Source organism: Podarcis cretensis (genome assembly GCF_951804945.1).
Source record: "Podarcis cretensis genome assembly, chromosome: 13".
Lineage (NCBI taxonomy): Eukaryota > Metazoa > Chordata > Lepidosauria > Squamata > Lacertidae > Podarcis > Podarcis cretensis.
Window position 1 is genome coordinate 34,765,846 of NC_137182.1, and position 135,771 is coordinate 34,901,616.

General features: G+C 43.1%; 8 protein-coding genes across 12 annotated transcripts; 1 reads left to right on the plus strand and 7 right to left on the minus strand.

The window, feature by feature from the left end:
- Window positions 1-9,748: 9,748 nt before the first annotated feature.
- LOC307201837 (vomeronasal type-2 receptor 26-like) lies at window positions 9,749-40,154 on the minus strand. Its single transcript, XM_079951311.1, has 6 exons — window positions 39,723-40,154; window positions 38,718-39,004; window positions 38,028-38,232; window positions 21,607-22,056; window positions 16,554-16,743; window positions 9,749-9,813 (listed from the first exon to the last, which is right to left on the minus strand). Coding segments are annotated over exons 1-4 (609 nt in total). The 5' UTR covers window positions 39,724-40,154; the 3' UTR covers window positions 9,749-9,813; window positions 16,554-16,743; window positions 21,607-21,940.
- On the minus strand, window positions 29,129-37,782 carry LOC307200447 (vomeronasal type-2 receptor 26-like; the record flags this gene model as incomplete). Its single annotated transcript, XM_079948992.1, has 4 exons — window positions 29,129-30,030; window positions 31,722-31,848; window positions 36,133-36,360; window positions 37,378-37,782. 4 exons carry the CDS (start codon window positions 37,780-37,782, stop codon window positions 29,129-29,131), a joined length of 1,662 nt encoding a protein of 553 aa, XP_079805118.1.
- Window positions 40,155-44,138: 3,984 nt separating the features above from the next.
- On the minus strand, window positions 44,139-52,440 carry LOC307201819 (vomeronasal type-2 receptor 26-like). Of its 2 annotated transcripts, XM_079951273.1 has the most exons (5): window positions 50,560-52,440; window positions 49,177-50,025; window positions 47,496-47,723; window positions 46,100-46,226; window positions 44,139-45,077 (listed from the first exon to the last, which is right to left on the minus strand). In XM_079951273.1, the coding sequence occupies exons 1-5, from the start codon at window positions 50,701-50,703 to the stop codon at window positions 44,176-44,178; spliced, it is 2,250 nt and encodes a 749-aa protein (XP_079807399.1). In that variant the 5' UTR covers window positions 50,704-52,440; the 3' UTR covers window positions 44,139-44,175. The 2 variants fall into 2 exon arrangements, with proteins under 2 accessions (XP_079807399.1, XP_079807400.1); XM_079951274.1 differs by lacking the exon at window positions 47,496-47,723.
- Window positions 52,441-55,353: 2,913 nt separating this feature from the next.
- On the minus strand, window positions 55,354-63,427 carry LOC307201827 (vomeronasal type-2 receptor 116-like). 2 transcript variants are annotated; one of them, XR_013832765.1, is made up of 3 exons: window positions 61,995-63,427; window positions 60,730-60,957; window positions 55,354-55,551 (listed from the first exon to the last, which is right to left on the minus strand). XR_013832765.1 is itself a non-coding variant. In XM_079951294.1 (3 exons), the coding sequence occupies exons 1-3, from the start codon at window positions 61,866-61,868 to the stop codon at window positions 55,378-55,380; spliced, it is 1,020 nt and encodes a 339-aa protein (XP_079807420.1). In that variant the 5' UTR covers window positions 61,869-63,427; the 3' UTR covers window positions 55,354-55,377. The 2 variants fall into 2 exon arrangements, 1 of the variants encoding a protein (XP_079807420.1); XM_079951294.1 differs by having other exon boundaries at window positions 61,251-63,427.
- Window positions 63,428-64,360: 933 nt separating this feature from the next.
- Window positions 64,361-72,945, minus strand: LOC307201609 (serine protease 27-like; the record flags this gene model as incomplete). Its single annotated transcript, XM_079950888.1, has 6 exons — window positions 64,361-65,699; window positions 66,642-66,814; window positions 67,505-67,776; window positions 68,313-68,475; window positions 68,571-68,597; window positions 72,897-72,945. The coding sequence occupies 6 exons, from the start codon at window positions 72,943-72,945 to the stop codon at window positions 65,460-65,462; spliced, it is 924 nt and encodes a 307-aa protein (XP_079807014.1). The 3' UTR covers window positions 64,361-65,459.
- Window positions 72,946-78,518: 5,573 nt separating this feature from the next.
- On the plus strand, window positions 78,519-102,197 carry RNF112 (ring finger protein 112). 3 transcript variants are annotated; one of them, XM_079951277.1, is made up of 15 exons: window positions 78,586-78,787; window positions 84,593-84,680; window positions 85,490-85,564; window positions 87,734-88,037; window positions 88,526-88,729; window positions 89,499-89,636; window positions 90,468-90,572; window positions 90,680-90,730; window positions 91,524-91,580; window positions 94,308-94,394; window positions 95,525-95,645; window positions 96,758-96,888; window positions 99,090-99,143; window positions 99,857-99,931; window positions 100,603-102,197. In XM_079951277.1, exons 3-15 carry the CDS (start codon window positions 85,542-85,544, stop codon window positions 101,143-101,145), a joined length of 1,893 nt encoding a protein of 630 aa, XP_079807403.1. In that variant the 5' UTR covers window positions 78,586-78,787; window positions 84,593-84,680; window positions 85,490-85,541; the 3' UTR covers window positions 101,146-102,197. The 3 variants fall into 3 exon arrangements, with proteins under 3 accessions (XP_079807404.1, XP_079807403.1, XP_079807402.1); XM_079951276.1 differs by lacking the exon at window positions 84,593-84,680; XM_079951278.1 differs by lacking the exons at window positions 84,593-84,680; window positions 85,490-85,564 and having other exon boundaries at window positions 78,519-78,787.
- Window positions 102,198-102,828: 631 nt separating this feature from the next.
- On the minus strand, window positions 102,829-111,477 carry MFAP4 (microfibril associated protein 4). Its single transcript, XM_079951310.1, has 6 exons — window positions 111,189-111,477; window positions 109,041-109,125; window positions 107,228-107,388; window positions 106,460-106,556; window positions 105,157-105,339; window positions 102,829-104,334 (listed from the first exon to the last, which is right to left on the minus strand). The coding sequence occupies exons 1-6, from the start codon at window positions 111,192-111,194 to the stop codon at window positions 104,087-104,089; spliced, it is 780 nt and encodes a 259-aa protein (XP_079807436.1). The 5' UTR covers window positions 111,195-111,477; the 3' UTR covers window positions 102,829-104,086.
- A 5,493-nt stretch (window positions 111,478-116,970) lies between these two features.
- Window positions 116,971-131,434, minus strand: LOC307200112 (serine protease 27-like). The gene is made up of 6 exons (XM_079948489.1): window positions 131,272-131,434; window positions 123,104-123,130; window positions 122,140-122,305; window positions 121,316-121,587; window positions 120,204-120,373; window positions 116,971-118,678 (listed from the first exon to the last, which is right to left on the minus strand). The coding sequence occupies exons 1-6, from the start codon at window positions 131,354-131,356 to the stop codon at window positions 118,349-118,351; spliced, it is 1,050 nt and encodes a 349-aa protein (XP_079804615.1). The 5' UTR covers window positions 131,357-131,434; the 3' UTR covers window positions 116,971-118,348.
- Between the last annotated feature and the right edge of the window lie 4,337 nt (window positions 131,435-135,771).

Here is a 135,771-nt window from a genome sequence, read left to right on the forward strand (position 1 = left end):
TGTAAGTAAGAACAAAGGCAGATGATTGAAGGCAAACTGATGTTGGTGAGGAAGAGTCTCATTCACAGTTATGAACCAGGCTCTACTGCTTTGACTATTACACAATACCAGCTAATGAAGGGGAAATATCCCCTTCATTTATATTTGTATGCTCAAGCACAAGCAAATAAAAACATAAGGACATAAGAACCCTACTGGATCAGGTCAAAGTCTAACATCCTGTTTTCACTAACCAAATGCTTATGGAAAATCTGCAAGTGGGATTTGAAGGAAACAGCACTCTCTACCCTTATAATTTCTAGCAACAGATATTCAGAGGCATACTGTTTCCAACAGTGGTTTACATGTGAAATTAAATAATTCTTCATCAAGATCAATTGAGGCTGAATCCTGAATTCCATTCTAGGTGTTCTGCTATTTAGTGATGTGGCTCTAATCATTTAGAAGAACTTCCTCATTATAACACTGGATGCCCTTCATCAAACACCAGACTTGTAATATTTTCTTTACATGGAATTTGAATTTCTATGAAGGTTCCACTATGTTTTCAAGATCATCATCCATAAACATGTTTCTTAGCTTACACTTGTCTTTTACCACAAATACACACATTTCTGCCTCCAAACCATACAATTTTATCTGTATTGACAAAGGAAGTAATAAGTGTAAAAAACCCCACATCCCACTTATACAGAGACATCTACACAGAATGTAACTTAACTGGGGAATCTTGTAGGGATCCAATACAGTTGCCACATGAAGAGAAGTTAAAGGGTCTAATCCTCCGACAACTGCCATTAGTTTATTCTGGATGTTGCATATGTAATTGGGGGCAAATTTTTTCACTGTGGACATTAGCTGTATTGTGGCATGAAAGGTCCTCTTTGCATTGAAATAGCTGTCATAGATGTGGAAACCCAAGGTGTGATTGGGTAAAATCTGAGGGTCTTCATTGATCTCCTTGACTGCAAATGACAACGCCAAGATGTGCTGGTAATTCTTAGGCACTACTCTAAATGGAATATTTAAGTGAATGTAAGAAAATATTTTAAATAGATTGTTAGAGTTACAATTTGAACCCCATGTTGCCCTCTTCCCCCCCCCCTTAATATCCTTTGTTATTATTGCACTACTACTGTACACATTTCTTCTTAGCCTTAGGTGGTCTTAGCAAAAATGAAACAATTGAAGAATATCAGCTATTCTTCAGAATGCAACACTTTAAATACTAACATGTACTAAAATGAACTATGTGATTCAAAAACTTCAGAAGCTGGTATACCCTCATTCTAATATAGATAAATAGATGAAGACCACTATTGCTGTAGCCCCCCCGCAACCCAACTCAATTAATCTATTTTTTTACTTTTATAAAATTGTTCCCGCTGGTTTAGATACCTAATTGAAACCAAAAACTTTTTCAAAAGTTACTTACGCAAGCTCTTCAAACAATACTGGGGGAGGTTCTTGAACAAAGGTTATTGAGCTGGAGATGATGAAGGTCTTTTTTTTTTTTTTTAATAATTTTTATTGCATTTTTCACAAAAAAGAACAAAAAAGCAAATTTTCACAAACATTACAAAAAGAAAAATTTTCACAAACATTACAAAAGAAAAAAAACATAGACAAAAAAAAGAAGAGAAAAAAGGAGATTTTAACATAAAAAAACAAAAAAAAACCCCTCACTTTCCAATTATAACCTTCAGAACCTTATTTTCCTTACTTCCACCCGCCTCCCGATCTTGTATTCTATGTAATAATTAGTTCAGCAAGCTCAATCTTTGTTCATTTTGATTCTTGATCCCTCCCTTTGTGCTCTTATTTAACTCAGTCACTAGAACCCCTTCTTTCCTTTTCAATGTCCTCAACATTCAAAGATTTTACAGTGTTTTTGTAGATAAACTTTAAACTTCTTCCAGTCCTCTTCCACCTGCTCTTCTCCTTGATCTCGAATTCTGCCGGTCATTTCAGCCAGTTCCATATAGTCTATTACTTGCATCTGCCATTCTTCCAGAATGGGTAGATCTTGTGTCTTCCAATACTTTGCGATGAGTATTCTTGCTGCTGCTGTAGCGTACATAAAGAAAGTTCTATCCTTCTTTGGCACCAATTGGCCGACCATGCCCAGAAGAAAGGCCTCTGGTTTCTTCAAGAAGGTATACTTAAATACCTTTTTCAGTTCATTATATATCATCTCCCAGAAAGCCTTGATCCTTGGGCACGTCCACCAAAGGTGAAAGAATGTCCCTTCAGTTTCTTTGCATTTCCAACATTTATTATCGGGCAAATGGTAGATTTTTGCAAGTTTGACTGGGGTCATGTACCACCTATATATCATTTTCATAATATTCTCTCTTAAGGCATTACATGCCGTGAATTTCATACCGGTGGTCCACAACTGTTCCCAGTCAACAAACATAATGTTATGACCAACGTCTTGTGCCCATTTTATCATAGCAGATTTTACCGTTTCATCCTCAGTATTCCACTTCAACAGCAAGTTATACATTCTCGACAATATCTTAGCATTGGGTTCTAACAATTCTGTTTCCAACTTTGATTTTTCCACCTGGAAACCAATTTTCCTGTCCAAATGATAGGCCTCTCTTATTTGAAAATAATGTAACCAATCTCGCACCTTATCCTTAAGTTTCTCATAGCTTTGCAATTTCATTTTATCTCCCTCCTGCTCCAGAATTTCCCGATATTTTGGCCAGTTAGATTCCATATTAAGCTTTTTTAAGGCCTTTGCTTCCATAGGTGAGAGCCACCTAGGGGTTTTATTTTCCAATAAATCTTTGTATTTCATCCAGACATTGAACAATGCTTTCCTGACAATATGGTTTTTAAATGTCTTGTACACTTTAGCCTTACCGTACCACAAGTATGCATGCCACCCAAAAACGTTATCATATCCTTCCAAATCCAAAATATCCGTGTTTTCAAGAAGTAGCCAATCCTTCAGCCAGCAAAAAGCTGCTGCTTCATAATATAACTTGAAGTCCGGCAGGGCAAACCCCCCTCTTTCCTTTGCGTCAGTAAGAATTTTGTATTTTATTCTGGGCTTTTTGCCCTGCCAGACAAATCTAGAAATTTCTTTTTGCCACTTCTCAAAACAGTCCATTTTGTCAATGATTTGTAGCGTCTGAAACAAAAACAACATTCTTGGCAATACATTCATTTTGATAACAGCAATTCTACCCAGTAAGGAAAGTTTCAAGTTTGTCCAAATTTCAAGATCTTTTTTCACTTCTGACCAACACTTCTCATAATTATCTTTAAATAAATTTACATTCTTCGAAGTCAAGTTCACCCCTAGATATTTCACTTTTTTCACCAATATTAAACCTGTTTCTTCCTGAAACCTTTCCTTCTCTACTGCTGTCAAATTTTTCTCTAAAACCATAGTTTTTGATTTATTCAATTTAAAACCTGCCACCCGACCAAATTCTTGTATTATTTCCAGTGCTCTTTTAGAACTAGGGATTGGCTCCTGTAGCGTCAGTACTAGGTCATCTGCATAGGCTTTAAGTTTATAGTGTTTAACTCCGACCTGTATACCCTGAATCTGTTGGTCCCTTCTAATCATATTCAGCAAGACCTCCAGGACTGAAATAAAAAGCAAAGGGGAAATTGGGCAGCCTTGTCGTGTCCCTTTCTCTATCTTAACTTCTTCCGTTACTGCATTATTCACTATTAATTTCGCCTTCTGTTCTGAGTAAATCGCGCCTATACCGTTTCCAAACCTTTCTCCAACCCCCATCCCTTGCAAATTTTTCCTCATAAAGCTCCACGAAATATTGTCAAAGGCTTTCTCCGCATCAATAAATATTAAAACAGCTTTTGTATTTATATTAACTTGTAGCTTTTCTAAAATGTCAATTAAGTTTCTCGTGTTATTTGACAATTGTCTGCCTGGGAGAAAGCCAGCTTGGTCTTTATGAATCATTGTTGCTAAAACTTTTTTCAATCTTCTAGCTAAAATATCAGCAAAAATTTTATAATCCACATTAAGTAGGGATATGGGGCGGTAGTTCTTTAGTTGTGTCTTTTCTATCTCATTTTTCGGTATAAGCGTGATGTAAGCTTCTTTCCACGACTCCGGCGCTCTTTTCCCCTCCATAATTTCATTGCCAACCTCCATTAAAGGTTGAATTAAGTAATCTTTCATGTCTTTGTAGTATTTGGAGGTTAGCCCATCCGGGCCTGGAGACTTGCCTAGTTGCAGGTTCTTAATGGCACCTTCAACCTCCTGTTCAGAAATTTTGTCGTTCAATATTAATTTATTCTCTTGAGAAATTTTTTGTAATCCATTTGTTTCCAAAAATTTCTCGATTTTGATCTCATTCTGTGGCCCTTGTGAATACAGTTGTTTAAAGTATCTCTGGAAGCAGTCTTGAATCTCCCGTGGGTTTTGTATATTTCGTCCATTTACTTCAAGATTGGTAACAGTATTTAATTTCTGTCTTTTCTTCAGCTGCCAAGCTAGCAGCTTTCCACACTTATTGGCCGATTCGAAGGTTTTTTGTCTCATTTGTTTAATTTTCCATTCTATATCCTGGTTAACCATTTTCAAATATTGTGCCTGATGTAATTTAATTTCTCGTAGAATGTCCTGTGACTTAGGTTTAGTCCTTAATCTCTTCTCGCCTTCTCTAATTTTCTCTAAAATCTTTTCTTTCTTCTCCTCTTGAAGTTTCCTCTTTATAGCATTTTGCTGGATCAAAAACCCCCTCATTACGGCTTTACTTGCGTCCCAGATTACTCTTTTCTCCACGGTAGTCTTCAAATTTATCTCAAAGTAGTCTTTTAGTGTTTTTTGGGTGGAGATGATGAAGGTCTGAGAAGCCATGCCATCAATGATGAAGTCTCCCAGCTGGTGATACTTGTGAAGTGGTGGGTGTGGGTCTCTTAACATGCATTTAATGTTTTGGCACTTACATGCCATGTGAGGAAGTAGTACAATAATCAAGACTGTTAATGCCACCATTCTGAACACTAATCTTCTCTCTAAACAGTCTCCTATTCCATTTCAGGAGACTCAGGTGAATCCCTGTCTTTTCATAGTCTCTGGTAGCATACCTAAATGTTCTTGTGATTATTTACATCAATCTTTCTAGACTGTGGGAATTGTTTTGATTCTGACTATAGCAAATTCTCAGGGAGCAAGGAATTAATTACAGTCCTTTTCATAATTATCAGAGAAGATGATCAATAATTTAAAGTTGGTGCTCCCAATGGGAATTGCTGAAGAAACAATGTCTGTCATATCTAGGGAAAAAGTTTTCTCTTCCACATAGTTGGATAGGAAGGGATCCTGCTTGAGTTTGGAACTCAAACACATGGGTTGGGAATGAAACAGTGCATGAAGAGAAAACTGTTCCCTGTGGGGAACATGCAGATGAAGCAGACCCCTGCAGCCTGGAGGATTTAATTCTCCACTCACCAGCTGATGAGCAGAGGGTTAAATCCTGCTCAGTTTGACTCTGTGCATGTGTTCCCTTACTGGAAAGCAGGTGCATGCAGCTAAAGCTCCTTCTTCCCACCTGACACTCCACCCCCAGACAGGCCTGGCTCATGCTGGGATGCCTGACCTGGGGTGATCACAGACTGCCTCCACTGGACTAAGTTGAAGCTCCTTCAAACTGTATAGATTTAGTTTGGGTTTTGACTGAGCCTGATGCAAATCCCTATTTGTTATGATGCATGCAACTGTACGATGAATTTGAAACTTCTGAGAGAAGCTGATCACATGATGTTCTTTGTCCTGGCTCCCAACTTTAAAAAAGCAGCAAGAGACTCTTACTTGTAAATGAGAAATAGATTTTTATTCATGCAGATAATGATATAGAATGGATCAGCAGCAGACAGAGCACTCAGGAGTCATGCTGAGACAAAGGTTGGTCTGCCTCAGGGTTTCCCAAACTTGGATCTCCAACTGTTTTTGGATTACGACTCCCATAATTCCTAGCTAGCAGGAGCAGTGGTCAGGAATGATGGGAATTGTAGTCCAAAAAGAGTTGGAAGGTTGGAAAACCCATGTCTAGCTTTATATTCTATGCAAAAACCTGGGAGTACATTTAAGAGCTGAAGAAGCAATGTCCAATATATGCACCGAAAGATAGATGATTAAGCAATGCATTCCTCCTGAACATCAATATGACCCTCACTGCCAAAATGTGCTTTTGCTTAAATCTATGAAGAGGATACAGGGGTTTTTTTGGGGGGGAGGGGTTGTGTTTTAAATCCCATTATTGAACCCATCCTGCACATCAGGGATGTATGAAACATAAAGGTATATGTTAACTCAGATGAGGCTTTCTTTACCAATACAGTAAAGATCTGAAAGATAATTCATAGACAAAATTTCCTGAGTGGCACAAAATAGCAAAACACAAAGACATTGAGATTATTCAGACCTTCCTTCTTATTAGTTGTTCCCTCTATAAGAATAACTTCAGTTACTGTTCAATGTTTCCAGAAAAAACTCTCCTAAATGAGTTGTAAGTCTTTACAGAGCTACCTTCACACAAGTATCCAAGTGCAGAGAAAGTGTAATGGACAGTGACATTTAAAAGAAGTTTTCTCTAGCAATACAGTAAAGGTCTGAATGATAATTCATACACAAAATTTCCTGAGTGGCAGATAATAGCAAATCACAAAGACACTGAGATTATTCAGACCTTCCTTCTTATTAGTTGTTCTCTGTTGTTCAGCTCAGGCCACAGCACAATGATATAACATTTGGGGAGAAAGATGCAACCTAGGAGCCCAGCACTGGAGGCTAAGATAGAAAAGATTTCCACAGCTACCATATATTTCCCCTTTGAACTCAGGTAGGATGGAATAAAGGAGAGCCAAACACTGCAAAATACCAACATGCTGAAAGTAATGAATTTGGCTTCATTGAAACTATTGGGCAATTTCCTGGCAAAGAACGCCACAACAAAGCTGATTATGGCCAGGAAACTGATATAACCCAAAACACAGTAAAACATAGTCATGGACCCCTCATTGCATTCTAATATAATTTCTTCAGCAACTGAGTGCATGTCGACATCTGGGAATGGGGGAGAGGTGACCAACCATACGGTACAAATGCCTGCTTGAATAAGGGAGCAGGAAAGAACAATGGCACTGGCAAGTCTTCTCCCCACCCACTTCCTCATCCTGGAACCTGGTTTGGTGGCCATAAAAGCAAGAACCACAGTAGTGGTTTTTGCCAATACACAAGAAACAGCCACAGAGAAGATCATGCCAAAAGTGGTTTGTCGGAGGAGACACAACACCTGCTTAGGATGTCCAATGAATAGCAATGCAGAAAGGAAGCAGAGCAGGATTGAGATAAGGAGAGTGTAGGCAAGGTTCCGGTTGTTGGCCTTGACAATGGGAGTGTTGTGGTGCTTCAGAAATATTCTTAGCACCAAGACTGTCATCAGACAAAAGAAAAGAGCAAAAAAGGCTAAACTGATGCCCAGTGGTTCTTTATATGATAAAAAGGAAATTAATTTGGGAATACAGAAATCCCTGGTTTTGCTTGGATAGGTTTTTGCAGTGCATGTAGAACAGGCATTCATGTCTGAAAAAGAAAAGGCATGGGCCTCATTTCAAATTGATTCCAGACATTTCACAAGCATACTGCAGTGTTTTCTTTTTTACATCTAAAACAATCCATTCATACTAGGATATTCCTTTGGTTTCAGTCTTCTCAAACTATGGAAGATGAGGAGATGGTTATGTGAATTCCCATTCACCTTCCTGGGAATGTCATTATCTCATGTATTTTAGAGCTCTGTGAATCTGCAAAGTAGTGAGCTAAGATTACAGCCAATTCATATTTATAAGCCCCGTTCCGTGCCCAATAAGCATGGGACACCTTTGTCTGACTGGGCTGTGGCCCATAGATTGCAGCAAAATACTGGACAAGGTTTTACCCAGTACCTCCCTTTGTGGTGGGCTCATGGGAAAAAGCTGTCCCATTGGCACCTGGTTGGGATTTTTTATTCACCTTTCCCTCAGTGAAATCATGGTTTTCTTTGTTAGGCAGAAGAAAGCCTCTTCTCCTTCCAGAGGGAAGGAGTTGTGAGCAGGAGCCGTTTCCTGTGTTTTGCGCGTACTGGTCCCTGCTTGGCTGTCCCTGCTGCCACGCCGTGTCCCCAGGCAGCCAACCAATCAAGGGGAGGCTTGGGGGTGGGGTTTAGCTGCTAAAATGCAGCCACGGCAGCACTTTCCCCTCATTTTGCTGCCGGGTGTCAACGGATCACCCACCCAACCTTCCCTTTAGTTCTTTGCTTCGTGCTTGACCTTGCTATGGGTCTGTAGTTGGTTACCTTGGTTGTTCAAGGGGCATGGTAGGAATTTTTATTCAACTGCCAAATTGGCACCAGCCACTTGGTTTTTCGCCTACCTCGTAGCAAATCATCACAACCTTTACTTATTGGCGGTTAGGCATTGGAATATGTTGTTGGTGTGTTGGAGGGCAGGGTGTGGCCATCGCCTACCCCTCCACTTTATGGGTATTCTGTTAAAGGAATCTGGTGGTTATGGATCCTGTCTGATTCCCTTGCTGGTGACTAGGGCCATGGCATGACCCCCAGTGACATCAGAGGGACCTTACAGTTGTATTTGCATCAACAGTCTCCTGCTACTGGTGGCTAACCCTTGTTAGACTCATCCCTTCCTGAGGGGATGGAGTCAAGCTCTGCTGTTTTATCCAATGCCTAAGCCAATACCTCTCACATGCTGTAATCAATAAAGTTGTGGCCTTTTTTAGCCCATTAACCTAATATACTGCGTCCATGTGTCTTTCTTATCCTCAGGAGGGTGGGGGGTCCTCGAATCACAATATTGTTTTTATGAGGGTGGAAATGGCATTGGGTAGGATCAGCATAGTATGGGGGGGCATAAGGGGCCTGAGGAGAGGATTGACCATGGCAAACCCAAGCATGGTTTCAGTATCTGCCTGGTTGGAATCTGCACCCTGGTCCCCTAGTGAGACCCCTGCTTGCTTGCCTTGCAACATACCATTGTTCAACATTAACTGACTCCCGTCATACAGATTTGGAGTGATCCAAACCCAGCAGATCCATTTCATCAACATGGGGCTTGTGAAATGATGAACTGATCCTGGGACCCAATGTCATGCCTACCCTTGCCCCATCTGCAGCTGTCAATAAAGATTTGGCCTGATTTTATCCCATCACCATTGTTCAGTCTGGTTATTTTGCTGCTCTCAAGAGTCACATAAAGTGCCTGCCTGGACAATTTCTTTGCTCATTTGTGAAGTTTAGATACAGTTTTCCCACTTTCAATTCCAAAGTGCTATACAAAAGAAAGAAAGAAACCATTTTATCAAATAACAGAGCAGTGTACAAGGAAAGGACTTGTATACCATCTCATAACGTAACATCATCCTTACTTGTTTTTCGACACCACAAGAATTGAATGTTTGTGTGCAGATGAACACCAACTGGATACAACACATATGAATTTCTACACCTTTTAATATAATCCCCTGATGAACAACCTGTGTTTGAAACACATTGAGGTTGGCATTTCTACCATTTGGTCCAAGTCTTCTGCATCTAACACATTCACTTTTGCTTCTGCTTTGTTGTGCTGTAATTTTGTTGTGTTTCCTTGATCGTGAACAAACTTTTCCCAGCTTTCTGTACTCTATTTCTTACCCTTCTGGTCTGAAAACTTTCCTTCTGGACATGGAATGCAATCATAGCAACAAAATGGTTTTCCCTCCTTCACTTTCTTGCTGGAACCGGGATAGCAACTCTCAGAACACACAGAAAGAGGCTGGGCCTTATTCGAAAGTGAAAGAGTAGAATGATTATCTTGAGAAGGAGTCTCATGTTTTTAAGATGATCTTCATGTATAACTGAAACCAAATTGGAACCACTCTTCCGTAACTTCATCTGACATCCTTCTGAGATGTGAAATATCCAGGGTTGTGCAAGGTATTCCAAGTGTGGTTACAACCATTAAAATAAAATATTAAAAACATTTTAAAAACAAATTGAAATGAAAGGAAGCCTATGGGGAAATATTACAAAATTTGGGCATTTTTATTTTAGAAAAAATAAATAAGAATACATAAAACCATTGTCAGGGAACTGCCATCGGAGAGTCAGGTGGTGGAAGGGCTCAAGGAGGCTAGGAGACCCTCAGATGCTGAGGAAGGAACCAGCAGGGGGAGAGAGAGAGTTCCCGCAGAAACTCAGTCGGAGGGATGGCTCCAAGATACTTCCAGTGAGAACAGCGGAGAGGTTTCAGGATCTCCGCTGGGGACGCCTACTCCGCGCAGGAAACTGTCATGCAGAGAATCCAGAAGGAGAGTTTCCGTTAAGGAACTCTTACGTTGGTGTAAATTCCAGAAGCGCCCACTGACGGATTCTGCCAGCGATTGAGGTAGCCATGCGTCCATGGCTCCGCAGACTGGGAGAGTTTAGAAACTGATTGCATGAGTTGAGAACTCAACCATTTACGCACAAGCAGCCCCTTAACCCATTACAGCAATCCGTCAGTCTTCGACGCTGCGTGTGCGAAAGAGAGGCATCATGAGCAACCCAACTGGAGATGGAGCAGCAGGAGGAGCTGGAGCGGGACCAACTCTGGAGGAGAGAAACAGAGCGTTGGAACACCAGCTGGCACTGCTAACGGCGCGTCTCGAGGAGAGGAGAGCTCAGGATGCACAGGGGAAGCCCACCCCCATCGCAAGGAAGGTACCGGGGTTGGTACAGAAATTCGGGGGTGACCCAAGAAGCTACCAAGCCTTTAAGACAGAAATGCAGTATGCACTGAATCTGCAGTTTGATGACTTTGCCGATGAGGAATCGAGAGTGGCTTTTGTGATTGGGCACCTCGAGGGGGGAGCTAGAGAATGGGTGAGGCCCCTGATGGCATCGAATAATGATGCCCTAAAAGACTTGAGGAAATTCTTTATCGCGATGGACTTGATGTTTTCCAGCCAGATTGAACAGGGCGTGGTACGCAGACAGTTAATGGCATGCAAACAGGGGAATCAGTCCGTCCGAGAGTATTGGACACAGTTTACCATGCTCATACATAAATTGGGGTGGGACCTGTCTTCGGACCTGATTCAAATGCTGTTTGAAGAAGGGCTAGCCCCGGCGGTGAAAGATGAACTTTCCCGCGCGCCCCGTCCGGCTCTTGCGATTGGAGCACGCCAAGAGGCAAGGGCGCTGGAGAAGCGGGAAGGGAGAGGAGAGCGTTGGAGTGATTTCCACATTCCTGAGATGCCGGAGCAACCTTCCCCGCCAGTGGAACCAATGGAGATTGGGACTGCGCGCGCGGGCGGAATTTCAAACGTCAATGAAGGGCGGAAGAAGGAGGGGAAGAGCGCCAAAAAATGCTTCCTCTGTCAACAGCCAGGACATTTTGCCAGAGTGTGCCCACAAAGGAAGGGATGGCAAGGAATGGTGGGAGCTGTTGGGAGTGAGGAGGAGGGGGTTAAGGAGCAGGTAAAAGCCAACGCCTGGCTGCCAGCGACACGGCACAGCAGCCAGGCCAAGGATCAGTGAAAGTGCCCAAGCCTGAACCCCCAAGAGCGGCTCTAGTCGTAGAGGTGCTGCTAGAGCTACCCAATGGACATCCACTCACGATAAAAGCCCTGTTAGACTCAGGCAGCTCCTGCAATTTCATGAGTAAGGAGTTTGCATCAGAGCACCAGATACAGACGCTGCCCTTAAGGAATTCCTTGCAGGTGACCACGATTGATGGGAGGGAACTTCTGGGAGGAGAAGTGAGCCAACAAACAGTCCCCATGACAATGAGGGTGGCAAGGCACACGGAAGTCATTGCATTTCACGTAGCCACCCTGGCGGGGCCGCCCATCATATTAGGAATGAGCTGGCTGGCGTTACATGACCCGCTAGTGGGATGGCACCAGCGGACAGTCTCTTTTGGGTCAGCTCATTGCCTAGAACACTGCAAGGGAAGAGAAACTCAGGGGTTGGCTAGGGCAAGTCTGGCAGGGATGGTGGTGGGAGAAAAGGGAGAAATACCACCACAATACGCAGACCTGAGTGATGTTTTCAGCGAGAAGGAAGCAGATAGACTGCCCCCGCATAGACCCTTTGACTGTCAAATTAACCTGCTCCCGGGAGCCCAGCTACCAGTGGGCAAACTGTACGCTATGTCGGACAGGGAGATGCAGGAGTTAAGGGAGTTCATAGACAAGAACCTGAAACGAGGGTTCATCAGGGAGTCAAGAGCGGTGGGGGGCAGCCCAGTGTTTTTTGTGGACAAAAAGGACTAGAAAAAACCCAGACTGGTCGTGGACTTCCGGGCCGTCAATTCGGTGTCAGAACCAGTGGCCTTTCCCATGCCCAGGATTGATGACATTCTGACCAGGGTGAGGAAGGGAAAGATTTTTACCAAGCTGGACCTGAGGGGGGCGTATAACCTGATACGGATGAGGAAGGGGGATGAATGGAAGACCACCATGTTCACCCCCTTGGGGGCCTTTGAGTATCTCGTTATGCCCTTCGGATTACAGGCGGGCTCAGCCTGCTTCCAATCCTTCATGCATTACGTCCTGGGACCTCTGCTCTATAAGAACTGTGTGGCCTTCTTAGACGATGTGTTAGTCTACTCAGAGGACGAGGAGCAGCATGTCCGAGATGTCCGGGAGGTCCTAAGCAGGCTGCAAGCAAACCAGCTGTGGATAAAACTGGAGAAGTGCCAGTTCCATACCAGAGAGGTGGAGTTCCTGGGGTACCGTTTGTCAGACAAGGGATTGGCCATGGATCCCAGTAAAGTCCAAGCGGTACTGGAATGGAAGACACCCAGAACCAGGAAGGACGTGCAGAGATTCCTGGGGTTTGGAAACTTCTATCGGAAGTTCATCAAAAACTTTGCCCACTTAACGGCGCCCATCACCGATTGTCTCAGTAGTAAGAAGAAATTCGCCTGGAAGGAAGAGGCACAGCGAGCGTTTGAACAGCTAAAGAAAGTGTTTGCGTCGGAGGAACAGCTCTTGCACGTAGATCTACAGAAGCCGATGAGGGTAGAGACGGATGCATCTGATCGAGCGGTAGGGGCGGTGCTTCTCCAGTCGGGAAAAGATGCGTCAGACTGGAGACCGTGTGCCTTCTTCTCGCGGAAGTTGAATAAATCCGAAAAGAACTACACAGTGTACGACCGGGAACTGCTTGCCATTCATGAAGCGTTTCGGCGGTGGCGACACCTGCTGATTGGAGCGCAGCACAAGGTCCAGGTGTGCACGGACCACAAAAATCTGGAATATTGGAGAACGGCCCGAGTACTGAACCAGAGACAAGTGAGATGGGCACAGGAGTTCTCCAAATTCCATTTTGAGATTCGCTACGTACCGGGACCAGAGAACGTCAGGGCGGACGCTCTCTCTCGAAAGCCAGAGTATATGGAGGGGGAGGGAGCGCCCGAGGAAAGGCATATTATCCCAGAGGACCACTGGGTTTGTGGAGCAGCATTGGTGGGGCAAAGGGAACTGGTAGAAGGGACAGAGAACGATGAATACACCCAAGATAAGCTCAGAGGGCTCAGGAGAGCCGGGGAGAACACAGGGGGGTTTGAAGAAAGGAACGGGGCGTTGTATTACAAAGGGGCATTGTACATACCGGAAGGGGAATTGAGGGGTAGAGTACTCAAACAACTACACGACAGCCCCACCGCAGGGCACTTTGGGCAACACAAAACCATGTGGTTAGTTACCAGGCAGTTCTGGTGGCCCAAGGTGAGGGAAGATGTACGAGAGTATGTAAGGGGGTGCGACCGCTGCCAGCGAGCAAAGGGGGAGAGGGCGGCACCGGCGGGGTTGCTGGAACCATTACCCACACCCGAACGGCCATGGGAGGCAGTTTCCATAGATTTTATGACGGATTTAACAAAATCCAAGGGGAAGACTGCGGTAATGGTAGTGGGAGACCTGTTAACCAAGATGTGTCACTTTATAGCTTGCTCACATGCGGTGACAGCGGAAGAAACTGCCAGGTTGTTTATAGAACACGTTTTTAGGTTGCATGGCGCCCCCTTGAGGGTGGTCTCAGACAGAGGGAAACAATTTACGTCCAGGTTCTGGAGGAAGCTCATGAGCTTACTGCACGTAGAGGTCAATTTCTCGACCGCCAGACACCCAGAAACAAATGGGCAGGCGGAAAGGGCAAACAGTATTCTGCAACAATATCTGAGGTGTTATGTAAATGACAGAGAGAATGATTGGGTAGAGAAATTGGCCCTGGCCGAATTCGCCTACAATAACGCGGAAAATGTGTCCACGGGCATGAGTCCATTTATGGCCAATTACGGGTGTCACCCTAGGGCCTTTCCAGGGGAAGGAGGGGAAAGATGGAGCGTACCGGCAGCGGAACATTTTGTGGAAGAAATGGAAGCCATACATCAACAGCTCAAGATGAATTTGGATAGGGCCAAGGAAGAATACAAGAAGCAGGCAGATAGGAGCAGAAGGGAAGGAGAGACCATAAGGGTGGGGGACCGGGTGTGGTTGTCAACACAAGGGTTGCCGTTCAAGGGCGGGTGCAAGAAATTGAGGCCGAAACGACTGGGACCCTTCGAAGTTATACAACAGGTCAATCCGGTGGCCTTCAGACTCAGGTTGCCAGACAACATGAAACTGCATCCAGTATTCCATAGGTCATTACTGTCACCATACCGGGAGGGGCGGGAATTTTTGGGACGTGAAGGGGAGGTTCCCACGGCACCGGAAGTAGAAGAGAGGGAAAGCAGCAGTCATGTAGCAGAAATACTCGACTCTCGGTGGAAGGGTAAACAGGTGGAGTACTTAGTGGCATGGGAAGGGGAACCGGAGTCCGAAAATACCTGGGTACTGGCCGAAACGATTGATGATGAGGTTTTAGTAGGAACGTTTCATCTCCGGCACCCAAGGAAGCCTCAGCCCTTGGCTAGGTTCTGGGAGGAACACTTCGGCACCACTGACGAAGAAGGGGAGTTCGAGGGGTTCCCAGTATCAGGACAAGAAGAGGAAGAAGAATCAGATGGGGAAGAGTATTCGGGAAGAAGGGACAGTAGTAGGTGGAGGGCGGTTTTCGAGTCATCCGAAGATGAGGAGGATTCTTTCAGGGGGTTCCCAGCCTCACCACCCAGAGAAGAGAGGGAAACGGGGGGTGAGGGGGGTCCTGGAGGGGAGGTGGATGTCAGGGAACTGCCATCGGAGAGTCAGGTGGTGGAAGGGCTCAAGGAGGCTAGGAGACCCTCGGATGCTGAGGAAGGAACCAGCAGGGGGAGAGAGAGAGTTCCCGCAGAAACTCAGTTGGAGGGATGGCTCCAAGATACTTCCAGTGAGAACAGCGGAGAGGTTTCAGGATCTCCGCTGGGGACGCCTACTCCGCGCAGGAAACTGTCACGCAGAGAATCCAGAAGGAGAGTTTCCGTTAAGGAACTCTTATGTTGGCGTAAATTCCGGAAGCGCCCACTGACGGATTCTGCCAGCGATTGAGGTAGCCATGCATCCATGGCTCCGCAGACTGGGAGAGTTTAGAAACTGATTGCATGAGTTGAGAACTCAACCATTTACGCACAAGCAGCCCCTTAACCCATTACAACCATATATTTATAAAGTCAAAATATCATACACTGAAGCTGAATGTTAGAATATTCATAACAAAACGATGTATTTCTTCATACAACACATCGTTAAACTCTAAAATTCACCAAAGTTAGCACTGGCTACAAACCTGGATGCCTTTAAAAAAGGATTAGACAAATTCATAGAGGATAAGGCAATCAAGGGCTACTAGCTAATTTCTACCTCAACCATTGGAAGCAACAAGCCTCTGAATACCAATCTCTAGAAATTGCAAATGGGAAGAACTCTGCTGCACTCAGGTCCTGCTTTCAATCTCTTAATAGACATCTAGTTGCCTGTTGTGGCATTGAGTATGTAATCAAACTAGCACAAACATATGTTTATTCTTTTCAACACATTTACCGGTGATATATTCAACAGCAAAAGAAACAGTGCAGAAGTTTTTTGAGTCTTACTTTCTACATAACTTGTATCATTTCTAATCAAAACTCAGTATTTGTCATGGGCTGAACATTGTCCATTCAATAATAATAATAATAATAATAATTTATTATTTGTACCCCGCCCATCTGGCTGGGTTTCCCCAGCCACTCTGGGCGGCTTCCATAAAAACCAAAAATACACTAAAATATCACAGATTAAAAACTTCCCTGAACAGGGCTGCCTTAAGATGTCTTCTGAATGTCAGGTAGTTATTTATCGCTTTGACATCTGATGGGAGGGCATTCCACAGGGCAGGTGCCACTACCGAGAAGGCCCTCTGCCTGGTTCCCTGTAGCTTTGCTTCTCGCAATGAGGGAACCGCCAGAAGGCCCTCGGCGCTGGACCTCAGCGTCCGGGCAGAACGATGGGGGTGGAGACGCTCCTTCAGGTATACTGGGCCGAGGCCATTTAGGGCTTTAAAGGTCAACACCAGCACTTTGAATTGTGCTCGGAAACTGAATGGTTTCCCAAGCACTTCACAGTTGAATCCTACCTGGTTAAACCAATTGTGCCATGTGATGGCATCCTTGTTGATGGTGAACACTTGGTCCGGAGAACCCTGGGGATCCATTCTCCCAATTTTCACTCTATGAAAGGATTGGTTTGAGGAAATAATCCAGTTAATAATATCAAATCCAGTCACTAACTCCCCATTCTGGTCAAAGGAGATCTTGTCTCCAGCACTGTTGTTAAAGGAGACGATTTTCAGAAAGTGATGGAGCTGAGTTGAAAAGGAAAAGAAGCTTAGGAGAGGCTGCATTTCTGTGGAATCTTTCACAGTAAGTCATACTGGAAGCAACACAGTTCTTTGTTTTCATGCTCAGACTTGTGAAAGATGATGTGACATTTTTCAAATAACTGTTCATTGCAGTATTCTTGTTTTTAAGAAGTATCTCATGTGGGGTGAGTCTTGACCTGCCAGTCTGAATGTCACATGGGGTCAGTCTTTAACTCCAAGTCTGATTTACAGAAACCCAAAATGGTACCAAGGAAGAATGGGTGAGAGAAGATATACAATAGGAGCAAAGGGGAAAGAAATACCAACATCAGGATCTGCTGCCCCGGTGGATCCTGGCATGTAAGGCAGTTGCTTCACTTTTCCTTTTTGGCCAGGCACACTTGATTTAAAGCCATTTAGTGTTTTAAAGGTTAAATAATGAGCTTTAAATTACATATCAAATGTATTTTCTAAATCAATGGCCTTTTTCACTGTATACAATTAATGAAACACTTCCTAAACTTATTCAACATTAATGGTCCAAAAAGATAGTAGAGCTCGGACTTCCGGAGGCGGCGCGAACGGCAATGGCGGTCCTTTTCCTTTAGTGAAAGGGAGCTCTGCGGAGATCGGGTCTTCCGCTACGGCGAAGCGGAGACCCGCGTCTGAAACCCACAGGCAGCAAGAGCCTGTGGTCCTGGGACTCGGCGGGCGCCAGGAGCGACCCTCAAAACGTTGAAGAGACCCCGTAAGGAGCCTCGGATCATGGAGGGGGTTGCGGCGCTGTGAGTCGATCGCTACTCTGCAGAGTGAAGCCGCGCAGCTGCTGCCGGTGAGCGCTGACCTTTTTTCCTTGAAACGTTCGGAACTGAAAAGCAACAACCCGTGAGTAAGGAAGGACTTTTAAAAATTGGAGTCTAAATTAATGGAAATTTGGCTGAAAGCGGAGAGATGTTAAAAGGAAGTCCGTCTTCCGCTGCTATTTAAATTTCAAAGCAAAAAGAGCTGGAGGAGTGGAGCCACTGTAGAGGTTTTTTAAACCATCTGATTTGAGCACCCACTGAAGCTGCTTTGAGACAAAGTAAAGATTTAACGTAATTACTGGATTTAACCTTTACTTGGACTGTGATAATCTTCTGCTATGGGAACTATAGATTTTGACTGAGAAGCCCAGGTACTTGAGCTGCCTGAACAGTAAAACTGTCAGTTTGCAGACTTGGCTATTGTGGATTTGGACTTGCAACATTTAGAGCATTTTAAGACTTGCTACTTTGAAACACCAGTTGACACTTGTCAGAAACAATGTTTTGCTGTCAATTCTAACTCTGCTAAGCATTAGCTACTGAAGGTCTATGGACATTAAATTTGACTATTGATTTTATTTGATTTGACTTCTTCTCTCAAGACATTGCAAGCTCCCTCTAGAGGATTCTGGACTTACAGCAGTGACATTATTCTACTTTCTCTTTCCTTTCCTCCTATACGATTGTTTACTCTTGGGCTGTGGAATTCTCATGGGAACAACTCAGCTTGACCTTGACTGTTAGATAAAGTTGGAATGAGTGTCACAAGAAAAAAGGGAGTAAGAACTAGACAAACAACTTTAACCTCAGCATTACAGACACGTAGATCATCTGTACCTACTCTGCCGGTAGCAGGGGAGGAAGAAATTGTATCTACTCTGCCGTTGGCAGGGGAAGAAGAAGAAACTGAGCAGTTACAGTTGGAAGATATGGCCTCAGGAGCAACTGCTTCAATCCTAGAGAAAATTTATGAAAAATTGGAATCCTTGGATAAAAGAGTAGAATCTCTGGACAAGAAAGCGGATGAACAAACAGCTAAAATTGATCAAAATACAGCTTGTCTAAACAGAATAACTGGACAGGTGGCACAGAACGTACAAGCAATTGGGCAGTTAACTGAGGCCTCTGAAGAGAATCGTAAATTGGCTGAGGCTACCAGCCAAAAAGTTGAAAAATTAGAACAAGAGGTAAAACCATTATGTAAACAAGTTGGAGAACATCAGATGTATTTGTCTATGATAGAACTGCGGAACCGGGAAAATAATTTAAGATTAAGGTCAATACCAGAAGTTGAAGAAGAAAACCTAGCTGAGTTCCTGACCAAAGAATTTTCCAAGTTCTGGTCTATACAGGAAGAAAAGGATTTTAAAATTGTATCGGCTTTCAGACTTGGAAGATTTGCAAAGAAAGATAAGCCCAGAGATTGCTTGATAACTTTGAGATCGAGGGAGGAAAGGGACAAGATTTTGGGATTACACTACGAAAAGTCACTGGACATTTTGGACAAAAGAGCAGAAATTTACAAAGATATCCCGAAACAACTGCTGGACCTTAGATCCGCCTATCTTGAATTGGTGAGATTGTTAAGGAGTAATTCAATTATTTTCAGGTGGGAATTTCCTCAGGGATTATCCTTCACCTTCAGAGGGAAGAAAGTCAAGATTAAAACACTTGAAGATAGAGATAAATTTTTGATTGCTTACGGAAAGGACCTTCAGAAAGGAATCGAAACACCCTTGGGGCCTGGAGCATCTGCTGTACCTACTCCCTTGGAACCTGAGGATCCAGAGAAAAAGATACCACCCCTTGAGAAATAACAGATTTGCTCAGGATGTCTCTGCAACTGTTGAGCTGGAATATTAATGGGTGCAACTCTCCGGAAAAAAGGAGGAAATTATTTCGTATATTGAAAAAAGAACAATTGGACATTATCTGTCTGCAAGAAACACATGTGACAAGGCTCCATAGAAAAGTGCTAATAAATAAAAGATTAGGCCAAGAATTTATATCTTCGGACCGAGTGAAGAAAAGAGGAGTGGTGATCTATGCAAAGGAGAGCCTATCACCTAAATTTTTATTTAAAGATGAGCAAGGAAGAATTTTGGCAATAGAGATACATTATCAAGGAGAGAAGTTTTTGATACTAGGAATTTATGCACCAAATGAAGGGAAATCGGAATTTTATAAGAAGTTGCATGAGAATGTCCTGGACTATCTGGACTATGACAACATCATTATGATGGGAGATATGAATGGCGTGGTATCAACCAACATGGATAAGTCACAAAATCAAAATCTTACAAAAGATGGAAGACTACCAAAGACCTTTTTTGAACTAACTGACAACATGGACTTGATTGACATTTGGATGACAAAGATTCCCCTGGGAAGAGAAGGAACATTCTTTTCTGAAGCCCAACTGACATGGACGAGAATCGACCAAATATGGATATCTAGAGGTCTGGCACCTAAGACTGGAAAGGTGGAAATCTGCCGAAAGACCTGCTCCGACCATAATGCTGTAAAGATGAACATAACACTACTACCAGCCGGCTCCTTTAGATGGAAGATGAATGACAATTTGTTTAGAGATGACTATATGGAACTGGCTGAGATGACTGGCAGAATTCGATACCTGGGAGAGGAGACGGTGGAAGAAGATTGGAAGAAATTTAAGGACTATTTGCAAAAATATTGTAAACTGTATGAATGTTAAGGAGGATGCTTGATCACAAACAACTTGGCACCATTGAATTAGATATACTGAACTATGAAGATAAGCTAAATTTAGGAAAAAATCAACTTTTAGATAATGATTAGGCTAAACTAAAAAGTTTTAAAAAGTCAAATCAATATATCTAAAATTTAAGATATAACATTGGAAAATTAGATAAGGTGGGGACAAGGTGATAAATTGCTGAATTAATTTTTATATTTTGGAACGTAGGAGAGGGAGATGTGAGGAAGTCCAAAAACGATAAGAAAATATGTTATGAAATGTGATGTTTTTTGTATGTTTTGTTTATTATGTTATAATTTAAAAAAAAACTATTAATAAATATTATATATAAAAAACAAAAAACAAAAAGATAGTAGAGCTCAAAGCTGCCTTTGTAAACTGGATTCTGGCTGTAGTTGTAGAGTTTCAAAGGTTTTATCTTGCTTCTACTGGACAACACCTTCTTCTAAATGACACCTGTCTCTTCTACACACAACATTACTGATTCTGAAAGCCTCTTACCAGCAGCATCCCAACAGCCATCTAGGAGACAAGTCTTAGGAGCTAAACACCCCTCCTACAAATATTAAGACCACACTAGTCCAAGAATCATTGCCTATTCTCTGCCATACTGCCTTCTTCCTCACCCATGGAAAAATATTTATTTATTTACTTTAAAAATTCAATATACCACCTATTTCTCCCAAGTGACTCAAAAGAGATACACAGAGCAAGAAGACTTCCAACCAATTTCCAAATACAGACTTTTCTTAAGGGCCTCAAAATGTAGTTGTGGCAGTTTCTGTAAGCCAAAAGGCAGCATGAACCAGAGTTAGCATGAATTGGCAAATATATAGCAGCAAAAGTATGATGTGTATACTTTAAGGTCACCATTAGAAAAAAGAGGGAAACAGCTCAGTCGGATGAGCATGAGACTCTTAATCTCAATGCTGTGGGTTCCAGTCCCACGTTGGGCAAAAGATTTCTGTTGGACTAGATTAACCTAATGGTCCCTTCCAACTCTACAATTCTATAATCTCAGAACGTGCCAACACTAATATAAAGAAAGAAGATGGAAAGGAGATGATGGCCTAGTTTGGGATAGAGATGCCATATGTCTGGAATTTCCCAGATATAGATGGGATTCGCCCTTCAAAAATTGTGTCCAGCAGGAATTTCTGTAAACTGGATTTTCACTTTTTTAAATATGGCAACCCTAGTTTAGGGAAACCTTTTATTTGACAGAATAAAAAGAGACCTGCTAGATCAGTCTAAAAACCTATCTAGTCCAATGTATGGTTCTTACAATGCCCAACCATATGCCAATGGGAAGCCCACAAGAAGGATCTGATTGGAGCATATTGTTATATATTCTGAGAGGTATTTTGCCTTCCAACAGGAGGAATGTCATCCCATTACCTGCAAGACCTGCTGATTCTGAAAGTTCATCCACCTTCCATCAACCAATGAGTGGTGATTCAGTCGAGATGAAGACATAGAGTGTAAAGCATGTGCCACAGCATAAACAGCATTGTAGATGCCGTAGCTGTGGCCAGTCAAGCTCATTTCAAAAAATGTCCCAGGAAGGCTTTCCAACTTCTCTTTTCCTGTGCAAATATCTCCATCCACCTTGTCCCCATCTATACTTGGGAATACACAACCAAAGGCCTGCTGCCAGAAATCTCTGATAAAGCCATCTCCTGTTTTAAATGAACGGCTTTTGCTTTCAATAAATGTCTTGAATCCTGGCAGATCACTGGAGTGCATAGAGAAGGACAGAACACCATGGACAATATCTGTATCCCAGGTTCTTTGATACACCATTGAAGTGAGCTCTATCTGAGCTGTTACTATCCACACTTTTCCTTTATTCATTGTCCATTCTTTATCTGAGATAAATTGTAGCCACCTCAAAAACACACTGAGATATGATTCTCCATTAGCAACCACTACATTGGCTTTGCTTTCAATGATTCTATCATATATTTTGGCTCGCTCATGTAGCTTGTCATTAATTTCTGTGACAATGGTAAATTTACCGGTTCTTTCTATGAAGGCAAAACAAATACCCTGGCTGGAGAATACTGGAAACACTGCCTGCACAAATCTTTCTCCATATTCATCATTGGATGTAAGGATCCCAATCCATGTCCAATTGAAATGGAGAAGCAAAGTCAGAATGCCTGCATGCTGAAGAGCATCTTTAGGAGACATTTGGTAGAAGGAAAGGCCTTTGGTTTTATCATTCATCACTGGAGCAGGGCCATATATGAGCTAAATAAAAGGAAATATGAATGAATGAATGAATGAATGAACGGACGAACGAACGAATAGGAGCCAAAATTTGTGCCACAGAATCCCTTTCTTCAAACAGTTGATGTATAAGTTTTAAATTACAAACACAAGAGGATTTTCAATGGAAGCTGTTTCCGTAGGGAAAATGGGGCACTGCCTTTTTAACCTCTGCCTTTTCTCAGAAAGTCTACCCCTGCCTGCCATCTTACTTACAACAAGTCAGGGGATTGGTCTGCCTGTCATATACTGTGGCTGTAATTATTGCTGATATGCCTGTCTTCCATCTTCCCCCATCTCTAGACAATTTACTTTCTACTGTAGGTGCTGTCATATTTCCAACACTCTCATTTATAATGAACTGTATCTCAGCTTCCATTTGACATTCCTAAACAAGGAAATATTTCCTACATGCCTTCACCCACTTCAGTTTCCACACCCACAATCTTGCCTGTGTGGTGAAAATAAGCATTTAAATGGATGAAATCCCATATTCAACATACAGATAGAGACATCTGCACAACCTACCTGTGGAATCTTGTAGATATCCAAGACAGTTGCAATATAACGAGAAATTAGAGGCTCCAGTCCCCCAACAACCGCTATTAATTTATTCTGGACGTCACATATGTAGTTGGGAACTATTTTTTCTTTTGAGGACATAAGCTGCATTGTGGCATGATAGGTATTCTTTGCACTGAAGTAACTGTCGTAAATATGGAAGCCCAAGGAAGTATTGGGTAAAATCTGAGAGTTTTCATTTATCTCCTTTACAGCAAATGCCAAAGCCAGGATGTGCTGGTAATACTTAGGCACTACACTAAAAAATAGTACAGATTATTAGGCTATCTCAAACATTGTAAAATGTGGACTATGTTGTCCTGCCTCTCCTTCCTTATTATTACTTACAGTATTTGTGTACAAACGTTCTTTAGGCAATTCTTAGCCCTAAGTAGGCTGCACAAATATTAGACAACTGTATTCTCCTTTACAACAATGCACTAAATATTCTTTATTGATAAGTTACCAATATAAAGTTCCATGCGTTATCACGAACTATACAATTTGACATTTTCAGAAGGATGTATTTGATGCATGTGAACACCTACTCCTATTCTTGATATTTATCTAATTCTATGACAATACTGGATCGTTTCTTAAGAATGCCTCAGAATACAGAACACTTCATAAGTTCTTGGTGAAGTACCAGCACCAGTTTAAGGTGAAATCTACATTTTAAGAACATGTTCAGAGTGTGGTGATAACTGCACTAGAATTAGAGTTGTATTCTGTATTTGGAGAAACTTCCATGTCTTGTAAAACTGTTGCTTCTCCCTTGGCATCCCCTTCCTTATTATTTACAAATATATAAATACTTAGCTTTGAATTCAACAAACACCCCCCCCAGCTCTCTTACAAAGACACTTTGAAATTGTATAAGAAAAATGATACAAATTAAGAAATTTATCAATTATCATTAATATTTTTGCCCTATTGATGGTAGTTTCTAAAATGTTTAAGTGGAGGAAGCCATCACTAGTATTTTCAAAACCGGATGAACTTAATCTGTCTCCATTCTGAATATAATTAAATTAGTATTTTAAGTTCACCACTTGAAAATTCTTTGACAAACCTGGGGAAAGACCGTAATTCACATCCTTAATGCAAACAAAAATAGTAACTGCAAACAATAACAATAACAAAGTCTTACACAAGCTCTTCAAACAACACGGGTGGAGGTGCTTCAATGAAGGTTAGCGAGTTGGAGATTATGAAGGTCTGAGAAGTGATGCCACCAATTATGTTGCCTCCCAACTGATGATACTCGTGAAGTGGATTGTGTGGAGCTCTTACCATGCAGTTATTGTGAGGCTTGCACGCCACGTGAGGAAGTAGTACCAGTATCAAGACAACTAATGTCACCATCCTGAGTACCAATTTTCTCTCTAAACACAGATTTTTCTATTCCCTCTCAGGAGAAACAAAGTGGTAGTTTCTTTGATTTTTCTGAGTCCCTGCTTCTACAACTAATTATTAAAGTGAATATTTATATTATCCTTCATACATTGTGCTATTATTTTTGCTTCTGTCCACTGAAAATCCTCGGGGAGGAGCATTGCCAAGTACTTGAATTAATTACAGCCCTTTTCCCAATTGCAGGAGTAAGGAGTCATCAACTTAATATTGGTGTTCACAAATGGAGTTGAAAAAAGGGGGGGGGGAAGGTTGGGGCATCTGAACAGAGGTTTTTTCTTCTTCCATGTAGTTGGATAGAAAGGGGCCTCCATAACAGTTCAAACTTCAAGGCCCCAAAACTGTACTTCCTTTTGACTGGCATGGATTTTCCAACATTCTGTTTTATTGGATGACAGTGCCAGCAACACTTCTTGAGCAATTCAAGTTGATGCTAAAGCAGCAAAGGCAGCATGAGGGAATGGAGCAATGGCAAAGCCAGTGGCTTGACCAGATGGGGTAGTGGCAGGACCAGTGCTTCAGTAAAATAAAGCAGCTGCAAGCAGAAGACATGAGAAGTCCCCTTGTAGAGAAAAGTCATTGAGGTGGAAACCCTGCCTGGTGAGATGCTGTGGGCAGTGCTTTTTTTTCCTAAAAAAATGTTTAGTGGTACTTTAATTTTGACTCACAAAAATCAGCATTTTATAATTCAAATCGAGAAAAAATCAAATACAGTAAATGAACTACAGTACAGAGATTTACAAAATCTTTTGGTATATGTGTACCCCTGCATCCCCCCAGAAAGAAAGCACTGGCTATGGAGGTCTGGAAGTCACCCTGGAGCCCAGCTGCCAGATACCCAAAAGGAAGTGGAGGCCAGAGAGATCTTCCCTAAACAGGGCTGCCTTCAGATGTCTTCTAAAAGTCAGATAGTTGTTTGTTTCCTTGACATCTGATGGGAGGGCATTCCACAGGGAAGGTGCCACTACTGAGAAGGCCCTCTGCCTGGTTCCCTATAACCTCACTTCTCGCAATGAGGGAACCATCAGAAGGCTTTCAGAGCTGGACCTCAGTGTCCAAGCAGAATGATGGCGGTGGAGACGGTCCTTCAGGAATACTGGGCCAAGGAGCATGATGGTGCATTCCATGACCTATGTGCATCCATCCAATTGCCACTAGACTGGGAAAGGAGGCCTATAATTACATCTGATAGATCCTCCACCTATTTGCAATGTTTGTATGCTACCATGGACATTCAAATGCTATCATGGTGCTATGGGATGAAGACATGGAAATTATGTTACATGTATTTAATTTATGTTGGGAAAGAATCATTCTGCACAGAAACATGTTTGTACCTTTAAGAAGAGTTTCTGTAAGCTGTGGGCTGATTGGGTGCAGCTGGCCATGGCTACAAAAGGAGAAAAGCTGCAGTTTGTACTTTGCCTGCAGGAAAAACACGCACAAACTTTTTTGTTTGTTGTTTTGAAATAAAACCTTTATTTAATTTGGTTTTACACCGGTCTCATGGTGTCACAGTCTCTGTCATCTGCCACCAGTGGCGAATCCCACTCTAACAATTTATGCCACTATGCTAATGCTGGAAATTGTAGGAGTGTCTTAGTATTGTCTAGAGGATTTCCACCCAATTATCCACTATAATGAGGTGTGTGTGGTAGTCACCCTCTACCTAGTTTTGGTCTTTCAAATATTACCACAGTGGTGCATTATGAAAACATGGAAATATATCTTCAAAAAGGTTGCCCTTCCAAGCTGTAGATGCTCAACAGTATTATCCCACATTTTAAGACTTCAACCTAGTATGAAAAACAGAATGCTTGTCTGAAGCCCAGTAAATCTGGGGCACAAATGAATAGGTATCAGACATGCTGACTTGGGAAGGAGATTGGGGTGGGGGCTGACGTTGCACAGAACATCACAATGGTCAGGGATGATGGGAATTTTAGTCCAAAAATAGCTGGTTGTTTTGGAAACCCTGGACTAGCTTGGTATTCTTTGTAAAAACTGGGGAGTACATTTAAGAGCTGAAGGATTACTGGCCAACATATGCACTGAAAGATATATGATTAAGCACTGCATTCCTCCTGATCATCAATATGACCCTTACTGCCAAAATGCACTTTTGCTTGATGATGATGATGATGATTTATACCCCTCTCATCTGGCTGTTTCCCCAGCCACACTGGGCGGCTTCCAACAAAATATTAAAATACAGTAAACCATTAAAAAGTACGTGGGTGGCGCTGTGGGTTAAACCGCAGAGCCTAGGACTTGCTGATCAGAAGGTCAGCGGTTCAAATCCCCGCAACAGGGTGATCTCCCGTTGCTCGGTCCCTGCCCCTACCAACCTAGCAGTACGAAACCATGTCAAAGTGCAAGTAGATAAATAGGTACTGATAGGGCGAGAAGGTAAACGGCATTTCCTTGCACTGCTCTGGTTTGCCAGAAGCAGCTTAGTCATGCTGGCCACATGACCCGGAAGCTGTACGCCGGCTCCCTCGGTCAATAAAGCGAGATGAGCGCCACAACCCCAGAGTTGGTCACGACTGGACCTAATGGTCAGGAAACTGCCAGAAGGCCCTCGGCACTGGACCTCAGTTTCCAGGTAGAACAATGTGGGTGGAGACATTCCTTCAAATATACTGGACCAAGGCCATTTAGGGCTTTAAAGGTCAGCACCAACTCTTTGAATTGTGCTTGGTTGAAGAGGATAGATTATGGGGTTTGGGGTGGGAGTGTGTGTATGTGTTTTAAATCCCATTATTGAACCCATCCTGCCCACCAGAGATGCAAGCAACATAAAGGCATATGTTAAATCAGATGAAGTCTTTGGTAGAAGATAACATGTTTACAGTTGAACCATTGGCAGAAGGAAAAGGGCAGTGGGCTGTAGATGGGTGTATAGATTAAAAACTTTGCCAATGGAAGTATTAAATACAAAGCTTGGATAGTAGCATGTGGTTTTACTCAAAGAAAAGGAGAAAGTTTTGATGAAACCTTTTCTCCAACTGCAAGGAATGAGAGTGTGTGTTTGTTGCTGGCTGTAGCAGCACAATGCGGGTTCAAGATGAATAATTTTGATATTCAAACTGCTTACCTCAATGCAGGTTTTCAAGAGGAAATATTCATGAGTCAAGCACCTGGGTTCAAGGCAGGTGAACAGGGTTCTGTATACAGATTGTATAAAGCGATCTATGAGCTCAGACAATGTGCCAGATATTGGAATGAATGTCTTGACAGTGTTTTGAAGAAACTTTGTTTCAAAAGAAGTATAGCTGACAACTGTATGTAGACCCTTTGGTGACAAACATGATAAGTATGATCTGTGTCTTTCATATGTCTTTGATTTACTTTATACTGTTAAAAGCAATAAGCAGGTAAAACACATTTTCCGTTATTTACAGAATGCACTTGATTATTGTCTCAAGTTGTCATCCTCAGGATCAGTCGAATTACTGTGTTTTGTTGATAGTGATAGGGCAAATTTACCAGACAGGAAATCAGTGTCTGGGATGGTATTTCAATTTGGCAATTCTTTGGTGGGGTGGAAGTCCAGGGATTGTAGCCACTTCTTCCACAGAAGATGAATACAGTGCTCAATCTGATCTATTAATGAATTGAAGTACGATGTACAAATTCTCACTGACATGGGAGTAAAGTGTACATATCCAGGGCAGGTATGGGAGGATAATCAGGCAGTCATTGCAGTGATGGAGTCTGAACAGTTTAAAAGTAGAATGAAACACATGGATATTAAATACCAAAACGTGAAAGAGAATGTGAAGCAAAATCAGATACAACTGCAGTATTGTGAAAGCAGACAAAATGGTGCTGATGTGTTTACAAAATCTCTTACTTTTGAGAGACATGCACAACTAGTTGAAAAGTTGGGACTTGTGATACATAATGTGTAAACACTCTGTACATGGTCATTATACCTTCTGTTTCTGTATGAGTGAGAGGGGGTGTTAGGGACTCGTTGAGTCAGAAACAGGTAGAAGTTTCCAGAACATTCGTTTATGCATGGGAGTGGCACTCTGAGCATGTGTAGTTTCGGCTGGAAGTGCCAATAAAAAGAGGAACTATCGGTTTTGCTTTTGCAGATGGAAGACATCTGACAAATGAGTGCTGCCTGAAAATCCGCTGAGTCAGGACTGCTGATGTATCTCTGATTACAGACTGGAGAGAGAGAAACTGTAACTGAAAGTGTGCTGCTATAGCTGTTTGCGTTAATGATTGTAAATAGTTGCTACCGTAATGGTTTTGTAACCGATCAAGTAATAAAACTCTTGACTCAGATTTCAAGGCACCGGTGAGTGTTTCATCTCTAAAAGAATAACTTCAGTTACTGTTCAATGTTTCCAGAAAAAACTCTCCTAAATGAGTTGTAAGTGTTTACAGAGCTACCTTCACACAAGTATCCAAGTGCAAAGAAAGTGTAATGGACAGTGACATTTAAAATAAGGTTTTTTCTAGCAATACAGTAAAGGTCTGAATGATAATTCATACACAACATTTCCTGAGTGGCACAAAATAGCAAAACACAAAGACACTGAGATTATTCAGACCTTCCTTCTTATTAGTTGTTCCCTGTTGTTCAGTGCAGGCCTCAGCACAATGATATAACATTTGGGGAGAAAGATGCAACCTAGGAGCCCAGCACTGGAGGCTAAGATAGAAAAGATTTCCACAGCTACCATATATTTCCCCTTTGAACTCAGGTAGGATGGAATAAAGGAGAGCCAAACACTGCAAAATACCAACATGCTGAAAGTAATGAATTTGGCTTCATTGAAACTATTGGGCAATTTCCTGGCAAAGAACGCCACAACAAAGCTGATTATGGCCAGGAAACTGATATAACCCAAAACACAGTAAAACATAATCATGGACCCCTCATTGCATTCTAATATAATTTCTTCAGCAACTGAGTGCATGTCGACATCTGGGAATGGGGGAGAGGTGACCAACCATACGGTACAAATGCCTGCTTGAATAAGGGAGCAGGAAAGAACAATGGCACTGGCAAGTCTTCTCCCCACCCACTTCCTCATCCTGGAACCTGGTTTGGTGGCCATAAAAGCAAGAACCACAGTAGTGGTTTTTGCCAATACACAAGAAACAGCCACAGAGAAGATCATGCCAAAAGTGGTTTGTCGGAGGAGACACAACACCTGCTTAGGATGTCCAATGAATAGCAATGCAGAAAGGAAGCAGAGCAGGATTGAGATAAGGAGAGTGTAGGCAAGGTTCCGGTTGTTGGCCTTGACAATGGGAGTGTTGTGGTGCTTCAGAAATATTCCTAGCACCAAGACTGTCATCAGACAAAAGAAAAGAGCAAAAAAGGCTAAACTGATGCCCAGTGGTTCTTTATACGATAAAAAGGAAATTAATTTGGGAATACAGAAATCCCTGGTTTTGCTTGGATAGGCTTTCACTGTGCATGTAGAACAGGCATTCATGTCTGAAAAAGAAAAGGCATGGGCTTCATTTCAAATTGATTCCAGACATCTCACAAGCATACTGCAATGTTTTCTCTTTTACATCTAAAACAATCCATTCATACTAGGATATTCCTTTGGTTTCAGTCTTCTCAAAATAAGGAAGGTGAGGAGATGGTTATGTGGATTGCCATCTACCTTTCTGGAAATGTTATGGTCTCGTGTACTTTAGAGCTCTGTGGATGCACAGCTGCCTCATTAGTTGAATCTGCAAGGTAGTGAGCTAAGATTAGAGACTTTTTGTTTATAAGCACCGTTCTGTGTCCAATAAGCAGAGGACACCTTTGCCCAGCAGCACTGTGGCCCACAGATTGCAGCAAAATACTGGGCAATGTTTTGTCAAGTACAGTGGTACCTCGGGTTAAGTACTTAATTCATTCTGGAGGTCCGTTCTTAACCTGAAACTGTTCTTAACCTGAAGCACCACTTTAGCTTATGGGGCCTCCTGCTCCCGCTGTGCCACCGCTGCACAATTTCTGTTCTCATCCCAAAGCAAAGTTCTTAACCCGAGGTAATATTTCTGGGTTAGCAAAGACTGTAACCTGAAGCGTATGTAACCTGAAGCGTTTGTAACCCAAGGTACCACTGTATCTTCTCTGTGTGATGGGTTAATGGGAAAAAGCTGTCCCATGAGCCCTTGCTGCAGCGAGGAGGGGTAAGCCTATATAAGGCTGCTTCTCTTGGATGTCACAGCCATTTTGCTTTGAAAGGGCTGGAAAGGATTTCTTTTCTCTTAACCCGATTGGCACCTGGTTGGGTTTTTTTATTCACCTTTCCCTCAGTGAAATTATGGTGTTCCTTTTTTAGGCACAATAATATTGTTTGTATGAGGGTGGAAATGGCATTGGGCAGCATCACCATAGTATAGGGCCCTGAGGGGCCTGAGGAGAGGATTGACCATTGCAAACCCAAGCGTGGGTTCAGTATCTGCCTGGTTAGAATCTGCATCCTGGTTCCCCAGTGAGACCTTGCTTCCTTGCATTGCAACATGGCAAGATTCCACACTGGCCAACTCCCGTCATACAGATTTGGAGGGATCCAAACCCAGCAGATGCATTCCATCAACATGGGGCTTGTGAAATGATGAACTGATCCTGGGACCCATGCCAACCTTTGTCCTGCCTTCTGCTGTCAATAAAGATTTGGCCCGATTTTATCCCATCACCATTGTTCAGTCTGGTTATTTTGCTGCTCTAACAGGTCACATAATGTTCCTGCTTGGAAAATTTCTTTGCTCATTTGTGAAGTTTAGATACTGTTTTCCCACTTTCAATTCCAAAAGAATTCAATTCCAAAAGAAATAAAAAAAACCAATTTTATCAAATAACAGAGCAGTATACAAGGAAAGGATTTGTGTACCATCTCAAAGTATAACATCATATTTACTTGTTTTTGGACACCACAAGAATCGAAAGTATGTGTGCAGATGAATACCAACTGGATACAGCTCATATGAATTTCTACACATTTTAATGTATTCCCCTGATGAACAACCTGTGTTTGAAACACATTGAGGTTAGCATGTATACCATTTGGTCCAAGTATTCTGCATCTATCACATTCACTTTTGCTTCTGCTTTGTGGTGCTGCAATTTTGTTGTGTTTCCTTGACCATGACCAAACTTTTCCCAGCTTTCTACACTCTATTTCTTACCCTTCTGGTCTGAAAACTTTCCTTCTGGACATGGGATGCAATCATAGCAACAAAATGGTTTTCCCTCCTTCACTTTCTTGCTGGAACCAGGATAGCAACTCTCAGAACATACAGAAAGAGGCTGGACCTAATTTGAAATTGAAAGAGTAGAATGATTATCTTGAGAAGCAGTCTCAAGTTCTTAAGATGATCTTCATGTATAACTGAAACCAAATTGGGACCACTCTTTCGTAACTTCATCTGACATCCATCGGAGATGTGAAATAACCAGGCTGTGCAAGGTATTCCAAGTGTGGTTACAACCATTAAAATTAAAAATTAAAAACATTTTAAAACAAATTTAAAGGAAAGGAAGCCTATGGGGAAAGATTAATACATTTGTGGCTTTTAAGCTTAGAAATAAGGCAGATGAGAGGAAAGAGTAAGGATACATGAAATCATGCATTTATAAAGCCTAAATATGTATGGAAGTGAGAGCTGGACCATAAAGAAGGCTGATTGCCAAAGAATTAATGCTTTTGAATCATGGTGCTGGAGGAGACTCTTGAGAGTCCCAGAGACTGCAAGAAGATCAAACGCATCCATTCTTAAGGAAATCAGCCCTGAGTGCCCACTGGAAGGACAGATCGTGAAGCTGAGGCTGCAATACTTTGGCTACCTCATGAGAAGAGAAGACTCCCTGGAAAAGACCCTGATGTTGGGAAAGATTGAGGGCACAAGGAGAAGGGGACGACAGAGGACGAGATGGTTGGACAGCGTTCTCGAAGCTACAAACATGAGTCTGACCAAACTGTGGGAGGCAGTGGAAGACAGAAGTGCCTGGCGTGCTCTGGTCCATGGGGTCACGAAGAGTCGGACACGACTAAATGACTAAACAACAGCAACAACAAAATATATTACACTGAAGCTGAATGTTGTAATATTCATAACAAAAAGATGTACTTCTTCATAAAACAAAATAGTTAAAATCCAAAATTCACCAAAATGAGCACTGGTTACAAACCTGGATGCCTTTAAAAAGGATTAGACAAATTCATAGAGGATAATTCTATCAAGGGCTACTACCTCAACCATTGTAAGCAACAAGCCTCTGAATACCAATCTCTAGAAATTGCAAGTGGGGAACTTCTGGTTTGGCTTGCCATGGCTGAGGCTGTTGATTACATCTGTGTCATTTTACATGGGATATTTTGAGGATGAGATGGGAGTAATCATCCTCCCAACCCCCCAACTCTGGGGCTAGTGGGGGCAGCTTCACACGCAGATCACCCAACGCCTGCCCCAATGTAGTAGGAATGAGGTGGCAGGGGGCTCTGGGTGGAAAACACCATGTGTCTCTTTGGCAACTCTCCAAAGTCGCCGCCATGAGTGAACAAACTCCAGTTTTTTAATATGATAATTTGGACTTAATTAATGGGCATACTCTGAGTGAGGGGAGATAAACTACTCTGCTAACTGATTCAGCCACTGAGGAGCCAAAGGATTCAAGTGGAAGAGAGATTATCTTTACTATGGAACTTTTATGTCAGAACAAAAAAGGGGGGGAGCCACCTTTGTTTCTTTTTGATATATTGTGTATTTGCAACTTTACTTGGCAAACCCCCCCCCCCGGAAAGTCTGAATACAGATTGATTAGGTACGCAATTATTAACTGTGTGGAAAAGATTTACAAACTTGCAATTAATTCTGATGGGTTGTTAAAAGCGGAAGAGGCTTCTAGGAAAAGTACAGGCTTATCTGTTCTGGTATAAGATGAAATGGAAAGGTTTGGACATATGCCTGGAACAACTGGCAGAAAGCCAGATTTCCTCCATTTTGGGACGTGTCATATTGGATAACTACTGGCATGAAAAAGCAAAAGTGAAAGACATGGACGAAAATAAACACCCACACAGAAACATACTGTTTTGATATAACTTGCTTGCTTGACGAACTCAGAGGCTGTGGAAATGAACGGATTAACATAGGATTGATTTTTGGGAACCACCTGGACTAATTAAGAAAGCAGCGCAAATGTGAGATGATGGCAATCGTCCAACCTCACAGCATGGGAAGACAATGATTTGATTTGGCTTAATATTTGGACTGTTTGATTATTTTATAATTCAGAATGTCTTTATTTTTTTTTAATAAATATTTATTGAGATTTTTTAAATACAGAAATGCAAAAGTAATAAACAATATAACATGTATCATAACATCTTTTCATAACTTCTTTGGACTCCCTCACGTCTCTCGCTCCCACTTGCATCATTGCAAATATTTTGTAATCCACATTTAAAAGAGAGATGGGACGATAGTTCTTAAGTTGTGTCTTTTCAGCTTCCGATTTTGGTATCAATGTGATAAAGGCTTCTTTCCACGATTCTGGCGCCCTCCTTCCCTCCATAATTTCATTGCTAACCTCCATCAATGGTTGTATCAGATAGTCTTTTAATGTCTTATAATACTTGGAGGTCAGCCCATCTGGTCCTGGAGATTTGCCCAATTTCATATTCTGAATGGCTTGTTCAATCTCTTGTCGTGTTATTTTGCAGTTCAGGATTGATCTATTTTCTTGTGACAATTTTGATAATCCATTTTTTTCCAAAAATTGTTTAATTTCAATCTCATCTTGCGGCCCTTGAGTATATAATTTTTTGAAGTATCTCTGGAAGCACTTTCTAATATCCACAGGGTTCTGAATGTTTCTTCCTTCAATCTCTAAATTTGTAACTGTATTTAATTTTTGTCTCCTCTTCAACTGCCAAGCTAGCAGTTTTCCAGATTTATTCGCCGATTCAAAAGTTTTTTGTTTCATTAATTTAATCTTCCACTCTATTTCCTGGTTTATCAATTTAGAATATTGTGCTTGATGAAGTTTAATTTCTCTCAACGTCGGCTGTGACTTCGGATTTAATCTCAGCTTCTTTTCTAATTCTTTAATTTTCTCCAAAATTTTATCATTCCTCTCATTTTGTGTCCTTTTCTTTACAGCATTCTGTTGTATCAAGAACCCCCTCATCACTGCCTTGCTTGCGTCCCAGATAATTCTTTTTTCCACCGTAGTGTTCATGTTTATCTCAAAGTAATCCTTTAGAGCTTTTTGGGCCTTCTTGATAACCTCCTGATCTCTAAACAGATTGTCATTCATCTTCCATCTAAAGGAGCCGGTTGGTATTAGTGTCATGTCCAACTTTACTGCATTATGGTCGGAGCAGGTCTTTGAGCAGATTTCCACCTTTGTAACCTTGGGTGCCAGACCTCTAGATATCCATATTTGGTCGATTCTTGTCCAGGTCAGTTGGGCCTCAGAGAAAAATGTTCCCTCTCTTCCCAAGGGGTTCTTTATCCTCCAGATAATGTTCCCTCTCTTCCCAAGGGGTTCTTTATCCTCCAGATATCAATCAAATCCATATTGTCTGTCATTTCGAAAAAGGTCTTTGGTAGTCTGCCATCTTTTGTAACATTTTGGCTTTGTGACTTATCCATGTTGGTTGATACGACCCCGTTCATATCTCCCATCAAAATGATGTTGTTATAGTCCAAATAGTCCAGCATGGTCTCATGCAACTTCTTATAAAATTCCGATTTCCCCTCATTTGGCGCATAGATTCCTAATATCAAAAGTTTCTCTCCTTGATGTTGTATCTCAATATAATTCAGAATGTCTTTAGGTAAAGGTAAAGGTACCCCTGCCCGTACGGGCCAGTCTTGACAGACTCTGGGGTTGTGCGCCCATCTCACTTAAGAGGCCAGGGGCCAGCGCTGTCCGGAGACACTTCCGGGTCACGTGGCCAGCGTGACATCGCTGCTCTGGCGAGCCAGAGCCGCACACGGAAACACCGTTTACCTACCCGCTGGTAAGCGGTCCCTATTTATCTACTTGCACCCGGAGGTGCTTTCGAACTGCTAGGTTGGCAGGCGCTGGGACTGAGCAGCGGGAGCGCACCCCGCCGCAGGGATTCGAACCGCCAACCTTTCGATCGGCAAGCCCTAAGTGCTGAGGCTTTAACCCACAGCGCCACCTGCGTCCCTAAGCGCCACCTGCGTCCCTCAGAATGTCTTTAATGTGGCCTTTATTTGATTGTCAAATTGGAAAACTTAATAAATATTATTATTATTCTAAAAAAAGAAATTGCAAGTGGAGAGAACACTTCTGCAATTACATCCTGCATTCAGTCTTCTCAAAGACATCTAGTTGCCTGTTGTGGCATTGAATATGTAATCAAACTAGCAGAAACATATGTTTATTCTTTTCAACACATTTAATATATTCAACAGCAAAGGAAATAGTGCAGATATTTTTTGAGTCTTACTTTCTACATAGATTGTATCATTTCTAATCAAAACTCGGTATTTGTTATGGGCTGAACATTGCCCATTCAATGAAACTGAATGGTTTCCCAAGCAGTTCCCAACTGAATCCTACCTGATTAAACCAATTGTGCCATGTGATGGCATCCTTGTTGATGGTGAACACTTGGTCCGGAGAACCCTGGGGATCCATTCTCCCAACTTTCACTCTATGAAAGGATTGGTTTGAGGAAATAATCCAGTTAATAATATCAAATCCAGTCACTAACTCCCCATTCTGGTCAAAGGAGATCTTGTCTCCAGCACTGTTGTTAAAGGAGACAATTTTCAGAAAGTGATGGAGCTGAGTTGAAAAGGAAAAGAAGCTTAGTAGAGGCTGCATTTCTGTGGAATCTTTCACAGTATGTCATGCAAACATCTTCCCTGGGTGGAAGCAGCATAGTTCTTTGTTTTCATGCTCAGACATATGAAAGTCAGTGTCACATTTGCCCAACAACACTTCATTGCAATATTGTTGTTTTTAGAAGTATCTCGTGTGGGGTGAGTCTTGGGCTTTTTTTCCCCTTTTTCTTTTTTGTAACCAACTACACACTGAACTCCCAGTGTGAATCACAGGACCCAAAGATGGCACCAGGGAAGAACGGGTGATAGAAGATATACAATAGGAGCAAAGAGGAAAGAAATACCAACATCAGGATTTGCTGCCCTGGTGGATCCTTCATTTAAAGCCTAGTGACCCCTTCCAACTCCACAACTGTATAATCTCAGAACATGCTCAAATTAATATAGAGAAAGAAGATGGAGAGGATGGGCAGAGTTTGGGTTAGGGCTGCCATAGGTCCAGTATTGTGTCTGGGCAGAATTTTCTGAAACAGCTAAAATCTCAACAACTTTGCCAAAAAACCTCAAAAACTTTGTGTTTGGCTTTTCACTTTTTGACATACGGCAACCATAGTTTGGGGAGACCTTTATTAGACAGAATAAAAATAGACCTGCTAGATCAGTCCAAAGCCTCCCTGGTCCAGCATACAGTTCTTGCAGTAGATTGCACAGTTGGACTAGATTGCCCTAGTGGTCCCTTCCAACTCTACAATTCTATAGTCTCAGAACCTGCTGACAGTAACATGGAGGAAAAACATGCAACTTAGAGGAAGAGAAGAGTTTGTCAAGACCTTTTGCCAGACAGAATCATAAGAGACCTGCTAGATCAGTCCAAAAGCCTATCTAGTCCAGAATATGGTGCTTACAGTGCCCAACCATATGTCAACAGGAAGCCCACAAGAAGGATCTGATTGGAGCATATTGTTATATATTCTGAGAAGTATTTTGCCTTCCAACAGGAGGAATGTCATCCCATTACCTGCAAGACCTGCTGATTCTGAAAGTTCATCCACCTTCCATCAACCAATGAGTGGTGATTCAGTCGAGATGAAGACATAGAGTGTAAAGCATGTGCCACAGCATAAACAACATTGTAGATGCTGTAGCTGTGGCCAGTCAAGCTCATTTCAAAAAATGTCCCAGGAAGGCTTTCCAACTTCTCTTTTCCTGTGCAAATGTGTCCATCCACCTTGTCCCCATCTACACTTAGGAATACACAACCAAAGGCCTGCTGCCAGAAATCCCTGATAAAGCCATCTCCTGTTGTGAATGAAGGGCTTTTGCTTTCGATAAATGTTTTGAATCCTGGCAGATCACTGGAGTGAATAGAGAAGGACAGAACACCATGGACTATGTCTGTATCCCAGGTTCTTTGATACACCATTGACGTGAGCTCTATCTGAGCTGTTACTATCCACACTTTTCCTTTATTTATTGTGCATTCTCTTTCTGAGATATATGGTAGCCACCTCAAAAAAACAATGAGATAAGATTCTGCATTAGCAACCACTACATTGGCTTTGCTGTCAATGATTTTATCATATATTTTGGCTCTCTCATGTAGCATGTCATTAATTTCTGTGACAATGGTAAATTTACTGGTTCTTTCTATGAAGGCAAAACAAATACCCTTGCTGGAGAATACTGGAAACACTGTCTGCACAAATCTTTCTCCATATTCATCATTGGATGTAAGGATCCCAATCCACGTCCAATTGAAATGGAGAAGCAAAGTCAGAATGCCTGCATGCTGAAGAGCATCTTTAGGAGACATTTGGTAGAAGGAAAGGCCTTTGGTTTTATCATTCATCACTGGAGCAGGGCCATATATGAGCTAAGTAAAGGAAATATTAATGAATGAATGAATAGGAGCCCAAATTTGGCCGACATAATCCCTTTCTTCAAAAAGTTGATGCATAAATTTTTAATTACATGCACAAGAACATTTTCAATGGAGGCTGGTTCAGTAGGGAAAATGGGGCACTGCCTTTTCTCAGAAAGTCTACATCTGCTTGCCTCTTACAACAGGTCAGGTGATTTCTCTGCCTGTCATATGCTGTGGCTGTAATTATTGCTGATATGCCTGCCTTCCACCTACCTTCTGTCACTAGAGAATGTACTTTCTACTGTAGGTGCCTCTCATTTATGAAGACCTGTATCTCAGCTTCCATTTTACATTCCTACACAAAGAAATATTTCCCACATGCTTTCAACCACTTCTGTTTCCACACCCACAATCTTTTCTGTGTGGTGAAAATAAGCATTTAAATGGATGAAACCCATATTCCACAAAGAAATAGAGACATCTACACAACCTACCTGTGGAATCTTGTAGATATCCAATACAGTTGCAATATAACGAGAAATTAGAGGCTCCAGTCCCCCAACAACCGCTATTAATTTATTCTGAATGTCACATATGTAGTTGGGAACTATTTTTTCTTTTGAAGACATAAGCTGCATTGTGGCATGATAGGTATTCTTTGCATTGAAGTAACTGTCATAAATGTGGAAGCCCAAGGAAGTATTGGGTAAAATCTGAGAGTTTTCATTTATCTCCTTTACAGCAAATGCCAAAGCCAGGATGTGCTGGTAATACTTAGGCACTACACTAAAAAATAGTACAGATTATTAGGCTATCTCAAACATTGTAAAATGTGGACTATGTTGTCCTGCCTCTCCTTCCTTATTATTACTTACAGTATTTGTGTACAAACGTTCTTTAGGCAATTCTTAGCCCTAAGTAGGCTGCACAAATATTAGACAACTGTATTCTCCTTTACAACAATGCACTAAATATTCTTTATTGATAAGTTACCAATATAAAGTTCCATGCGTTATCACGAACTATACAATTTGACATTTTCAGAAGGCTGTATTTTTTTTTATTAAAGTTTTCTTCGTTTACAAAGGGATGTGCAATGTCTCTTTTTTCAAGTTACATTTTCCATAGGTCAAACCTACTCCCTTTCTTTCTTTCTTTCTTTCTTTCTTTCTTTCTTTAGAAAGCCTCAGAATACAGAACACTTTATAAGTTCTTGGTACCAGCACCAGTTTAAGGTGAAATCTACATTTTAAGAACATGTTCAGAGTGTGGTGATAACTGCACTAGAATTAGAGTTGTATTCTGTATTTGGAGAAACTTCCATGTCTTGTAAAACTGTTGCTTCTCCCTTGGCATCCCCTTCCTTATTATTTACACATATATACAGACTTAGCTTTGAATTCAACACCCCCCCATCTCTCTTACAAAGACATTTTGAAATTGTAAATGACATCAATCAGAGCAAGTGGGAAGAAATAGAAATTAAGAGAGCTTATCACTGATTCATTAATATTTCTGCCTTCATTGATAGTAGTTTCTAAAATGTTTAAGTGGAGGAAGCCATCAATAGTATTGTCAAAACCAGATGAACTTGATCTGTCTCCATTCTGAATATAATTAAATTAATATTTCAAGTTCACCACTTGAAAATTGTTTGACAAACTTGGGCAAAGACTGTAATTCACATCCTTAGTGGAAACAGAAATAGAAACAACAAACAATAACAACAAGGTCTTACGCGAGCTCTTCAAACAACACGGGTGGAGGTGCTTCAATGAAGGTTAGCGAGTTGGAGATTATGAAGGTCTGAGAAGTGATGCCACCAATTATGTTGCCTCTCAACTGATGATACTCATGAAGTGGGTTGTGTGGATCTCTTACCATGCAGTTATTGTGAAACTTGCATGCCATGTGAGAAAGTAGTACCAGTATCAAGACTACTAATATCACCATCCTGAGTACCAATTATCTATCTAAACACAGATTGTTCTATTCCATTTTAGGAGACTCAAACAGGTAATTCCTTGATTTTTCTGAGTTCCTGCTTCTACAACTAACTTATAAAGTGATTATTTATATTATCCTTCACACACTGTGCTATTACTTTTGCTTTTCTCCACTGAAAATCCTCGGGGAGGAGCTTCGCCAAGTAGCTGAATTAATTACAGCCCTTTTCCTAATTACAGGAGTAGGTAATCATCAGCTTAATATTGGTGTTCAGAAATGGAGTTGCAAAAAAGAAAGAAAGAAAGAAAGAAAGAAAGAAAGAAAGAAAGAAAGAAAGAAAGAAAGTGTTTGGCATCTGAACAGAGGTTTTTTTCTTTTTCCATGGAGGTGGTTAGGATGCCCCCCCCCATTCAAACTTCAGGGCCCCAGAAATGTACTTTATTTTGACTGGCATGGATCTGCCAACTTCTTGAGCAGTTCATGTTGATGCTACCGCAGCAAAGGCAGCATGAGGTAATGGAGGGTGCCCATAACTTCATGGCCCCCCAAATGTACTTTCTTTTGACTGGCATGGTTTTTCCAACATTCAGTTTTATTGGATGACAGTGCCAGCAACACTTCTTGAGCAATTCAAGTTGATGCTAAAGCAGCAAAGGCAGCATGAGGGAATGGAGCAATGGCAAAGCCTGCAGCTTGACCTAATGGGGCAGTGTCAGAACCAGTGCTTCAATGAATTGAAGCAGCTGCAAGCAGAGTTCATTAGAAGTCTCCTTGTAGAGAAAAGTGTGGCTCTCTGTGAGGTGGGAACCTTGTCTGGTGAGATGCTATGGGAGTCTGCAAGTGACCCTGGAGCCCAGCTGCCAGGTACCCAAAAAGAAGGGGTGGCCAGAGAGACCCACAATGTGAATGGGAGGTTAAAGGGTTTGGACTATGCAGAGATGCAATCTGTAGCTGAAGGCAAGGAGAATGTCTCAGAGAAGGACAAGTTGGCTGTAGTTTGGAAGCAATTAGGGACTCAGCTACATTGAGAAAGAAAAAGCGCTTTATAAGCATTGTATATTCATTATGACCCTGTGACACCAGATGGTGTGTGGAGTCCAGTTTTGCCAACCCAGTTTCTCATAAGACGTTTACAACACTTTTAACTGAAACACTTGTAGTATTTAAACCTCATGCCTACCTTTATTGGTTGTCAGAGGGAACTGCTAGTGAAAACTGCTAGTGAATGGGTAGATCTCAAAAGTTTGCCCATTTCATTTGACCAGCTTTATTTATCTAATGCCAAAATTTCAGTCTCAAGAAACCATTTTTTCCTGTGCATTTATTTGTAATCAGTTTCCTATGTATTCTATGTATTATTCAATGGGGACTGGATGCAGAACTAGTGACTTGCAGAAAGGATGACCCAATTCACTCATATCTGCACAAGATTCCGCCTCCCCTGAACACATAGGCGATCCTTTTTTACCTACTGATTGTTGACTAGCAGGTGAATGAATATTCCATTTAGATACTACTATTGACAGTTATTTTATATGCAATTTATTTTGACTAAAAGAAACACCTGAACATATAACAGGTGTGAGAGGATAACTGATAGAACCACATAGCAAGTCCAATACATGTCAAATGAGATTTGCTAGAATGAGCACTCACACTTTACACTGTGTTTGCCCTTTGCGGGATCACGCGTGGCGCTTTGGACCCCAGGGAAATTACCAGTTGTATGGGCTGGCCTGCTTCTCAGTGTTATTCTTTGGAGGTTCACTGCCAGCCTCAGTTAGTCAATTTACACTGCTGGGAGGTGGGGCCAGTTGCATAAATAGGGGGTGGAGCCGGCAGTAGCCAGGTAGTCAGCTCAGGAGCTTCACCCACCCAACCCTTCCCTTTGTTTAATGTTTCTGGTTTGCAGGTTAACCTTCTTCTTCCTGTTTAGTGGGCGCTGCTACAGTTTTTTGACTGGTTGCTGTTGAAGAACCGGGAAGAAATTTTCCTGCATTGGCAGGTTTTGTCTTCCCTGTAGCAATTCGTCACAACTTTAGCAGTTTAAAGCCTTGGGCAGAATCCTTTAGTCCTTTCTTCCCTAAATGGGGGGGGGGGTGAAGTGGTGACTCACCGCCCCTCCTACAGCGGCAATTCCAGGGTCCCCTCTTACAGGGGTTTTAATATGGGTGTCACTGGCCATACACTGAAAGGTTGTCATTGAACTACCCTGCGTGTGGGGATAGTGGGTGGGCTGCCTGCAGGGCACCCCCATATCCCATTTACCCTGATGAGCTCCAGTCCCCCCCCCCCGGCTGTGGGGCTGGGACGGATACACGCCCAATGCCTAAGCCAAGGTCTTCCTACATTTAAAAGTTTAATAAAGTTGTGGCCAAATTTTAATTCCATAAAACGTTATCACAAGTCTTTTTTCCTTACTGGTGGTCCATGGGAGCTGGGGCAGTCAGCGCCTGGTCATGCAAAACAATTTTCACAACAACATTTATTGAAATATTTTAATACACATTTTTTTTACGGTATCCTAAGGAAGGTCTGGTGTTTGAATTTTGTTGGGATTTATATATATGCGATTTGGAGGAATAAATTAGTCTGCTGCATCCTCCTCATTCTCATTTGTTTTCACTTTGTGATGCTGAACTTTGATGTGTCCTCTACATTCTGATCCAATTGCACAATAACTTTACACACATATTTCTTTCCCTCCTGCTCTGAAAACCTCCCTTCTGGACATGGGGTGCAGTCATAGCAGCAAAATGGCTCCCCCTCTCACTACATACAGAAAGAGGCTTAACCTAATCCAGAGATGAAATAGCAGAATGTTAATCTTGAGAAAAATCAATTTAAATCCATATAGATAGATGTATATATATATATATATATATATATATATATATATATATATATATCCACCTATATACATCTATATGTACATATATATTGTAACTGAAAATGCATCTTGAAGCATTGTTGAATAACTTAATCATATACCACTGCATTAATGTTGAACATCACAGGAGCATAATGGTGCATTCAATGACCTATGTGCATCCATCCAATTTTCACTAGACTGGGAAAGGAGGCCTATAACTAGGTTTGAAAGATCCTCCACCTATTTGCAATATTTTGTATGCTACCATGGACCTTCAAATGCTTTCAGGGTGCTATGGGATGAAGACATGGATATTATGTTGCATGTATTTAATTTATGCCACTATGCTAATGCTGGAAATTGTAGAAGTGTGTTAGTGTGTATTGTCTAGAGGATTTCCACGCAATTATCCATTATAATGAGGTGTGTGTGGTAGTCACCCTCTACCTAGTTTCAGTCTTTCAAATATTACCACAGTGGTTCATTGTGAAAACATGGAACCATATCTTCAAAAAGGTTGCCCATCCCAGCTGTAGATGCTCAACGGTATTATCCCGCATTTTAAGACTTGAACCTAGTATGAAAAACAGAATGCTTTATGAAGCCTAGTAAATATTTGGAACAAATAAATAGGTATCAGACATGCTGACTTGAGAAGGAGATCGGGGTGGGGGCTGACATTGCACAGAACATAACATTGGTCAGGGATGATGGGAATTGTAGTCCAAAAACAGCTGGATGTCTGGGAAACCTGGTCTAGCTTGATATTCTTTATAAAAACCAGGGAGTACGTTTGAGAGCTGAAGGAGCACTTGCCAACATATGCACTGAAAGATATTTGATTAAGCACTGCATACCTCCCTAAAATCAATATGTCCCTCACTGCCAAAATGCGCTTTTGCTTGAATCTTTGAATAGGATAGATTATGGGGGATTTTTTCGGAGGAAGGGGGGTTATGTTTTAAATTCCATTATTGAACCCATCCTCCCCACCAGGGATGTATGAAACATAAAGGCATATGTTAACTCAGAGGATCCTTTCTCTAGCAATACAGTAATACTCTGAATGATAATTCATACACACAATACCCTGGGTTGCAGATAATAGCAAAACACAAAGACATTGAGATTATTCAGACCTTCCTTCTTATTAGTTGTTCCCTGTTGTTCAGTGCAGGCCTCAGCACAATGATATAACATTTAGGAAGAAAGAGGCAACCTAGGAGCCCAGCACTGGAGGCTAAGATAGAAAAGATTTCCACAGCTACCATATATTTCCCCTTTGAACTCAGGTAGGATGGAATAAAGGAGAGCCAAACACTGCAAAATACCAACATGCTGAAAGTAATGAATTTGGCTTCATTGAAACTATTGGGCAATTTCCTGGCAAAGAACGCCACAACAAAGCTGATTATGGCCAGAAAACTGATATAACCCCAAATACAGTAAAACATAGTCATGGACCCCTCATTGCATTCTAATATAATTTCTTCAGCAACTGAGTGCATGTCGACATCTGGGAATGGGGGAGAGGTGACCAACCATATGGTACAAATGCCTGCTTGAACAAGGGAGCAGGAAAGAACAATGGCATTGGCAAGTGTTTCCCCCACCCACTTCCTCATCCTGGAACCTGGTTTGGTGGCCATAAAAGCAAGAACCACAGTAATGGTTTTTGCCAACACACAAGAAACAGCCACAGAGAAGATCATGCCAAAAGTGGTTTGTCGGAGGAGACACAACACCTGCTTAGGATGTCCAATGAATAGCAATGCAGAAAGGAAGCAGAGCAGGATTGAGATAAGGAGAGTGTAGGCAAGGTTCCGGTTGTTGGCCTTGACAATGGGAGTGTTGTGGTGCTTCAGAAATATTCCTAGCACCAAGACTGTCATCAGACAAAAGAAAAGAGCAAAAAAGGCTAAACTGATGCCCAGTGGTTCTTTATACGATAAAAAGGAAATTAATTTGGGAATACAGAAATCCCTGGTTTTGCTTGGATAGGTTTTTGCAGTGCATGTAGAACAGGCATTCATGTCTGAAAAAGAAAAGGCATGGGCCTCATTTCAAATTGATTCCAGACATTTCACAAGCATACTGCAGTGTTTTCTCTTTTACATCTAAAACAATCCATTCATACTAGGATATTCCTTTGGTTTCAGTCTTCTCAAAATATGGAAGGTGAGGAGATGGTTATGTGAATTCCCATTCACCTTCCTGGGAATGTCATTATCTCATGTATTTTAGAGCTCTGTGAATCTGCAAAGTAGTGAGCTAAGATTACAGCCAATTCATATTTATAAGCCCCGTTACGGGCCCAATAAGCATGGGACACCTTTGTCTGACTGGGCTGTGGCCCATAGATTGCAGCAAAATACTGGACAAGGTTTTACCCAGTACCTCCCTTTGTGGTGGGCTCATGCGAAAAAGCTGTCCCATTGGCACCTGGTTGGGATTTTTTCCCTCAGTGAAATCATGGCTTTCTTTGTTAGGCAGAAGAAAGCCTCTTCTCCTTCCAGAGGGAAGGAGTTGTGAGCAGGAGCCGTTTCCTGTGTTTTGCGCGTACCGGTCCCTGCTTGGCTGTCCCTGCTGCCACGCCGTGTCCCCAGGCAGCCAACCAATCAAGGGGAGGCTTGGGGGTGGGGTTTAGCTGCTAAAATGCAGCCACGGCAGCACTTTCCCCTCATTTTGCTGCCGGGTGTCAACGGATCACCCACCCACCCTTCCCTTTAGTTCTTTGCTTCGTGCTTGACCTTGCTATGGGTCTGTAGTTGGTTACCTTGGTTGTTTACTTGTTTTTGGACACCACAAGAATTAAATGTATGTATGCAGATGAATACCAACTGGATACAGCTCATATGAATTTCTACACCTTTTAATATAATCCCCTGATGAACAACTTGTGTTTGAAACACATTGAGGTTAGCATATATACAATGTGGTCTAAGTCTTCTGCATCTATCACATTCACTTTTGCTTCTGCATTGTGGTGCTACAATTTTGATGTGTTTCCTTGATCATGACCAAACTTTTCCCAGCTTTGTTCACTCTATTTCTTACCCTTTTGGTCTGAAAACTTTCCTTCTGAACATGGGATGCAATCATAGCAGCAAAACGGTTTTCCCTCCTTCACTTTCTTGCTGGAACCGGGATAGCAACTTTCAGAACATACAGAAAGAGGCTGGACCTAATTTGTAATTGAAAGAGTAGAATGATTATCTTGAAAAGAAGTCTCAAGTTCTTAACATGATATTCATGTATAACTGAAACCAAACTGGGACCACTCATCCATAACTTTATCTGGCATCCTTCTGAGATGTGACATATCCAGGGCTGTGCGAGGTATTCCAAGTGTGGTCACACCATAGGTCATAATTCTGTCAACAATATATTGCCAAGTTTTTTTTTTCCACCCCCCTTCCTAATGTTCCCTAATTTAGAATTTGGCTTTTTCACACGTTGATCCGAATGTCTCTTTCATGTTCAGACACAAATTTAATGTGAGACCACAGTCGGAATGTTCAGAAGAGTTCTAGATGCTGCACCTCAAAAAGAATATTGATGAACTGAAAACGGTTCAGAGAAGAAGAAGCAAAGTCATCAAAGTGCTGGAGCAACTACATCATTGTCATCATCATCCTTAACAAGCGCTTTATCTTAATACACTATTAAAATATTTTTTAAAAAAACATTTAGAAACAAATTGAAAGGAAAGGAAACCTATGGGGAAAGTTTACAATATTTGGGGATTTTTAGCTTAGAAAAGAGGATTAGACAAATTCATGGAGAATAAGTCTGCCAAGGGCCACTAGCTAATTTTTAGCACAACAGTTGGAAGCAACAATTGTCTGAACCAGGCAGAGGGCCTTCTCAGTAGTGGTGCCCACCTTGTGGAATGCCCTATCATCTGATGACAAGGAAATAAAAAAACCTATATGACTTTTAGAAAAAATCTGAAAGCAGCTCTGTTAAGGGAAGTTTTTAATGCTCGATCTTTTATCATGTTTTCAATATTCTGTTGAGAGCCGCCCAGAATGGCTGGGGAAACCCAGCCAGATGGGTGGGGTATAAATAAATTTATTATTATTATTATTATTATTATTAATATTATTATTATTATTATTATTATTATTATTATTATTATTATACCAATCACTACAAATTGCAAATGGACAGAACACTGCTGCTCTCAAGTCCTGCTTTCAGTCTTCTCATAGACATCTTGTTGCCTGTTGTGGCATTGTGTGTGTAATCCAACTAGCACAAACATATGCTTATTCTTTTCACTACATTTAATATATTCAACAGCAAAGCAAACAGTGGAGAAGTTTTTTGAGTCTTAATTTCTACATAAGTTTTATCATTTCTAATCAAAACTCGGTATTTGTCATGGGCTGAAAATTGTTCATTCGATGAAACTGAATAGTTTCCCAAGCAGTTCCCAACTGAATCCTACCTGATTAAACCAATTGTGCCATGTGATGGCATCCTTGTTGATGGTGAACACTTGGTCTGGAGAACCCTGGGGATCCATTCTCCCAACTTTCACTCTATGAAAGGATTGGTTTGAGGAAATAATCCAGTTAATAATATCAAATCCAGTCACTAACTCCCCATTCTGGTCAAAGGAGATCTTGTCTCCAGCACTGTTGTTAAAGGAGACAATTTTCAGAAAGTGATGGAGCTAAGTTGAAAAAGAAAAGGAGCTTAGGATAGGCTACATTTCTGTGGAATCTTTCACAGTATGTCATGCAAACATCTTCCCCGGGTGGAAGCAACCCATTTACATCCTATTCTGAATCGCAGGACCCCGAAATGGCTCCAGGAAAGAATGGGTGAGAGAAGATATGCATTAGGAGCAAAGGGGAAAGAAATAACAACATCAGGCTCTGCTGCCCGAATGGATCCTGCCACCTAAGGCAGTTGCCTCACTTTGCATTTTGGGCCAGTCACTCTTGATTAAAAGTCATTTAGTGTTTTAAAGGTTAAAGAGTGCACTTTAAATTAGGTATCAAATGTATTTTCTAAATCCATCGCCTTTTTCACCATATACAATTAATTTAGCACTTCCTAAACTTATTCAACATTACTGGTCAAAAAACATAGTAGGGCTGCCCTTAGTAAACTGGATTCTGGCTGTTGGGGAGTTTCAAAGGTTCTATCTTACTTCTGCTGGACAACATTTTCTTCTAAATGAAACATGTCTCTTCTAACACAACATTACTGAATCTGAAAGCCTCTTACCAGCAAATACACACACTTCTTAACAGACTCACAATGTAGTTGTGGCACTTTCTGGGAGCCAAGAGGCAGCATGAATCAGAGGTAGCATGAATTAGTAAATGTATAGCAGCAAAACTATAATGTGTATATTTTAAGTTCACCAGTGGAAAAAGAGGGAAGCAGCTCAGTCGGTTGAGCATGAGACTCCTAGTCTCAGGGCTGGGAGTTCTAGCCCCACTTTGGGCAAATAGATTACCGTAGTGGCCCCTTCCAACTCTACAATTCTATAATCTCAGAACATATTAACACTAATATAGAGAAAGAAGATGGAAAGCAGAGAATGAGCAGAGTTTGGGGTAGGTCTGCCTTAGGTTCAGAATTGTGTCCAGGTGGAATATTCTGAAAGTGGCTAAAATGTTCAACAACTTTGCCAATGCTCAATAACTTTGCCAAAAAAAGCAGAACAATTTTTGTGTCCAGATTTTCAGCTTTTGAAATATGGCAACCCTAGTTTGGGGAGACCTTTCATTAGACAGAATAATAAAAAAGACCTGCTAGATAAGTCAAAAATCCTCCCTGGTCCAGCATACAGTTCTTATAGTAGATTACAGGATTGGACTAGATTACCCTAGTAGTCCCTTCCAACTCTACAATTCTATAGTCTCAGAGCCTGCTCACAGTAACATGAGAAAGAACATGCCAATGAGAGGATGGGAAGAGTTTGTGGAGACCTTTTACCAAACAGAATAGATACCTACTAGATCAGTCCATAGCCTATCAAGTGCAGCGTATGGTTCTTACAATGCCCAACCAGATGTCAATGGGAAGCCCACAAGAAGGATCTGATTGGAGCATATTGTTATATATTCTGAGAGATATGTTGCCATCCAACAGGAGGAATTTCATTCCATTACCTGCAACACCTGCTGATTCTGAAGGTTCCTCCACCTTCCTTCAACCACTGATGGATGATTCAGTCGAGATGAAGACATGGAGTGTAAAGCATGTGCCACGGCATAAACAGCATTGTAGATGCTGTAGCTGTGGCCAGTCAAGCTCATTTCAAAAAATGTCCCAGGAAGGCTTTCCAACTTCTCTTTTCCTGTGCAAATGTCTCCATCCACCTTATCCCCATCTACACTTAGGAATACACAACCAAAGGCCTGCTGCCAGAAATCCCTGATAAAGCCATCTCCTGTTGTGAATGAAGGGCTTTTGCTTTCAATAAATGTCTTGAATCCTGGCAGATCACTGGAGTGAACAGAGAAGGACAGAACACCATGGACTATATCTGTATCCCAGGTTCTTTGAAACACCATTGAAGTGAGCTCTATCTGAGCTGTTAATATCCACACTTTATTTATTGTACATTCTCTTTCTGAGGCATATGGTAGCCACCTCAAATACACAATGAGATAGGATTCTCCATTAGCAACCACTACATTGGCTTTGCTGTCAGTGATTCTATCATTTATTTTGGCTCCCTCATGTAGCTTATCATACATTTCTGTGACAATGGTAAATTTGTTGCTTCTTTCTATGAAGGCAAAACAAATACCCTTGCTGGAGAATACTGGAAACACTGTCTGCACAAATCTTTCTCCATATTCATCATTGGATGTAAGGATCCCAATCCATGTCCAATTGAAATGGAGAAGCAAAGTCAGAATGCCTGCATGCTGAAGAGCATCTTTAGGAGACATTTGGTAGAAGGAAAGGCCTGTGGTTTTATCATTCATCACTGGAGCAGGGCCATATATAAGCTAAAAAAAGGAAATAAGAATGAATAACTAACTAACTAACTAACTAGAAGCCCAACTTTGGCCCACAGAACACCTTTCTTCAAACTGTAGGTATATAAGTTTTTATTACAAGCACAGGAATTGTTTTAATTGAGGCTGGTTCAGTATGGCAAATGGGGCAATGCTTTATCAATCTCTGTCTTTTCTCAGAAAATCTACATCTGGCTGCCATCTTACTTACAACAAGTCAGGGGATTGGTCTGCCTGTCATATGCTGTGGCTGTAATTATTGCTGATTTTCCTTTCTTCCACCTACCCACCATCACTTGACAATTTACTTTCTTCTGTAGGTGCTGTTATATTTCCAACACTCTCATTTATAATGAACTGTATCTCAGCTTCCATTTGACATTCCTAAAGAAGGAAATATTTCCTACATGCCTTCACCCACTTCAGTTTCCAAACCCACAATCTTGCCTGTGTGGTGAAAAAAAAGCATTTAAATGGATGAATTCCCACATTCCACATAAAGATAGAGACATCTACACAATCTACCTGTGGAATCTTGTAGATATCCAATACAGTTGCAATATAATGAGAAATTAGAGGGTCCAGCCCCCCAACAATTGCTATTAATTTATTTTGGACATCACATATGTAGTTGGGAACTATTTTTTCTTTTGAAGACATAAGCTGCATTGTGGCATGATAGGTATTCTTTGCATTGAAGTAACTGTCGTAAATGTGGAAGCCCAAGGAAGTATTGGGTAAAATCTGAGAGTTTTCATTTATCTCCTTTACAGCAAATGCCAAAGCCAGGATGTGCTGGTAATTCTTAGGCACTACCCTAAAAATAAAATAAAAAATACAGCATATTAGGATATCCTACACATTGTAAAATGTGGACTATGTTGTACTCCCTATACTTCCTTACAGTATTTATGTACAAACTTTCTTTAGGCAATTCTTAGCCCTAAGTAGGCTGCACAAATATTAGACAACTGTATTCTCCTTTACAACAATGCACTCGATATAGTTTATTGATAAGTTACCAATATAAAGTTCCATGTGTTATCATGAACCATACGATTTGACATTTTCAGAAGGCTGTATTCGATGCATGTGAACACCTACTCCCATTCTTGATATATATCTTATTCTATGACATTACTGGATCTTTTCTTAAGAATGCGTCAGAATACAGAACACTTTATAAGTTCTTGGTGAAGTACCTCCAACAGTTGAAGGTAAAATCCATATTTTAAGTACATGTTCAGAGTGTGGTGATAACTGCACTAGAATTAGAGTTGTATTCTGTATTTGAGAAACTTCCATGTTTTGTAAAACTGTTGCATCTCCCTTGACATCTCCTTCCTTATTATATACAAATATATAAACACCCCAGCTCTCTTACAAAGACATTTTGAAATTCTATAAAAAAATGACATCAATCAGAGCAAGTGGTAAGAAATACAAATTAAGATAGCTTATCACTGACCATTAATATCTCTGGCTTCATTGATAGTAGTTTCTAAAATTTTTAAGTGAAGGAAGCCATCACTAGTACTGTCAAAATCAGATGAACTTGATCTGTCTCCATTCTGAATATAATTAAATTAGTATTTAAGTTCACATGAAAATTGTTTGACAAACTTGGAGAAAGACTGTAATTCACATCCTTAATGGAAACAGAAACTGTAACAACCAACAATAGTAACATCAAGGTCTTACGCGAGCTCTTCAAACAACACAGGTGGAGGTGCTTCAGTGAAGGTTAGTGAGTTGGAGATTATGAAGGTCTGAGAAGTGATGCCACCAATTATGTTGCCTCCCAACTGATGATACTTGTGAATTGGATTGTGTGGAGCTCTTACCATGCAGTTAATGTGAGGCTTGCATGCCATGTGAGGAAGTAGTACCAATATCGAGACTACTAATGTCACCATCCTCAGTACAAATGTCCTCTCTAAACAGAGATTGTGTTTAGACTCAAACAGGTGGTTCCTTGTTTTCCTCCCAAAGTTCCTGCTCCTACAACTAACTATTAAATTGAATATTTATATTATCCTTCATACACTGTGCTATTACTTTTGCTTCTGTCCACTGAAACTCCTTGGGAAGAAGCATTGTCAAGTAGTTGAATTAATTACAGTCCTTTTCAAAATTACAGGATTACAGGAGTAGGTAATCATCAACTTAATATTGTTTTTCACAAATGGAGTTGGAAAAAGAAGAAGTTTGACACATCTGAACAAAGGAGCCTCCATAACAGCTCAAACTTCAGGGCCACAAAAATGTACTTCCTTTTGACTGGCATGGATTTTCCAATATTCAGTTTTATTGGATGAGAGTGCCAGCAGCACTCCTTGAGCAGTTCAAGTTGATGCTGCGGTTTTGCCTCAGTGGGGGGAAACACATAGGCAAACCTCCAAGAGATGTGCCTGCATGTGCCAGGAGAGCGGGAGTCTCTTGCTGATTTTGGTGAAGTAAAAAGTGCCAGTGATGTTGCCCTTTGGGTACTTCCAGATGGCTCTGTGGGGTGGGGGATGCTTCCCAATGCTAGGGAAAGCAGCCCAGAGCACGCATGGGTTTGGATGGCAAAAGTCCCAGTCCCTGGGAAAGTCATTAGCCCATTGAAGCTCTTCAGAGATGATTGGAGTAAGCATGGAGGGATTTCTAGCCACCAATCTGAGTGAGCTGTGCCAGGAGTTTCTAAATTAGGTGCCTCCAGACAAAGCCTGGTGGCAGGATATTGATTTGTGGTGTGGGGCAGGAGATGAAGTAGATTTGCCCTAGGGTAGCAAAGGGGAGAAAATTGGAGAGGTACCCCACATTGTTAGTAAGAAATAAAATTTTCCAACATTTTTTCTTCATGATGCTCTGCAGGCAGCTAGGGAGATTTCTTCGGGGCAAGAATGTGAGGGAAAGCCAAAGAGAATTTGAACAGCTCCAGGAAGAAGGAACCTGCAATTTTGGCCAGTTAATCTACTGGAACTGTAAACTTTGAGAAACCCTAGGACAAAGAACTATACAGTCGTATCTTGGAAGTCAAATGGAATCCATTTCGGAAGTCCGTTTGACTTCCAAAATGTTCAGAAAATGAAGTGCGGCTTCTGATTAACTGCAGGAAGCTGCGGAAGCCCTGCTGGGCATTTGGGTTCCAAAGAACGTCTGCAAACTGGAACACTCACTTCTGGGTTTGCGGTGTTCAGGAGCCAAAACGTCCAAGTACCAAGGCGTTCAGGATCCAAGGTATAACTGTACAGACAACCACATGGCACAGGGGCCTGTTTAGTGACGTACTATTTGCATGGTTATGGTGAGGAGAACTATTAATGATTTTAAGGAATTATTCTGAATGTTTAATGTATGTACAACTGCAAACATCTTGTACTCAGGTTTCAATAACTGAAACTGATACTGTACAGATGGAACAGACAGTGCTCTGGACCTCTCCATTTGGACTCCCTGTGCAGTTAAACTACAGCTCTATAGGGAAATATGGAGGCAGTGAAACTGACAAGCAACATATCATCATAAACATACAGTGGTACCTCGGGTTACAGACGCTTCAGGTTACGGACGCTTCAGGTTATAGACTCTGCTAACCCAGAAATAGTACATCGGGTTAAGAACTTTGCTTCAGGATAAGAACAGAAATCGTGTGTCAGCGACACGGCAGCAGCGAGAGGCCCCATTAGCTAAAGTGGTACCTCAGGTTAAGAACAGTTTCAGGTTCAGAACAGACCTCCAGAACGAATTAAGTTCTTAACCCAAGGTACCACTGTATTAGGAACCTCAATGGATATAGGAGGCTCTCTAATTCATACGCTTACCCTGCATGAAACGAGGGCAATGAAAATAGGTGGGGGGGGGGGAGCTACGGTACTTGTTCTAATGCCTGAATAGGGTTAAATATATCTTCATGCTTTCTTTCTTATTAGCTGTTCCCTGTTGTTCAGCTCAGGCCTCAACACAATAATGTAAAATTTTGGGGCAAAGATGCAACTCAAAAGTCCAGCACTGGAGGCCAAGATAGAAAAGATCTCCACAGCAACTAGGTATTTACCTTTGGAGCTCAGGTAGGCTGGAACAAAGGATAGCCAAACACTGCAAAAGACCAACATGCTGAAAGTGATGAATTTGGCTTCATTGAAACTGTCAGGTAACTTCCTGACAAGGAAAGCCACAATGAAACTGATAATTGCCAGGAAGCCCATATAGCCCAAAACACAATAAAGCATAGTCTCTGAACCCTCATTACATTCCAGGACAATTTCCTCCATTATTGACCACATGTCAACATCTGGAAATGGGGGAGAGGTTACTATCCACACAGCACAAATGCCTGCTTGAAGAAGGGTGCAGAAAAGAACAAAGAAGGATGCAAGTCTTTTCCCCACCCACTTCCTCATCCTAGATCCAGGTTTAGTGGCCATAAAAGCCAGAAGCACTGTGATGGTTTTAGCCAGCACACAAGAAACAGCCCCTGAAAAGATGATGTCAAAAGCAGTTTGTCGGAGGAGACATGTCATCTCCCCAGGCTGGCCAATGAATAGTAATGCACAGAGGAAGCAGAGCAGGAGAGAGCAAAGGAGAGTGTAGGTGAGATTGCGATTGTTGGCCTTGACAATGGGAGTGTCGTTGTGCTTCATAAACATTCCTAGCACCACAGCTGTGATCAAAGAAAAAGAAAGGACCAAAAAGGTAAAACTTATCCCCAAAGGTTCTGTGTAAGACAAAAAGGTAATGACCTAAGGATACAGAAATCCTGTCTATTGCTTGGATAGGTTTTGTCTGTACATGTAGAACAGTCATTCATGTCTGAAAAAGAAATTAGGTAACCACAAGTTTACATACAAGCCAAACATGTTGTAACTCTTTATCTTATAAGGTTTTTTTAAAAAACCAATTCTTATTAGGGAATCCTTTTAAGGTCAATCCTTTGAAATGTGTCCAGTTACGAGATGGTGGAGTAGGTTACCATTCATTGACTAGCATCCTCATGAAGGTATTATGTTCTTTCGAACAACATATTTATTTACATATTTATCATTTCCTTTGTTCATTCCTGAGGCTTTTCTCCTTTTGTTTTGAAGTGGAATAAGTGGTATGCAATTGATATGGCACTTCCGCTCATGTTATGTAACATTGATGGAGGAAAGGAGTCACATAAGGAAGAATCTTCCACAAGCGACTATCCCAGCACAAAAGTCTGTGGCTATCCAACAACATGCTAAGAATAATTTTCACGAGCTGTTAAGTAACAGGATAGGCAGCACAACAAAACTATGCTCAAGTGTTTGCATGAATGCTTCTAAGGGGATTCTCATTTGTTTTTGTTTTGTGATGCTGCACTTTGACGTGTCCTCTTCATTCTGGCCAAATTACACGATATCTCTGCACAGCATATTTCTTATCCTCCTGCTCTGAAAACTTCCCTTCTGAACATGGGGTGCAATCATAGCAGCAAAATGGCTCCCCCTCTTTCATTTTCTTGCTAGAACCAGGATGGCAAGTCTCACTACATACAGAAAGAGGCTTAACCTAATCCAGAAATGAAAGAGCAGAATGTTAATCTTGAGAAAAATCAATTTAGATCCACATAGATATAGATGTAAATCTATATATCTATCTATATGTATATATATCCACCTATATACATCTATATGAACATATATATTGTAACTGAAAATGAATCTTGAACCATTGTTGAATACCTTAATCAAACACCACCATGTTAAGGTTGAAAATAACAATAATAATAATAATAATAATAATAATAATAATAATAATAATAATAATTTATTTGTACCCCGCCCATCTGGCTGGGTTTCCCCAGCCACTCTGGGCAGCTTCCATAGAAACCAAAAATACACTAAAATATCACAGATTAAAAACTTCCCTGAACAGGGCTGCCTTAAGATGTCTTCTGAATGTCAGGTAGTTATTTATCGCTTTGACATCTGATGGGAGGGCATTCCACAGGGCAGGCGCCACTACCGAGAAGGCCCTCTGCCTGGTTCCCTGTAGCTTTGCTTCTCGCAATGAGGGAACCGCCAGAAGGCCCTCGGCGCTGGACCTCAGTGTCCGGGCAGAACGATGGGGGTGGAGACGCTCCTTCAGGTATACTGGGCCGAGGCTGTTTAGGGCTTTAAAGGTCAACACCAGCACTTTGAATTGTGCTCGGAAACGTACTGGGAGCCAATGTAGGTCTTTCAAGACCGGTGTTATGTGGTCTCGGCGGCTGCCCCCAGTCACCAGTCTAGCTGCCACATTCTGGATTAGTTGTAGTTTCCGAGTCACCTTCAAAGGTAGCCCCATGTAGAGCGCATTGCAGTAGTCCAAGTGGGAGATAACTAGAGCATGCACCACTCTGGCGAGACAGTCCGCGGGCAGGTAGGGTCTCAGCCTGCGTACCAGGTGGAGTTGGTAGACAGCTGCCCTGGATACAGAATTGACCTGCGCCTCCATGGACAGCTGTGAGTCCAAAATGACTCCCAGGATGCGCACCTGGTCCTTCAGGGGCACAGTTACCCTATTCAGGACCAGGGAGTCCTCCACACCAGCCCGCCCCCTGTCCCCCAAAAACAGTACTTCTGTCTTGTCAGGATTCAACCTCAATCCATTAGCCGCCATCCATCCTCCAACCGCCTCCAGGCACTCACACAGGACCTTCACCGCCTTCACTGGTTCTGATTTGAAAGAGAGGTAGAGCTGGGTATCATCTGCATATTGATGGACACCCAGTCCAAACCCCCTGATGATCTCTCCCAGCGGCTTCATATAGATGTTAAAAAGCATGGGGGAGAGGACGGAACCCTGAGGCACCCCACAAGTGAGGGCCCAGGGGTCTGAACACTCATCCCCCACCACCACTTTCTGAACACGGCCCAGGAGGAAGGAGCAAAACCACTGTATAACAGTGCCCCCAGCTCCCAGCCCCTCTAGACAGTCCAGAAGGATGTTATGGTCAATTGTATCAAAGGCCGCTGAGAGATCCAGCAGAACTAGGAAACAACTCTCACCTTTGTCCCTAGCTCGCCGGAGATCATCAACCAGCGCGACCAAGGCAGTTTCAGTCCCATGAGGCCTGAATCCCAATTGGAAGGGATCCAAATGGTCCGCATCCTCCAGGCGTGCCTGGAGTTGTTCAGCAACCACTCGCTCAATCACCTTGCCCAAGAATGGAAGATTTGAGACTGGGCGATAGTTGGCCATACTGGCTGGGTCTAAAGATGGTTTTTTAAGAAGCGGTTTAATGACCGCCTCTTTCAGTGGATCTGGGAATGTTCCCTCACAGAGGGAAGCATTCACCACCCCGCAGAGCCCATCACCCAGCCCTTCCTGGCTTGCTTTTATTAGCCAGGATGGGCAAGGATCAAGGAGACAGGTGGTTGGTTTCACGCGTCCAAGCAGCCTGTCCACATCCTCGGGGGTAACGGATTGAAATTGATTCCATGCAACTTGACCAGACAGAGCTCTAGCACTCTCCCGCCCCAGCCCTGCTCCCACGGTGGTGTCTAGCTCCTTCCGAATATGAGTGATTTTATCTGCAAAAAACTTTGCAAAATCGTTGCAGGAGATCTTGGGGTCTTTACAAGGCCCCGGTGGTAAAGGTGGTTCCGTTAAATTACGAACCACCTGAAAGAGTCTCCTGCTACTATTTTCTGCAGATGCAATAGAGGCGGGGAAGAAAGTCTTCTTCGTCATTTGGACAGGAAAATTGGTTTCCAGGTGGAAAAATCAAAGTTGGAAACAGAATTGTTAGAACCCAATGCTAAGATATTGTCGAGAATGTATAACCTGCTGTTGAAGTGGAATACTGAGGATGAAACGGTAAAATCTGCTATGATAAAATGGGCACAAGACATTGGTCATAACATTATGTTTGTTGACTGGGAACAGTTGTGGACCACCGGTATGAAATTCACGGCATGTAATGCCTTAAGAAAGAATATTATGAAAATGATATATAGGTGGTACATGACCCCAGTCAAACTTGCAAAAATTTATCACTTGCCCGATAATAAATGTTGGAAATGCAAAGAAACTGAAGGGACATTCTTTCACCTTTGGTGGACGTGCCCAAGGATTAAGGCTTTCTGGGAAATGATATATAATGAACTGAAAAAGGTATTCAAGTATACCTTCTTGAAGAAACCAGAGGCCTTTCTCCTGGGTATGGTCAGCCAATTGGTGCCAAAGAAGGACAGAACTTTTTTTATGTATGCTACAGCAGCAGCAAGAGTACTCATTGCAAAGCATTGGAAGACGCAAGATCTACCCACCTTGGAAGAATGGCAGATGCAAGTAATAGACTATATGGAACTGGCTGAAATGACCGGCAGAATTCGAGATCAAGGAGAAGAGCAGGTGGAAGAAAACTGGAAGAAGTTTAAACTTTATTTACAAAAACACTGTAAAATTTTTGAATGTTGAGGACATTGAAAAGGAAAAGAAGGGGTTCTAGTGATTAGGTTAAATAAGAGTACAAAGGGAGGGACGAAGGATGAAAATTAATAAGAATGATCTTGCTGAAGTAATTATTACATAGAATACAAGACCGGGAGGCGGGTGGAAGGAAGGAAAATAAGGGTTTGAATGTTATAACTGGAATGTGAGTTCTTTTTTATATGTTAAAATTTTCTTTTCTTTTTTTATCTGTGTATCTTTTTTTTTCTTTATTCTTATCTCATGTTTGTTTTTTACATGTTTTTTATTTGTGTAAAAACTTAATAAAATATTATATTAAAAAAAAAAAAGAAATTCTTCGCCGTCGCTATCGCCACTTGGTAGGCTCAACGTTGAGCTCTAACCTGTGTCCAGTCAGATTCAGAGTGAGTTTTTTTCCACTGACGCTCTAGCCGTCTCAGTGATTGTTTCATCGCCCTCAGCTCCGAAGAAAACCACGGGGCTGTCCGGGCTCCATGCAATCGGAGAGGGCGCTTCGGAGCCGGACAGTCGATAGCCCTGGTTAACTCCGCATTCCAGCGGGCCACCAGGGAATCAGCTGAAAGGCCATCAACATGGGATAAAGCATCCCCTACCACTCTCTGGAAACCATTTGGATCCATTAAGTGGTGGGGGCGGACCATCCGAATTGGTCCCACCTCCCTGCAGAGAGGAAGGGTTGCGGAGAAGTCCAGTTGCACCAGGAAGTGATCTGACCATGGCACTTCTTTTGTTTCACTTTTATTTAGTGTCAGATCACCCACATCACTAGAGGTGAACACCAGGTCTAAGGCATGTCCATGACTATGAGTTGGGCCAAACTTATTCAGGGACAGCCCCATGGAGGCCATGCTTTCCACGAAGTCCCGAGCAGCCCCTTTTTATGTATGCTACAGCACCAGCAAGAGTACGGCATGGATGTTAAAATCCCCTAGGACAACCAAACTAGGTGTCTCCAGGAGAAAATCTGCCATAACCTGAAACAGCTCAGACAGGGAATCCTTGGTGCAGCAGGGAGGTCGGTAAACCAAAAGGAATCCTATACTGCCCCTATTGCCCAACTTCCAGAACATGCACTCAGAAAACTGGATCTTCCCAGTAGGACGCCTGGTGCAAGCTAGTGACTTCCTAAAAATTACTGAAACCCCCCCTCCCCGCCCACATGACCTGGGTTGCTGTGCGTAAGAGAAACCTGGTGGGCAAGCAGCGGCAAGGACAGGCCCATCTGCTTCCTCCAACCAGGTCTCTGTCACACATGCCAGGTCAAATCCTGCATCCACAATCAGGTCGTGGATGGCAGTGGTTTTATTCATCATCGACTTGACATTACACAGCAACACCTTCAGGTCATGTAGGTTTCCCCTGTTGATTCCAGTATCCATCCGGTCAAGGTCAGACCCGGAGGCAGGGATAGTCTTCAAACAACGACTAAACCTGCCTCCTCGGTAATGACATGGTCTGGTCTTAGCGTAACTCCGCCTCCTGCCCATGATCACCGAGATCGGATGTCCCAGTGCTTCCCCCCCTGTGGAACTTGTCCCAGCCATCGTGTTGGCTGAGGCCCCACTCCCAGGCAGCCCTGATCCCGCCCCTTAAAAACAAAACACAAACTATACAGAACCAATAAAACAACAACAACAACAAAAAGGAACAGAACAATTATACTAAAATTAATCCCCAACCATTCATAGGAGCATAATGGTGCATTCAATGACCTATGTGCATCCATCCAATTGCCACTAGACTGGGAAAGGAGGCCTATAACTAGGTCTGAAAGATCATCCACCCATTTGCAATATTTTGTATGCTACCATGGACTTTCAAATGCTATCATGGTGCTATGGGATGAAGACATGGAAGAAATTATGTTGCATGTATTTAATTTATGCCACTATGCTAATGCTGGAAATTGTAGAATTGTGTTAGTATTGTCTCGGGGATTTCCACCCAATTATCCATTATAATGAGGTGTGTGTGGTAGTCACCCTCTACCTAGTTTCTGTCCTTCAAATATTACCACAGTGCTGTGATGTGAAAACATGGAAACATATCTTCAAAAAGGTTGCCCATCCCAGCTGTAGATGCTCCACAGTATTTCCCCGCATTTTAAGACTTCAACCTAGTATGAAAAACAGAACGCTTGTCTGAAGCCTAGTAAATTTGGGCACAAATGAATAGGTACCAGACATGCTGACTTGGGAAGGAGATGGGGGGAGGAGGGATCTGATGTTGCCCAGAACAGCACAATGTCATGTAATCTGAAGACCCTACCTGTTTAAACCAATGGTGCCATTCTATGACATTCTCATTGATGGTGAATGCTTGGTCTGGTGAAACTTGTGGATCAATCTTCCCAACTTTCACTCTATGAAAGGATTGGTTTGAAGAAAAAATCCAGTTTATAATATCATATCCAGCGATTAACTCCCCATTCTGGTCTAAAGAAACCTTATCACCAGAGCTGTTGTTAAAGGAAACACCTCTGAGATAGTGATGGAGCTAGATTGAAAAAGCCAACACAAAAGTTTAGGTAAGGCTGTGATTAGACAACAGTGTTCTGGATCTTTCAGAGTATAAGACCATTGTGAACTGGAATTAGTTTTTGGAGATGTGGAACTGGAACTCTTAAAATAATTATTATTTATCAATTTATTATTAAAAGTAAATGTTCTGAGCTTTGGTCTTTTTAAAAGAGTCATGTGTATTTCTAGCTCACGTGGAAAGGAAGAAATATTAAAAATGGAGCAAGCAATGTAACCTTTGGGTGTGTCCCCCCCCCCCAAATCCATTACCTGCCACAACTTTAGATTTGGAAACTTCAGTCCTCCATCAACAGGCATTGTTCGATATTTGTGTCTAGATGAGGACATTGCATTTAACGCATGGGCCACGACACACATGCTATTGTAGATGCTGTAGCTATGGCCAGTCATGCTCATTTCAAAAAATGGCCCAGGAAGATCACTCAGCTTCTCTTCCCCTGTACAAATATCCCCATCCACATTGCTCATCGCTGAATTTGGAAATACACAGCTGAATGCATGTTGCCAGAAGTGTCTGATAAAACCATCTCCTTTGGTTTCAAGAGGTTTTCTACTGTCAATAAATTTGTCAAATCCTGGTGGGTTATTGGAATGAATTGTGAAAGACAGAACACCATGAAGGATGTCTGTATCCCAGGTCCTTTGATAAGCAATGGAAGTCAGCTCCATCTGGGCTGTTACTATCCACACTATGCCTTTCTGTTTATTTGTCATGTGCTCTTGCCCTGATAGATATGGAAACCATCTCAAAAACATAATAGTATGAGATTCTCCATAAACCACTACTACATTGGCTTTGCTGTCAATAATGTTATCATGTAGCTTCGCTCCCTGATTGAACATGTCATTAAGTTCAGTGAAAATCATATGTGTGTGTGACTTTTTTCTATGAAGGCAAAGCAGATACCACTTTGAGTAAACTCTGGAACCACAGTTTGTAGAAATCTATCTCCATATTCATCATTAGAGGTAAGGATCCCAATCCATGTCCACCTGAAATGCAGGATCAAAGAGAGAATCCCTGCATACTGCCAGTCTTCCTCGGGGGCCATCTGGTAGAAGGAAAGCCCTGGTGTTTTATCATTCATCACTACAGGAGGGCCATAAATAAGCTAAAGATAGATGTGGAGGGGAAGAAAATATAATAGCATTCATTTCATGCTTCCAAGTGTTGAAAGTAATTCACAAATATCATATCAGTAATCATTAGAACATGGTTTATTCTTGTCACATTTTCATGTGCATTGTCACCAGGTATTAGTTTGTTCAAACAATGTGTAGGTATTTTTATTATTATTACAAGAACAGTGAGAGAACAAGTACTTCTGAGGAAGGGTTTACATTGTCTTGTTTCTGATTTATGAATAACCCACGTGGCTGTATTTCTTAGGGAATATTTGATGCTCACTCAAAAAGAATGCCCATCTAAGCATGCATCTCTGCCTCTTTCTTCTTCCTACCCCATCTCTTTCAAAACAGTTAAAATTCTATATTCAGCACACACAGAGACCAACACACATACATCCTACCTGTGGGATCTTATAAGTATCCACAACAGTTGCCACATGAAGGGAGGTTAGGGGGTCCAATCCCCCTATGACCGCAATCAGGTTATATGCAATATTACATTTATAATTGGGAACAAACTTCTCCAGTGTTTGTATAAGTAGCAAAGTTGCATGGTAGGTCCATTTTATAGTGAAATAACTGTCATATATGTAGAAGCCCAAGGTGACATTGAGTAACATCTGAGGGTTTTCATTGATCTCCTTGACTGCAAATGCCAAAGCCAAGATATGCTGATAATTCTTAGGCAACACACTAGAATGAGAACCACTTTCTGTATTACTGGAAATATCAGGAGTTATTTCACATGTTCACTTATAATACAATAGCAAACACACCTTCCCTACCCCTTCCAAACAACATTGAGGAGGAGGAGGAGGAGGAGGAAGACAGGGAGGATAGCAGAATATGAGACATAGACAAAGACATGAGATGGGACAACGTAATCATGATGTGGGAGGAGCTTAAATTCCAGTTATGAAGTCATTTAATTTTGACACTCTTTTAACTGTTTTGCTTTTTGAAAAAAGAAGACCCAATCAGATGCACCAATGACAGTTTCCAGGATGCAATACAAGAGAGAGAAACAAATCACCTTACATAAGCTCTTCATAGGATGCCTGTGGGGGTACAGTTTTGAAGGGGATGAAATTGGAGACAATGAAGCTGTGAGAAGCAATTTCACCAATAAAGAGGTCACCTGACTGATGATATTCATGAAGCGGAGGGTATGGATCTTGAACCATGCATCTGACAATATGTTCCTTGCAAGCAGTAACAGAATCAAGAAAACAATATTCACCATTTTCAGTACCATTTTGATACAACTATTGCCATCTTTGAAGGTTTGAATTTAAAATAAAAGGATATGTTAAGATAAATTACAGGACAGAAAACAGAGGAAAATGGAAAGGAATTGCTGAAAAAATTAATAGAAGTGGAATACAAAAAGGGAGGTGTGAGGAGGTCGCGGAAACAAGTAAATGAAAGATAAGTTATTGAAAGTATTTGATGTGTTTTAAATTGTGTTTGTTTTGTTTTTTTAGTTTAATGTTAGTGTTTTGTTAGTGTAATGTAGTGTTTTTTGTATTGTATTGTATTGTATTGTATTGTATTGTATTGTATTGTATTGTATTGTATTGTATGGTTTTTCTTTTCTGTAGTGTCTAAATTGTTGGAAAAGGTAATAAATATTATTTAAAAAATAAAATAAAATAAAAGGCAAAGCATCAGAGATCAAACTGGAAGTGTCCTGTCTATTCTTTTCCTAGCCCCAGCACCAAATGCTAAGTGATATATTTATATCACTCCTTCCCTGCTACTTTTGGCAACTGCAATTTCACATGGTGTTTTTTTAAAGCAGCAGCATTAATTGCAGTCCTCATGATAATTAAAGGGGAAGGTAATAACCAGTTGAAAGTCAGGGATTACCTGTGGAAATGCTGAATAAAATCCCTTGTTACATCTGAGCAGACATTTCCCCTTCCACTTAAATGAGATGAGAATTTGCCTTAGAGATAATAATCACAGGTGCTAAACATGTCTGAACATCTGTCCCAAATGACCATTGAGTCTCATTTAATTTAACCTGATTCACACCCTACTAAATGGGGCTAGAATTGCAGCTGAAATCGCTAATCATCTATTTGTGCATAGAAGTGCTCTCTCATCTGAAGGTGTCCTGGGTAAAGATTCCATGAAAATATGTGTCTTGAATCTATGTCTTGTACCATGTTGGTTCTGGCAACATATGTGCAGTCAGACAACACAAAGTAAATTTTCAGTTGAGCCACTTTTTATTTTTTAGACCTTTATTTCTTTCCAGGTTTGAGAACAATCTCAATATTTGGCATTTTTGTCTGCCATTATTTCATTTCTTTTTGGTATATGTGTGTGTTTACAATATATTTCCAAAATCCCACTCTTGCTCATAGTCCCAGACTGCTTAGACCAGGGGTCATCAAACTTTTTCAGCACGGGGCCAGTTCACTGTCCCTCAGACCTTGGGGGGACGACGATTATATTTTGAAAAATAAATGAATGAATGAATTCCTATGCCCCACAAATAACCCAGAGATGCATTTTAAATAAAAGGGCACATTCTACTCATGTAAAAACACACTGATTCCCCGACAGTCCACGGGCCGGATTTAGAAGGCGATTGGGCCAGATCTGGCCCCCAGGCCTTAGTTTGCCTACCCATGGCTTAGACTCACAACGAGTAACTTTACCCAATGGATGAGAAGATTGGAAGTCACTCTGAGAATAAGAGGAGTCATTTCTTGGATCAAACATGAGAAGCCTACAGATGTTGCAGCATCAATAAGCCTATGGGGACATCTAAATGATATAGCAGTGTCTTTTATTATGGATAGTCTTTCACACTCCTAACTGGCTCAGACCAACAATTGTGACACAGCCACTCAGATGATTGTCAGTTTACAGAGAGCCTTTGCATTTACAAGTAAGACTTCTCATCAAGCTTGGATGTGGGAACTATTCAAATTGAACTTGACTACAGGAAGAACTGTAACAGTCACATGACACAGTTCCTAACTGTTGTTGAGAAGTTGAAACTAGCAAATTTCAAATTGAATGGATTGAAGGTTTGCTACTTTGTGGGGTAACTTGGACCAAAGTTAGAGACACTTGCCACTCGCTTGGTGGCAAATCATTAAAATAAATTAAGGTTAGATTTAATACAATGTAAAGCTGATAGAAAGTCTATAGGATAGCTCTCTTCTGTAACATAGATGAGGTACCATTGTTTTATGATGTTTCCCAGAACTCCAGGTATTTCATATATCCAAAAATGCTTTCCCGGTCACCTTTGCCAGATATTGGTCACAGCAAAGAAGCTATAGCAATCCTGACCCTGCATACTGTTGGTAGTTAATGAAGGCAGTGTAGCACTATTAGTACCAGAAACTGGGCACAACCCCTGCTTGAGGCACCATTGATGAAATTGGCAGTCACTTCTGGGGCATGTCTCAAGATCCAACTGCTGTGGACACTGACCCGGGTATAGACACCAGGACGCTTAGGGGCACCACAAATATCCCCCCAGCTCACCACACCAGCCACAAGCCAAGCCCCACCCCACGGGCAAATCAATGGTCCTCCTGAGTCCCCCTGTAAAGAAAAATAAAGGAATAAATGGTTATCCACCAGGAATACATATCCCCAATACCACCACTGCCACCACCTGCATCTTATGCAGGAAGTGCTAAATGTCCTCTCTGCAGGAGCCTTGGAGATGAAAGAAACACAAGCACCCACTCCCACAAGCAGAAGTGCTCCCATGACTCCGGAGAGATCAGATTAGTGACTCATGTCCTCCTGTATGGCTCCTTTTATTGTGAATGGTGCACAATGTCTATTGAACCTTATCAAATCTGCCAGGATGATCAGATGCATTTTACATCCTTTAGCTCCTTCTGGATCAACATGCATCTCTCACTCTCTGTGTGGCCATACACTGTGCTGCAGAAAGCAAAACCTACCAGGAACTGATTCTAGACATTTTGTAATTTTCCTCTTTGGAGTTTGTGACAGGATTCTAAGTTTTTAAGTTGCTTATTTTACTCTCTCCTGCCATCCCAGCAGCTCAAAAGCAGAGGCACAAAACAATTAAGTCCAGTTTCAAAATTACCTAACTGTGCCACTGATAGTCATTGCACTAGTGTCACACTAGCTTCAGGAAGTGCTTAGACAGGGCAGCACTGCCGGCTTTTATGCCTCACTGGTTGTTAGGGCATGTGTGCAGCCAATGCTCTCTCAGCCTGCGAGGTACACCCCCCAAAAGAGTCCATTGATTGGCCAATTTGAGATGCAGCAGCCAGTGGGAACTCAGTGGGATATGCCCCCAACGGTGACTGAGTGTGAGAGGCTGCAACAGGGACCCACCCAGGAAGAAGTAAGCATCCAATTAAATTTCTCTTCAGCCATGAAAGGTGGGCAAGTGCCTCTCTCAGTCTAAGCTGTTGTAAGGATAAAATGTGTTTCAGGAGGGCAGAAGGTTGAGCTAATTGGAGGAAAGGTAGGATAAAAATGTCATAAATGAATACATTGTACCTGGCAGGCATCCCTTTTCCCTTCCATGTATCCTGCACACATCATGTCATCCTTGATTACACTAGTACTTGGAGTTTTTTCATCTTTAGAGTCACTGTAAAGGGCCTCACAGGTAGCTGTATCCATCAGCGGAAGCAACACTTCCTGTAGGAGCTCTGGCTCAGGTAGTGGGACTGGGAGAGAGAGAGAGAGAAAGAGAGAGAGGTGGGAGATAATGCAAATTTGTCCAAGGTGTACTTTGATCAAAGCCTCATTCCTGAAACCTGCTCTGCACTTTTTGAAACAGGACTTTCTGGCTTCTAAACTCTAACTAATGAGTTGACAAAGTGACCTTGAGTGTTTCCATTTTAACTACCATTTTACTAACACAGAGGATGGAATACACGTTCTCCCTAAGATTTCTTTCTTTATTAAAAGCACCCACCTACACAAATGGCCAGCCCCCCAGAGGCAAACATCAAGCATAGTGATTTGCCAGGGACAGGTAAAAGAAAGCAGGAACTATCCTAGGTAAATAGGAACTCTGGTGTACTGCTAACAATTCTGATGCCGGCAGGTGGCAGCCTTGAGTAGCTTGGATCCTAGCACCCTTGAAGAGCCCATTGCTGATTTGTGTCCTGGGTTTCCTTTGGAAAGGTTTTTCCTAGTCCAGTGCCTTGAGCAGCGTCAGGTGACTGGGTCTAGCTGCCATTTTAATATCCCAAAATTTCACAGCATTGTGCAAAATAAAAGTGGTGGTGGTACTTTTGCTGCTCACCAGTCATTTCCAGGCAAAGATTTTCCAGCAACATGGGAGAGAGAGGCACAGCAGAGGGGCCCTCCCAAGGCCCCGTCAAATGTGTAGCCAGCCCTGACTTCCTCACCTCCCGATTGGATGTTTCCCCAGCCTGCGACCCAACACCCCAACCTGGGAAGGAAGGAGATGGAAGGTCCTGGGATGCAGGCAGGCTGGATGCGGTGGGTGAAGTTGACGGGGCCTTCCAGTTCCATAAGTGCAATATCATTGCCATCCCTGTATCCCAAGAAGTCAGCGTGGATGATGATTTGCTTCACAAGAACTGACACAGCTTCAGGTCCAGGGTATGAGAGATTGTGGGCTCCCAATTTGACGACAAACAAGGAGGGATCTGTAATACTATAGACAAAGATGCTGGCTAATAAAACACAAGAGGAGAAAGTGCAGTAGTGTATTCAGAGCTCTGGTTTCAAGGAAACTGTCAATTTGGGGGAGGCAATAGGGTACAAAAGTGTGAAAGAAGAAGGGGAGAAGAAATGAGAGCAGATGAGTAAAAATACTTCCAGAGTCCTGTGAGAAAGGAAAAGGGGAAGACACCTTCAATGGCACATTCCAACCAGAATGAGGATGAGTCAAAGCAGGATTAGCAAGGGGGGCTTAATGAAGGGGAGAGGGCATGGCCTGGGAGACTCCTGAGGGGTCTGATAAAGAGGAAAGGAGGGTTGCATTTGGCCCCTCAGACCTGAGGTTTCCCAACCCTGAAATATAGCAAATGACAACCACCTTGGTGAGGAAATGAGAGAAGATGGCTACCAGAATGCCTGGATTGTCTGAAAGGGGAGTATCATTTTACAGGTAAAAAAATAAAAAAAGATGGGAACAAGGTCTCCAGGTTTCCCTAAGAAGATAGAGAAGTCTGGGGGCTCTCTTCTCACCTGCTAAAGCAATGTGCAGCTGTGAGTACCCAGCGTGAGGCGATGAGGGTTCCCCCACATTGGTGTGAGTCGAATAACTGCAAGCTGGCCTGCCATGGCCATGCACCCACCTCAGCCTCCTCACCACCTACAATGCGGGCAGAGGGGACCAGTTGGCCACAGGCTGTGGAGAGAGCAAGATGGGCTGGTGAGCATATTGGAAAGGAGATCCCCCCCCAAAAAAAAAAGACAAACCCCATCAAAGAAGTTGTTACTCACCTGGTGATGGCTCAGCTTCTCTAATACCTGCAAAGACAAGTGAGGAAAAAATTATTAGAAGCCACAACTTTCCATCATTTTTGGCCACAAATGGTTGTAATGAGAGAGTGGCTGTATGCAAAGGAGCATTTTATATTGAATAGGATTACTGGAACAATCAGCTCAGTATTGTCTAGTCTGAGTTACCGCATCCCTCTATGGTCTCAGGTCCTCCTTTACATAGAGAAGGCTATGTGTCCCACTTTACAAAGAATGGCTCTCTATTTGAATTATAGAGTTGTAGAGATTGGAGGGACCACAAGGATAATTTGGTGCAACCCCTCAATCTAGGAATATTTGGCCCAACATGGGGCTCAAACCCATGACCCTGACCTGAGATTAAGAGTCTCACGCTCTACCGACTGAGCTATCCTCTTGGCTGTCAGAAAGTATCCTCTATGTGAAGGACATTATCTGATCATAGTTAAGTTTAAAGATAAAGAATAATGAGAAGGGAGAGCAGGGGCCTTGGAATAGGCCAGCAAGGCTTAGCATCTGGGCAGCAGACACAGGCCACCTAGTCACAGCTGCCCCCACTATGGTTTGATGTATTGTATTTCTTCTTGCAGTAATTATTTATACATTTGCATTAATTTACATAAATTAGCATATGCAACATTTGGGCAAATCTATACCCTCAGTTATCCTCTTTTTGACAACACATTTCCTCTTTCTGATGATGTGTAAGTGTCAGGGCTGTCAGGCAGGCGGGTCCATCTCCAGGTCAGAATGAAGACTCAAACTTCTGGTCTCTTGCTGTGGGAAATGGCTGCCTCCCACATGAGCGGACCCTAGCCGTGCTAGTAATTCAGGGTTGATATGGGTGTAATTAGCCCCAGCAGACTTCCCAGGGTGGGGGAGAAGTGTCTCACAGACCCACAGATCGTCCGTGATCTATCAGCTTGCATCAAGGTGCAAGCGGCAGGGACGCTGGGTCTAAGAGAACAGCACGGCTGGCACTCTCCAGAGCCACTCATACATGCAACAGACACCCTTTTTTTCATAAGTATAAGATTTGGGGGGGGGGGGACAGGCATGTTCCAGATGGAGGAGGAAAAGGGGGGGGGGAACATGCAAAATTATACAGTTGCTGGATGCTGAATTTCAGACTTTAAACGGACTCTCATCTTGAAACATGGATTAAGGAGGTGAGCAACCACTATCTTTTCGTATTTGCTATGTTACATCATGATTTAGCGAAGCTCAGCCAGAAAGAATTTAATTACTTAAACAAAACCCAAGAGACGAAAATTATAATTGAATGCATGATCCACAGCCCTCAATGGAAAACTCTGAGAAGTTGGCAAAACAAGATCAGATATGGCAACTCGGGCTGAAGATGGAAGCAAAATGGTGATTATTATTGCGCAGCTACAAAAGAAAGGAATTCTTATGGAAAAGAGCTCCTTTGGACTTGGGGTGTATTTTGTTCTAAAATATACAGTGGTACCTCGGGTTAAGAACTTAATTCGTTCTGGAGGTCTGTTCTTAACCTGAAACTGTTCTTAACCTGAAGCACCACTTTAGCTAATGGGGCCTCCTGCTGCCACTGTGCCGCCACTGCACAATTTCTGTTCTCATCCTGAAGCAAAGTCCTTAACCTGAGGTAATATTTCTGGGTTAACGGAGTCTGTAACCTGAAGCGTATGTAACCTGAAGCATATGAAACCAGAGGTACCACTGTATCTGCTTGTATGGATTATTTTTATACATGATTGTGGACAGAAGGACGGAGAGCGCTAGATTCCTGCCAGTTATTCTAGGGCCCTGAGGAGCTGGGGGAGGTGGTCCTTTTGTACTTGGAGTATACAGCTGGGAAGCATGCCCCACAATACAGCAATATATACAGACATATACGTACACCAGCTCATTAAGAGACATCAGAGAGAATTTGTTGACTTGCTATTTATAAACTTTCCTTTGGAATAAAGCCCGGTGCCTTTAATGAGAACTTGACAAACAAAGGAGAGATAAGAGGACTGAATACCAAATAATTGGACAGAGAATAAGATGATTTTAAAAATGCCTCTTGCGGGTTAACTACACGAAAACTTTGCTACAAGATGTGAGCCACAGAAACAACGGCTGATAAGACTGAGAAGAAGAATGGATAATATTAGTTTTGAATTTGAAAAATACCGAAAATGCAGAGACATGAATGAGGATGGTTATGTTCAGACATCTGGAACATGGGAACTCCCAAGAAAATTTTTATAATTGGAAAATACAATTGGTGTATTGTTATTATTGTAATTTGGACTGATTTGATTTGTCATTAATTGGAAGATTGTTATTGAAAATGAATAAATCATCTAACCAAAAAAAGAAAAAAGAATGAAGACTCATAGAATCATAGAATCATAGAGTTGGAAGAGACCACAAGGGCCATAGAGTCCAACCCCCAGCCAAGCAGGAAACACCATCAGAGCGCTCCTGACATATGGTTGTCAAGCCTCTGCTTAAAGACCTCCAAAGAAGGAGACTCCACCACACTCCTTGGCAGCAAATTCCACTGTCGAACAGCTCTTACTGTCAGGAAGTTCTTCCTAATGTTTAGGTGGAATCTTCTTTCTTGTAGTTTGGAACCATTGCTCCGTGCCCGCTTCTCTGGAGCAGCAGAAAACAACCTTTCTCCCTCCTCTATGTGACATCCTTTTATATATTTGAACATGGCTATCATATCACCCCTTAACCTCCTCTTCTCCAGGCTAAACATGCCCAGCTCCCTTAGCCGTTCCTCGTAAGGCATCGTTTCCAGGCCTTTGACCATTTTGGTTGCCCTCCTCTGGACACGTTCCAGTTTGTCAGTGTCCTTCTTGAACTGTGGTGCCCAGAACTGGACTCGAGACACAATGGCCCGCCTTTGCTCTCTAGCCCTCTTCCTCCAGACTCCTCACAAGCAGATGTAAACTAAGGTGAGAAGAAGGGACTCCTCCCCCTCGGGCTTGTCTGGCCCATTGCTCAGCAATGTGCAAGGCTCTTTGTGGCCTCAGTGTCAGAGAAGGAGGAGTGCTTGCAATAGAAGGATCGGGCAGTTGCTGTGAAACTGCTCCTCTCTGTCAGAGTCTGTGCCCCTCAATATTTTTTTCAAGTTGGCACCCTGGTTGGTGTCATCTTTCAGCCTAACCTATCTCACAGGATGGGGAAAATCATACATGCCATTCTGACCTTTTTGGAGGAATAGCATTTTTTGTTTTTAACAAGGAAATTAACAGTACATCAAGTGAAATGGGAAAGTCCCTAGCACAGCAGCAAATGAAATAGGCAAACCTTCAGATCACATTACAACACACCTTCCATGTCTCTGCCAATCCAGGAAACTTCTCATTTACTTTCTTTATTAAGACAACAGAATTGTACGTATGAAATACAATTTATATATGATTTAACAAAATGTTCAGTCAAAGCATGTGGATGAAAATATGAAGGTAATTCTACATTATCTAACCTGTTTGATAACACAATTATGATAACTTATATCTCTGTGTAATAAAAATTAGGGCAGTTAGCCCAGCTTTTTTCTTTATTACTATTAAAATATCGTACACACATAGCATGTGTTTGATAGTAACCCATTTTTATTGCTGAATTTGGTAAAGTTACCCCATTTTATCCTAAAGTTATGCTAAAGAAAATGTGTTGAATATGGCCACTAAAGCAAATCAAGCCATTATTTAATTGATGATATATACCGGTAATTGGCAGCCTCCCTGTCCTTGCAAAGAGTATTTGCTGCTGCCAGCATATAAGATGCTAGTTCTTTATGATTTGGCCTCGGTCCTGTATACCTGAATGAACATCTCCACCCCCATCGTTCAGCCTGGACACTGAGGTCCAGCTCTGAGGGCCTTCTGACTGTTCCCTCACTGTGAAAAGTGAGGTTACAGGGAACCAAGCAGAGGGCCTTCTCAGTAGTGGCGTTCGTCCTGTGGAACACCCTCCTGTCAGATGTCAAGGTAATAAACAATTATCCAACTTTCAGAAGACATCTGAAGGCAGCCCTGTTTAGGGAAGTTTTTAATGTTTGAAGTTTTATTCTGTTTTTAATGTTCTGTTGAAAGCTGCCCAGAATTTATTATTATTAACCCCACTGGTCTTTCCACATAATTCAGTAAGATCACCAAATGTAGTGGAATTTCTCAACCTAAACCTAATAATAATTCAGATCTGCCTTGGGAGAGCCTGGAAAGTGAAAGCAGAGAAGAAGAGGTGGCTCTGTGGATCCCTGCACATCCCCCAGCTTCACATTCTGAAAACAGGTGTGCTGAGACAGAAATATTTTCTTACCAATCAGAATGGAGAAGATGATGAGCTCCTGTATCTTAAGACAACACATCTTCCGCTTAAGGACGTCCTGACTTGACTGAGTGACTCTCAACAGAGGCAATGCTCAGCATGCAGAGGAAATATAGAAGAATATAGCTAGAACTGTAACCTAGCCTCCTCAGTGGACTTTGTAATGTAATGCTGACTCATCACAACAGCCCTTGGAAGTTGTCTGTTGCTATTGACTGGGGATTATTTCTTTGACATAAACCTCGCCAACAGGTAGGACTTCTGAATCCCGCAGCACAGGGCAGCACAGGACCCTCAGCACAGGGCAGGAGAGAGAGCAGGGATTAGCTGTCTTATTTAGGGCAGGGGGAGAAAGTATGGATGTTTGGCCATAAGTATGTAAGTGACCCAAGCCATTTTGCTGCCTGAGGGTCTATTGGATAGCCACAACACCCGATTGGTAGCTCCTTGCTGGGTTTAATCTGGCCAATGGGTGCTGTCTAAACACCCTAGATAGACCTATGCACATGTCCCATAGCTTCCTCTTTCAGCTCATGCATCGGAACACCCACCCACCTCTCCCTAATTTTAGGGCATTTTGCGATTGACCTTTCTATGCCGTCGTGTGTCATCTGTCATTGGGACAGGGGCACGGCAGGAATTTTCCCCACTTGGCTGATTGGCTGTTGCCATTTGGGTTTCGCCTGCCATGTAGCAATTTGTCACAACTCGTAAGGTTGCGGATAGGCACTGGTTCATGTGATAGGGATGGGAGAATGGTCTCACCATCCCTATGTGAAGGGTATTCTGTTAAAGGAATCCAGGGACTCAACTTGGTTTGGTCAACCCCCAAGAGGGGGTTGTGCCCATGCCTGAGTCCAGGGGAACATCTGGGGAGTGAACAGAGTCTGTTCCCAGGCCTTTCACTTCCCTCAGGTGTCCACCCTTGGCTGACCTATGATAGAGCTCTGGGTCAGCACTACCTGTAAGGGTGTAGGGAGCTAGTCGAACCAGAGCCTATGCAATCGCTATGCAATGGCCTAAATTCTGCCAAAAACCAAAACTAAAATTTGAGTCAAATGTGTCCTTATTTAGGAGGGAGGTATCTGGGTCCGAACACGCAAAACAGCCTTCAGCTTGCTGATCAAGCTTATAGAAGAGAAGCCACTGTAAAGCATGGAGGACCATGGACAGAAATGTGCCTTCAGCGAAGTTCAGTGTAGGCTTGGCAAAGTAGGTGCTATGAAGGAGTGGACAATAGCCTCTCCTTTCTTCACCCATAGACAGTCAGTAGGATCACATGCTTCTGTTTTGAACCTAGAAGCAGAAGATACACACATAAAATTCTGCAACATGGCCCAATGTTGTTGTTGTTTTCCCACAGCAGCAAAATGGAGAAGAGTGTGATGAGGATATGAAAGTCTAGTTTTGCCTCAGATGGTTTCCCAGCATCAGACAATTTCACAATGTTCTCTGTGGGTAACAACATGACACAGCAGATTTATCCAAATTCAGCAGTTACTTATTACTGCCTACAGAGGACAACAATATTTTACTGTTAAGAGGAGCAATAAACAAATTAACTGAATCGTATGCTGATTCTTATTATCTCGGCATGAATTGGCCAAGCTTTCTTTCCCTCTGGCAGCTTAGCAGACGTAACCTCTCTCTCAGACTTTGAAACCAACTGTGAATGCAGTATACTATTATTTCTTCCACATGGCCTGCTAGCCTGCATCAGGTCTGTGCAGAGTGGGGACACATCTTTTGGGGAACACATCTGGGTACACTTGCCCCAGTCTTTGGAGGGCAAAGCTAGAGGGCAAACCCTCCAAGTGTCCCTAATTTCCAGGGACAGTCCTGGATTTGCAGAAGCCACCCCAGGTTCTGATTTGATCCGAGGATGTTCTGCTTTTCCTTAGGATGTCCCTATTTTCATCAGAGAAAGGTTGGAGGGTAAGGAGTTATGCAACACCCCCCCCCCGAAACAAAGATATAAGTAACTACCGTATTTTTTGCTCTATAAGACTCACTTTTTCCCTCCTTAAAAGTAAGGGGAAATGTCTGTGTGTCTTATGGAGCGAATGCAGGCTGCGCAGCTATCCCAGAAGCCAGAACAGCAAGAGGGATTGCTGCTTTCACTGCATAGCAATTCCTCTTGCTGTTCTGGCTTTGGAGATTCAGAATATTTTTTTTCTTGTTTTCCTCCTCCAAAAACTAGGTGTGTCTTGTGGTCTGGTGCATCTTATAGAGCGAAAAATACGGTATACAACCTTTAGAACACATCTGAAGAGAGTCCTGTATAGGGAAGTTTTTAAATGTTTAATGTTATATTGTGTTTTTATATATGTTGGAGCTGCTGGGGCTAAAATAGCAACATTTATTTTTATTTTTATTTTTATTTTTATTTTTATTTTTATTTTTATTACAGGGCTTCCTTATTTTCATTGGAGAAATGCATGTGGAGGTTCCTCTTTTGTTAATCTTACTTTTCTCCAAGCTCAAGCAAACCTTTAAGGCAGGGATGGAGCACATTTCTCAGCCTGAGGATGGCATTTCCTTCTGGGCGCCCTGCCAGGGGCCACATACAAATTGAAAGGCAGGGCAAGAGCGGAAGTAATTTTTATCTTGGCGCAGTAGACTAGTTTCTACACACACACCCTTCTCTGTCCTCCACTGAGGGAGGCAAGAGGCATTATGAAAGTTCAAGGTCTCATTTCAACCAGGCAAAAACACTCAAAGAAGGTGCAAAGCAGGGCTGGTGTGAGGCATTGCCTGGGGGAGAAGTGATGTCATAAGGAGGGCTGCATTTGGCACTTAGGCCTGAGGTCCCCCATGTCTGTTTTATGACTCTCTGTTTTCAGATTATGCTATTATCCATGACTAATAGCTAACATCATTAGATGCCTCTGGCTCATCATAGATGAATTTGTGGAACCAGTGAGATAAGAGAGATTCCACGCTGCACACTTTTGTACTTGGGACCCTGTTCTAGACACAGCTTTACTGGGATGGTACACAAAGTGCTCTATCCCAGAAAATATGTTTATTCTTATATAACAAAATTTATATACTGCTTAATTAAAAAAAAATCTCAAAACAATGTACATATTGTGGTATAAAATGTGCATTGAAACAGACTTTTAATAGTAAACATAATAAAATTATCAAAATATAAAACGATCAGTGCTTCCCCTCCAAATGTTAAAAGTGTGGCACTGTAGCAACTTCATTGTGAGTACCGAGACCTTTTTCCCCAAAGAAAAAGCACTGGAAATGAATATATTTTAAAACAAATGTACATAATAATACTGCATGTTAAATTATATGTCTGGTTTGCAGGCATCAAAAACTGTACAATGAAAGAAAAATAGGTGTTATCAATTGTCAGACACTAGATTTCTTTTTATTTCTTTTATTTATAGGTTGGCTCTCTGCATTAGCTGGTGCAAGGCTCTGAGCAAAAGTGCTTTTGGAAATTGTAAATTGCCAAAATGATGCCTGATTTGGTAATAATTTCATTACTTCTTTCATTGTACTTTTTATCTCTTTTGTTGCTTATTTTTCTTCTTTGTTTTATTTTTCTTTATTTTTAAAGCCTTTTTTCATGTTGCAACATATGCAATCATTACATCAGCCACTAGATGTCGGGGTTAACTCACTTGCACAACGAGTTTCATTTCCCCTGGTTAAGTTAAATCAATATGTGAAATTTTTTGATAATCTAACTGTAGATTTACTCTTTCTGCCCATGCCATATTCCCTAAGCCTCCACAATTCCTTTGTGGATCACTACACTTTAAAGTAAAATTACAGGAGTTTCACACTGTTCCTTGAATGGTAGGAAAACGTGAGCAGGGAGCATATACTGGTGACAGAGTATATTTTCGGAGGCAAGGGGAAGTTGGACTAGATGCTCGTGGTCCCTTCCAACACAATACAATTCTATTCTATTCTGAACCTACTTTTTCACTACCTGGTAAAAATGTGAGAAGCTAGTAAAAATCAAATTATCGGCAATAAAGGAATTCCAGTAACTCTCTCAAACACCCCAACCACAACCACTATTTCCCAAACTGAAGCTCAGACCAAACTGTGGAGCAAAATTACATACTCCTTGCCCCTGGAGCTTCCTGATCTCACCAGAAAGCATCCACAACCATCCCCCACCCAATTATATATCTGTATCTATCAATGTACCCAGACTGCAGATGTTGTGTGTGGCTGCCATAGGTTCAGAAGCACTCAGGAAACGAAACTGTAACTATTTCAACAAACTCCAGGTTAATAATAAGAGTGTTAAGTAAACATTTGCTTGGATACAGCCCTGTATTCTTACTGAGACACAGAGGTGATTATTCTTTAAAAAACCAAATCTCACTATTCAAAGAAAGCTAAGTTCCAGAGATATTCATCTGTCATGCATGTACAAGAAAGGAAAAAATGGTTCACTAAATTTCTGGTGGCAGGTAAGCAGGGATTCCAACCTGAGGAAAATATTGGGGGGGGGCAGGTAAACCCCACCCCACAAGACGTGGCACAAGCACACCATTTTAATGGCAATGCCCATCAACTGGGGTGGGTGAAGAAGGCTCCAAATTTTTATGGGAGGGGGGCGAAGAGACCTCTGGCCCTAGTAATTGGCTCCTATGCACCTGCCACACTCGATTTTTATCATAGGGTGGCTCAGTTTAACAACGATCTCCACCTTTGCGGAGAGGGCAGAGATGACATGCAAAGCAGTTTTAAAACAAACCAGGAAGGACGGTGGAGTGAGAGCGAAACTGGGAAAGTTGACTTGTGTCAACAGGAGTTAGAATCATAGAGTTGGAAGAGACTACAAGGGCCATCGAGTCCAACCCCCTGCCAAGCAGGAAACACCATCAGAGCACTCCTGACATATGGTTGTCAAGCCTCTGCTTAAAGACCTCCAAAGAAGGAGACTCCACCACACTCCTTGGCAGCAAATTCCACTGTCGAACAGCTCTTACTGTCAGGAAGTTCTTCCTAATGTTTAGGTGGAATCTTCTTTCTTGTAGTTTGGAACCATTGCTCCGTGTCCGCTTCTCTGGAGCAGCAGAAAACAACATTTCTCCCTCCTCTATGTGACATCCTTTTATATATTTGAACATGGCTATCATATCACCCCTTAACCTCCTCTTCTCCAGGCTAAACATGCCCAGCTCCCTTAGCCATTCCTCATAAGGCATCGTTTCCAGGCCTTTGACCATTTTGGTTGCCCTCCTCTGGACACGTTCCAGTTTGTCCGTGTCCTTCTTGAACTGTGGTGCCCAGAACTGGACACAGTACTCCAGGTGAGGTCTGACCAGAGCAGAATACAGTGGCACTATTACTTCCCTTGATCTAGATGCTATACTCCTATTGATTTAGCCCAGAATTGCATTGGCTTTTTTAGCTGCCGCGTCACACTGTTGGCTCATGTCAAGTTTGTGATCAACCAAGACTCCTAGATCCTTTTCACATGTACTGCTCTCAAGCCAGGTGTCACCCATCTTGTATTGTGTGCGCGGGCATGAGGGGAGAGGGGGCTAGAATCAGACAGGATTGATTCATCCGTCCCCACCCCGCCAAAGCCCTGCCTTAGAATATTAAAACAACTTGACTCACTTTTTCTTGTCCATTTCCTTTATCTTCCCTTTATCCTTTCTTCTCGCTGCCCCGCCCCTCTGTCTCTCTCCTCCAAGTCTCTCCCCCCACACACCGAAAAAGGCACAGTCCGGAGTCACCTTCTATTGGCCAATCGCTCCTGCCTTCTCAGAAGCATCGCCAGAATGGGGAAGTAGCTGTGCGTTCTTCGGGCAACAACGATGTTTTTACTTTCACTTCTTACGCCTTCGCCCGCAGGCATTGTCGAGGGGTCTGCGGAGCGTGATCGGGAGCAGGTAGGAGCGTGCACCCGCAGATGAATCTCCTGTGTGAGGGGCTTTTCTCTCCCCCCCCCCCTTTTCCTGCCTCCTCTGCCATGCAGGAGGCTGATCCTTGTGCCATGCATTGTCATGCTCAGCTGACGGAGAGAGAGCCTCCCGTCCCTTCTTCCTCGTTCCTCGTGGGCTTCTTTCTTCTCTTGCTTGTGTTTTAAAGATAGATTTAGCCTCCTCGTCTTTCTGCCTTCGTTGCTTGGGAAACTTCGCGTCCTGAAGATCTGGTGGGATTTCAGCTCCACCTTTGACAGCTGCAGGTTTTGTTTTGTTTTCCTCCCCTTGGATGCTTTACGAGTACATTTTGATACGAAGCAGGAGAGAGGACGGCTTGGGGACAGGATTGGGCATAAAAACATCGAAGTGAATGTTTAGGGATCATTTCGGTGTTACTGCAATGTTAAGAAAGCTTCGTGCTGCACTGTTCTCTTTGCCTTACCGTCTAGTCCAGGGTTAGACAACTTGGTGCCTACAATTCGAATAATTCCTGACCAGTAATGTATACTGGCTGGGGCAGATGGGGGTTGTAGTTTAAAATATCTGGAGGGCATGTCAGACATTGGCCATCCTTGCCCTATTAAGTGTGCTTATAACATTGATGCCTGAGTCTCCAATTCCTTGGTTCAATTTGCCTGTTAATGTGTCACTTCTAAAAGTTGCTAAGTTAAGGGGTAAAAAGAGGAAGAGAGCCATTTTCTCACCAAACATACCTTTATAGCCATTCTAATCAGAAATACCTTTACAACAGGGGTTCCAACTTGAATAAAATATTGTGGGGGCCCAGGTAAGCCCCGTTCCACATAACTGATCACATGGCACAGTGCACGCACGCACGCACACGCGCACGCACACACACACACACACACACACACACACACACACACACTATTTGAATGGGAATGCCCACCAACTTTGTGAGGGTCCGGCCCCCTCAAAGATTTTATTGTGGGGGCTGAAGTCCCCAGAGCTCCTAGGTGTTGGCTCCTATACTTTGTACCCATTATAGTCAATGAAGGGCTAGCAGAAATGATAAATGGCAACCTTCCCTCCTCCCTTAAAATTCTAGTTGTTTTATGTTTTTACTGTAAACTGCCTCGGCAATACTTGTATCAATGTTGGTATGGAAATCCAGTGAATAAATGAAGGGTATTATCTCAAGGAAAGGCAGGGCTCACCTTCAAGCACACATTTCTAGCTCTAGTCCTGTACAAAATGTATTCTATCAGCCTTTTTGCATAGGAAGGTCAGTATATGGTGTCCGATGCATGTCTTCTGTGTGTCAGTGATCATAGTAGTATCTGTAGAGTTGGAAGGTACCTCAAGGATTATTTAGTCCAACCCTCTGCAAAATCAGGAATCCTGTTCACATCTATCCCTGGGTGGGCTTGAACCACCAACCTTCTGGTTAAGAGCCAGACACACTGACTCATTGAGGCACGTTGTAAATGCTCACAGACACTGTGGGTTGGATACAAAGAAAGTTCAAGCTACTCTGTAGTCCTGTTGAAATCAGTGGCCATGGCTTGACTTTATATTCCATTGGGACAAAAGTGTAGCTAACAACCTCTGGATCCAGCCTGATGTTCTTGCTTTGGATGCTGTGAGGTTAGGTGCTGGCAGTGAAGGTAACAGTTCTGGGCTTAACACTTTAGGTGTCCCTGATTCAAATTAAGCTGAAGACTGGGAGGAAGTAGGTGTAGATCCTCTTTTCAAAATTAGAGCTCCTCAGACACATATAGCCTCGCACTAGCACATTGTTCCATATGCAAAAGATACTTGGCTAGTCGGTGGAAGAAGATTGGAAAAAAATTAAAGTATATCTTCAAAAATATTGTAAAATTAAGGACTGTTAGAAAGATATTGGAAAAAGAAAATTAGGTGGTTTTGGTAGAAATGATATAAAGGATTAAGTAAAAATGAGTTGATGAAATTGACGAAAGAGAGGACGTTAAATTATAATATATTAAATTAAATTACTTAAATGAAAATAAGGTTGGAAGGATTTGCTGAAATAACGATTTGAACTAGAATACAAAATTGGGAGGTGTGAGGAGGTCAAGGAAATAAGTAAAGGAAGAAAGTTATGTAAAGATTTAATCTGCTCTTTTTCTTTTTTAAGTGAATGTTGTTGTTTTTTTCTGTTGCTGTTGTATTCTTCTTTTTTTGTATTTTGTATTGTTCTTTTTTCTTTTTGTAACTTTTAAACTCCGAATAAATATTATTTATATAAAAAAAAAAGATACTTGGCTAGTTCAGTCTCCAGCAGGACTGGAAAAAATTCCCTGCCATAGACCTTGGAGAGCTGATGCTGGTTTATATCAATATGAGCTAGATGTATCCATGGTCTAACTTGGTATAATGAAGCTTCCTTGTTTGTTTATATCCTTAAGGGATGAAAATCCGGTTCTTGCTCAGTTATTCCCTTTTCATCACTAAAGAGAATATCTCCATCCCCAAGTAGAGGTTGGTTCCTCCCTCCCTTTCTCCATGAAGACAACATCCTCCTCCCTGAGTAGAGGTCCATCCCTCCCTTCCTCCTTTCCCAGATAATGTCTGCTATTTATACCTCCTATACTAACAGAGAGAATAACTCAGCAACAATGCCCAATAACTTAAAGGCTGCCAACACCCTTTATTGTTGCTACTGAGGTTTAATGACCAGAGCCACTGTAGTGTAGTGGTGTCTGACTAAGACTGTAATTTCAAACCCAGTCACCTGGGGATAACTTGATGGTACAATTCACAGGTTGGATCAGATTGTAAGATACTGAGCTGTATTGCAGGGAGCCAAAATCCCTCAGTCACGAACTTGCTAGTTGGTTTTAGGCATGTCACTCTCTTTCATCCTTGACCCCTGGTTCTCCTACAATATAATAGTGCAATTATTTGGAGCATACTTTTGGTAGTATGGAGAGTGCTGAGGACCTTCTGTGTAGATTTTGCACCTCTAAACAGAAAGAGGGAGAGAAACTGTGCGTATGTGCAGTGAATGGGTAAAATTATACGGTGACTGGCCTGAAAGGACAAATTATTATTATAATAATGTATTTATTTATTTATACCCTGCCATTTCACCTTACAGGACTCAAGGCGACTTACCAGGAGTGCCAGCTTGGCCCTGTGGCCGTGGGTGCCATGCAGTGTGCATGGCCCTGGCACTGAAATTTGTGGGTGCCCGGCCCCTTCATGGGGGATTTTGTGGGTGCTCAGGCACACAGGGCCCCAGGGAGCTGGCACCTATGTGGCTTACAGATAAAAACTATAATCACTTTAAACTCAGGAAAAACAATCATTACAATGAAGATGATAATAATAATAATAATAATAATAATAATAATAATAGAATTAATTGTATATACAGATATAAAATCTATTTAAAACATTCAAATAATTACAATAAAAAACAGCACAGTACCAGCCCTTTCCATAAAAGCTGTCAATTCCCAAAAGCCTGTGGGAACAAAATGGTATTCACATGTCAGCAGCAGGACAACAAGGAGCGAGCCAGCCTAGCTTGTCCAGGAAGGGAGATCCAAAATCTGGGAGAAGTCACCAAGAAGGCCTCTTCCCATGTCCCCACCAAGTGTGCCAGAGATAGTGGCAGGACTAAGAAAAAGACTTCCCTTGAAAATCTCTGAACCCAGGCAGGTTCATATAAGAGAATATGGTATTTCAGATAGCTTGGATCTAAGCCTTGTACAGCATTATAGGTAATAACCAGCACTTTGAGCTGTGCTTAGAAGCAGACCGCCTTAGCAAGGGAGTCATATGCTCCATATATTGAGCCCCAGTCAACAAACTGGCTGCAGCTCTTTGAGCCAGTTGAAATTTCTGAGCATTTTTGAAAGGCAGCCCCACACAGAAAGGGTTATAGTAATACAAACAGGATGTAACTAAGGCGTATGCTGCTGTGACCAAATCAGACATCTGAAGGAATGGGTACCTCAAGGAACCCTCAAGGAGAAGGTTGCACAAGTCTTGAAGGCCTGCATGCTGTACTGTTAGTAAATATCCGCAAGAGAGAGAGAGCAATTAGGTAATCTGCCAACGTTCTTCCACCCAATGAAGGAAACCACAATAATTTTAAGGAAATTAAAGGGCAAGATCACTGAGTTAATGTATGTGCAGTGAATTCTCTAACGTTCAATAAATGTGCCTTTGGTCATTTTTGCACAGGGTTGGAATTTAATTATAAAGTGCCACTTTTGATGGTGCAAACTGATTGCAGGGGCTCCCATGCATGTGTGGAGCTCTCATATTTGAAATGGCTTCCTGGCTCAGTTGGTTAGAGCGTGGTGCTGATAATGCCAAGGTTGCTGTTTGACAGTTGCATATTCATGCATCGCAGGGGGTTGCACTAGATGATCCTCAGGGTCCATTCCAACTCTATAATTCTAGGACAGTCCTCCATGTGCAGGTTTTTGTACAGGGAAGCTGCTCTCTCCACTGGAAGAAAAGGTCACATAACCTGATGCATAAGTGCCTCTGAGCACATGCAGATCTTTACATCCAGGGGCAAAGAGTTTTCTGCATCCTTTGGAGAAGATGCCCGGTATCTTATTTCAGAAGTTGGCAAACTGAGCAGAAGAAATATTGTGAATTTAAACCATCACCAAGGAGGATTTCCTCTGCCCCTATCTCTTGCCCACTCATACCTGGTTCTCTCAGACATTCATGCAAGCCCAGTTTTGCACCAGGCAGCATTTAAACCAAGAGAACAAAACAAAGAAGTGCCTAACTTATCTTTGCCATCTGTTTCCTCGCCTCTGACACAGTTTCTCCTCATCTCTTTTTAATGCAGAGGCTTGCATGACTGCTCCATTAATTCAAGGGCATTTTCAGGTCTTTCCCTATATCTAGGTGGGTCTCTGCAACCTGGTGCCCTCCAAACAATCTACCCCAATGCTGGTGCTAATGGGAATTGTACTGCAAAACAAAATATTTGCTATTGTTCAGTGCTTATGCCTGTGCCACCATTTGGCCATACAGGCAGGGTTGGTCAAATAAAAGGCACGAGGGCCACATGCAGCCCTTAAGATCCTCAATCTATGACCTTTAAAACTGTGTTGTTGTTTGTTGTTGTTGCTACAGTAGTACAGTCATACTTTGGTTCTCGAACACCTTGGTACTCATACGTTTTGGCTCCCGAACACCTCAAACCCAGAAGTGTTCCAGCCAGGGGTGGAGGAAGAGGGGTGAGGTGGGGGTGGAGGTCTGCCCGGGGTGTCACCACTGAGGGGTGTGACAAAATGCCAGGCGGCAGTCAGCATGGGTCCTGTAGCGCACCCGAGCCATGCATCTCTCCTGGGAGTGACACAGTGGCTTGGGTGCCCGCAGGCTCCGCTCGGCCCCAAACAGTCCAGCTGTAGGGCAGCTGAGTGGGAGGAGGCAGGCAGACTCCTTGGAGGCCCCATGGAGCTTTCTGCCCAGGCTCACCCTGCCCTGTGGGTGGCTGCCCCCACCCCTGGGCACAGGGCACATGCGCCGCCCCAGGTGCCCGATTGGCTTTCTCCTCTGCTGGTTCCAGTTTGCAAATGTTTTTTGGAAGCAAAAAAAAAAAAAAAACAACAAAAAAACCCCGCCAGCCTGTTGTGAGCAACACCCTTGCATTTTCTGTACAGCAGAGGAACTTCCTGAAACGGTTTTGGCCCACTGGTAGATTATTCAGTCTGGGAGAGCAGCACACACACAAACATTATCATCAGCTTCAGCCTCCGCCATCCTCCATTTCATTTTATTCAGTTTCTTTCTTTCGTGACATTTAAAAAGAAAAAAGAAAATTCTTCCTTTGAGGAGTTCAAGGCAACAGCTGTAGTTCTCCCACTTGCCCATTTTACCCTCACAGCATCTTTGTAAGGTAGGGGCGATTTGAACTTCGCTCTCCCTGGCCCCATCCTTTAAGTTGCACCCGTATAAATGCCTCCTGTATCCCCAAACACAGAAGTGACTCCATTGGATCCTATGTAAGTCCATCGTTTTTAGCTGATGGTTCACACTTTCATACTCGCCACATGATGACTTACAGGTGTAAGATGATTATAATGATGGCAGGCCAGACATGGCAAGTAAATGGGAAAAAATATACGTGGTACCTGCAGCAAAATATTGCAACATGGAGTGCTTTTGTTCAGAATTCTAGTGACTCCAGTCCATTTTCTCTTCCTCTAAATAGTCTGCATGCCATGGCTACTTAGCATTGGGCTGTTTGTGGGGGTTCATCCTCCCCTTTAAGTCCCCCCCCCCCTATTTTTTATACATTGGCAAACCTTTGGGTTTCCCCAAGTCTCTTACTCCATTTCTTTTTCATGTGGGTGGTACCCCTCCCCCCATGTTAAAAGTGTGACATTTACTGTAACAGTTTCGTGGTGAGTATCTGCACCTTTTTTCTTAAAAAACAAAAGCACAGGGAAAAGAAGTATGTACACCACTTTGAATTCCTTGGAAGAAAAGTGGGATAGAAATGTAATAAATGAATAATGAAATAAATATTTATTCCATCCCAAATAATGTGAAAGAGGGGGATCTCCATGTGTTTTAGTGTTTTCCTATGCACCCTTACCACCTCCTCCTGCTGCTGCTACTTTGTTTCTCTGTTCCTTACATTACACCAGAGGATACTGAGGAAAGGAGGCACTGGCTAACAGTAACATTATCTTTTTGTTCTAGGAGCAGGGAAGGTTATACTGTGGGAGGCTGCCAGCATCATCCTATCCCCAGGATGGGAAACACAAATACTAAACCGTGAGTTGGCTCTTGTTTAGCTATTCTTCTCACCCACCCACCAACCCTACCAGGAAAGAAGAAAAAGAAGAAGAGTTTGGACTTGATATCCCACCTTTTACTCTCCTTAAGGAGTCTCAAAGCGGCTAACATTCTCCTTTCCCTTCCTCCCCCACAACAAACACTCTGTGAGGTGAGTGAGGCTGAGAGACTTCAGAGAAGTGTGACTGGCCCAAGGTCACCCAGCAGCTGCATGTGGAGGAGCGGGGAAGCGAACCCGGTTCACCAGATTACGAGACTACCGCTCTTAACCACTACACCACACTGGCTCTACCAGGAAAGAAAAAGAAATGCATGTCTTAAGAAATGATGTCTGAAAGTATCAGCACAGTATCTAGATTTGATTCAACATTCCCCCCCCCCCCCCATGATTATTACTGCCACTGTAGTATAGAAATTAAGAGTGTCAGACTGGGACTGGGGAAACCCAGAGTCAAATCCCTAATCATCCTTGTCCTTTGATGGATGGGCAGCAGACCAATCACTTTCTCTCAGCCTAGGGCAGTGGTGGCGAACCTATGGCATGGGTACCAGAGTGGGCATGAAGAGGCGCCTCTGTTGGCACGTGCCATCATTCCAGCAGTGCGTTGTTTGGGGTTTTCAAATTGGGCAGCTGCTTCCCCCCATGCCTCCTCATGAGTAAACCACTCCCTCCCCACCGGCAGCAGCTTACCTCCACAAAGCAGCTATATTCCTGCCTCCCTCCCCACCCCCAGCGATTGGTGGAATTTTTTGCAGCCAGCAGGCTGTAGTTACTGCGATTGGTGACTTTCTCAAGGGTTTTTGTTGATTGGTTGCTGCCTGTGATCCTTGAGACTATGTGTTGTTTCTGCTCCGCGTGCCATAGGAAGCATTTATAATGTGTGTGAGTGTTTTTCTCCCCCCAAAAAACAACTGTGTTCCAAGCCCCCCCAAAAAAGCTCAACAACTCAGGGCAGCCCCCCAGCTCATTTTATTATGGTATGTTAATTATTATCCCATATTAAATTGCTGTGTTGGCACTTTGCGATAAATTAGTAGGTTTTGGGTTGCAGTTTGGGCACTCAATCTCCAAAAGGTTTGCTACCACTGGCCTAGGGTATGGTACAGAGTTGTTGAGAGGCTAGAAGTAGGTTGAGTTGGGAACCATATTTGACACCTTGACTTCATTGGAATCAATGGTGAGTTCTAAGTGTAATAATACTATGATGGGCACATCGCTGCTAAGATGTCTTTAGTTCAAGGGACAATACTTTCCTAAGGAGATAAACACTCTGGAGTCTCCTTCTCCTTCCTCTTCTTCTTCTTCTTCTTCTTCTTCTTCTTCTTCTTCTTCTTCTTCTTCTTCTTCTTCTTCTTTTGCAGAGGGGAGCATTCTCATGTGTCACTGTAGGACTCAAGTCTCCTGAAGTTCATTTTTATACCCGATGTCCACCTTGGTGTGTGCATAAGGAGTTAACTCCAGGAAGCTTTTTCTATGAGTCATCGTCCTCAGACTGCCTGCCCTGCCCAGAGGCAATCTAAGAACAGGTCTGGGGTTTATAGCTCCTTGTCTAAGCAATAAGCCTTAACTGGTGTTTCTCTTTCACTCTGTCACAAGAAACTCATAGGCTTCAAAATCTGTAGGGCTACTAGGTAGAGAAATGCTGACAGATTTACTCACCTACCCCATTACTCTTCCCCATATCAGCCTGCATAAACAGAATTCAAGATCCTCCAATGTCTTGAGAGAAGACATCTCTAGGCTGAAAATCAGGTAGTAATCCCCCTTCCCAATCCTGAGGAAACTTATGGGCCTCAAGATCAGCAGGGTTGCCAGGTGGAAATGAGCAGGTGGATTTGCTCATGTACCCCATCTCTCTTTTCCACAGCAGCTGGCAAAAACAGAATTCAGTGTCCTTCAGAGTCTAAGCAGAAGCCTGATATTCATTGGGAGCACATTGCAAACGGCTTCTTCAACTTTGTTCTTCCAAGAAAGAGCATTCAGCAAGGGGAGGTCACATCCCAGACAATTAATTGAGTGAAATTCGTAAACATGATTACAGTTGGGTTTTAACCAAGGCCTTGTTTGTGGACACAGCAGAATGAGGTACTGTCAGAAACCAGAGTTTCACTGTTCAGCTTTGTATTTTATCTGTTTGCTTTTTGCAGGCTGAGCTCACTGGCAAGCCCCACAAAGACGTCTGCAGGAGGCATGATCCAGGACCTGAAAGAGGACATAACTTGCTCCATCTGCCTCGAACCCTTTGAAGACCCTGTATCCATTGATTGTGGGCACAATTTCTGCAGGGTCTGCCTCTCTGCCCACTGGAGTGGAACCTCGCGCTATGGGTACCGCTGCCCCGAATGCCGCCATCCCTGCAGCCGGGAGCGGATGATCCTGGACACTCGGCTGCGGAGCCTGGTAGAAAAAATTGGACAGTTGCCTGTAAAGGAGGTGGTTGAGGAGGAACTGGTAAGACCCAATCTGGGGAGGCTTAAAGTGGCTTATATAAGTAACCATCTTATACTGTTTCCACTAGGACACTTGATGCAACATGAAGGAATCACAGCATCAGTGCAAGTGCTGGCTGGGGAATCATATTTCACATTTTCCTAGCTCCTCCTCTGACAATGAGTTTTCCCAATAGAAAATGAATGCTATGAATGCTCACCTCCAAATAGCAATATGCCTTAAAACACCTTAAAATTCTAGCCTGCTGTAGTGAGATTTATTGGTCAAGAAAAGAAGAGCTGTATATACAACAGTGGCCAACAGTCGTCATCTGCTAGCAAGATTTTGGTGCACAGACGCTCAGTTGCCAGCCTGATGTAAAACTGATCACGATTATAAATTGATCTGCTGTGCTTTCTTCTGTGTTGACGTCTCTAAGATCCATGGGGTTGCCAGACTGTGGAGCATCTTCAGATCTGGGTGACCTATCCATCTCCCTTCTCTTTCAGGAGATACTGGAGCCAGGAAAGCCAGTGCAGCTGGTGGGCTTGGATGATGATGGAGATCTCTGCCTGGATGAGGAAGCCTTGAGCCACTGCTTGGAGCAGGGGCAGGTGAAGGATGCCCCTGTCTGCCTGGTCTCCATTCTTGGGGAGCAACGGCGAGGAAAATCCTTCCTGCTGAACTTTCTCCTACGGCGGCTTCAGAACCTGGTGAGAACAAATGCATGGGAACTTCTCTGTGTGTGTGTTGTTAGGGTGGGTCAATAGGTGATGCTTGCAGAATTTCCATTTGAAAAGGGTCTGGCTTGGATGAATGTCCTTCACGGATCATGTTGCCCCATCTCATCTAGGTAATCAACTGTACAAGACGGGCTTTTGTGCAATGGATTTTGTGCAAGTGCAAGTCAGAGCTGAAATATTATTTATTTTATTTTGTTTATATCCTGACATTTTAAATGAGGGCAGTGTGCATGTGGTCAGCCATCCAGACCCAGACCTGCTTAGCTTTAGCAAAGTGGTGACCACATGCACCTTCAAATTATACCCTGGGACACATTTGGGGTAAGAGAAGAAGTTAAGCAGCTGTGTGGACATCTAAGGATATCAGAGGTATAAGAAGATGGGCCCTGCTGGATCAGGGCAAAGTTTCATGTAGTCCATCCTGTTTTCACAGTAGCCACCTAGATACTTATGGGAAGCCTTCAAATAGAACCTGAGTACAACAGTCCTCTCCCCGCTTGCAGTTCTCTACAATTGGTATTTAGAGATATACATTGTATGCAGGGCAGATGCTCCAGGTGGATGGGAAGGGCAACCAGAGACACTCTTGCTCCCTTCACCCTTATGGGCTCTGAATCAGAGAGTGGTATTGTCCTATCTAGCTCAATACCACATAGCTTGCCTTTCCATCCCCTGTCTTCATGATCATTCTGTGGGTTTAACAAGATCACCATCCTCTGCCTTTCTTCCTTGTTGACAGGAGGCTGAGGACGGATCATGGATGGGTCAGGAAGATGAAGCACTGACGGGTTTTGAATGGCGACCAGGACCTAACACCACCACCAAGGGTGTGTGGATATGGAGTCGGCCATTTTGGGTCCAGAGTGAACATGAAAAGGTAAGAACAGCACAGCACAGGCTGTGAAGGTAACTAGGGAAAGAACAAGAGGAAGAAAGCTTCTCTCCCTCAATGGAAATGGGACCTTCTGGTCATCCCAGCCCCCTGGAGATGTCCTCATGAAATACTTCCATTCCACATAATCTCTGCCCCACACTCCTCGCATCCTAACTCAGCCTTCCCCATCCTGCTGTTCTTTAGATGTTGTGGACTACAGTTCCCATAAGCCTCAGACAGTACTGGAGTTGTGGTCCAAAGTACTAAAATGCCCAGGCAAATGGGAAGGTCTTCTCCTTGCACTGTAAAGCTTATAATGTTAGTACTGGAACTGCAGCCTTAGGGATTGAAGTTGGAGTGTCACCACAGAAAAGGCTCTCTCCTTGCAGAATTACAACCACCCTGTGACGTCTGTTAGGCTAAGAGACAGTGACTTTTTGTGGTTATCTGGTGAGCTTTGTGGCTGAGTGAACTCTGGCCTTCCAGATCCTAGTTTGATATTCTAACCATTATACTACACTACACATCCTCTAAGTTCTGTGGTGGGCATTTAGATCAGGGCCTCTTTGGAAGATCTCATGACATTGCCAGGCTGGTACGAGAAGAAGACCAAATGGGGAATTTGGATCCCAAGACATTTAGTATGTTCAAGACACATACCACCCACTTGGGCTCAGCAATGGACAGGGAGCCAACATGGCTTACCATCCACAACAGACACATGCCACCTATAAGCTATAAGTAGGTACTTTGGAGCCCACTGGCCGGACTAATTCCTTTTCTCTCAGGAAACTTCTCCTATGAGAGTCCGTTAATATCTTACTGTCCTTTTAGGTTGCCATGTTCTTGGTGGACACAGAGGGGTCGATGGATGTGGAAAGAAACGTTGAAGATGGTGTCAAGCTCTCAGCTTTCTCCATGCTGCTCAGCTCCTATCAGGTGGGTTCCTACCAGATCCCTCCTTTCCAGGTGTGCATTCTCTTCTTCCTTCCTGCTGCAAAAGTAAGTTCCGAGCATCTTCTGACACCCCTGTTGTTTCTTCCTAGATACTCAATTTGGCCACCATGATGAAGGACCCAGATTTGGAATACCTGGAGGTGAGTAGGATTGTAAAAGGGGAAAGGGGGGGGTTGGGCATTTTTCAGGGGAAGAATGAGGAAAATAGTTGGCTGGAACAAAAATATCTGGTTCTCTCCATGTGGGCTAGAAAGGTGGGTGGGCAAGATCCAGAATTCATGAGTTCCCCCAAGTTTCAGGGAAGCAGAAGGCTGGATATATAGAACTGGAAGGGACAAAGTTTCTTTTTGTCTAACAGTCATCGTTAGACAAAAGGCAGGTTTCTGCCCAGCAGAACAATCCATGCAGCCAAAACTGCCTCACACTGCAAGCAGAGAATCCGTGCACTGCCAGAAAATGCTGGAAAAGCAGATGCCAAGAGATGGCTTGAGCAAGCCATGCTGCACACTGCAGTGAAAGGCAATAAATCCCTAGGGCACCTTTCCCTGACCTGTAGTCCTCCAGATGTTGTAGACTGAGTTTTTGGACCAGGATTGCTGTGGACTGAGTTTGAATGCATGCAACTAATCATGAACCAGTCAAGACTTCCTCAGCTTTGCCTACCTCCAAGGGATATTATGAGCATATAATTAAATGACTCCAACTCTGTTGTGGGGGTGGGGAGAGGTAAGGATACAAATGGTGACCTACATAACTAATACCACAATATAATAAATACCATAGCCATAAATTTATCCTGTGGGGTTTTGGCTCCTCGCTTCTGAAGCCCATGGCCTCTTGAGAGGGGAATAGATCTTGTGGGCTGGGCTAAAGGGCTACGTAAACCAGATTTCTTCATTTCCTGGGTGTGTCTCCCACTTCCTCTGCCCACAGATGTTCATGTATGTAGCTGAGACAGTAGGAGGCTCCTGCAGATTAAAGCCCTTTCAGGTAATGCGCACCGGCTGTTCCACTTCCTTCTCTTTGTTCCATTCTCTTTTCCTTCTCCTACGATTGCCATGATGTTCATGTTCTCCGCCTCGCCAATCTGTCAAAGAGCTCCTTTGTTCCTGGGCTCGCATCGCCTCAGCCACCTCTCCCAGCCTCGTGTTCCTCTGCCTGGCACCCACATCTCTTTTTCTCTCATTTGCAAGCGCCCAATAATTTGCTCTTCCCACTGTTTTTGTTGCTGCTTTTTAAAACACCCCTTTTCCTTTTCTTTTCAATCATAAGGAGAGTGTCACAAACCCAAAATAACACCTCTATATGGAATGAAAAAAGGCAAAAACGATATATAAGTGGGCAGACATTGATTTGTCCACCCAATTCATATGTAAATCAGCTCTGGGCAATTCTGCCTATCCCAAGGTTGGGAATTTCATTCATCCAAAGGGCCATGCTTCTTTCTAGGTGACTTTCCAGGTGTCACATGCCAATGGTGAGTAGGGCCAGAAGCACACATGAGAAAACCAAGGGACGTGCCTTTTACCTTTGTACTGTAGGCATGTTTCTGCAGACACTTGCATTCCGCTGTCCGTCCTTCATCTAGGCAAGCAAGAGACGTTATCAGAATGCAAGGAGGGCTCAAAGGAGGGAGTATGGCTTGGGGAGAATCCCTTCATTTAAGTATGTGCTGTGTGAAGGCATGCCTCCTTTTCTTTGCCCTGAATCTTCCCAAGTTCGGCTTTATTCAGCTTGCAAACAGAACCTGAGCACAATGGCATTCTCCCACTTGTTTTTCTCCAGCAAATTGGTATTGCCTCTGATACCTGAGCAGTAGCAATGGTAGAGATTGGTAACTTTATCCTGACCAGGTTGATGGTCATCACTGCATCTTCCATAGTTAAAACAATGCTCCATGTGAGGAAAGATTCTCCATTGTTTGTTCTGAATTTCACACCGTTCATGGATGACCCTGTGTATTATGAGACAGGAAAAAGAGCATGTCCCTCTCTGTATTACTCAACACCAGGCATTGTTTTCTATGCCTCTGTCATGTTCCCGGTTATTCACATTTTTCCTAAGGTAAAAACACACAAATGCAACTGTTAATAATTATACTGATATTATTATTAGCCGCTCATCTGACTGAGTTAACCTGCACTTCCATGGAAAGCGGTGAGTCCAAAAGAACCAGTGGCTATGCATTGTCATACGTGTGGAGGAAAAACTTACCGTATTTTTCACCCCATAGGACGCACTTTCCCCCCTCCAAAAATGAAGGGGAAATGTGTGTGTGTCCTATGGGGCGAATGCAGGCTTTCACTGAAGCCTGGAGAGCGAGAGGCATCGGTGCGCACCAACCCCTCTTGCTCTCCAGGCTTCAGGAAGCTATCCACAAGCCTTGTGCGCCCGGTGGGAGGTCCCGCGGGCTCACAAGGTTTGCGGGCAGCAGCCTGCAGCCCGAAGCACGGGGAGCCCTCCGGAGGGCTCCCCGTGCTTTGGGCGGGTGTCCGCAAGCCTTGCTTGTGGGTGTCCGCAAGGCTTGGGGCGGCAGCCGAGGCTGGGGAGGGGAATATATTTTTTTATTCATTCCCCCCCCCCCCAGAAAAACGAGGTGCGTCCTATGGGCCGGTGCACCCTATAGGACGAAAAATATGGTAAACACAATGCAGTTTCCAAAAATAGACCAGAGGCAATTGTACTTCATCCAGCAGAGCTTTACTAGTGCTGAAGGCAAATGAGCATAAATGGTTACAAATCCAGTACAGTGGTAGCTTGGGTTATATACGCTTCAGGTTACAGACTCTGCCAACCCAGAAATATTACCTTGGGTTAAGAATTTTGCTTCAAGATGAGAACAGAAATCGTGCTCCGGTGGCACGGCAGCAGCAGGAGGCCCCATTAGCTAAAGTGGTGCTTCAGGTTAAGAACATTTTCAGGTTAAGAACGGACCTCCTGAACGAATTAAGTACTTAACCCCAGGTACCACTGTACATTAAGGATTGGCACAGTCCATAAAAATCCAGTTGCAGCACTTAAAAAAACTTATAAACTTAAAACAAGACTAAACTTTAACACTAATCATACTATGTACACACCAGAGGGATAGAAAGAGAAAGTAGAACCCAGGCTCTTTCTGGCCTATATTTATAGTCAGCATGACCTTAATTGGAAGAGATAAGAGAACCAGTTCAAACCAGCTGTACTCAGCTTCCAGAAGGTATAACCAAAACAATCATGACCCTTCTGTTTGCTTCTCTCACACAGAGAAATTTCTAGTAGCTTCTAGAATCCTCTTGTATTAACCAGAATAGGAAAGATCTCTACACATCAGATCAATACTTTCTGCACTAAGAAATGCAAACTGGTCCTTTAGTGGCAGTTACTCAATGCAGGTCCAGGGAGATCCCACACCTGCCCTGTCCCGCCAGAAACGTCTGTCTTGTTGGGATTCAACCTCAGTTTGTTAACCACCATCTACCTTCCAACTGCTTCCAGACACTCACACAGGACATTCACTGCTTTCACTGGTTCCGATTTAAATGATATATTGTTTGCATCATTTGGGTTGCACTTTTCTGCAGTTTTCAGCCTTACATTATCATTTTTCAGACTCAGTGCCCTAGCTGGACACAGTAGTCAAAGTGTGGTCATTGAAAGGATTTGTGTAAGAGGAATAGGAGCATATTGTAGCTGTAGGAAAAGCAGTTCACATGCTTCGTCTCTCTGTTGCAGCATCTTGATGTCCTGGTGCGTGACTGGTTCTTCCCACCTCAATTTGGATTCCAGGAGGGACAGAATTACCTCCAAAGTACCATACAGGTAAATGTGACAGTGGAAGGATTGGATGGAGAGTCTTTCTCCAGTTTCTCCATTCCAACTATGTGAGTAAGGTGGTTACCAGGGAGAGGGCCTTTTTGTTGGCGGCACCCCATTTTATAGAATGCCTTCCGAAGAAAGACTTGCCTGGTACCCAATCTGTGGCCTTTTAAGGTTGAATAGAAGGCCATTTTGTTTATCCAGACCCATTGATTCAGTGATGGGGAATGAGATCCAACTGGTGGGGTGGGTCCTTATCTCATCTACCTTCATGGGCAGCTTGAACTGGTGGGTAGGGTCACTCATCTGTCATCACAGTGATGCAGATAACTCATTTTTGTCCACATACTTTGAAGGGCACAGCTTTGTACTTTTCAGGTGCTGTTGATAGGAGATGCCCTTTGGGCTCAGTCACATCTTTACCTACCCCACACCTGGCATCAAATATGATGACAGGTGTAGGGTAAGTGGGCATGGCTTGGCTGAAATGGCCTGGTGGGTGTAACTGGGCCACTGCTTTGATTGCAATAGGCATATTTAAATTCTTGTGCCAAGTACTTTCCCCCTTCCTGATTTTCTGTTCTAATTGCTTTTAGCTTCTGGACTTATGTAGGATTCTGGATTTTTATTCCAATGGCTGTTTGTATTAGTTATCATTTGCTTTGTTGGCTCTATTATTTTTACTGTTGAAGTTATGGCTTGTTGAATGGGTTAGAAAACCATGCAGAGATAAAAGTGAGGTTACAGGGAACCAGGCAGAGGGCCTTCTCAGTGGTGGCGCCCACCCTGTGGAATGCCCTCCCATCAGATGTCAAGGAAATAAAAAACTATCTGACTTTTAGAAGACATCTGAAGGCAGCCTTGCTTAGGGAAGTTTTTAATGTTTGATTTTTCATTCTGTTTTTAATCTTTTGGGAGCTGCCCAGAGTAGCTGGGGAAACCCAGCCGGATGTGTGAGGTATAAATAATAATATGAATATGAATATGAATACGAATATGAATATGAATATATCAATCCAACCCAACTAGCTGCTTTGGAAGAGTGCTTGTGAAGTCCCATTCACAACAAGCCTGGCTCCGGGTGGTTGTTTTTGGATGGCTACATCTAATTCTCTCTCATTCTTTCTCCTCAGAAACTGGATCCCAAAAGGCACCCACGGGCCCTGGAGGCCCTCAGGAGCACCAGCACCCGCTGCTACCTGATGCCCTTCCCTGGCAAGAGGCTGGCGATGGGAACTGAGGGCACACTTGCAGGTAAGAATCTCTTCTCTTTCCATCATTCCCACAAGTAGCTCCAAATCCAACTCTTGCTCCTCTAATCTGCATTAGCTCTGTGCAGCATGTGAGCTGTTCACTCATTCATCCACTAAGTGGAGCTTTGGTTCCATAATAAACTCCTTTGTTAATCCATAGTGGCGTTTTCTCCTTGCTAGCCAAAGACTTTAAAGAGGAGAAAACTGCTTAATTCTGCTATCTGGCGGCTGGAATTACTGGTTCCCTTTGATGTCGTCATTGTTTCTTTAGTCTGCCCATAGAAAGCAGTACAGCATGTACTACTTAACCCCAAAGCAATAGAAAAGCATTTCTCCACTTCTATCATGTAAAAAAAAGAAGAAGTGACGTTTCTTTCATTATTTACCAACCCTTCACTTCAAGGCCCCAGGGTGGGTCGCAAGAATTAACACAAAATGTTAAAAACAGTTTAAAACAACTTGCAATAACTTGGGTCCTTTAATCCTTCCAGTTTCTCAGGCTTTGGCATCACTTATGTCAAACCTAAATGTGATGCAAACAAATGTTATCTGTCACTTTGATCTACCATTTCTTCTCACTTTCTCCCACCCATGTCTAACTGGGCAGCAGCAGCCTGGATCAGGCTGCAGGAGGGTGGAAGCTACAGCTTCTCATTGCCTTGCCCCAGACCAAGGTAGCTGAACATGTGACATGTTATCAATGCTGACCACTGACCATCCTGACTGGGGTTGATGGGAGCTGGAGTTCAAAAACATCTGGCAGACCCCATGTTCCCCATTCCTGGTATTGAACACAAACCTTTAACCGGAAGGTTGTTGGTTCGAGCCCACCCATGGATGGCAGTGCAGAACGTTGGACTAGATGACCCTCAGGGTCCCTTCCAACTCTACAATTCTGTGGTTCTAAGTTACTGCTCCAAATGCTCTGTTCACTTGCTTTTAGGTTTCTCACTCCTTATATTCAGTGGCATGGTCAAATGTAAAATTGGGGAGGGCTACTGAACCTTCAGCATCATTCTTTGTGGCCACCAGGGGGAGCAGCTGTTCTGAGAGCGTAATTTGTTACAGTTCCTTTGCCTGAATTGCCTGCTTTGTTTTTGTTTCCCCTTCCAGACATGGATAAGGATTTTAGGGATTGCCTGAAGGCTTATGGGAACGACATAGCCAGAACAGCTGTAACGCATGTAAAGAGTGACCAGGAGGGAAGAGCCCTTACAGGGGCACAACTTGCAGCCAAAGTGAAGGTAAGAGATGCAGAATCAAGTCTCTAATCTGGACAGAACATGGAGAATTCCACCTGTTGGATTTCTGCCCATCACACTGCTCTGATAGGCACAGAAGATGTGCTATGTGCAAAGAGATGGCTTAGGGTAGGCTTATATAAAAGAGTAGAGGCTTTTGGTTCCGCTCTGCCTTAATGGAGGAAGACCCCATGACAGCAGGAGATTGTTGGCAAAGGGAAAACAAGGACGATTGAGGGTAATTATCCTTGCAAATCCTCCCCCCCCCCAGGGATTGGGGGGATGGGGGTAGTTCGTCTTGGTACCTGGCTCTTACTCCGGCATGGAATGTGGGGTGCAAGGAGACGCTGAGTGCAAAAGCACTTTGCCTGCTGAAAACCCCCCTACACTGCCATTAAGAAGTAGAGGCTCTCCTGTTAATTAGAGTTTAATTGCACTAAAGTATAGGCATGTGCTAAAAGAGATTGACCAATAAAAACATTGCCCTAACATGTACATATGACAGAAGTTTGATCCGTTGGCCCTCTTGTTGTCGGACTCCAAGATCCATCAGCCCCAGCCAATGTGGCCAGTGGTCAGAGATGGTGGGAGCTGTAGTCCATAAGCATTGGTGGCAGGGCAGGTGTTCTTCATCCCTGTGTTGCTTTTCAGCAGGTGAAGTTTTTCACAGCCCAGAGCTAAACATTATTGCATGCTAATAATGGACACCGTGTGACTGTTAAATGCACAGCTGTAGGGGCTGACTTAAAAGCTGGCCAGTCAAAGTCTAGTTTTTTCTCTGAAATGTAACTGTTGCAACACAGGGTTGAAGTAAGATTCAGTTTTTGTGTGATACTGTTTTGACTATGTGAAGAAAGGATGCTAGTATGTATGTGTGTAGATGGGTGTACTCTTGGAAAAAGAGATACCCACTGGTTCTAATCTAAAAATAATTTAGACCTGGCTGATATCCAATGGGTGGATATAACTCAGTGGTAGAACATCTGCCTTGAATGCAGGAGGTCCCAGATTCAGTTCTTGGCATCTCCAGGTAAGGCTGGAAGAGACTCCTGCCTGAAGCCCTGGAGAAGTGCTGCCAGTCAGTGTAGACAGTACTGAGCCTGATGGACCAAGGCTCTGACTTTACTACATCATGTATTAATTAGGAGCATCCATAGCTCAGTGTTAGAGCAACACCTTTGCATACAGAAGGTTTGATCTCTAGGTAGGAAAGGTTCCTGCCTAAAATCCTGGAGAACCACTGCTGGCCAGCATAGAGTACAGACAGTACAGTGGTACCTCGGGTTACAGATGCTTCAGGTTACAGATGCTTCAGGTTACAGACTCCGCTAACCCAGAAATAGTACCTCGGGTTAAGAACTTTGCTTCAGGAGGAGAACAGAAATCACACGGTGGCGCGGCGGCGGCAGCTGGAGGCCCCATTAGCTAAAGTGGTACCTCAGGTTAAGAACAGTTTCAGGTTAAGAACGGACCCCCAGAACAAATTAAGTTCTTAACCCAAGGTACCACTGTACTGAGCTAGATGGACCCAATGGCCTGACTCAGTATAAAGCTGCCACTCACTTCACTTGCTAAGCTGTACTTCAGGTCTAGTGTAGCCAGTTCTGCTTTTGCTAACTAGGAGAAAGTTCGAGATATGAGACCTCTCTGTCAGGCACACCGCTGCAACTCAGTAGTGCCGTTGACTCCCTTCAGCATGTCCAAGTGTTAGTGTGGGTGTGGCTTGTCCTAGCACACAGGCTGAGCTGCAACTCCACAGCAGTGGAACTTAGGCCATGCTGCCAAAGTCAAGATTTGTTTTTTGTTTTTCTCTTTTCTTTCCCTTTTTGGGATTTGCCAGTTGCCCTGGCTTGAACTCCATTTCTCTTGTGTTTGTCACTGGTTCTGCTTCTTACGTTTGTTTGTTCTAAATCTCATTGCAGTCTTGATATTTTTATTATCCTAGTTGTATTAATTAACTGTTAAGGTCTCTTTAACTGTGAGGTTGCCTTATTAGGGCCCAAAGTCAAAACATCATTTGTAAAAAAGCAAATGAATGTACATGCTCCCAGTGTGGGAAAACAAATGTGATGTATGTGTGGACTGTGAATGTATTTAACTGCAGCACTGTGGCTTCTGACAGTATGTGACAGTCTTTTGGTATGGGGAGACAGTTGTGAACCCCATCCTCAGATGCCACTCCTCTTCTTCTCTTTCCTTTTCAGAATTTCTCCTCTCGGATGAAGAAGTATAAGTTTGGCTTCTCTTCAGTCACTCAGGTATCAAACTTCACTCTCATCATCTGATGTTCATGATCAGCCCTGCTTCTGTTGCCTTGACCAGGCCCCCATATTGCTTGTCGTTTGGCTTACCTGTTTGATCTATTTAAGCAGAAGCTGCATTTTTGGACACTGCATCTATCACCCAGGGTATATCTCAATGGCAAATAATACAATAACCTTGCTGAAGCTAAGCAGCTCTGGATTTGGTTAGTGCTTGGATAGCAGACCACTGGTGTCCATCACTTGATAAATGAAATAAAAACCTTCTCAAGATGGGACTGAGAAGTCAGTGAGTGTGTGTGTGTGTGGGGGGGGTGACAGCTTCTGTTGCTATGTTATCAATAGGGAAGGGCTGCAACTCAGTGGTAGACTATTCATTATGCATGCAGAAAGTTCAGGGTTCAATCCCTGGCAGCTCCAGGTAAGGCTGGGGGAGACTACTGCCTGAAACCCTGGGGAGCCACTTCCAGTCAGTGAGTACAACATTGAGCCACTTGGACCAATGGTTTGGCTTGGTATAAGGCAGTTTCCTCTATTCCTGCCCATCACCACAAGGAAGATGTCATACGCAAACTGAAGAAGATGGCTGGCACAAGCAGGATTGGTACATGAATGAACACTTACCTTCCTTTGCCTCTTCTGGCAATGGGGTTTGCGGGGACTCAACTGAAAAATGAGAATCTTCCATTTTTTCCTTCTACCCTCCCCAGATGGCTATCACCTTACACAATCTGGACATCCAGGAAAAACTGCGGCAGGAGTTTGCAGATTTCATCAGAGACCAGGTATGAGCAGAACCAAATCAACAGGTGCGGCTGTTGGTTAAGACAAATGTTGGCAAAGAAGATTTTGAGGAATTTCTGAGGGTTGGATTTGGCAGAAGGAAATAAATGTGCCGTGCAGGTTGGACCACTGTTGGTTGCACTTTAGGGATAACAGGTGGTGTCGTCTGCAGGATCCATTTGCGAGAACTGTCTGGAAACATTTAATTTTTTAGATGATTTGGATATGATGTGAAACTCCAGGAGTGACTTTACTTTTGTACAGTAGGCTAGTTTCTGCACACACTCACACATCTCTATCTATATGATATCCAGGCAAGCACCAGGCATTGCCAGAATCCATGGACACATTACAGCAAGGCAAAACAACAAACTCGCAAGAGGGGTTTGAAGTAGGAGTGGTGAGGCCTGTGACTAGCAAAGAGGGGACCTAGCTATGCTTGGGGAAAGTCCCCAAGGGCCAGATAGAAAGGCCTGGAGAGTTACATTTAGCCCCCAGGCCTAAGGTTCCCTATGCGTGCCATATGGTCCTCTGGGAGAAAGGGCAGGAGAAATACAATTGTATTACTATGAAGTGGGATTGTCTTGGGTCATGAACTGGCATCTCCTTTCTGTTTCCCTTCCCTCCTACCCAGTTCTGTAACCCTGACACATCTTTTCCTTCTTTCACTCAGGACGAGCTCTGTCGTCCCATGATTGCTGGCCTGCAAGTGACTCCCAAGTCCATGACGCGGCGCCTTCTGAGCAAGCAGTGCGAATTAATGCGGCAGTGTGAGGAGTCTCTGCAGGGTGATGAGCCGGGCCGGACAGCGTCCCTCTTGTCGCTGGAGGAGCACCTGAAGCATGAAGCTCAAGTTTTTAAGGAGCGCTACCACCGTCGCTACAAGTCCCATGCCCTCAAAGCTGGGATGGCAATTGGCGTGGGTGCTGTGGGGTTAGCTGGTGGAGCCATTGGGGCTGGCGTGGCGGCTGCTGTGTTGGCCGCAGAAGCCATTGTGCTGAGCACTGGCACTGCCGCTACGTTTGCCATTGGGACCATGGCTGGCGCAGGCACCTTTGCGGTCATTGGCGGTGGGGTGGGGGCTGGCGTGGGGAGCAGCATCGGGGAGAGGAAGACCCAGGAGGCCAAGAATGTGAGTGAAGATGACCCTGAAGGTGAAGAGGAGACTAGCCTCTCAGACGAAAGATGCCTCATTGGGTCACGGAACTCACCTTAGGGTTGACAAAGAGGCAGTTCTATGACCTACAGCTTCCCTGCAAACAAGTGGCAGATCACTGTAGCCTGCACACCTCTCCTTTTCTCATTCAGGCATATCTCCAAGGGTGTGGATGGTGGCGGGGGAATGGATCTTACATACCGTCCTGTAAAACACATTAAGAATTGTTCTCCCTCTCCCTCTCGTGGCTGGTTAAGGGATAGCAAAATAGCATGCCCTTAGTGTTCATCAACATGGAGAGGTGACACACTAGTGATGACTTGAGGCCTAGCAATGCGGCCTTCTGATGCTAGGGTGATTGCATTCTCTCTAGTGGTAGGTAAGGGAGCAGTGCTTCCTTCTGTGTCCATTTCCAGCTTCCTTCAGTGCCCAGGACAGGTAGTGCAGAACAGGAGGCCTCTGGAGTATCATGGACCCTTCCTATTTTCTCCTTGGCCTATCTGTAGCACCAGCAACACAAGCTAGAGAGCAGCCTAGTGGCATTTTAGAAGGGCATCCTGGGAGAAACATTACTGTCACCTCTTTAAAGAGGTACCTATTGAAAAGTGAGCCCTCACTTTAGCCTCTAGTGTGAAGTCAGGGAATGGAAAGAAGTTATTTTCTTCTTCATGTAGTTAAGCTGCACCCTCTCCCTGCAATTTATTTCAGGAGGTCAAAACCTTTCAGCTGTTACCATGTTCATGGGGGGGTTAATCAGTTTCAGCACCCTGCTGATTCAGTCTCTCAGGTATGCAGGGTCAGATGAGTGAGGAATGCAGTTCCCGATTCTATTGAACAGCAAAGGCTGCTGGGAAATTTGCACTGGTTCATGGGAATAAAGCCTCTCTCATTATCCTCAGGGAAACCTTTCCACTGATTCTCCATAGTGTATTCTGAAGTGCCCAGAAACTTGACATGACGCAACACGTTTTAGGAAAGGTAATTCATTGTCAGAAATACTCTATATTCCCAGCATTATATCCAAGTGCCTTGGCTTTGGGGGCTGCTTATTACTTGCCCCTGCCCACCCAGCCTCTCTTGGCTCTTGTTTCAGGTAATACATTTATTTATTTCACCAGGCTTGGCTCTCTGTGTGTGTGTGGTTTTTCCGCCCCCTTCTTGCTCAGACTGCAGCTCAGGATCCAAACCTGTGTCGTAGGTCTTTCCACCACTGTTTCCTCCCCCTCCCATCTCCCCCCCACTACACACACCCAAAACACAACCAGTTTTATGAGAACACAAAAAGAACACCATATATCCTGGTTCTCAGCCATCACAGTGCTGTAGCCTCAGGTGACTTTTGCCTTAATTGCAGGGGACAAAATCCAGATGTGAACAGCCTGGAGTCAAAACAAGCTTATTGGCAGGACACGAGAAGGCTGGGGAAAGCAGTGTTTAGTCTTCATTTCCATCTTCTAAGTTTGCTTTGCAGTTTGGATGGTTACTCAGGCCAGCCAGATGTCAAAAGAAGCACACATTTTGAAGAACTAATGCTCTTTTTCTCGGTGCAGGGAGGTTGACCAATAAAGAAATAACAAATTACCTAAACCTGGGGAGGGGAACCTGTCACTCTCCAGATGTTGCTGTACTAACTCCCATCAGTATTGCCAACAATCAGGGATGACATCTGGAAGGCTACAGATTTTTCACTCCTGGCCTCAAAAAAGCTCCCCCCCCCCCATAACAGTTGTATCACTGTCTCAGTTTCAGAGAATGTGGCTTTATTTCAAAGTAAAAACCAAAGGGGTACAAAGGATTATAATTATTCTTAAACTTGGAAAACTGGTTGGGCTGCTTTTGCCTGTGTTCTTCCCCTCTTCCCATCATTTTATCACTCTCGGTTTGGATGCTAATACAGTCATCTGTGCTGCAGACTCTCAATCCTGCCCTCAAACAAAATGAAGATCGTCTCTTCCCCTTAGCAGATTTAGATATGTCTCTCTTGTGCACTTGTGAGTTTCAGAGTAGCTTCACTGTTTCCCAAAGAGCTCTGAGAATCATTTTCTGAGAGTATTAGAAAACCTTCATGGCAGTTAAACAGGTTTGAAACAAGGCTGTGCAAAAAAAGAGACCTATGATTGTCTGTTTTTTGTAAAAAGAAATTGCATTTGAAAATGATCAGACTTTGGGTGAAATCTTTATTAGTGTGTTGTGGGAGTTTTGTTGCACTCACATGACTTTTGACGTGGCCTATTTCTTCCTTTTCTACAAAACATCCCTCTGGTGGGCTGCAATCTAGTCTGTACTTCCTGAGCATCTCGTGACTTCCTTGGGTGAGGTTTCCTGAAAGCACTAGAAATTGTAGAGGTTGTCTACCATGCCCACGATAGCTGCCTGACGGTTGATGTTTTTAAAGTAACATATTTTATTTTTAAAGTGATCCTTACGTGGATGTTGTGGCATTGTGTTTTGATTTTAAGGTAAAAGGACAGACCAGTTTCATGCAGTTGGTAGCCAACCTCCTCAGCTTCCTTCAGTTTGACTGAAGCCTAAGGAAAGAAATCATGAGATAACTCCTCCCATGTGGCTTTTTCAGATCAGGAAGCACAGACAGGCAAGAGGGCCACAGAGTGCTGGAGAAATTGATTGACACCAAAAAAAAAAAACCCACCACTACTGGCCACCTTTGCAATGAATGATAAAGTAAGTAAGCTCAACCCCAACTCACCATAACTGCAAATACTTTCTGAAGTGCACTGAGAAAGAGGCAGAAAAAATCAAGCATCTTTCTCTGGGAAAGAAAATTTTCAAGGAATTAGAAAACAGATTTCAGCACAGCACAAGTTTAAGACAAGGTAAAATTTGTTTGTGTTGGCAATGGCTTTAGTTCCATCACAGCCCTAGTCCCCACCTGCTCAATCCCAGTTCCACAACCTTATCCACAATATAGGGGTTTTTTTCAATGGAAATTCATCTTCGGAAGGCCACTGGAAAGGAGGAATGGGAGAGGCCGCCTCGTCTCTCAGACACGGCGTATTTTCATCTCACTTCTCTTGAGGGAATAGTAGAAGCCCTTCCACTGGGCCCAGTTAATGCCACTTGCATAGGAGAGGTGGGCCCCACCAAGGTAGAAGCCATTCAGGTTGGAAACATGACAGCTCTTGAACCACCAGGCACCCGAAGACAGCGCCGCACAGTTCTGCACAAAAAGGTCTTGGTCCCGGTCGAACGTGGAGAACTTCTGGCCGTTGTGGTAGGTCAATGAATCACCTGGTGGGAGCACAAAGACAATGGTGTGACAAAAATTTGAATTCCATAACGCAAGGGTGGGTAATCTGTGGCACCTCAGATATTATTAGACTCCCACAAGCTCATTGTGAAGGCCAGCGGTCAAGGATGATGGGAGCTGTAGCTCTGCAACATCTGAGGTTAGGTACCTGCCATGAAGCCTGCTGCAATAAAAAGCTGGAGTAGTGTGCTTACTTTAGAGTAGATTCATTTGCAGCTAGGGGGCTAGCTTGATAGAACTGGCTGTTGGCATGCTTTCCAATGAGTGGACTTTCTTGTGATCTGAATTTCGGGGCAATTTTCCTTACCACACTGATGTATAGAAAATTCCCCCAAAGTTAAGAACCAATCCCTGGGAGGGGAGTTTGATCCAATGCATTGTCCTTATATGACTCATAACCAGGACTTCTGGATTATGTGGTGTTCGATGGGATTGGAGGTCACTTCAGGACTCTCTACAACAGTAGCAGGGAGTCTGTGACTTCAAGAGTTCGTGGACCCCCATCAGCTATACTGGCTGGGGCAGATGTAGGTTAGGAGTCCAACATATGGAGGTCCACATGTTCCTCAGTGCTCCACTCCAACTCCACATATCCCTGACTATTGTCCATGCTGGCTAAGACTGATGGAATTTGAAATCCAATAACATTTTGAGGGCCTGAAGCTCTCCACCCTTGCTATTGTAGTTGAAGGACCTATTTCAGGGGGTAGAGCGAATGTGTTAGGAGCTAGCACCCTACCCATTCCTGGCTGGAGGAATAGTAGAAAGGGATGACTGGTAACTAGGCACCCACAGCCCCTCACCTGCTCCTCCATCAATAAAGCCAGACACATGCAGTGTGTAGCCATCCTCTTCTGCACTGATAGCTTGTGGCGACAGCGAGAAGTCCGTATATCTGGCAAAGACTGTACTGTTCTCAAAGTCCTCCAGCTCCACACGTAGTTCATACTTCTGCTTCAGGGTCAGGAGGTGGATATTCTGCAGCCCTGGACCATAGAGTAGATAAGAAGTATTATTTAGGAACCCAAACTGTATACACACAGAACAAAAGACAGCCACGCAACCACCCACTCTTTTTGTTGGGAGCTATGTATTGTCTGAGCCAGTGTCTTTGGACAGAAAAGTGGTGGGCAGGCAGAAAAATAAAGGGGAACTTGGCTGCATCTCCTGGCTCAGAGACACTGTAAACATGCTCACATTTTACATTGGAATTGTCTGGGCCCAGGAACATGTTTCAGCTGCATAGGGAAGAAACCCAAACATTTGGTGTTCCAGAATGTCCTGGCAAAGGAAAATGTCTGTGTCAAGAGCCAGGGGGAGGGGAGAACAAAACCCATGGCCTGCTGAGAAGAGAAAAAGAGAGCTGGAAAAAGGTCTCACGTTATACCCTAGATAACTGGTTCAAGAAAGTTATGTTCATCACTATCTCAAAGAAATTGTAATCTTCATGCAACTAAAGGTGATGCTGATCTTTCTGACTCTACCTGTTCTTAGTGGTTATTTATTAACTACGTGACAACACAGTCACTCAGGTGGCAAATCCTTGTCTGTAAATGGGCTGGAATCCCTTTCCTCTTATTTGGTTTGTTGTGCAATGTAAGTGGAGTTTTTCCATCTCGCTGGCAACTTCGTAATTGTGGGCTCATTCAGACTCTCTTTTGTGCCATGTTTATAGGCACAGGTCCACACTTCAAAGGGTCCAAGAGTGTTTTGTTGGGTTTTTTTGTTTGCCTCAATGCTTTCCCCATGAAAACCTTCTCTTTACCACTAAATCAGAACAAACTGCAACCAACAGAAAACTTGAATTGTGTTAAAAGAGCAGGTTTTCATGGGGAAAGAAAAGTACTCAGCCTTAAAGCATGGATCAGTGCCTAAAAAGTGAAGGGCAAATGGTAAGTGTGGATGAGCCCAATATGCATTCCATTTACTCCTGATTTTTGACCAATTGGCTTTTGGATTTTATCATCAAAATCTCCTTGTACTGAATTCATGTTACTTTTTGGTTGCCATTGATTCATATTGTCTGTTTTCTTCTTCTTCTTCTTCTTGTTGTTTAAAAGGAGGGGGAGAGAAAGAAGGTATTTCCCGTTACTCATTTCTATTTACCCAGCCAGTATTCACTGTCTGCTCTGCCAAAGCCAAACCGATAGTCATTCCATCCCCGAAAGAAACTGATTGAACCATTGAATCGTTTCTGGAAAACCTGGGAAATGTGGCGGAAGAAAAATGACAGCATTAATCTCTAATGAACTGGTACCCACTCATTCCCCCCGCCACCACCACCAGCGGTGTTCCTCCCATCACCATGGAAAACAGGAATCCCAAAGTGGTGGTTACATGAAGGAGATGGTGTGCCTTCAAGGTACAAAAACAAAGATTCCTTCTTCCCATAAACATTCACTCACTCCTGTCTTTTAAAAAGTAAACTTTATTTAAAGCCTGTCTTTCCTGCTGCCAAACACTCATGAAGGTGGGAAAATGTAAACAGTGAAAAACAAGAAAATATAAAAAATGAAACATAAGAAAATATCAACTAGGGTATTTAAAAAATCCAAAGGCTAAAAACAGGGAACGTTGTACCTATGCACTTCAGTGTGTGAGTGCAGTTATGCATCCATATATGCTCACAAATGAGAAAGACAGACAGAAAGAGAACGAGAGAGAGAGGACAATGGCCAAAGAGAGGAAAGATATGAAATAATTTACCAAAAATCACACACAAACTTTGTTTCATTGTGGTGTTTTTTAGGGCCACAGTGAAACACCTGGGAAAGCACAGAAACAGCTGAGCTACCTCCATCAATCTGCCCCAACCCTGTGATCCCTACTGCCAAGTTGAGGTGGACCTCCCACCCCACACTTTGCTCTTGTTACCGTCCATTTTCCATCGTCGGTGGTCATATCGCAGTACACAGGCACAGGGATATTGGGGCCCGCAGGATAAATAAGGTACACGCCATCTGTCTCAGAGCCTTGGTCATAAATGTCTTCACAGTCTAGTGGGAGGCTATCTTCGCAGTGTTGTGGCTGCCGGGCTGCCGCAGTGGAGGCAATATATATATATATTTTTAACAGAAGTTAAATGTATGTGCTCAGTGTGGGGATGTTGTGGGAGAGTCATCTCTGCATTCATCTAACTCCTCACATGTGGAGTGGAATTGCTGAATAGGGTTTATAAGTTTGAAGCACACTCTTGGAAGGAAATCAAAACTTTCTGTGCTCCCCGGAACCTCACACCAATCCTGGAAGTGGGGATTGTGCGAAAGTGTTGTTTCAGTCCCTCAGCTTTTCCAAGCAGTGGGATGTTTCAGGGAGTACCTTTTACAGGATCAATTCCCTTGTAAAGAAAAGAATCCTGGAGACTTGTAAGCTACTCAGAGTAAGACACACCTAAGTCTATTGATTGCACTGGATTGTAAGGCCATGATTTGCAAAGTCTGTTTATTTACAAATGTATTACATTAGCTCCAGGAAGCAGGCAAACATCCACCATGGGGGGGGGGGGGAGAGACTCTAGCTCAGTGGAACAGCATCAGTTTTGCATGGAGAAGGTCCCAAGATCAATAACCCACATCTTCAGGAAGTCCTGCCTGAAACCCTGAAGACCAACTTCCAGTCACATGCCCTGGAAAAACGGGGTCATCCTGGGGGTTTTTCCTGTGAGAGCATGGCATCCATAATTGGCGCCTTGCTCTCTTGTGATTTTGGGCCAAGATCTCACCCCGAAAAAAGCATTTTCTCCAGGTCTACGATCTCGCACTGGTCACATGACTTGTGCAGGATTTCGGACCCGGAAGATGGTGTCCTGGATTGGGGCCGCACTCTGTTGAAGGGTATGCAGTCAGTGTAGACTACTCAGCTAGATGGACCAATAAAGGTAAAGGTACCCCTGCCCGTACGGGCCAGTCGTGTCCGACTCTAGGGTTGCACGCTCATCTCGCTTAAGAGGCCAGGAGCCAGCGCTGTCTGGAGACACTTCCGGGTCACGTGGCCAGCGTGACTAAGTGGCATCTGGCGAGCCAGCACCAGCGCCGCACACGAAAATGCCGTTTATCTTCCCACTATAAAGCGGTACCTATTTATCTACTTGCACTTAGAGGTGCTTTCGAACTGCTAGGTGGGCAGGAGCTGGGACCGAACGACGGGAGCTCACCCCGCCGTGGGGATTCGAACCGCCGACCTTGCGATCAGCAAGTCCTAGGCACTGAGGTTTTACCCACAGCGCCACCCGTGTCCAAGATGGACCAATAGTCTGACGTAATATAAGGCAGCTGCTTCTTATGTGTCTTGTCGAATTCTGCTAGTCTTTGGTGTACCATTAATGCCCCCCAAAGCAAGAGTGTGCCCTAAGAGACCCTTATTGCAAAAAAACCCAACCCTCTATATCAAAAAGAACACAAACACAAAATAAACTTCTCTTTTCACTGCTGTATATATTTTAGCTGCCAAAATGTTTATGCTCAGCCCCTACTCAAGGATGTGAGTGTGGTCTGGCAAAGAAGGTGATGGATAGGTAGCTAGTTTCCACCAACCAACCATCAGAGGAGATGCCAGGGATTCAAGATGGGATCTTTTTCATGCAAAGGGTCCCTGAGCTATATGGCCACAATGGGAAGAGATAGGAATGGCAGACAATAAACATGAGGGGCTTGGGCAGGCTCCACATAGCAGAGTCAGCAGGTCTTACCTTCAGGGTTGATGGCCTGTCCTTGTGAGGTGGGCAACTGAACAAGGAGGAGGAGGAACAGCAAGCCTGGCTGGAACAGAGAGGCCTGGGAGAGCCAGGAAGAAAAAGCATGGTATTTTAAAACATGGTGCATACTAGGGGCATGACAGAAAATGCGGAGAGGTGCTCTCCAGGGTAGCTGGAGCAATACTCTGACTTGGCATAAGGCAACCTCCTATGTTGTAAGGATACAGTGGTTGTGGCGTGTGTGTGTATGTGTATGTATAGACTGCCTTGTATTCATTGAAGGAAAGGCAACATAAAAATGTGATCAATCATTCTCTATTTCCAAACTGTGAGTGTTATTGCTTATGTATCCAAAAGGCTACCACCCGTTCACAAAAGGGAAGCATCAGCAGGCTTGGAGGAACACTGAAAATTGCAGAACACAGCACAACACAATTCCACAACAAATTAGTGGGGAGAACTAAGCAGGGGAGGAAGATCCAGAAACAGACCAGCAAGGACAGAACTTGCTCAGTGGCTACAAGATGCTGGCTGTCTTCTGGTGAGAGGTGGGGACAGAAAAGTTCTTTAAGGTGAATGGGACTGCCACTGGAATCCTGACATTTTGTTGCAGATTTCTCTTGTAACTACTGCTAACAAAATTTCAGGGAAAGATTGTCGGCTAGTTTGGTCCTATGCTGAGGATCCTGTGCTGAGATTTCCCTCAAAGAAATCTGAGTGAGAAAGCCACTGCTTTGTTTTACTTGGAATTGAACTGAAGTTTTGGCCAACAGCCTGACATCCAGCAAGAACGCACCACAAAGAAATCTGAGTTAGCATTCATGCCAATCTTGCTTGAAACAGCTCCCTCTTCCCTCAGACTGAAACCTAAAATGGACATACATTTTTAATCTTCAAATGCTTGGCTTAATCTTTGTTTTATGGCTTGTTCTGAAGCTTTCACGACCCCCCTTGAGCCCCCCCCCCCTTTGGAAGGTAGGGCAAATATTATACGTAATGGAATACCCGCAGTGGCATTAAACTCTCCTCCTTTTTCAGACGTTCATTGAATTTGTGGAGGGAGGAATAGGGATCATTGCCTTCCATTCTTGCTCCCAATTGCTACCTGTATAACAACTTCTGCACACACAGTGGGAGCAGGGAGGCTTTCTCTGTGCAATCTGCAAAAGTTGCAAAGTTTGTACAAACAACCAGATGTACTTTGGGTGATATCCAGTGTTATTCATACTCAGAGCAGACCCAAGGGACTTAAGCAACTGGAGTCTATTTATTTCAGTGGGTCTGCTCTTGGTATGACTTAACTCATTAAATCTGTATTTTAAAATTAGCTAATGGTGCCACTGCTTTTACAACTTGTGCATCTCTCATTCCTTTTCTCCCCCTTATTTAATTTAACCTTACCTGTTCCTGCTCTCCTTGTCTCCCCACCTTTCCAGTCAAAATTAAAGAGTTGTGCTTCTGCTAATTTGCCAATCTCTAGTATGGTTACGATATGTGAATAGTGTCACATATCACCAGCACCATCACTGATTGATGAGTCCGCCATAACATCCTGGATACAGATTGCTTGCTTGTTTTGGATCAAAGCTCTAGTAGTCCGGTGGAATTTCTCCATTTAGAAAGCAGGCACTAGATATTGTTAGACATATGGCTAGTAAAATAAGCATGCCTGTGGCTTGTGAGGGGTGGGAATGTCAATTGTAGAACAAATGACTAGATTTAGGAATGCAAGAAAAGCCCTCCTGGACCAAATACAAAGTCTCTCTAGCCCCGCATTCTGCTTCTCACTGCAGCTAGCCTGAATAATCCATGGTGCACTCAGGTAAGACATGAGTTCACTAGCCCTCATCAGTGTCTGGTTTTCAGAGATATACTATCACTGAAGCTGGAAGCTCCACTAGGTACTACGATGGGTAACAACCATTGTTAGACCTCTCCTCTTTTAAAACAATTACTCTCAGGTCTATGCAAGTCTTTGATCAGTGAATCCCATTAATTAAATAAAACTTACACTTACGTAGATCACTGCCAAAAGCCACTGATAATAGGGGGGATATTGCAAAGCCCTGTGAAGAAAATTAGACCCAGCTTTCCACACCAACCACACACAATCAAATACCTTCCCCTCAGATACTACATTACCTTCATGTTGTCCTACAGTTCCTCTTCCTTTACTGTTCTTGTTCCTGTATTTATAAGTCTGGTGTGCAGATCTTTTCCCTGCTCCTTTAGAAGCTGTTTCTCCCACCCACCTTCCTCTTCTCCTCTTGCCGGGTCTGGCATGCAGCTGCAAACAGGTTGTCTATTTACCCTTTCCCACCCCCAATGCCTGCCCACTAACACCCCCCAAGGCCAGGGATCGGAGACAATATGTAAATCCTGGATTTATAGTCCTGCAAGAATAAGAAGCCAGGAGGGTTGGGAGTGTGTGTGTGTGGAGGGGGGGGTTATAAAATAACTGCAAGACAGGAAATGAAAGTTAGGGGAGAGCGGGAGAGAGAGACTAAACAAGCCAAGAGCTTAGACGCTGTCCAGGGCTCTTGGCACAGACAAGTTTTCATTATTCACCCTTTACACGCACGTGCAAGAAGTTTTGTGTGTGCGCGTGCAATAAGGGAGGGCTAACTTCAAACTTTGATGGAGAGAGTAGAATTATTGGCGAACAGGACTCTTCTCCAACAGCCTGTGGGATCCAGCGGTCTGTGGAATCCAGTGGAGTGTTGGAATTATAGGAGCCAACTTTCCTGGGTTTGGTGAGAGAGCTTTAGTGGTTAGAAAGTAAAGAGCCTGGGAACAAAGACCTCTGAAGGAACTTGATGTTCAGTGGTAAAAGAGAGAAGCCAGGGAGCCAAGCAGAACTGAGGGAGAACTGACTAAGGGAGGGAGCCTTCTGCACACTATTGCTGATGCCCTCCTCAACATCATCTGCTTGGCCACAGCCATGTTGTATTTCTTCTTCTTCTGATGTTGCTATAGATTTTATAGACCTATAGATTTCAGATGTATATAGGCTTCTTAATGCAAGAATGGGGGTTTGACACAATGGCTGCCTGAGCACTCAGTTCAGTGTTGTGGAAGCCCAAATGGCTTCTTGGTATGGGGGGGGGGGGATCTTCAGGCTGTGAAGATGAAGTCCAGAAGGCAAGTGAAAGAAGTCTCACTCCAAAGCCAACCAAACACTAAGCAGGGCACTATTTTATCCCCAATGCTATTTAATATCTTTATGAAGCTGCTGTGAATGGTCATTAGGAGTTTGGGGCAAATTGCCATCAGGACGCCGGTGACACTGAGATCTACTTCTCCAGAACATGAGAATCAGGAGATGCTGTGTGGGCACTAATCTGGTGACTGGACACATCAGTGGGATGAATGAAGGGAAATAAGCTGAGCTTGAAAAGGACACTATCCTATCTATACCAGCTCCCAGGCAGGGATGGGGTGGGAATCTGGGAGTTGGAGCCAGAGGTTTTTTTGGCACTGTCCAAAGAGAATGCAACTTTCTCCTCTGCTTTTAATTATACGACTTTTGCTTCAGCAGCAGCTGGCTGGGTCTTTCAGGTTCACCCAGGGCTGGATCCCAACCAGCCAGCATGTCCCCCAGCATCCTTTTTCATATGCATGTCAAAGCCAGATGAGCCTGGGTTGCCCTCCACATCCTTTCTGTTCCCACCAACAATTCACCTGAGGCCACATTGGGGTGTTGGCTGAGGGCCATAGGAAGCTGAAACCCCTTCTCTGTTTCCAATTAGCTCTCAGACAGAACTGGAGAGTTGGAAAAACAAAGTGTGTGAGAGAGAAGCAAGAAGAAAGACACTCAGCCTCTGCATGTTCCAGGAAAATCAGATGGCTTCTCTTGGTAGGAGATTCACTGTAATCTTTTTGTTGCTGCCCCAAAGCATTGTTTTCAATTAGGATTCATAAGGCATCCCTTTCAAAGTGAAGCCAAAGATTGGAAGGTGGCCCAATGAATGGGTCTCCACCTTTGGATATCCACGTTTTCCATTCATTTATGGCATTTGTTTCTTTAAAACGTTGTGATCCCACCTTAGAGTAAATATATAAAACCATGGGACTATCACAAATTGGCTGCTGTCACTGCAATGACTGCTCCCCACATCAAAAGGGGGGTGCCTTTTGTGTGGTCACGTGCAGCCCCCCTGGACCTATGCAGCTCCCAGCAGTATGGGCTGGCTTCGCCCTCCCCAGGCTGGATACCTGGAGGTTTCCGCCTACCTCAGCCAATCGCCCAATCTCGCCTGGGAAGGCATTGCCAGGGGATCAGCCAGGTAGGGGGAGGGACCGTCCTGCCCACACAACAGAAGGTGAATCTTACCTACAAAGCGTCAGTTGGCTCCAGAGCTTCTCCCACCCTCTCCTCCCTCAGTTAAGTCTTCTTTTGCAGGTTAACCTCTTCTCCACAGGTACACAGGTGCTGCTACATCATGGTCGCTGTTAAAGGGCCAGAAAGGAATTTTCCTGCATTGGCGGGTTTTGCCTTTCCCGTAGCAAAATGTCACAACTTTGGTGGTTTCAGGCCTTGGGCGGAATCCTTTAGTCTATCTTCCCTAATTAGGGGAGGGGGTGAAGCGGTGACCCACGCCCCCTTTGCGGCAGTGATCCCAGGGTTCCCCATTAAAGGGGTTGTTTGAGGGGAGGCATTGGCTATATGCCAATAGGTGGTCATTGCCCTCCCCTGCGACGGTGGCGAAATGGGGGTGGGGGTGGGCTCTCTGCTTGCTTGAACAGATGTTCTCCAGAGCCAGCCCAATCCCCACACATTCTGGATAACCCTGATGTTCCCCAGATCCCAGGCCAGGGACTGGGAGGTACAAACGGCCAATGCCTAAGCCAAGGTCTCACTACACCTGAAGTTTTAATAAAGTTGTGGCCAATTTTAATCCCATAACACAGTGTTTTGAGTCATTATTCCACCCGGGTCGGCTGGGGTTGGGGGGACTCTGCCTGTCCATGCAAATGCAATTGTTACACCAGTAAATAATATTCTTTTTGCAGTTGAGGCTGCATTCCTATAGGTTTAAATAGGGGGAGAAGCTGAAATTCTCAGGGCTGCCTTTGTAAAGTAACAACCTAGTAAACATTCTGATTTGAAGCAACAGTAGCCAAGTTCAATTACATAATAACCATTCAAGCCAGCAAGACCATCTGTTCTTATTATTTGTTATTCAATAATAAAATGCAACTTACTCCCCCCCCCCACACACACTTTAAAATAGTGGCTGCACTGTTTTGTACCACTGCTTCTAATGGGTGAAATGAGGTTTGTTGTTGACTGGCAATTTAAATACATGATGGCAAGGGATGGGGAAGATTGAACAAATAAGTAAATTGTGTAAGAATGGAAGGGGTGGGGTAATAGGGGTGGGGGGTGGGGGTGTAAATATATACACACACTGGCCTGTCATCATGCTGTGATGACAGTCTGAGCCACTAGAAGGCACAAGAATCATGTGGATTGAGCTAGGACTTGACAGCTGGCACTTACAGGAATCCATCACAGAGTTCAAATCATAGAATCATAGAATCATAGAGTTGGAAGAGACCACAAGGGCCATCGAGTCCAACCCCCTGCCAAGCAGGAAACACCATCAGAGCACTCCTGACATATGGTTGTCAAGCCTCTGCTTAAAGACCTCCAAAGAAGGAGACTCCACCACACTCCTTGGGTCACCTTTGGGTCACCTTTGATGGAGGAGGAGCATAGGAAGGGAAGCACTGCCAGATGGGCTCTCCTTCCTCTTTGACACTGTAGGAGGCTTTTAGTCATACGTGTGTGTGAGAGAGAGAGAGAGAAAGAGAGAGAGAGAGAGAGACTGAAACTACTTGGAAGAGGGAGAAGAGATAATAGTGTTGTCCTTTCTGGGGGACAAGTTGTGGATGAGAGAAAGCTTGGCTGGTGGTAGGGGGGATGTTGTGATCCTTGGGTGGGTTCAGAAGCTGAGAGAGAAAAAGAACACAATGTGATCTTTGAGATAGGAAATGAGGCAGGGTATTGTCATGTTGTAGAACATGGGTAGGCAAACTAAGGCCCGGGGGCCAAATCCAGCCCAACCACCTTCTAAATCCGGCCCACTGATGGTCCAGAAATCAGCGTGTTTTTTACATGAGTAGAATGTGTCCTTTTATTTAAAATGCACCTCTGGGTTATTTGTGGGGCATAGGAATTCGTTCATTCCCCGCCCAAAAAAAATATATAGTCTGGCCCCCCACAAAGTCTGAGGGACAGTGGACCGGCCCCCTGCTGAAAAAGTTTGCTGACCCCTGTGTAGAAGAAATGCTGGGAAAGGCAGTGAAAAGAGGATTAGTGAGCAGGGGAGCAATGTTTGCGTGCATCACACACAGTAATACATCACATTTGGTAGTATCTGATGGTGGTATCACATTTGGTGGAAGTAATAAGTGTCAATCCTTTGCAACTGGTGGGAGTGTAATAGTGCTAGTTTAAATCCTTGGCACGGCTGAACACAGTAATTCTGACATGAGGTTTTATAGGCAAGAAACAACTTTGCCTGATAGATAAAGTGAATAGGTTGGGTGCAAGATGTACACATGGATTGGGGCTGTGGTGGGAAGAAACTCTTCTGCAAGGGGGAGATTGAAAAGATAAAGTGAAGTGACATATGTTGAAACATAGAGATATCATGCATGGATCAATCCACTGAAGTTAACAAGATTCAATCAGCAGATATTAACAAGCCCATAGATGTTGTGATGTTGATAGTCTCAGGCACACCCAGTGTTTTATGACTACATATGTAACAAAGTCCTCATCATTGTTACTGAGGAAAATACCTGATTTCTGGTATCTGTTCCTAGCAAACCAGCGGGTCCTCTTCACCCAGATTTGCCTTTAGAGGGGAGGGGATATTGCAAATGCCTTTAAAATAGCTAGGATGAGCTGGCTTTCCTTCCACTGTACAAGCAACCATTAAAAAGGAAACTCTTAGCAGTTTACTTACACAACCCCTAAGCTAGGCATAGGCAAACTCAGCCCTCAGATGTTTTGGGACTACAATTCCCATCATCCCTAGCTAACAGGACCAGTGGTCAAGGATGATTGGAGTTGTGGTCCCAAAACATCTGGAGGGCCGAGTTTGCCTATGCCTGCCCTAAGTGTACCTTACCTCTGCAGCAGTTGTGACTGAAGCATTCAATCATTACTCACACAGCAGGGTAGGGAGCTTGTAGTCTTCTAGGGACTCAGCTATACAGCTGCAGATAAAACATTTTAAGTGTGTTGTAAAGTGCAGTATACAAATGTGACACTAGATGGTGATGGTAAGCTATGGGAAATTTAATATATTTTTCAAAACGTGTTGTTGTTTTTAAAAAAAGCACTTTCACAGTATTTTTTATATGTATGTAGATTCCTCCTTGATCTTAGTGGGCTCAAACCCCAATTCCTGTCAGCCTGACCAATTTCTACACAAATCCTTGGCTATGTGTCCTTTTTCAGGATGGATCCTTTTAAATCAAGGCAACTTATGTCATACATCTGAATTATAATTTAATTCACCCAGAAACAGGGTTGATTTAAATCCAGTTCCCAACTTTATAATTCATCTATTTCTTGAACATGCATGCACGCTAACTGCTTCCTGTAACAATTCAAAGGCATAATATTTTTTACAGCTAAATAGAGCTGTTGTGCTACCCAAGGACATAACCCAAAATCTCTGGCAATGGAATCCATGTCCTTTTTCCTCTATGGAATTTGTGCTTAGGGGAACAACTGTGAAATGGAAGTTTTCTGCTTGGCACTATCTGTACACATAATAGAGACGCAAAGTAAAATCCACTGCCGTGAAGGTTAAGGGCTTGGACTGTTGCACTAGTAGGTGTCAGAAGTTTTGGACACACTTATCTAATACTTTATGAAGTGAAATACATTGCTAGAGTTGGTCATTTGTTTATTGTCTTGAAAATAACACAATATCTAACAGTCTAAGAGAATGTCATTTTTCACACATGACTTTTCCATTTTGGCTTTATCCCTCTTAAATAAATCATGACACAATGTAATTTGTCATGTGTTGTTCTTCATCTGAGGTTGCATTTACCTAACTTTAAGACCTGCTAAGGAACAGATGATTGTTATTATGTCTTCATATGTAAAACCACAGAATTCAAAGAGGGTGCATGTTCTTTTCCCCATGACTATGTATCATAGAGAGTCACACAGCCCAATCAAGAGGTTCTTTGTCACACATTCAGTGACTCCAGCATGCATAGTGAGATTCCCTTCAGTGCAATTAAGGAACCAACTAATATGGCCCATGCAATATAGCATAACATACTTGTGGAGCAGAGTGATTGGGGAGAAAATGAGACATTTATAAAGATTAATTCCAGGGCCTGTCAGCGCCTGATTGTTTTAGGCCCCCACCCCCTGAAATCTCTGTGTACACTGAACTAGACAATCAACACACACCCATACAAATACACCTCTCAGTACTACTGGAGAAATAATTTAAATCACAACATGGCGTGAAAAAGAAGATTGCAAAAAACAAACAAACCAAGTTCCACTAATTAAATATGATTCTCCACCCACCACACAAACAAACAAACAAAGAAAGAAACACAGAACCCTGATTCTTTCAACATCTGGCTTAAGACTTGTCAAATATGCCCAGCTGAAATACAGGTTCAAAATGGAGAAAAAACCTTTAGTATTTCCAGAATTTAAATCCAGTGTTCAGAGTCACATTTGAAAATGTTAAACTAGGATGAAATGCAGTTAGTGTGTGTGTGTGTGTGTGTGTGTGTGTGTGTGTGTGTAAAGCAGATAGAAACTTTTGATAACTCCAGAATATGAAAACATATTTTACATACAGGAAGTTGACAGGTTAAGGAAATATTCACCATATTTTGTACTGGTAAGTAAGAAACTGCCAGCAAAAATCCTCATTGACCATGCACAAATATAAAAATAAAGCCCTAATTTCTACCCAACTTAATAATCATCCTTTGCATTTGAAGAACAATGTTTGTTTTAAATGGTTTGCTTGTCTTGCCTAGAAGTTCTTGAAATGTCTCTCACATCAGAGAAAGCAGTAATTCTAATAAAAAAATTCCAACAATAAATAAAAAGAATGATCTCCCCCCCACCCCACCCCCTTTGAAAAAGGACATAATGAAAGCCGGCTTGTTTGGTACAGCTAATGGGGATGCTTTACTGGGGAATAAAGGCCACACCTCAGAAAGGTCAGTGAGAAGCCTGATGGCATCCTTCTGTTTCATAATCTTGCTTGTTAGGAAACGCATTCCCTGCTGTCTTTTGGTTATACGAGAATCAGTAGACACAGCAAGAACATCAGAAGGTTGGCACTGAGAGAAGAGGCGTGGGAAGGTAAGTGGACTCCGGGATGCTTTTGCCCACTGGTGTCTGACCTCCAGTAATGTATGTCACGCCATTCGCGTAGTCCATGGCTATTTTGGTCTTTGACAAATTGGATGCCTGGGATATGGCTGTGAATCCACTTTTGGTAGTATGTGAGCCGACTATACACACCAGGGCGGTTCTCAATGGCACATCCTTCACCCCAGCTCACAATGCCAGCCAAGACCCATGACTGGCCAACTGGGCATACCATGGGGCCTCCAGAATCACCCTGTGAAACAAAGAAACAGAAATGAATAATAGGGACAATGAATGGCACACTTGCTATCACCAGCAAGGTCCTCTATTAATTTTAACAGCAGGTGTATTTTAGGAGCTATAAAGTGGTGAGTTCAGTTTTGAACATTGAGGGCCCCCTAGATGTTCTTTTTAATGCACATTCATGATGATTTGCACCCATGATGCTGTTGGGGCTGTCACACACAATCCTACTCTCAGTACTGTTTGTGCGTGCAGAAGATTTGGAACAGTCACCTACCATTTCCAGTGAGTGCATATCCCTTGACTTTCAGCTGAAATCCCATAACTTTTTATACCACAAATGTTCTGGTTTATTTCCATTCTATTTTTTGCTGCCCCAGAGCACTGCAGAATGAACTAAGACTGCATTTAGACAGCAATTTATTTTGTGTCCCCAATGTTTTCTTACCCAATGATTTCTGCATTTTATGTGCTTTTTCACATGACATAAAAAGCACATGAAAGCTAGCAGGAGTTCCGTACTTATTCCTATATTAATTGGTTCCAGAACAAAAATGCTTGCAACTGTGTAAACCCTGAAAAGTGCAGGAGTTTGGTGGTGTTTGTGTGGTTCACAGCATGTGATGAAACTTGAGGCAGTGTTCCAGCATACAGTTATTTACCCCACCCCACCCCCCGTTTTCATGAGGCAATCTTAGGGGAACAGAAGCACACATGCAAATAAAAAGTTGCAACATTTCCATTGACATCTGCTGTTGTGTCACTCCATGCCCACTGATGTGATTGAAATTTAGAATGCCATGACAGTTGTTATATTTTTTTGAGGGGGAGGGGGACTGGTCAATCTGAATTATATCCGTGGGGTCCCTTCCAGGCCTCTGATCCTGTGTCTGTGAGGTTAGAATCTGAAATAAAAAACCTGGAGAACTGCTCGAACCAGTTGCTTTGCCTTGGCTGGCTTCATCGGCATCTCAAAGAGTAAGATAAGAAGATGTCATAATGAGAAATAAAAAATGCTTGGGGGGGGGGAGAATAAGCATTTCTACACCCCACCCCTGACCTGGTTTGATACTACTTCATCCTAGGAAGAAGAACAATAGGCCAGGGTGCATTTTGTCTGATGCTGGAAGCTGAAGGAGTAGAGAATTGAGTTGGGGAAATGAAAAATTAACAGAACCAAAACTGAAACACCATCTGTATTCTTGCAGCTATTCTTGTAGTTAACAGCAGCTATGGGGGCCATTGAATTTTAATTGAAACCACAGTGGGAAGGGAGAGCTAATCACTCCTGCATTCTGTGATTCCTCCCCTCTGTAGTTTTTATTTGTTTTGTTTTTTTTAAAAAAAAAACAACATTAAATGCAATCCCGCCTTCCTGCCATATCTAGTTTGGCCTTCAAACTACTTTCAACTCTCCTAAGACATACACACAAATATCCATCTGTGCTAGCAGCAGAAGTTGCCAATCAATAATAGAGGATCAGGAGGAGTATTTACACATTTTTAGAAGTGAATGAACAGATAAGCACTCTCACCTTGCATGCATCTTTCCTGCCCTCTGCAAAGCCAGCACAGATCATATCATCCTTGATTACCCGTGGGATCGGGCCATCAGCTATGTTGGTGCGGTAGAGGGCACTGCATGTCTTGGAGTCAATAATGGGCACCTGCAACTTCTGCAGGGTTTGTGGGGATGGAAGGTCGACTGCAATGACAACAACATACACCACTGAAGCACTTTCTCCCCCTTAAATGCACTTTTGGGGAGGGAGTGTGGGTCCCCACATACATACAGTGACATGCATTGAGCCTCTCCATCCCATCATTTCTCATATTTACCAATCTATTCACTTTATTTATTTATCACATTAATATTCTCCCTCCCTCCAAATAGCCTAGTGTTGTGTACATGGTTCCCCCCCTTACTCATTTTATCCTCACTAACAACCTTATGTAGTTGGTTAGACACTGGCGGAGGAACAGGAATGCGGAGGGAGCGGACCACCCCTGGGACCACTATTCCAGTAGGATGCCATCACGGCGCCCCCCCCCCCGGACACACGCCACACCCCTGTGTGCCGGGCACCATGCCCCCAGAATGCGTGCCACACCCCTGGGGGTGCCAGCCACACCCCTGCCTGCTGTCCATCCCCAGTAGCGGAGCATGCAGCTTCGCCACTGGGTTAGACTGGGAGAGAGTGATTGTCCCACTGTCACCCAGTATGTTTTGTGGCTGAGTGGGGATTTGAACTCGAATATGTCAGGCCCTAGTACAACACTCAAATCACTATACCAAACAGCTTCTCTTAGCCACTCCTCCTTTTCTTTCTCCCTCCTACTGTCACTGGCGGAGGAAGGGGGTGCGAGGGGTGCAGTCTGCTCTGGATGTCATCCCCGAGGGGGGGGTGACATCACCACACCCCCCCCTCCCATGCTTGCTTTCCTTGGTATAGGGTATTCATATTCAATTTTAGATTTTAATTTAATATAAAGCAATTTTACTGGGTACCCTGCTTTCTATTGTGAAGTTATTACTATATCTTTTTTCTCCACACAAGTTCCGGCCCCTTATCCTGCCCCTGTCTCCTCCTCCTCCTCCTCTCTCTCTCTCTCTCTCTCACACACACACACACACACACACACAAACCTGAATGACGCAGGTTGCCCCAGCCGGTGACCCAGCAAACTTTGCCTGGAGGAAACTTCACAGAAGCATCAGGCAGGCAAATGGGTAGGATAAATTCCGAATAGTGGACCTTCCTGGTCAACTGCACAAGAGCGATGTCCCCGCTGCTGGTCTGTCCTGCGTAAGTTGGGTTTACAATGACCTTCTTCACTCCCAAGCAGCATGACTGGGGGCCAGGATTGGATAGCTGGTTGGCCCCTAGGAGGACCTGGTACTGGGAGAGATCCCTGAACCTGGAAACATGACAGAAAGAGTGGGGCTAGACAAATGAATGGTATTCGGGGCTGGATTTCGGAGTAAATTTTGTTGGAGAACTGTACTGCAAAATTTGGATCAGTGCACATTTTGAATGATTGCTCTGTGTCAGTTTGCATCTTGTTTCAGAAAGTGTGAGTTTGATAGTTGACCCTGTGGGTGGAGTGGGGGATGGGTGGGAGAAAAGCAAGCCAGAGCAACTTGTAGTAACTCCTTTGCCTGTCCTTTCCTTCTCCAAAGGCCAGATTGCCATACATCCGGAATTTCCCAGATATACCCGGAATACTGTAGTCAGAAGCAGTGTCCTATCAGAAATCAGCTAAATGTATGAAAAAATCCAGACATATTGCAACCCGTGTCAGCAATGTTGGTTTCTGATTTGCAAACCCCCCCCCCCCAAATGCTCAACAACCTTTGTGTCCAGATTTTCACTTTTTGAAATATGGCAACTCTGCCAGATCAAGTATTCTGGGATGCGGGATCCAAAGGCATCAGTAACCCAGGTTTGCCATCCCACCCTGTATACTCACTGATAGAAACAGTGTGCTGCGGTTATCACCCACTCGTCGGAGATGAGGGACCCTCCACACACATGCCTTTTGTTCAGCTGTAAGCTGATCTGCCAGGGGAACTCCCCTGGCACTGTGTCCTGTCCCTTCACAATCCGGTTGAGGCTGACATGAGGCCGCCCACAGGCTGCAAGAAAGGACAAAGATTCATTCAAACTGCCATGGGGTTAGAGGAGACACTGAGATCATATGGATTCTAACTGATAATATAGTGGAGACAGGTTTGACTCAACCTTAGCAGCACATTCACGAAATCATATGGCCATCTTCATCATTATCCCTGGTGAGAAAAAAGCAGGCCAACAGCAGTGACTCTTATATAGGTGCAATGGGCAGAATCTCATGAAGGCGGGGAAATTCCGTCTCTCATAGGAGCCAACTCCTAGGGGCCAAGTTCCCTTCAGCACCCCAATAAAATATTTGAGGGGCTGGGGTCGCCAAAGTTGATTTCAATTGCCATTCAAATCATGTGCATGCACCGCATCATGTGCAGGGCAGGGCAGGGCTTATCTGCCTCCCATATTTATTCTAGTTGGCACCCCTGCAGTGTCTCTGCATCAAAAGGTAATCTGTGCTTCACTTGCCCCAAGGCAGAAACGAGAGAAAAATTACTCAGTGCTAGCAAAACAGCTCCTTAGAAGACTTCTCTGTGGATGAACAATCTGGGCTCACGACATGCAAAAAAATATTTAAATTACTTATTCCATGCCTCACATATATGCTCCAATACACAGCTGGGCAATTACTGGACAAAGTAATTGCTGAGCCAAATATTTTCAAATGAAAAAGCTGAATTTGGAGAGGAAACACAAACCTTGTGTAACAGCCTTCAACCCCTGGTATCTCAAACCATTCAGAGATTGGGGTGGCATGCATCAATACATTTGAAACAGAAGGAAGAGAAATGCAGAAAATGTACACTCACCACTGGTAGCCTGAACTTCTTGCAGACCTGCAACATGACAAGACAGCAGTGAGAGGGTGCCAAGAAATCCGATGAGATTCACTGGATCTAAGACTCATTGGCATAGCTGCACTGTATCTCCAAACAGCAGCTCTACTTTATTCCAAGCCAATGCTCTTGAGACAGGAAGCATCCTTGAAAAAGACAACATACATTCCCTCCAGGACGTCCCAATGCCAACACAACAATGTGTACAACTCTATGGACCATCAGTAGTCATCATCATTCCCTTTCCCAGTGAATGTGCCAAATAAAAGCTCTCTAGGTATGTTTTTGTTCTTTCGATGTCCTGACATCAGTCCTGACAAATGAGCAGGTTGCATTAATGTATCAAATTTGCAGATGAATCAGAATTGGGAGGGAGTGCAAACATTTTAGAGGATGGGATTAATTCTTTTTTAATGATCTTAGTAAAATGGTAGACATCAACAAAAACTGGTTCTACCAGAATCAAACCAAAACAAGGAGCTCATTCAGCTGAAATTCCCAATGAAAAGTTTCTCCTGTTGTATACATATTCCTGTCTCCTGGGTGGGACTGGAAAATCCCTTCTCTTTTCTTTCTCAGAAATTACAGCACACAGACACGTATTCTGTTTGGCCTTTAACTGGGAGGTGGGCAGCAATTATAAAGGATTATGGGGCAGGTCAACAGGGTGGTTGTATGTGGATTGTTGGCTCTAGCTGGGCTTGAGGTGGGGCAGCTAAGCCGACTGCAAGTCTAGCCCATATCTTCATCCCAACAGCCCACATACATCCATGTCTCCAGTTGCAATCGGGAAACAATAGACTGGTATGCTTCATAATTCCTCACTGTCTGGGACATCTATGCTACCTTGTCCATCTTGATCATACCAGCCTCTCCTTCTGTACTGTGGCATCACAATTTCCGTTCCAGTCAAGAACCTGTGCTCCCAAAGTAACCTCTCTCTCAAACACTAATTTAGCAAAGCCGTAATTTACTTTCCCCCACCTACCTGGCAACACCCTGAAACCCAATTATAACATCATCAAAATCAACTAAAGAAACTATTATGATGTCTCTTTCATCTCCATTAATGGCTCTTCCTTGCAGACACATGTCTGGTGCAGGATCGTTAAGATGGTATCTCTCTGCTTGTTAGTATTTTTTTCTTTTTTAAAATATAGTTTTATTAAAGGTTTCTTAGTTTACAAAAATGCATGTGTTGTCTCTTTTTTCAAGTTGTGTTTTCTGCAGATCAGTTTCATTTGTTGTGAGACATTAGTGTGACATACAGTGTTAGGTTAGGAAAGGGGGGGACGGTAAGTGGGGTGGGGTCAGGTGGTTATTCTTCTATTCTTCTACTTAGTGTATGTGTGGGGTTTTGTGTCAGCGTTACTTGTATGGGTTCTCTTACTATTCGCTTGCTGTATTTCCTTGCTGGTGAGAGAGGTTGGGGTGGCTTAGGGTGTGGTTGGTTGTCTTTGGTTGGCTGTAGTGAGATTTGGTTTTTGTGTGTGAGCGGGGTGTGTGTGTATTTTTGAATCATGTTAGCCAGATTGATTCATATGCTGTTGGCGGATTGTTGTTGTTGTTTTCTTGGGGTGTGTATGTGATAAAGATGAACTATACCGGGGTGAAGGCATCTTCTTCTATTTGTCTCCATGTCAGTTTCAGTTTATTAGTTAGTTTTTCTGATAAAGCTGTTTTCCATACTATTTTATACCACTGATCCATTCTTACTCCTGACAGGTCTCTTCAGTGTCTGGCTTTAAAAAGGAGGAGAAACAACAAAAACTGAGCCACAAATTTTCCCTCAGGTCTTGAGTTCCTCTGAAGTCAGAGGCAGAGAGAGCTTGTTAAGTCTCACAACTGTATTGAGGTAGATAAGCCAGCCCTAGGAGCTGCCTTATGCACTGGGTCTAGAACTTCTCTCTACTCAGAAAAATTGGGTGAGCATAACCATGCATTATTAAGCCAAGGAACAAACATGCCTTGGTTTTCAATCAGTGGATTTCAAGCAGCTGCAGAATAAATGAATGCAGCATACAAGATACTACACTTTATCTTAGCCAAAAGGCCGAGAAGCAGCATACAAGAGGTAGAAGAGAGACTTGAGCAACAGTGTAATAATGGATGAGGAAGCATTGGCATTGATGCTTGGCACCACAAGTCACTGGTAGATTAGAATGCATGCTTTGCATGCAAAAGAGCCTTGTTCACATTGTTGGATCTCCAAGTAGGGTCGGGAAAGTCTTCATCTGAAAACTTAAGAGAGCTACTGGCAGGCAGTGTAGACCTAAAGCAGGGAACATTTAATGATTCAAACGTAGCCAACCCTTTCAGGTCAGCATTCCAGCAGCAGACTGGGTCAAAGGTGAAAGTGGGTGAGGAAATGTGGGTATGGCCAAAAATGGACTTGTTTGAAATGAAATCAATTGAAATTATGGTGGGATAAGTTAAAATCTACTTTATATTTTGGAAAGTTGATTGCTCATTATAAGTCATAAGATATAGTAGGCAAAATTTGTATACTGGTTCTTGAGATCAAGGAGCAGATTTTCATACATGTTTGGCCACAACTGGACACCATTTTGAATGAAAGAGTGGTGAGGACCTTTCAAAATGGCATTGATTTTAACCATTGATCTGAAAACTGCAGTAATTTTTTTGGTTTCTTAGAACTTCCAAGCATGGATGGTTTATAATGGTTTCATCTCTCCACCACCCTTACTAAACTTTAGATTGTGGGCCTGCACCAAGCAATGCTGGGTATGAGGCTGCCAGTAAAAAAAAGAAGGGCAATGCTGCTGCCATAGACAATACTGAGATGGAGCAATGGTTTCATCTGATATAATGGTAATTCCCATGCCCCCTAACTTGGTATGAGAAAATTGGAGGAGGAGGAATAATAATAATAATAATAATAATAATAATAATAATAATAATGTTATACCCTGCCCATCTGGCTGGGTTTTCTCTGCCACTATTAACAAGTGTATCCTTATTTTGATCTGGAGGGTATGCTGCAGTTATTCAGAGGCACATCAGACATGTTCAGAGATGTTTTCCGATTGCCTCACATGCTACAAGATTCAGCCATTGACTTGAAAACCTCCAGGGGAAATGGCAACTGATTTGCAGTGATGTAAAGGAAAAGGGTTAACCCCAGCAATACCAAGCAGCAGAATGAGCCACAGAATGAGGTGGCTGGGCCTGCTCAAGCAGCAGATGAGATGGGAATCAAGTGGTCAAGTGCCGAGGGCTGAGGTGGTAGAATGGGGTGTAGCACTTCAGACTACAGGTGGGTGGGAATCACATTTTTTAATATTTCCCTGTGTTAAAAATGAAGCCAAGCTCAGCAGGAAGAGGGATAGAGTAGAATCTTTGACCTCAGTGCATGAATTTTCAACTTACAGGGGGTTGTGACAAGGAGCAGTGTTAAATAAAATGGAGCCCTCACCTGCGGTGTGAAGTAGTGTCATCTATTCTACCACCTCATTCTGCTGTATGTGTAGGCCAGGCCAAAGATCTAGACCCAACTAGGCCCAGTTTCACAACATTGGTTCACCTATCCCAGAAGATGGGAGCAGTAGTGGTTAGAATGTAAGGTAGATCCAGGTTCATATCTTTGCTCAGGCATGAAGTTCACAGTGTAACCTTGGGCTCTGGAAATCTGTGAACTTAATCTACTTTGCAAGGTTGATGGGAGAACCAAAAAGAAAAAAGTTGAGCTGAAGAAGAACTATGGAAAAAGAGTGGGAACTGGATAAAAATTAAGTTTCTCTACATTTGAAAGGATAGGAGAATGTCTAAGTGCTTTACTTATAATAACAACCAGCTGCAGTTAAGCTATAAGGCAGCACAAAGCAGGTAAGGCAACTATAAGATCGCTGATTAGAATCTCTACAAAACCACAACCACACAGGAATAATCAACAGAGATCAAAGGGTGAAGCAGGAGGGGAAAAAGAGAACTTGGAGGCAGTCAGCAAAAAAACCAAGCAAAGCCATAATAAGACATAAAGGGAGGCAGAATGATTTAATGTCTGTAAGGGGAAGATGGAATGTTTCTGAAAATATGTCCTGGAGGAGTGTTAAGAAACCGATTAGAGGGAACACTGGCTGACCTGATGCCAATGAAGGACACAAGAACTTGTAAAATTAATAGACCATCAAGCAAATGTTAGAACAATCCAGGGAGGTAGGGAGGTTTACTGAGATATATATTCTCCTGATGGAGACACAAGGGAAAGTTATTTGTGGCTGAAAATAGATGTTGGTAGGATTTGTGAGTCCACTCATGAGAGGTCTGTGGAGAACTGGAGTAAAAGCAAACTAATAAATGCTTGGCATAACTCTTCCCTCAGGCAGAAAGACAAATTCTCTTTACTGTGATTTCAAAATTGGAGCCATCTGGTTGAGATTTCTAAGGATGAGGTAATGTGGATTTCAAGACACAGCTGGTTGAAATTTGTATACAATGTTCACGGGGAACATTCAGAACTGGTGCTGATGTTTAGAAGCAACCCCCACACTGGATTATATACTACAGTTGGGGTAAAGGCTGTTACAAACAATCAAGACATACCTCCGAAGGAAATTGCCTTGTACTGACTGAGTCGGGCCATCTAGCTCATTCAGTACTGTTTACACAGACTGGCAGCAGCTTGCGAAGATGCCAGACTGGGATTTTTCTTGGCCCTTTCTAGGGTGTTTCTGTACATAACATTTATAGCAGTATAGTTGCTGTTAGATCAGACATTTTAAATAATAAAAACTTGTAGCTGCTCATCTGCCCTTTTGGTCACATGTCACTGTTGTTATGAGTTCTGGGTTCTCCTTTCCACAGTAATGGCAGGTTCTGCCCAAACTGAGAAAAATTCAGTGGCTGTAGTGATACCTCTTGACATCTCCATGTTCCTCCAGCCAGGAAATATTGGGATTATGAGTATGTGCACAGGTATAACCCTTTGTGTTTTTATTTTATTTTTATGTACTCAATAATTCTAATCTTGTGGGATTAGAAGAGGAGCTATGTGTCTGCCTGAGCTATGGTGAACCTGGTGAATGTGATGAGGCTTTGCCTGCAGCTAATGATTGCTGTCATGAGCAGTACTTTGCTTCAGTACCATTGTCTCTGTCTGCCATGTCCGTCCTCTGAACTAAGCTCTCAGATTGACAGTTCACACCAGAGAAAGGGAAGTGGCATCTCCAAAACCATGCCCATCAACCCCTACCCTCCACAAAGAGACCAGAATGATACTTTTAGACATGCCCAACTAATGAAAATATTCAGGATCCATTCTGGTTTGTTCACAAATGTCAGATTTTTGGGGGGTGGTAGAAGCGTTTCCTTGAGTACATTAATTTGGAAAACTAGTTGAATAATGATGGGTACAATAGGTCAGTGCCCAACCAGGGGCAGCTGTGTGCAGGATTCGTCCTGCATTGCAGGAGGTTGGACTAGATGACCATCAGGTCCCTTCCAACTCTGCAATTCTATTATTCTATGTCGTTTGGCAGCATGCCAAAAATTGAAGAAAAAGAAGAAGAAACAGCATCTATACCACTATAAAGAGTAAATGCAGAAAGAACCAGAGTATAGGCAGGGATTGAATTTAGTGCTTTTTGCTTGAAAAACTTGTGCTTTGCCACTGAGCTATAGTCCTCATGTGCTGGCGACACTATTTGTATAGTATTGGTTTCAAAGGGATGTGTTTTTAATATAGTAAACCTAGTGCATGCAAGACCTGCTGGAAGAATTCCAGTTCTGTTTCCCAGTCCTGAGCAGAGGAATTTCATGGAAATTCTGTGGTAAATCTGGGCTGGCAGCTAAACCTCTGGCACGTTCATTCAATATCATCAGAGATTAGCTTTACATAAGTGTCCCAGATGCTTTGGTGAAGGCTGCTAACTCATTACAGAAAACTTGGGTGATTAATTGTGCGGTCTATAGTCAATGAATTAATTCATTGATTAAGCCTACATAAATTTTCACAATTGCTCTATAGAAAAAAAGGTGTTATGCTTAAGGCATCTTTGTATTTGCATATGTTTGTGTGTGTTTGATTAAAAAAATAGGTGCAGCAATACAGCTGGCTGGAGCATGGGAATAAATAATTTCAGACAGGTTGGTAGATGGTAGATCCTATAACAGGGGCATTGTTGTAAACACAGATTTGCATGTGCTCATTTATAGGAGAAAGATCTAGGGGTCGAAGTAGACCACAAGCTTAACATGAGTTAACAGTATGATGCAGAAACTAAAATAGCTAATGTTATTCTAGGCTGCATCAAGAGAAGTATAAGATCCCAATCAAGGGAAGTAATAGTACTGCTCTGTTCTGCCTTGGTCAGACTACACCTGGAGTACTGTGTCTAGGAATTTACAAGTTGCCAGCATTCTATGTTTCTAAGGTCCCTAAAAGCATTCAGCCAGAGGAGCAGTTTACATACATCTCTGCAATGCCACTGAATTATCTGCCCCCTCTGTGGTGGTTGAAAAAGAGGGCTAGATGGACTCTAGAGGATGCTGTTGCGGCACCAGACCAATAGCTTCCTTCCAAAACCATGGTCCATGTGAACTTAACTGTTGTACACTTCCCAAATGAGCACGAAAACACTCCAAACTGTAATGGGATTCTTGGTGGCTTTGCTCTGCCTCAACTGACAGAGGCAGTAATGCTTTTGAATGCCAGTTGCTAGAAAACCACAGGAGATGCTGTTGTACTCAAGTCCTGCTTGCAAGCTTGCAGTTAGCCACTGTGAGAACAGCATGCTGGATTAGATGGGCCTGAGATGTGGTCCAGTAGATAAGAAACAGGAGCTTCAACATGCTCCTTACAGATGCTACACATTGCAAATGAGCAAAGACATGTGAGAACTCTACACATCCCAAGACAACATTTAGACCTGCTCTTATATTGAGTCAGAAAGTGGGTCCATCTACCCCAAAAAACTTACTCCAGAATTACTTTCCAGCATCTTAACTGAAAGTCTCTCTCATCCTCTGCTACCTGATCCTTTTAACTGGAGGTGCCAGGGAAGGAACTGGGGGGGGGGGGTGTGCTTCTGCAGACAAAGCTTGGGCTCTGCCACTGAGCTATGGCTTTCTCTACTCCTTTGAATAAAGTCTCGGACTTCCCCACACCACTTCTTCAGTGCAGGTATCACTGAGGTAAGGTGGAACAATTTTCCTCAGGTGGCAGATCTGCCCCATCTCCTCCATGCCTCTGCCATTGCATCACTGACAGCCCCACTGCGACTCTGCCCTCATCGCCTCCACAGCACCATTGCACTTACTGCTGCTGGAGCAGCTTCACAGTTGTGCCAGCTGCAATAAAGAATGAATGTCTAAAGGGGAAAGTAGTCCAGATATAGGCTAATACATATGAAAAAGAAAAGCTTCAGTTGGGTCAGTCAATTGATCCATGTAGCCCAGCATTGTTTTTTCTGATTGGCGGTCTTTGCAATCACAGTTTAGTGGCAGACCACAACTCAATGACAGAGGACATTGTTTGCAAGAAGAGGGTCCCAAGTGCAATACCTGGCATCTCTATTTTAAAAAGATCAGGTAGAGGATGATAGGAAAGACCTCTGCTTATGACCCTAGAGAGCTGCTGTTAGAGTAGAAAATATTGGGCTAAATGGACAAGTAGTCTGATGCGATATGTGGTAACTTTCTGTGTCTGTTGGTTTATTCCTGTCCCTGCTACCTGAGGACATTTAACAAGATGTGCCATGGATTGAAACAGAGTACCTTTAATATGGCAAACATGCACTGAGCTATGGGCACCTCTTCCTTCCTCTGTATGCATATCTAAAAGGCTGCTAATTCAAGGCAGTAAATGGATTTGTTATAAGGTTATTAGAGAATAACAGGACAAAACAATGCTAACAACCTTGAATTCAAAGTTTGAAAAGTGGGCTATTGCTGAGACTCAGACATCCTTCTTGGACTTCATTCTTCTAGATCTGTGTCCATAGCCCCTATCCCTTTCCCATTGCACTACCAAAGCAATACCACTTCTGTCCTAGAGCTAGGAGCAAAACCAAAGAGTCTTCTCATCCTTCTAGGATTCTAAAACTCACTGTTGTTTTTGGTTGTTGTTTAGTCCAATTCGTTTAGCTGTTGGAGGTAGGTAAAAATATGGTGGTTTTTCTTACCCATCAGTGCTAACAGAAGCATGAGTAGACGAGCTTCCCTGGTCGCCACAAGGCCTTGTCTTTTGATCACTTGCCACTCCAACATGGTGGGTTTTGCTAGTGCCAAAAACCAAAGAGCCAGTCAGGAAGAATCTGTAGCTTTCCAGAAAGTGGACACATAAGTGATAGGAAGCCACTGAAAGATATCCAGCCATCAGCAACGAGAGTCACCTCACTTATATAGCTGTCTGTGGCAGGTAGGTTGTGTCCTGGTCGAGAATGTTGACCAACAAGTTCAGCAGATCTTGGCACACATCTTTGCCTTCATTTCTAGCATCCATCCTGCTGGGGCCAATTGCTGAGGTTGCCAGGAAGAAGTAAATGCAACTGAGAGACCACACCTGAACCTACCATGCCCAGCTGTCTTTTCTCCATGCTCATCCACCCTCAGCTCCATACCTGTCTCCATTATTTGTTTAGCACTTGGGGAGTGGTGACACCCCAGGTAACCTATACTGAAATCTGAGCTCCAGGAAACAACAACTTGTGAACAGTAGCACTGAAGTGCAATACAATATTTCAGTAAACATGGCAGCACTGTGATGCTCCTGATAAGGTTGCAGAAGGATAATATTGATGATACCATTGGTGTGGATGGTGCTTTACAAAATATAAGAGAACATGTCCCTGCCTCTGAGGAGCTTATAGGGGAGGAATAGAGGAAGAGGATGGAAATGGAGATAGGGGTAAATAATGTGGGAAAGTATGCAGTTATTTCAATTGCACAGACTTATACATATTTAGAGTATATTCTTCCCACCATTTATGGAAAGTTTGAGGTTATGGGAACTGAGAAGTTATGCTAAAAGTTTTACATACAAGGTGGGAGATCTTTGAGGAGAGATACGAAGGAAGTGGAGGAGTTTGCATCATATAGGTTTTCTGGAAAATAGCTCAAAGCCTAAGGAGCAGCAAGTGAGAAAGGGTGGGGTTGTAGGATGAAGTGGGATGTCTGATGATAATGGAGCTAAAGGCCATGGGCAAGTGTATATCAGATGTCTTAATTAAGTCTGCAGTTCAGTACCCATTACCTTGGAAGTGGGCATGTCTAGGATTGCACTGTTAAGTCACTTAAAGAGTTCCACTTCAGGAAGATCTCTAAGGTGGTATTACTCTTAAAAGAGGTCCAGTAAGCAACCCTGGCATTAGACATTGTTTTCATGATAGGGATCCTTTGGATAGTGGAGAAATAAAGCATGCTCTACCATATCCTCCATTCATTTTACTGTTTACTACTGACTTCCAGGATGGAGTGTGTAGGAACACTAGTAAAGATACACTGAATGAGTCAGGCAGCAAATCCACACACCAGTATAACATGAGGTCATTGGAATATTTCATCCACTTTGTCCACCACAAGGAAATGTTTTTAGTGAATAGCACAAAATGCTTGTGCATTAGGTAGAACCATGAGGTCCAGACCTTCCATTTGATGTTTCATTTGAGGTTTCCTTTTCTACCACCAAGAATTATCTTTGTATCATCTTTACTCTTTTTTTAAAAAAGGGGATAACATCACTTTTTGAGAGTGACACTGCTTTAAGGACATAGTAGGGATAAAAAGAGAGAGGGATGTTTCTCAAAATGCAAAGAACCTAGACACTGAACTCACTAAGAGATAAACATGAGATCAGGCCTACTGGATCAGGCCAATGGCCTGTCAGATCCAACATCCTGCTCTCATAGTGGTCAAGACTCTCCCCTCCTGCAGTTTTCAGGTATTCAGAAAGATAACTGAGATATCCTCAAATGTTCCTTCCAACAAGGACAACAACAATTTAATTGCTGTAAACGACATCAAGGAGTGGCTGTACACTTCAAAAGTTTAATAAATACCTTTTGAAATATGATAGCTTCTTCTACCAGAACAAAAGACATATTGCTAAAATGGGGTGTGGGGAATCTGATTTGAGTAACTAATTTGGCATTTTGTTAATGTGCTTTGGTAAATTGCATGTTCCAGGCTGCCTAATAGGCCTAAGACTCCAAGGCACTGAATAGGCATGAAAAGTGCATTGTCACTCCAGAGGTTATATTTCTTAAAACTGATGTTTCTGGTCTTTCGTGTAGACATTATTTTTCCCCATCCAAGGGGATATTCTGAATTGTCTGCTTCGTCCCATTAAATTCTTCCCATTTACCTTCTGGAGTTTGGTAAAGCTCCAGAATTCAATACCCAACTCAAAAAAACAGTTTTCCTGTTACTGGTTTGGCCCCACTTAGCATCACTGCTCCTGCTTTCCAATAATGAGGCACTCACTCCCTATTTAATTAGAGACTCCTCAGGTGGAAGCTTGTTGGACTTTCCAGGAACCCCTTTATTAAGCATCGGCATAGATGTTATTGGTCACCTGACCAAATGCACAAGATGTTCTGTGCTTTACTCCCTCAGCCCTAATACATCTGAGATATTTCCTAGCTGAAATAGTGGTTGAGTAATGGAAGAAATGAAATATGCATGAAATATCCTACTACAAGTGGGCTTTGGCTCTCTAGCAGATTACCTAAAATGCATATTTATGGGGAGGGAGGTGGAGCTATTATTGAGCCATAGTCACAAAGTCTTGGCTCCCTCCAGAATATTCCACCTCTTTTTATTCCCTTAACGTTCAGATTTCATTTTAAAATATTCTTTGGTCCTGGGTGTTCTGCACTGATCCCTTGATGTAACTTTAGATATCCTGCACACATACATACAGACACATGCCATAGAATTTCTGACTTATAGACATGGACCACACTCTGCTCTACAGCAAATATTGAATTTGGGGGTGGGGCTGGAATCCCAAATGCAAATTCTCAAAAATACAATTTTTAATGGCTTTGTCCTACCTACTTTGCATCCTGCCTTTGAGTAGGAGAGGTGAAGGAGATGTGTCTTGCTAAGGAATCTTATCAGGCCCCTGGCTTTCCTTTAAAAAAGAAAAAAAGCAACTAGTTTTAAAAGTCTTTGTATTTTGTATGAAAAGGTGTTGGCCGTGACCAAACAAAAACATTCTATAATCTATTACTGTTTCGGACCACCCATGAAGAGGTGTTGAACTATGCGGCAAGATATATTCCTCATTTCATAACCTTCCTGTATGCTCCACCTTTTCCTGTTTGCAATCTGTTTCCTGGTATTTTCTATTTTGTCCCTATTTTGTTTATGAGGAAAGACAGTAGCTCAGTAGTAGAACATTGCATGCAGAAAGTCTTAGTTAGTGTAGACCAGGGTTTCCCCAACTTGGGTCTCCAGCTGTTTTTGGACTACAATTCCTGGGCCATCTCTGACCACTGGCCCTATTAGCTATGGATGATGGGAGTTGTAGTCCCAAAACAGCTGGATACCCAAGTTGGGGAAACCCGGATGCCAGTACTTTTTTCTGGGTGATGCAGGGGTACATATACCTCAAAACATTTTGTGAATCTAACTTTGGCCTCATTGAGGGACAGTATTTCAATATGAGTAGGAAAATGAGAGTACCCCTAAACATTTTTTTTTTGGGGGGGGGAGCACTGCCTGGTGTAGACAATACTGAGCTAGATGGACCAGTGGGGCTGATTCAATATAAGGTAGCTTCATGAGTGCTTTATTTTAAGTCTTTGAATACTTTTTATTATTTTGCTGGGTTGAGTTGCAAGAGTCCCTTGCTCAGGGTCTTAAGAACATAGGAATCTGCTGCAATTCCCAGCTGTACTTTAAGATGTCAGGAACTGAACCTGGAATCTTTTTCACACAAAACCACGTGCTGTACCATCAGGTATGCCGACTCTGGAAAGCAATTGGGGGAGCCTGATGTCACACACAACTTTCAGGAGTTGTATAGCAGTTCATCTTCCATGACCTGCAGCTCCTCTGCCTCCTTCCGCCACCACGAGCTGTGGGCTGCTTTCCCTCTGTAGCAGGAGGAGGAGGAGGAGCCACTGTGTTCCTGGCTTGCTCAACAGCATTGCATCTGGGCGTCGTGCATGATGTTGTGATGTCACACATGATGCCCAGACAAACATCAAGGGGATCCAGCCCCCTGCTAACCCCCACACTCCCTGAATACTAGCCATTCTGCTTGGACTGATGGGAGTTGGTATCTGACAACACCAACTCCCCAACTTTGAGGGCCAAAGTTTTCCCGCCCCTACTGCATACAGATGAAACTACAAAGAACTGCAAGAAAATTGCCGTAATGAAAACCAAGGTCTGGTCTTGAACATCATTCCTTCTACACAGTCTTTCTGCTACTGAAACAGATCATCATTGCTAGTAAACAAAAATACAGATATTATTAGGTATTATGAAACCCTGGCCTAAGATTGATCTCTTTATTTGTGCTAGTATATGCTGACTGTTTTTTTGCTGTGAAATGACTCACTGAAGGTGTTACTTCACAACTGGTAAGTGCTTGAGGCATAATATTAACACATGCTGATGTATGTATCACTCCTTGTTTTTCATGTACTGAAATTGCTGCAGTAGCAAAGAGA

Bases quoted from the DNA above. Each gene is read 5' to 3' on its own strand.
- LOC307201819 (XM_079951273.1), bottom strand. From the start codon at position 50,703: ATGCAGCTTATGTCTTCAAAAGAAAAAATAGTTCCCAACTACATATGT. The intron at 50,026-50,559 runs GTAGATTGTGTA...TCCTTTTTTTAG, and splicing joins ATATCTACAAGATTCCACAG to CTTATATATGGCCCTGCTCC. The intron at 47,724-49,176 runs GTAATGGAATGA...TTTTCAACTTAG, and splicing joins AGAATCAGCAGGTGTTGCAG to CTCCATCACTTTCTGAAAAT.
- LOC307201827 (XM_079951294.1), bottom strand. From the start codon at position 61,868: ATGATTTTCACTGAACTTAATGACATGTTCAATCAGGGAGCGAAGCTA. The intron at 60,958-61,250 runs GTAATGGATTTG...TTTTCAATCTAG, and splicing joins CAAATCTAAAGTTGTGGCAG to CTCCATCACTATCTCAGAGG. The intron at 55,552-60,729 runs GTAGGGTCTTCA...TTTCTGGATTAG, and splicing joins GGCACCATTGGTTTAAACAG to GTTAAGCCTCTTTCTGTATG.
- LOC307201837 (XM_079951311.1), bottom strand. The intron at 38,233-38,717 runs GTAGGTTGTGTA...TCCTTTACTTAG, and splicing joins ATATCTACAAGATTCCACAG to CTCATATATGGCCCTGCTCC. The intron at 22,057-38,027 runs GTATTTGTTTTG...TATGCACTCCAG, and splicing joins TCCAGTATTCTCCAGCAAGG to TGATCTGCCAGGATTCAAGA.
- MFAP4 (XM_079951310.1), bottom strand. The intron at 106,557-107,227 runs GTAACAAGAGCA...CACATTTCCCAG, and splicing joins CCGACGATGGAAAATGGACG to GTTTTCCAGAAACGATTCAA. The intron at 105,340-106,459 runs GTAAATAGAAAT...TCTATGGTCCAG, and splicing joins AGACAGTGAATACTGGCTGG to GGCTGCAGAATATCCACCTC.
- RNF112 (XM_079951277.1), top strand. From the start codon at position 85,542: ATGGGAAACACAAATACTAAACC. The intron at 91,581-94,307 runs GTAATGCGCACC...TCTCTGTTGCAG, and splicing joins GCAGATTAAAGCCCTTTCAG to CATCTTGATGTCCTGGTGCG. The intron at 94,395-95,524 runs GTAAATGTGACA...CTTTCTCCTCAG, and splicing joins ACCTCCAAAGTACCATACAG to AAACTGGATCCCAAAAGGCA.
- LOC307200112 (XM_079948489.1), bottom strand. From the start codon at position 131,356: ATGTTGGAGTGGCAAGTGATCAAAAGACAAGGCCTTGTGGCGACCAGG. The intron at 123,131-131,271 runs GTAAGAAAAACC...GTCATGTTGCAG, and splicing joins GCTTCTGTTAGCACTGATGG to GTCTGCAAGAAGTTCAGGCT. The intron at 121,588-122,139 runs GTGAGTATACAG...TCATGTTTCCAG, and splicing joins GCAGCACACTGTTTCTATCA to GTTCAGGGATCTCTCCCAGT.